Source organism: Amblyomma americanum, chromosome 11 (assembly GCF_052857255.1).
Source record: "Amblyomma americanum isolate KBUSLIRL-KWMA chromosome 11, ASM5285725v1, whole genome shotgun sequence".
NCBI classification, from domain to species: Eukaryota; Metazoa; Arthropoda; class Arachnida; order Ixodida; family Ixodidae; genus Amblyomma; species Amblyomma americanum.
Window position 1 is genome coordinate 58,467,686 of NC_135507.1, and position 143,293 is coordinate 58,610,978.

Consider the following 143,293-nt stretch of genomic DNA (forward strand, 5'->3'; position numbering starts at 1 on the left):
ACGCCAGCTCGCGAAGGCTACTCTCCAGCTGAGCTACTCTTGGGACACCGAATGAGAACCGACGTGCCAACTGTGTCAACGGAATTCCGACCGCGTTGGAACACGCCCTTACCGGAACAGATACCAGGTGTACAGGTCAAAACAACGCATCGACTACACCCGCCGACACAGGGTCTGTGAACGAGAACGCCTGCTGCCAAGCACAGCAGTCCGCATTATCTACGGCACGGCTGCTAAAGGGACTGTGATTGCCCCGGCTCTCTCTCCGCGTTCTTATGTGGTACAAACCGCAAGCGGGGTGACTGGTCACACCAGCAGTCACCTCCATCCTCTGCAACCACAACCAGGGACGGTCACGACGAGAAGTGGACGCGTCGTGAAACACATGGTCTTGAAGGTTGCACGCAATAAAACCTCTCCAATACGCGCGCCTTGTCGGAACGGGCAAAATGTTTTGGGCAAAAGCGCAGAGGGTAATCGCGTTTTTGAAATTATAAAAACGATTTAGATTTTACTTATGGTGGGCTACAACCTTCTAAATGAATAAGAGACTGACAGGAATAGTTAGAAAGTTGACTAGTAACCATCCTATTAGTTAGCACCTGTTAGCTGTATTCTGGCGCGCTACATCCCTGATCACGCAATGCCGAAATAAAAAGTACCCGCCTAATTCAAGAAGCCCTTCGATACATTAGTTTTAAAGCTTGCAGAGCATCTTAGGCGGAACACTAGCTACACTTCCGAGGTAAGGCAACGCAGAACTTTGGTTTAAACGCTAGATACGTCACCCCATACTGGGCATTTTTGAGCTCATAAACAAACGTTCGAAGCTCGGGAATCTCAATCATGTTTAGTGAAGCTAAGTTTTTAAAGACCAGAAAATCTTCGCAAGGGTTCTATTTCCCAGGGATGCAACTTCGTACTGTGTGGCGCTAAGGACTAAAACTCACCGCAGTAATTCCGAATTCTAGTAAATCGCGTTACTAATCAACACGATTCAATTCACTGAAATGCAAGCCGCAAGGCTGAATCCTTAGAATTGGGAAGTTTTTTATTTTTCCTCGACTAGGAAAGCTGAATAAAGTTCTGGAACGTGGCCGCAGGTAGCGGCAGTCGAACTCGCGACCTTGCAGGCTGGTGAGAAGGTTTCCTCAACACCACCACGAGCGGAAACGCAGCGTAATGCTCGTTATAATATAGGTTCGCGCAAATTTATTCCCACACTTTCCAGCGAAATAAAACTGAAGACTATTTACCGCCTCTACCAATATTTGTCTCCAGCAATTGAATTAAACCTTTCACTCGATACTATTGTGACCGCTATAGTAACACTAAGATTCAGCAACAAAGCCCGCTGGACTCCATAGCGGCAGCTGTTGGAAACAATAATACTAAGGTCACTGAAGTACTGAGCGGTGCAATTTATACTAAGGCATTTCTTTAAGTTACCACACTACTAAAATAAAAGTAGTATTTGAAATACTAAAAAAAGTTAATAGAAAACGTGACATAGAACTCAGGTTCTGAACAACGCTTGGCGCTTTGGAAGTTACTCCGGTTTTATTGAGTCTTACAACTAACTATATTAAAATATACTTGAGAGATTCGAGGAGTTTCATGCAGTCCGAAACAAGGAGATAAGTACCCTTTACAACAGCGCCTGGTGTATCCCTGGATGTCTCATAAAAATCTAACTCAGCCTTAGTCTATCTGATAAGTGCTCTCAGAACCCGGACTAAATTTGGGATTTAAATGGAGAACTCGAAAATCATGCAAAATTCTGCACTCTATTGGTGCTAGGTGCAATCCGTTTTTCATTGAAATCACAGAGTACTGAATGTAACTAACGTCTCGCATACAAAGAATGAACCTCACCACACAAAGGCTGATCTACAAAATATTTCACCCTCTCCTCGTTTTCCCATCACGCTACCCTGCCTGAAAGAGGGTGGAGACAGAAAAAAATCTAATGGTCGCATGGGAGCATACTGCGCTGAAACAAGCACACTACTAGGCAAAAATGCGGAAAAATATCTCAAGGAAATATTAGAGACGGAATATAAAACGCTAAATATACGGTGGCGGCTTCGTATGGGACAGACAGGAAAAATAACTAAGGCAAGGAGAATTAAAAACGAAAGCGATAATGAGAACCAGAACAGCAGGCATGAAAAACAAAACACGATAGGGCATTCTGGTAGCTGCTTCATGTACATATACCACCCATTGCCCCCGTTTTCCGCGTACATGTACGGTTAGAACTCGAAGCAGTAGTAAACAAGCACCTAAGGTAAGCTTTAATTTAATTACATAATCAATCAAACCATTGATCAATTGGTTAAATGATCGATATATCAAATTAAATCAATCAATTGATCGGTCAAACAGTCAGCCAGCCGGCTAAATGATTGATCAATCGCTCAATTGATCAACATGTAAATCAAATCACTGTCAATCGATATTCATGGACTGATTCAATCAATCAGTTTAAGGTCAATCGCTCTATCATTGAATGAATCAATAAATCAATAGAGGGAAATAGTCAAGAATGAATAAATGATTAAATAAAATCAATTATTAAAAATTTATCAATTGGTTAATTTACAAACACATCCAACTGAACCACTTAAGCGATCAATCAATCAGTCAGACGATCCACCAATGAATAGATGTGCCAGTCTGTCATAAATCAATGAGATCGTTTATTCAGTCTATCGATCAGTAAGGCAATAGAATGACTGATCAAATTTTCAAACGAGCATATCAGGTTAAATCATTATTTCATTCAACAAAGCAGTCAATCTATCATTCAGCCAAATGACTCATTAATAGCCCGGTTTACTGATCAGTTGACCAACAAAAAATTAAATCAATCACTCGGTGGACCAATAAATCAGTCGATTGATCAAATAATCAATAAACTAGTCAGTCAATCGATTAACCTGTTAATGAATGGATCAACCGGACTATGCAATCTATCATTCAGATGATTCATTCAACCAAATGACTGATCAATCGGTCACCTGATCAACAAATTACACCTATCAATCGATCTTCGAATCAGTTTGTCACTCAGCCAAATGATTGATCAGTCGGTCAACTGAAATACATCAAATATATTATTTGATGGACCAATCAAGTAGTCAAGCGAAAATAAAGAATTGAATTGAAAAGTCAGTTAATTTAATGATAAATTCATAAATGGATCGCTAAGTGTATCTAATCATTCAATCATATCAATCATTCAGTCAATCCATAAAGTGATCAACATATCATATCAATCATTCGACCAATCATCAATCAATCATCCAACAATTTTATTACTCGGTCAATTAATCACACCATCAAAATAAATCAATCAATTGACATGCAACCATTGACTGATTCAATCAATCGATGGTCAACCACTAATGAATGAATCAACCTATCAAATTATTAATCACTTGGTCAATTGATCAAACATCAAAATTCTAGAGGCCCGTGTACTGTGCGATGTCAGTGCACGTTAAAGAACCCCAGGTGGTCGAAATTTCCGGAGGCCTTCACTACGGCGTCTCTCATAGCCGGAGTCGCTTTGGGATGTTAAACCCCCATAAAACCAAAACCAAACATCAAAATTAATCATTGACTCAGTCACTCAGTCAATATATCTATACATCACTTAATGAATTGATCAATCAGTCTATCAAATAATTGAATCAGATCATTATATCAATTGATTAATCAATGAAACGCAGCGCAGTAGTCCAATCGTTAGCGCGCTCAACCGCTGGACCCGTAAACAGGGGCTTGAACCCGGCCACGGTTCAATGGAGGTGAAGCAAATGGAGCCCATGTACTTCGTGATGCCAGCGCACGTTAAGGAAAACCAGCCGGTCGATATTAATCCGAAACTTTTCTCTGCACTACCGCAATCCTCATAGAATACGTCGCTCTGTGCCCAGAGAGCCACGATGAATACATCTTCTGGGACTGCCCCGCAGACCCACCGCCCGAACAAATAGAGAAAAATACAAGCTCCCAAAATCCGGACACCCTGCTAGCCAGATCTAATCCGGATGTGCAGTCGTCCACAGACCTGTGAAGCGCGCTGGAAATCCTTTCCAGCAGCGCTCCGCAGCGCGCAGACGGCACGGAGTTTGAGTGCTCTAGACAGGTCTGCGCACATCTGTACAAGTCCTGGTCACAGCACGAGTCCAAGACGTCGCGTTCAGCACTGACTGAGGGCCATCTATAGGCTCGGGTCGATAGAACCCATCAATCTCAGTACCGATATTAAAGTATTATGACTGGCTGACTGGGACGTCAAGCCCCATCTACTAAGAAGGGGAGAAATTTGGACAAGTTTGTTACAATGCATGGGTGAAAAGAGGCGAAAAAAAGACAAACGGACGACGAAAAAACACGAGGACAAGTCCCTTTTCAACCATGTCCATATACTATATAGCGCACCAATCACTCAGTCAACCAGTATATCAATCGCCAAAGCAATCACTGAAATCATTCAATGAATCTAACAATCGTTCGCCATATCGATGGGTCAAATAAATTGGTGATGATTGAATCAGTTATTCACTTGATAATTGAGCAAAATAAACCAAATCACAATATTCAACGAGTTAGCCATGCTCCAATCTGCTCAAACGTTATTATTATTACACAAACTAACAGACAACGTGGGCAATCTCGCTGAATAAATCAAATGATGCTTGCCTGGTGCGCCAAACATGGCGCCCTCGAATACTCAAGCCACGTTTCAAGAAGAACGGCCGTCACGTGACCTCACTGGAGCAGCGGATGGCTCGCAAACAAGCGCAGCTGAGCGGGCGCTAGTGAAGTACCGTCACAAGCATTCGCGCACCTGAGCGAGTGAGCGCCATTAAGCGCGCCTAAATAACGGCGCAAAGGCGTCAAAGTTGTAACAACACGCCACGGTCAACGTAAAAGTAGGCTTAGCGCGACCCAGTCCCGGCGACCTTGACGGCCCGCGGAGGTCGAGAAAGTAGGTAAACATGGCGGCTCTCCGCCCTGCGCCACTTACCGCGAGGCCTGGCTCGACGTCTCTCAGCCTTCTCACGCTTAGGCCTCTTAGTCGGCTTGAAGTTGTCCATCATCTCCGAATCTGCAAACCAGTGGGAAAATACCCAATATTAATCGGGGGGATCAAATCGGAAACGCATCTTCGACCAACCGCCACTTACCTGAGTCCGTCGCGCTATAGAAAAGGGGCCCCGTTAGCAGACAATACCTGGGTATCTTTCCTCCTTTCTCTCTACCTTCTCCGCGTACGCTTTTGTTTGTTACTTCTTTGTAATCGTCTGCTTTTCACGGCTTTGCAGACGGCACCTTGCGTTCCCTTTCCCTCTTCCGCGCGTCTGCAACTCTCGCTCATTAACGTCCGAGCGTGATCGGGCGCAACTAAACTAACAACAGGCAAAAGCAAAGATAGCCTTGATGGTGGACACCTGTGGCAGCGCGAAGGAGCTATGCCCATATTTGGTATAGGCAACGGACTCTTGATTTCAACGGCCTGCGTTTTGTTCTGTGCATCTTTCACGGAGTTTTTGGAGATGAGCTTTACGACAGTTTGGAAACCGGCGATTGTTTTTGTTCGTACTCTGCTTTGATAAAAAGAAATGGCGTTTCTCAGCGCCATCATGTCTTTGTGGGTCGGACAATAGGAGAAAGTTATCGACGAATCATAATAAAAAAAAAGGCGCGGAATGAAATTTTGATACCCTGCGTCTACAGGATCGTGTAGCAATGACGGCTGTATTTTTTAAGTAAAAAAAAAGTACAATTACTGCTTTTTTCATGAACCACGAAAGAAGGCAGTTAATTAGCGCTTTGAAGTGGCAATATTATCTCCGGATTAGTAGCCGACCGCCACCCGCCGGGGTGGCTTAGTGGTTAGGGCGCTCGGCTACTGATCCGGAGTACCCGGGTTCGAACCCGACCGCGGTGGCCGCGTTCCGATGCAGGCGAAACGCTAAGTCGCCCGTGTGCTGTGCGATGTCAGTGCACGTTATAGATCCCCAGGTGGTCGAAATTATTCCGGAGCCCTCCACTACGGCACCTCTTCCTTCATTTCTTCTTTCAGTCCCTCTTTTATGCCTTCCTTTACGGCGCGGTTCAGTTGACCGCCGAGACGTGAGACAGATACTGTGCCATTTAAATTCCCCCACAACCAATTTATTATTATTGTAAATTCGGCCACCGCTGCCGGGGACCGAGCCCGGCTCCTTCGGGTCAGCAGCCAAGCGCCAAAACCACTGAGCCATCGCGGCGTCATTTCGTTTCACGTTGGAGATAGCAAGTGGTCGAAATCCGGAGCCCTCAACTACGGCGCCTATCCCAATCTTTCTTCATTCACATCCACCTCCTCCCTTCTTTCACGGCGCGGTAGAGGTGTCCACCAAGAAGTTAAACAGTTACTGCGCCATTTTCTTTCCTGAAAAACCACTGATCCACCCAACATGAGCGCGACTCCATCTCTAAGCATGGCCGCTCCAAGGTGCTTGCAAGCCGATGTAGCCACACCTGGCAGCTGGAACCAGGCGCCCTCAAAATAGCAGCTTCAGAGCCGCAGCTTTCTACACAGATGCGAAGCGTGAAAGCCAGAAGCGCTCCTGCTGCGGTATCTGATAAGACCGCCAAAGGCGCAGCCGCAGATTGAATAAACACTTTTGGGGCCTCGAGTCCACTTAATCATAAAGAGTAGCTGGCGGAGATTCGGGTATACTCCGAAGCTTCGAGAACAACCATGATTATCTGCATGGCTGCACAGCCCGAAGAAATCGCCTGAATGGAACAAAATGCCACCGCAGAAGGGGCCAGTAAGCGAAACACTTTCTGTTCTTTTAGAGAATAAAAAGTTGTGCACTCGTCTCAGTATGGTCGAAAGAAAAACCAAGCTGAAAAAGAAAAAAAACGGCACTGGACGCTAAGCTGTTAAGCAAAGCCCCCCATCACACCCCCGCAGGGGTCCCACTGAGACCTAGCCGACAGCGGTCAACAAGTTCCTGACAAAAAATATTGTTTCTCCCTCTTTTCACAATTTCAGTGTTATTTCATGACAATCATGTAAGGCGACATTTAAAGACTACGAATTTTGTGTATCCCTATGTATTAACGCAGGATACGTCCCGAACCAAGCATGATCGCAGATTTTCTACTACAGTGCCGCGTGTCTTAATCATTTGAGGCATTAATAGAAATAACAGCTTAATTTAAGCCGTAAGATAACGTGAAATGCAGCCCCTCTTACGACAGGCAGACCGAGAAGCTGCTGCAATGATTCCTCGCAATCACCTTTTCTGATCAACTGCGCTGTTTTGGTCTTATATATGCGAGATAATATTGCCACTTCAATGCACTAATTAACTGCCTTCTTTCGTGGTTCATAAAAAAAGCAGTAATTGTCCTTTTTTATTTTGCTTCGAAAATACAGCAGACATCGCCACACGATCCTGTAGACGCGCGGTATCAAAATTTCATTCCGCGTCTTTTTTTTTTATTAGGCTTCGTCGTTATCTTTCACCTATTCTCCCACCAGCAAAGTGGCGCTGAGAAACGCCATTTCTTTTTTCAAAGCATAGTAATAATAAAAAAACAATCACTGATTTCCTAAACGGTCCCAAAGCCCACCTCCGGAAACCCCCGTTAAAGATGCACTGAGCAAAACGCAGGCCATTGAAATCAGAGTCCGTTGCCAATACCAAATATGGGCATAGCTCCTTCGCGCTGCCACACGTGTCCACCATCAAGGCTCTCTTCGCTTTTGCACAGAGCAAAACACAGGCCATTGAAATCAAGAGTCCGTTGCCGATACCAAATATGGGCATAGCTCCTTCGCGCTGCCACAGGTGTCCACCATCAAGGCTGTCTTCGATTTTGCACAGAGCAAAACGCAGGCCATTGAAATCAAGAGTCCGTTGCCGATACCAAATATGGGCATAGCTCCTTCGCGCTGCCACAGGTGTCCACCATCAAGGCTGTCTTTGCTTTTGTCTGTTATTATTTTAGTTGCGCAAGATCGCGCTCGGACGTTAATGAGCGAGAGTTGCAGACGCGCGGAAGAGGGAAAGGGAACGCAAGGTGCCGTCTGCAAAGCCGTGCAAAGCAGACGATTAAAAAGAAGTAACAAACAAAAGCGTACGCGGAGAAGGTAGAGAGAAAGAAGGAAAGATACACAGGTATCGTCTGCTAACGGGGCGTCTCTTCATAACTCGACGGACTCTGGTTAGCGACGGTTGGTCGAAGATACGTTTCCGATTTGATGCCCCGATTAATACTGCGCATTTTCCCACTCGTTTTGCAGATTCGGAGATGATGGACGACTTCAATGCGACTAAAAGGCCCAAGCGTGAGAAGGCTGAGAGACGTCGAGCTAAACCTCGCGGTAAGTGGTGCTGGGCGGAGAGCCGCCATGTTGACCTACTTTCTCGTCCTCCGCGGGCCGTCAGGCCGCCGGGACCGGGTCGCGTTAAGCCTATTTTTACTGTGTCCGCGGCGTGTTGCTAGTTTGACGCCTTTGCGCCGTTATTTAGAGCGCTTCTTATTGGCGCTCGGTCGCGCAGGTCCGCACATGCTCGTGACGATATTTCACCAGCGCCAGCTCAGCTGCACGTGTTCGCGAGAGGTCGCGTGGCGCGAGCATGCCGCCGCTCCAGCGTGGTCACGTGACGGCCGGTCTTCTTGAAACGTGGCTTGAGGATCCGAGGGCGCCATGTTTGGCGCGCCGCGCTGGCATGATTTTATTTATTCAGCGCGAGTTTGTATATTAATATTAACGTTTGGGCACATTGCGACATGCCTAACTCGTTGACTATTGTGATTTGGTTTATTTTCTAATTCATTAAGTGAATAACTTATTTTATCATCAACGATTTATTTGACTGATCGATATGACGAACGGTTTGTCGATTCATTGGTTGATTTCATTGATTGATTGGGCGATCGAATTACTGATTGATTTTTGCCCAATTTAGTATATGGACATTGTTTATAAAGCACTTATTTTGTGTTTTTTTTCTGCGTCCATTTGTCTTTTTACGACACTTTTCACCCATGCATTATAACAAACTTGTTCAACTTTCTCGCCTTCTTAGCAGATGGGGTTTAACGTACCAGTCAGTCAGTCATAAAACTTTAATATCGGTACTGGGATTGATGTGTTCTATCGACCCGAGCCTGTAGATGGCCCTCAGTCAGTGCTGAACGCGACGTCTTGGGCTCGTGCTGTGACCAGGACTTGTACAGATGTGCGCAGACCTGTCTAGAGCACTCAAACTCCGTGCCGTCTGCGCGCTGCGGAGCGCTGCTGGAAAGGATTTCCAGCGCGCTTCACAAGTCTGTGGACGTCTGCACATCTGGATTAGATCTGGATAGCAGGGTATTAGGATTTTAGGAGCTTATATTCTTCTGTGATTCACCGGGCGGTGGGTCTGCGGGGCAGTCTCAAAAGATGTGTTCCATCGTGGCTCTCTGGCCACAGAGCGACATAGGCTATGAGGATCGCGATAGTGCAGTGAAAAGTTTCGGATTAATGTCGACCAGCTGGTTTTCCTTAACGTGCGCTGGCATCACGAAGTACATGGACTCCATTTGCTTCGCCTTCATTGAACCGCGGCCGGGACCAAGCCCCTGTCCCCGGGTCCAGCGGTTGAGCGCCCTAACTATTGGACTACTGCGGTGGGGCTCATTGATTGATCGATTGATATAATTATCTGATTCACTTATTTAATAGACTGATTGATCAATTCATTAACTGATCTATAGATATTATGACTGAGTGACTGGGTCACTGATTAATTTTGATGTTTGATCAATTTACCAAGTTATTAATAATTTGATTGGTTGATTCATTCATTAGTGATTTACTATCGATTGATTTAATCATTCAGTGATTGCCGATCAACTGATTGAATTGATTTCATAGCTTGATAAATTGAGCGAATGATCAATGAATTGACCATGTAATAAACTGTTTGTATGATTGATTTATGATTGGTCGAATGATTAATATATGTTGATCACTTTATCGATTGACTGAATGATTGACATGATTTATTGATTAGATAGGCTTAGGAATCCATTAAATAATTAATATCTCGACTGACTTAGTGGTTGACTAATCTATTGGTCCATCAAATAATATAATTTGATGTACTTCAATTGACCGATTGATCAGTCATTTGGCTCATTGACCGACTGATTCATGTATCGATTGATTGATGTAATTTGTTGATAAGTGGACCGATTGATCAGTCATGTGATTGTATGAATAATCTGAATGACAGATTTCATAGTCCGTTACATCCATTTGATAACGGATTAATAGAATGACTGACTGGTTTATTGATTATTTGATCAGTCGATTGATATATTGGTACATCGACTGGTTGATTTAATTTAGTGTTGATCAACTGACCGCCCGAGCAGTCAGCAGGCCGATTAATCAGTTCACTGGGCAATTAATCAGTCTTTTGGTTGATGGATAGATTGACTGGTTTGTTGATTGAATTAGTGATTTAATCTAATATGTTATTCTGCCAAGTTTATAAGTAATAATTGCTTGATTGATCTATAGATTGAATGAATGATCTCATTAATTTATGATTGACTGGTTCATCTATTAATTAATAGATCGACCGACTGATTATAGATCGATTGGTTGAGTGATTAAATTGATTGTGTTTGTAGTGACAAATTGATTAATTTTAAATAACTGATTTTTATTGACTGATTCATTCGTTCTTAACTAATTGATTTATTGATTCATTCATTATTGTGTGATTGACTTTCAATTGATTGACTGAATCGGTCAATGACTGTCGAACGACTCATTGATTTGATTCATGTGCTGATCAGTTAAGGAATTATTGAATCATTTAGCTGGATAACTGACTGATTGGCCGGTCAGTTGATTGATTTAGTTTGATATATCGATCATTTGACAGATGGATCAATCATTCGATTGAGTCATTGGTGATTTATTATTTAATTAAATGAAAGAGTTCTTTAGGTGCTTGTTTACTGCTGCTTCGAGTTTTCCCGTGCATGTACGGGTAAAATGGGGGCAACGGGTGGTATTTGTATATGAAGCAGCTACCACAATGCCCTTCGTGTTTTGTTTTTCACGGCTGCTGTTGTGGTTTTTATAATCGTTTATTTTTTTAATTCTCCTTGTTTTAGCATTTTTTCGTGTCTCTCCCGTACGAAGCTGTCACAGTATAATTGGCGTTTTATATTCCGTCTCTATTATTTCCTACAGATATTTTTCTGCGTTTTTGCCTAGTAGTGTGCTTGTTTCAGCGCAGTATGCTCCCATGTGACCACTACATTTTTTTTTTGTCTCCAGCCTGTTTTAGGCATGGTAGCGTCATGGGAGAATAAGGACAGGGGAAAAACTTTTGGAGAGATCAGCCCCTGTGTGATTAGTTTCGTTCTTTGTATGCGAGACGTTTGTTACATTCAGTACTCTTTGTGATTTCAGTGAAAAACAGATTGCACCTAGCACCAATGAAGAGCAGAATTTTGCATTATTTTCGAGTTCTTCCTTTAAATCCCAAATTTATTTCGGCTTCCTTAGTGAACTTATCAGATAGACTAAGGCTGAGTTACATTTTTATGAGACATACCGAGAGACACCTGGCGCTGTTGCTAAGGGTTCTTAACTCCTTGTTTCGAACCGCATGAAAATCCTCGAATCTTTCAAGTATCATGGTTAAACAATGTAGCGCGAAAAGTCAAGGACAAACGAAGAAGTGCACAGGACTGGCGCTGGCTACCAACACATTTACTCAGAGAAAACAGCAGCTTTTGCAATGCCGTCCAAAATCCACGTGACCAAGTAAAACAGCAGTCGTGGGAAAACTATCTAACACGGATAGACATCGTTGCACACAATATCAAAGTAACAGCTCATCGAGGCGACGCAACGTCAGCCCCGAACCCAAAACTAGAGGACCAGGAAGTGGCATAAGATACCAGCATACAAAAGGAAGAGTAGCGACTTTTTACGCCCAGGCAGCACGAGGCAAATGACAGAAGCAAGGAACAAACAACCAAAACAAAGACGAAAACAACAAGTATATTTCATCATCATCATCATCATCATCATCATTTATTAACCCTTAAGGGTCCCGTCAGGGACATTACATAAGGGGGGGGGGGGGTGGTACAGGGGTGTTCAGCCGTCATACATGAATATAAATTGAATGAATATAAATATAGAAGGAATATAAAAATACAGAAAAATATAGAAAAGATAGAATAGAAAAAAAAAGTAGAACAAGTATATTTTAATACAGTTAGTTGTAGGACTCTATAAAAACCGGAGTAACTTCCCAAACGCCAAGCGCTGTTCAAAACGAAAAAAAAACACCTGAGTTCTAATTCATGTTTTCTATTAACATTTTTTTGCTATTTCAATTACTACTTTTATTTTAGAAGTGTGTTAATTTAAAGAAATTCTTTAGCATAAATTGCACCGCTCAGTACTTCAGTGACCTTACTATTATTGTTTCCAACAGCGGCCGCTATGGAGTCCAGCGGCTTTGTTGCTGAATCTTAGTGTTACTATAGCGGTCACGATATTATCGAGTGAAAGGTTTAATTCAATTGCTGGAGACAAATATTTCTAGAGGTGGTAGTCTTCAGTTTTATTTCGCTGGAAAGTGTGCGAATAAATTTGCGCGAATCTATATTGTAACGAACACTACGCTGCGTTTCTGCTCGTGGTGGTGTTGATTAAACCTCCTCACCGGCCTGCAAGGTCGCGAGTTCGACTGCCGATACCTGCAGCCGCGTTCAAGAACTGTATTCAGCTTTTTTAGTCGAGGAAAAATAAAAAAACTTCCCAATTCTGAGGATTCAGCGTTGTGGCTTGCATTTCAGTGAGTTGAATCGTGTTGATTAGTAACGCGATGTAGTAGAATTCGGAATTGCTGCGGTGAGTTTTAGTCTTTAGCGCCACACAGTACTAAGTTGAATCCCTGGAAACTAGAAGCCGTTGTGAAGATTTTCTGGTTTTTCAAGATATAGCTTCATTAACCATGATTGAGATTCCCGCGCTTCGAATATTTGTTTATGAGCTCAGAAATGCCCAGTATAGGTTGATTTATCTAGCGTTTAAAGCACAGAGGAAATTTCTGCGTTGCCTTACCTCGGAAGTGTACCTAGTGTTTCGCCTAGGATGTTCTGGAAGTTTTAGAAATAATGTATCAAAGGTTTTTTTTTTATTTAGCCTGGTACTTTCTTTTCGGCATAGCATAGTCAGTGGTGCAGCGCGTCGGAATACAGCTAACACGTGCTAACTACTAGGATGGTTACAAGTCAACTTTCTAACTATTCCTCTCAGTCTCTTTATTGAGAAGCTTTTAGAACACCGGAAGTAAGATGTATATCGGTTTTGTGTTATTTCAGAAACGCAATACCCTCTGCGCTGTTGCCCAAACATTCTGCCCATTCCGACAAGGCGCGCGTATTGGAAGGGTTGCATTGCGTGCAACCTTCTCGAAAGCCGATGTGTGTTTGTTGCGATGTCGGCAGAATTGGTTTGGCGACAGCGCCGTGGGTTAACGCGGTTTAGAAATTATAGAACCGATATATATATTTTACTCACGCTGAGCTAGAAGCTTATCACTAAATGAGAAGGCTAGCGATAAAGGTTAGTAAAGAAACTATTTAGTATTAATTAACCAGCCTACTAACTAGCGCCTCTTGTGTCTAATCCGCTGCGCAGCTTACAATTGAGAACTAAACATTTTGACAGATTTTCTTGTCTGCCTGGGTTTGGTATAAGAAGACGACTTCATCAATATTTACTGGTTTTTTCAATTTACAATGCAATGGGGGGAAAGCACTGTACGATCTTAAGAGGTCCATTTTTTTAAAAAGTGCCGAACATCTTAGGTGAAAAACCCGGTATATGTGCAAACCCAGCCCTTCGGTCCGTGGGTATATTGGACGTCAACATTTATTTCTCCGTTAAAAAGTGATCATGAAATTTAAATAAAATATTCATTGGTTTCGTTGCCCAACGCGAAACATCCAAGCTGAGAGCGCCTGTCCTTGAAAGCTGACTTCTCCTGACTGCGCACCTTTCTTGAGAGGAAGACCCTCTCCGGCTATGCGAGTCATTCGCAGCTACCGACCACTTTGCGCGTGGGCAATTTATGCAGGAGGGTTCGACGCTCTGATCAGCGGTCTTCATCATTTCTTAATAACATCTAACCTTTTGTTGAAAGCTACGTCTCTTCGCATGCCTGAAAGATTACCAAAACAACAGGTAGATATTTCGTTGGAAAATTACAAGTGATGTCCGGTCAATAGAGCATGGGCCGGGAATAAGGAGGGCATTTTGTATATGGCGACGAAGTGAATGTCTTTTGATAGATAGAAAGGGAAAAAAACATAGGCGCCTCAAAGTGAAGTCATGAGCGCGTCAAATGATAAAGGAAATTATGCATGGAGGGGACAAAAAAATAAACTTTGCACTGCAGGCGAAGGATACCTCGGTGAGGGGTCTAGGGCCGCTTTCCGAGGGATGAGAGCAACAATCTCGTGGCACTAAGTTCCCGAGAACTCATGACAAACAGAAATATTGGCGGAAGAATCTGTAATGTTTTTGTCCAGAATTGTTGCGTATTATTGGGGAATCTGCGCTGTCAACATGGCGTACGCGTCTGTTCACTGACCTAGCAAAAGAGGCTCATATGAGCCTATCGGGTCACCATGAAAAGAAGGAAGTGACCTAGGGACACGTGTCTTATTCGTTGAGTTCCTTGCCTCTGGGTGCTCCATACGTGTCTAGCTTGGTTTCGAGGTAGAGCATGAACCGGTTTCTGCATGGAAAGCAAACTTCGGCGTAGGTTCCCTCTTGCTCAGGGCGCGGAAGGTTATATTCTGGTGATATATGGTACTGCGTTGCCATCTGTGGCGTTGTGTGTGTCGTAGCGTTTATTGCATGGCGGGCTGCCTTGGAGTTGGCTGTGTCCTCCTCGCTTCGTTCATTGCTCAAAACGTGGCTTTTGCTTTTTCTTCGCAATAGTTCGCCGCAATAGCATTCAATACACCTGAGCCTCGTAAGGAAATGAAAAAAAAAAACACTCCTTCTAGACGCGACAGTTCAGCGAAAAAACATAAAATGAAAAACCAGTAAATTTAGATGAATTCGTCATCGTATCCCATTACCACGCCTCTTTCAAGAAGGGTATGACAAAAGCGGAATTGTTCCGGCTACTGTATTTTGTTTGAATTGTCCAGTAAGTAGATACTAATTCAATTCTAATGTCTCGACAATGCAGAAGCGGAAAAATAGAAAAAAAATCTGTCGCACGAAAGTTCGCCCGATATTCCTTTTTTATTTTGTAATGCCCTAAATTGCGCTGTAAATTACAGCCGTTTGATATTGAAAAGAACAGTCACTGCTTTTCTTTTATTGAGCCCATGGGAAAGAGGCGATGGTATTCTTCCCTTCCCATTCTCCGCTTTTATTCATTACTTCAGAAAATTGTGTGTAACGAGGCGGGCTTTGTCGTCATGTTCATGAAAGTCATGCCTCTCTTAATCGTAAGCGAAAAAATAGACATTCAAACGGATGAGCAAAACTACACTCAAAACAAAAAAAATGAGTAAAAAGGGAGTAAAATGTCCTCTAGCGCCCTCTACAGGACAGCTTACTTCCTTTTTACTCCCAATTAGGCGTATTCTTGTTTAAAGTGTAGTCCACGCAGAGTGAAGTGCCCCGCAAACCAACGTCTGCTGTCCCACGCGTTAACACAGGACGTCCAGAGAAGCCCCGCAAAAAAGAAGGAAAGCTCGACACTCGTGAGTCCGGCGAGAGACGTCCACGCCGTGGCCTAGATGGCGCCTCCAAGAAGGCGAAGTTGGAGGCTCCCGGCTCCTCGTCCAAGGCCCAGCCGCCGCTCGGCAACGTCCCCAAGAAGGAGAAGGAGCTGCCCCCAGAGGTGATGAGCCTGACGGCATTCGTCCATCACGCGTCCGACGCCACTAGCCTTTGTCGAAAATGCAAAGCTCGAGGGGGGGGGTCATTCAAACATCCCGCAGTGATCAAGCAGTAAGGACGTCACTACACAGTTCGTCATTGGTATTCAGGGTCCTGGCGTCATTCCACCACCAGCACACAGTGCTTCTGAAGAGAGAAAAACAATTGCGCTGAAAAGGAAAGTGGTCGAGCCGGTACTCGAACCGCTGCCCTTTTGGGTCGTGAGCTGGATGCGCTGCCTCTTGAGCATTAAGAAACGTTCTTCCGACTTGGTGCAAGGGGGGCTTTGCGTGTCTCGAGTAAAATAAAGAATTAAAAAATAAAATATGACACGTGCTCGTTATGAGAAGCATGACGGAAGCGAACACTCAGCGAAACCAGCAGCATAGGTTTTTTTTTTTAATTCGTAGTTTTCCTCAACGGGATCGAAAAGCATAGCAGACAAGTTTTGTAAATATACCTCCAGGGAACGCTGAATGTCCCTTTTTCCAACAAATAGTGCATAGGGTCCAAGAGTTGCGCGTTTGTTTTTTCTGCGCCGCTCGCTCCTTTATTGGCTAAACACGCTAACATCATTAAAAAGCATCCATGCATTGCGGAGAAGCCAACTCCTTTGCATCACTTAGCACAACATCATTACTGACAGCCGATTCGCGCAGCTACTGTTTTGATGGCTCGTGGCATTTTATTTCATCCGAGTGCACATGCTCATGAAAACTATGTGTTATTTTCAATAACGCGTAATTTCATCACAATTGCTCGCTGATTCCTGAAAATGTTTCTGATTTTTTGCGTTCAGAATAGGCGGCGCCACCTATCCACATGGCGAGTATTTTGTTCGCAACTCATCGATATTGAACTTGGTGGTGTCAACGCATTGCTAGCAAGCTGTGTCGTTCATTGAAACAGTAATATGTTTACAATAAAGCAAGTTCGACAGCCAGAATCGAGCCGACTGAGCCTGCGCTCGCTCTAACTACAGGGCCAATTCCAAGTCCGCCAACTGCATGCAAGAGTTGAAGCTTTCCCTGATAATTTGGATGATTTAGACAGCAATATGGCGGACCTGTGCTCAAACTCTGGGAACCTATACAGTGACTCTGCTTGTTCCTGGTGTGCAGGGTTCGGAGACAAGGCCCAGCAGCAGGCTGTCGTCGTCCAGCCAGTCTTTGTCGGCGCATGCTCCCTTGCCATCGTTCGTTGCGAGTCTGGAAAGGCAGCTGGGTCACATGGAGCCGCAGCCTCTGGTGGAACGGGAGCTGAGAACGGAACGCTTCGCCGCGCCACCTTCGCCCTCGATGTACCTGCATGCGGAGCAGGAATGGCAGCGGTCGCCTGTGTATTCATGTGAGTGTCTATGATGGGAGTCACCCAGCTGCACTTATGTTAAACTCTAAGCACGAATACGTGTGTATGGGGGATAAAAAGAATTAAGCTCTTCTCTAGCGCACAACCATTTATGTAAGGAAGTGTGCTACACTTAGCAAGAAACCAATGAAAATGGAATGCGTAACACTTAGCCGGAGGGATTAAAAAGGGAGTAAGGTGTCCTCTGAGGCTCTCCCTTTATAAAAGAGGCTGCTCTTGAGGACTGCTTAGTGTCTTTGTTATAATTTCGTACTCAGAGTGTAGCCGAAGAAACCCACCACGTTGGTTCAGTGCCTACGGCGTTCGGCTGCTGATCCCAAGGTCACGGGAAAGATTTTATACCACGACGTTTCCGCATGCCGACGGAGAAGAGATGCAAAAACAAACGAAAACGCCTGATGTGTTCTGTAACTTACATGCGCCTTAAAGAATCCCAGGTTGTCTCAAATAATACGCAGCCATCCACTACGGCGTCGCTCATAGCACGAGTGTCGACGCGGCGCGTTAACTTCCATATAGCGCAACCAAATCAGAACCGAAATTATGCCTTATACCAGGTGTTTCAGGATAGTCTTTAATAAATTTTCAAAAGTAGGCTTTTTAGGGTAAAAATATGTCTTTTGCGGCGTAGTTTTACCAGTGGGGGCGGTATGCAGAAAACCGGTGAATCGTCTTAAGCAGCAAGCTGGTTAAGTAATTTTTAGTAATGAACTTTTTAACTATTAGAGTTAGGCGCCTAATTGCAATTTGAGCTTTGTAGTTGGTCTTTTATAATAGCTATATCAGTTTTTTTGGAACTCAGAAAACGGGATTACCCTTGGCGCTGTGGCTCGGCAAAATTTTGCTTTCTGGAATAGTTACCCCCACCAGAGCGGTTGCTTTGTCTGCATGCTTTCGAAAGATCATTTATTTTCACGCGACGCAACCAAATTTTCCCGAATCGCACACAGCGGCGAAGACAAATTCGTTTCCGAAGTTCTTAAAACAGATGTACCTAATAGAAACGACCGGGTTGAAATATCTAATTGCAACCAGTTGGCTGTCTAAAGATTACCTATGTAAAGCGCGAGCTTTGGACCAATGTAAAAATTGTGGAGGGCACTAAAGTCTACTTAAGTCCTGTGGATGCTAAAGCATTTGTCTCTCTTCGTGGGTTACTAGTTGAATATATTTGTTTACTATTTAGCGATCAGTAAAAACCTCTCAAAAGCATTCACGTTGAAGACTTTTACGGTAAATTCCTTTAGGGTGAAGGCCTTTGGACTGAAGCCCCTCGTTTCAAAAACATTTACTCTAAAGGCCTTCAGCCTACTGGTCATTGGGTGTCTACATATGCAATGGGTCCTCTGTTGAATCTCTTATGGTTGCCAAGGAGCTGTGCTCTTGACGTCATTGGAGTTTTTCGACCGTTTCGTACGGATATCCACAAAGTGTTTTGTTGCCGATGAGTCATATAATGCTCTCGCATTAATATTTTCGTTCATTCTCTTCTGAAGGTAATTTTGGCAAGAACAGGTTGGGGACGCGCACCTCATCAGCCGACAACTCGATTTCTTGTCAGGTCTTTTTTTTTCTTTTTACCGCAACCGCCCCAACGGCTGCTTGCGACGCAGCACAGCGTGAGGTTTCGTTGTCGTCGTTGCATTCTGGTGCGAAATCTTATTAGGTACTTCTGTTAATGGTGTTTGATCTACACGGCTTAATCTTCCACCTCTCCCTTGGTGTAACGCATCGCAGGGTCCGGCGGGTCTTACGACCTCTACAACCTCCAGAGCCAGGCCAACCCCGACGAGCTCAGCAGGAGCTGGGACACGGAGCTGTGGGAAGAACAAGTGTACACCAATGAGGAATCAGACACAAGTCCTTCCTACGAAGCATGGGAACCGCTGCCACCGCTGCCTTTTCTTTGCTATCCGACCCGCGACACGCTGATGCCACCGACCAGCTGGGGCTACGCAGATCCACACCAGGAGCCGGAGCTTTCTCCTGGACGGGAACTTCATTAGCAGCCAGAACTTTCTTTTGCACGTAAGCAACAGCAGGAGCCAGTGGTGACTCAGCAGCGGCTCCTTCTACGACCGGGACCACCACAATCTTGAAAGGGAGACCAGCTGCATCGGGGGCCGCCTCTGCCTCGGCAGTTACGGTGGCCACCGCAAGGCACCCCACTGCCACGAAGACCCACTTCGCCCGCTCGACAAAAAGGGGCTGGGCAATGGGGTACCGGACCGGGATTATGGTCGCCATCTGGGCCGCTAAAATTGCCGGGGTGGCCATACGCACGTGAGCCTGTGTTTGCGGCGGTCGCGAACCCGAGGAGGGCTGTTATGATGGACGACGGGGTGTGCTACATCCTGGCGTATCCGACGTTCCCCCAGAACCACGAATGCCTTGCCCGAGCCGTATGGCACTGGGACGAATGAATTCCCACGGACGGCGTTGCACGACGACCAAGCCTACTGCACCTGTGGCCAGCAGCCAGCACCTGGGCGACGGGCCGACGCCTTCCATGCTCGGGTTCTTCCTCCATTTGATAGTTATTGCAGGATGACTTTCATTCGGTGACTGCGACCAGGGGCAGTCATCTTATGAGTCGGAACTTTTTATTATAGTGATTTAGCATAGCGGAGATGTATTAGCTTGGACGTATACCGGCTTAAACTGGTATACATCTGCGCTAGTATGTCACCCCTTTGCTAAATCTCTCTATTAGCTCTTTTCACCACGCCAAAAAGAGTGCAGGTGGTTTTTTGTTCTTTTTATTTGGAGCACGGGTGCACACTCCGGTTACAGAGGCCAGTATCGTGTCCTTATGGTACAAGATTGAGCGGCGGTTAAAAAGAGTGACTTTTAAGGTTTCACGTTTTTAAATCTTTCCCTAACACTTCACAGCCAGTGTTCTAACCCTGTGGTCAGTTTTCCGGTGTCAGCGAGTTCAGGCGAACCTTAATGTTTGAGACTGTGAATACCCGGTGTTTGATGTCCCGCTCAGGAAACCGCGTAGTCGTTTATATATAATTTTATAGCGTCTCGAATCGAAGCCTAATTCCTGCGTGTTTACGTTTTTCTTGCCATGCATCAGAATTAATTTCTCTATCTAACCCTTAATTTTTTGTGTGCCTTAATTCACAATGCAGACTGGTCGGGGCCGATATAAGGCACATTTCTTAACTTCGAACTGGCAGTGATCCAGCCCGGCCGCTAACTAGGTGCGAGTTCAAAAGTGCTCATCGGGGCGCTTTCAGGTGCTGAAATCTGCAATTTTTAGATTCAGGACTCACTTTAGAGTTTGTTTCTAAGTTGGGTTGTAGTTGCATGACCTCAACTGGTTTTTTTTTTCAGTTTTTATGTCGGGTGGTAACGTGGTTCGTGACCGCTTTTAAAATGAATTACTGGCCGCTTTTAGAGCAACAAATTCTCTTCTTTGGTTGATTCTTTTTCCGTTGAGAGCTAGGCTTGTTTTCGACAATGCACCAGGCATGATCTAATTTTTCTTTATTTTCTGCGTTTGTTAGTGTACAGTTATTTCTTGTACGCAGTGTTCTGTATCGTATGATTGGTTCGTATGTGCATCTGCTAAGCAACGCAGACGAAGCTCGTTTTGTCAATAAAATTTTTAGGCGCAAAGAAATGGCTGGTTTCGATTTGTTAGCGACGCGTTTTCCGTGCACGTCAGGCCATCTCAGTTGTGGTTTCACTTAAAAAGGTCACCTTGGGACCCTTCCAGTACTTATTGAACAGAACTTGAGCGGATGCAGGGGAGGCCTTTTTCATCATGATGCTATGTTTTGTCCGACTGTTTTATTGCTCCTGCTAATGCTTCTGGGGTTTTTCACCCAGTTTAATAAATCACAAGGTGTCGCTCTCCGGAAGGGCTTTCACATGAATGGTTAACAACGTGATGGGGCTTTGGGCCTGGAGTCACCTTAATCATAAAGAGTAGCTGGCGGAGATTTGGGTACACTCCGAAGCTTCGAGAACAACCATGATGACCTTCATGGCTGCACAGCCCGAAGAAATCGCCTGAATGGAGCAAAAAGCCACCACACAAGGGGCCAGTAAGCGAAAGACTTTCTGTTCTTTTAGAGAATAAAAAGTTGTGCAGTCATCTCAGTATGGTTGAAAGAAAAACCAAGCTCAAAAAGAAAAAAAACGGCACTGGAAGCTAAGCTTTTAAGCAAAGCCCTCCATCACACCCCCGTAGGAGTCCCACTAAGGCCTAGCCGCTAGCGGTCAACAAGTTCCTGACAATAAATATTGTTTCTTCCTCTTTTCACAATTTCAGTGTTATTTCATGACAATCATGTAAGGCGACATTTAAAGACTACGAATTTTGTGTATACCTGTCTATGTATTTTCGCAGGATACGTCATGAACCAAGCATGATCGCAGATTTTCTGCTACAGTGCCGCGTGTCTAAATCATTTGAGGCATTAATAGAAATAACAGCCTAATTTAAGCCGTAAGATAACGTTAAATGCAGCCCCTCTTACGACAGGCAGACTGAGAAGCTGCTGCAATGATTCTTCGCAATCACCTTTGCTGATCAACTGCGCTGTTTTGGTCTTATATATGCGAGATATTGCCACTTCAATGCACTAATTAACTGCCTTCTTTCGTGGTTCATAAAAAAGCAGTAATTGTCCTTTTTTATTTTGCTTCGAAAATACAGCAGTCATCGCCACACGATCCTGTAGACGCGCGGCATCAAAATTTCATTCCGCGTCTTTTTTTTTTTATTAGGCTTCGTCAATATCCTTAACCTATTCTCCCACCAGCAAAGTGGCGCTGAGATACGCCATTTCTTTGTTCAAGCATAGTAATAATAAAAATCGGAGGCTTATCAAGGTTAAGCCCAGTGGATGCGAAGCATGTTAAGCAGCTGCCTCAGTGTGGATGGGGCTAAGTAACGGAGACGTGGTTTTCGCTTGGCTAGGCGTTCTTCGCGTTCTTCATCGGTTTCCGTACCACGCTGCAGCCTTCGTTTTGCATTCCTATTATTAACGTCCTTAGCGTTTGGAGGCATCTTGACCGCATACACTCCCGGCGCAAAGACGCTGGCGCGGTTGCGGGCACAGAGACTGACGCGACGGCGGGCGCGCGCCGCTTCATCCCTGGCGTGACGTCACATATCACGTGATGCAGCGATGGTGGCGCCGCCGCGCGAACCGAAGCGTGGAGGCCTCCGCCGGGCGACGTCCGACGGCGCGATATGAGGCCCCATCTGCAGCCGGTGTGACGTCATCACGTGACGTCACATCATGTGATCTCACTTCAGGGTCAATGGTGGCCACCGCCGGGAGGCGACCGACGGCGCGATATGAGGCCCCATCTGCAGCCGGTGTGACGTCATCACGTGACGTCACATCATGTGATCTCACTTCAGGGTCAATGGTGGTCACCGCCGGGAGGCGACCGACGGCGCGATATGAGGCCCCATGTGCAGCCTGTGTGACGTCATCACGTGACGTCATGTCACGTGACCCCACTTCACGGTCAATGGTGGCCACCGCCGGGCGTCGCGCGAAGGCCCGAAACCTACGTTAATATGCTTCGCATAAAAACAATCATTGATTTCCTAAACGGTCCCAAAGTCCACCTCCGGAAACCCCCGTTAAAGATGCACTGAGCAAAACGCAGACCATTGAAATCAGAGTCCGTTGCCAATACCAAATATGGGCATAGCTCCTTCGCGCTGCCACAGGTTTCCACCATAAAGGCTGTCTTCGATTTTGCACAGAGCAAAACGCAGGCCATTGAAATCAAGAGTCCGTTGCCGATACCAAATATGGGCATAGCTCCTTCGCGCTGCCACAGGTTTCCACCATCAAGGCTGTCTTCGATTTTCCACAGAGCAAAACGCAGGCCATTGAAATCAAGAGTCCGTTGCCGATACCAAATATGGGCATAGCTCCTTCGCGCTGCCACAGGTTTCCACCATCAAGGCTGTCTTCGATTTTGCACAGAGCAAAACGCAGGCCATTGAAATCAAGAGTCCGTTGCCGATACCAAATATGGGCATAGCTCCTTCGCGCTGCCACAGGTTTCCACCATAAAGGCTGTCTTCGATTTTGCACAGAGCAAAACGCAGGCCATTGAAATCAAGAGTCCGTTGCCGATACCAAATATGGGCATAGCTCCTTCGCGCTGCCACAGGTTTCCACCATCAAGGCTGTCTTCGATTTTGCACAGAGCAAAACGCAGGCCATTGAAATCAAGAGTCCGTTGCCGATACCAAATATGGGCATAGCTCCTTCGCGCTGCCACAGGTGTCCACCATCAAGGCTGTCTTTGCTTTTGTCTGTTATTATTTTAGTTGCGCCCGATCGCGCTCGGACGTTAATGTGCGAGAGTTGCAGACGCGCGGAAGAGGGAAAGGGAACGCAAGGTGCCGTCTGCAAAGCCGTGAAAAGCAGACGATTACAAAGAAATAACAAACAAAAGCGTACGCGGAGAAGGTAGAGAGAAAGAAGGAAAGATACCCAGGTATTGTCTGCTAACGGGGCCCCTCTCCATAGCGCGACGGACTCTGGTAAGTGACGGTTGGTCGAAGATACGTTTCCGATTTGATCCCCGATTAATACTGCGCATTTTCCCACTCGTTTTGCAGATTCGGAGATGATGAACGACTTCAATGCGACTAAGAGGCCCAAGCGTGAGAAGGCTGAGAGACGTCGAGCTAAACCTCGCGGTAAGTGGTGCTGGGCGGAGAGCCGCCATGTTGACCTATTTTCTCGTCCTCCGCAGGCCGTCAGGCCGCCGGGACCGGGTCGCTTTAAGCCTATCTTTACTGTGTCCGCGGCGTGTTGCTAGTTTGATGCCTTCGCGCCGTTATTTAGAGCGCTTCTTACTGACGCTCGGTCGCGCAGGTCCGCGCATGCTTGTGACGATATTTCACCAGCGCCAGCTCGGCTGCGCGTGTTCGCGAGGGGTCGCGTGGCGCGAGCAATCCGCCGCTCCAGTGAGGTCACGTGACGGCCGTTCTTCTTGAAACGTGGCTTGAGGATTTGAGGGCGCCATGTTTGGCGCGCCGGCTGGCATGATTTTATTTATTCAGCGAGAGTTTGTATATTAATATTAACGTTTCGGCACATTGCGACATGCCTAACTCGTTGAATATTTTGATTTGGTTTATTTTCTAATTCATTAAGTAAATAACTTATTTAATCATCAACGATTTATTTGACCCATCGATATGGCGAACGATTTTTAGATTCATTGAATGATTTCAGTGATTGCTTTGGCGATCGATATACTGGATGACTGAGTGATTGGTGCGCTATATAGTATATGGACATGGTTGAAAAGGGACTTGTCCTTGTGTTTTTCGTCGTCCGTTTGTCTTTTTTTCGCCTCTTTTCACCCACGCATTATAACAAACTTATCCAAATTTCTCCCTTTCTTAGTAGATGGGGTTTAACGTCCTAGTCAGTCAGTCATAATACTTTAATATCGGTACTGAGATTGATGGGTTCTATCGACCCGAGCCTATAGATGGCCCTCAGTCAGTGCTGAACGCGACGTCTTGGACTCGTGCTGTGACCAGGACTTGTACAGATGTGCGCAGACCTGTCTAGAGCACTCAAACTCCGTGCCGTCTGCGCGCTGCGGAGCGCTGCTGGAAAGGATTTCCAGCGCGCTTCACAGGTCTGTGGACGTCTGCACATCTGGATTAGATCTGGATAGCAGGGTATCCGGATTTTAGGAGCTTATATTCTTCTTTGATTCACCGGGCGGTGGGTCTGCGGGGCAGTCTCAAAAGATGTGTTCATCGTGGCTCTCTGGCCAGAGAGCGACACAGGCTATGAGGATCGCGATAGTGCAGTGAAAAGTTTCGGATTAATGTCGACCAGCTGGTTTTCTTTAACGTGCGCTGGCATCACGAAGTGCATGGGCTCTATTTGCTTCGCCTCCATTGAACCGCGGCCGGGATCAAGCCCCTGTCTACGGGTCCAGCGGTTGAGTGCCCTAACGATTGGACTACTGCGCTGTGGTTCATTGATTGATCGATTGATATAATTATCTGGTTGATTTATTTTATAGACTGATGGACCAATTCATTCAGTGATCTATAATATACTGACTGAGTGACTGAGTCACTGATTAATTTTGATGTTTGATCAATTGACCAAGTGATTAATAATTTGATTTATTGATTCATTCATTAGTGATTGACCATCGATTGATTGATCAGACAATGATTGCCGATCAATTGTTTGAATTAATTTGATAGTTCGATAAACTGAGCGAATGATCAATGAATGGACCACATAAAAAAGTGTTTGAATGATTGATTGATGATTGGTTGAATGATTGATATGATATGTTCATCACTTTATTGATTGACTGAATTATTGATATCATTGATTGGTTAGATATACTGAGCGATCTATTAATTAATTAATTACTCGACTCACTTAGTGGCTGACTAATTGATTGGTCCATCAAGTAATATAATTTGATGTACTTCAATTGACCGATTCATCAGTCATTTGGCTGATTGACTGACTGATTCGTAGATCGATTGATTGATGTAATTTGTTGATAAGTTGACCGAATGATCAGTAATGTGATTGAATGAATCATCTGAATGACAGATTTCATAGTCCGTTAGATTCATTTGTTAACGTATTAATAGAATAACTGACTGGATTATTGATTATTTGATTATTCGATTGATTTATTGGTCCATCGACTGATTGATTTAGTTCAGTGTTGATCAACTGACCGTCTGATCAGTCAGCAGGCCGATTATTCAGTTCATTGGGCGATCTATCAGTCGTTTGGTTAATTGATAGATTGACTGTTTTGTTGATTGAATTATTGATTTAATACGATATGTTAGCCTGCCAAGTTGATCAGTAATAATTGCTTGATTGATCGATAGATTGAATGAATGATCTCATCGATTTTTGATTGACTGGTTCATCTATTAATTGATAGATCAGCCGACTGATTATTGATCGATTGGTTGATTGGTTGAGTTATGAAAGTGAATGTGTTTGTAAAGCGACAAATTGATCATTTTTGAATAATTGATATTTATTGACTGATTTATTCGTTTTTGACTAATTTATTTATTGATTCTTTCACTATCGAGTGATTGACTTTCGATTGATTGAGTGAATCGGTCAATGACTGTCGAACGACTCACCGATTTGATTTATGTGCTTATCAATAAAGGAAATATTCAATCATTTAGCTGAATAACTGACTGATTGGCTGGTCAATTGATTGATTTAATTTGATATGTTGGTCATTTGACAGATTGATCAATCATTCGATTGAATCATTAGTGATTTATTATTAAATTAAATGAAAGCGTAACTTAGGTGCTTGTTTAGTGCTGCTTCGAGTTTTAGCCGTGCATGAACGGGGAAAATGGGGGCAACGGGTGGAATTTGTATATAAAGCAGCTACCACAACAACCTTCGTGTTTTGTTTTTTACGGCTGCTGTTGTGGTTTTCATATTCGTTTGTTTTTTTAATTCTCCTTGTTTTAGCTATTTTTCCTGTCTCTCCCGTACGAAGCTGTCAATGTATAATTGGCGTTTTATATTTTGCTCTATTTTTCCTACAGATATTTTTCCGCGTATTTGCCTAGTAGTGTGCTTGTTTCAGCGCAGTATGCTCCCATGCGACCATTAGATTTTCTTTTTTGTCTCCACCCTCTTTCAGGCAGTGTAGCATGATGGGAGAATAAGGGCGGGGTGAAATATTTTGTAGATCAGCCTTTGTGTGATGAGGTTCGTTGTTCGTTATGCGAGACGATTGTTAAATTCAGCACTCTTTGTGATTTCAATGAAAAACAGATTGCACCTAGCACCAATAGAGTGCAGAAATTTGCATGATTTTTTAGTTGTCTCTCTAAATCCCAAATTTATTTCGGCTTCCTTAGTGAACTTATCAGATAGACTAAGGCTGAGTTAGATTTTTATGAGACATCCAGGGATACACCAGGCGCTGTTGCAAAGGGTGCTTACCTCCTTGTTTCGGACTGTATGAAACTCCTCGAATCTTTCAAGTATCATGGTTAAAGAATGCAGCGCGAAAAGACAAGGGCAAACGAAGAAGTGCACAGGACTGGCGCTGGCTACCAACACATTTACTCAGAGAAAAGAGCAGCTTTCACAATGCCGTCCAAAACCCACGTGACCAAGTAAAACAGCAGTCGTGAGAAAACTATCTAACACGGATAGACATCGTTGCACACAATATCAAAGTAAAAGCTCATCGAGGCGACGCAACATCAGCCCCGAACCCAAAACTAGAGGTCGAGGAAGTGGCATAAGATACCAGCATACAAAAGGAAGAGTTAGCGACTTTTTTACGCCCTGGCAGCACGAGGCAAATGACAGAAACAAGGAACAAACAACCAAAACAAAGACGAAAACAACGAGTATATTTCAGGTATATTTAATAAAGATAGTTGTAGGGCTTTATAAACACCGGAGTAACTTCCCAAACGCCAAGCGCTGTTCAAAACGAAAAAAAAAACCTGAGTTCTAATTCATGTTTTCTATTAACATTTTTTTGCTATTTCAATTACTACTTTTATTTTAGAAGTGTGTTAATTTAAAGAAATTCTTTAGCATAAATTGCACCGTCCAGTACTTCAGTGACCTTAGTATTATTGCTCCCAACAGCTGCCGCTAAGAAGTCCAGCGGGCTTTGTTGACGAATCTTAGTGTTACTACAGCGGTCACGATAGCATCGAGTGAAATGTTTAATTCAATTGCTGGAGACAAATAATGGTAGAGGCGGTAGTCTTCAGTTTTATTTCGCTGGAAAGTGTGTGAATAAATCTGCGCGAATCTATATTGTAACGAACACTACGCTGCGTTTCTGCTCGTGGTGGTGTTGATTAAACCTCCTCACAAGTCTGCATGGTCGCGAGTTCGACTGCCAGTACCTGCAGCCACGTTCCAGAACTTTATTAAGCTTTCCTAGTCGAGGAAAAATAAAAACCTTCCCAATTCTGAGGATTCAGCCTGGCGGCTTCTATTTCAATTAATTGAATCGTGTTGATTAGTAACGCGATGTACTAGAATTCGGAATTACTGCGGCGAGTTTTAGTTATTAGCGCCACACAGTACGATTTGAATCCCTATAAACTAGAAGCCGTTGTGAAGATTTTCTGGTCTTTCAAGACTTAGCTTCACTAAACATGACTGAGATTCCCGTGCTTCTAATATTTGTATATGAGCTCATAAATGCCCAGTGTAGGTTGTTGTATCTAGCGTTTAAAGCACAGAGGAAAGTTATGCGTTTCCTTACCTCGGAAGTGTACCTGGTGTTTCGCCTAGGTTATTCTGCAAGTTTTAAATATAATGTATCAAAGGTTGTTTTTTTATTTAGCCTGGTACTTTCTTTTCGGCATAGCATAGTCAGCGGTGCAGCGCGTCGGAATACACCTTACACGTGCTAACTACTAGGATGGTTACTAGTCAACTTTCTAACTATTCCACTCAGTCTATTTAATGAGAAGCTTTTAGAACACCAAAAATGCCCAAACATTTTGCCCATTCCGACAAAGCGCGCGTAGTGGAAGGGTTGCATTGCGTGCAACCTTCTCGAAAGCCGATGTGTGTTTGTTGCGATGTCGGCAGAATTTGTTCGGCGACAGCGCCCTTGGTAATTGCGGTATGGAAATCATAAAACCGATATATATTTTACTCACGCTGAGCTAGAAGCTTATCAGTAAATGAGAAGGCTAGCAATAAATGTTAGTAAAAAACTATTTTGTATTAATTAACCAGCCTTCTAACTGGCGCCTCTTGTGTCTAATCCGCTACGCAGCTTACAATTGAGAACTAAACATTTTGACAGGTTTGCCTGTCTGGTTGGGTTTTGGAATAAGAAGACGACTTCATCTAAATTTACTGGTTTTTTCAATTTACAATTTAATGGGGGGGAAAGCACTGTACGAACTTAAGAGGTCCATTTTTTTAAAAAGTGCCGAACATCTTAGGTGAAAACCCGGGTTTATGTGCACAGCCAGCCCTTAGGTCCGTGTGTCTATATTGGACGTCAACATCTATTTCTCCGTTAATAAGTCATCATTAAATTAAAAGAAAGGTTCATTGGTTTCGTTGCCCAACGCGAAACATCGACGCTGACAGCGCCTGTCCTTGAAAGCAGACTTCTCCTGACTGCCACCTCTTTTGAGAGGAAGACCCTCTCCGGCTATGCGAGTCATTCGCAGCTACCGACCACTTTGCGCGTGGGCAATTTATGCAGGAGGGTTCGACGCTCTGATCAGCGGTCTTCACCATTTCTTAATAACATCTAACCTTTTGTTGAAAGCTACGTCTCTTCGCATGCCTGAATGATTACCAAAACAACAGGTAGATATTTCGTTGGAAAATTACAAGTGATGTCCGGTCAACAGGGCATGGGCCGGGAATAAGGGGGTATTTTGTATATGGTGACGAAGTGAATGTCTTTTGATAGATAGAAAGAGAAAAAAACATAGGCGCCTCAAAGTGAAGTCATGAGCGCGTCAAATGATAAAGGAAATTATGCATGGAGGGGACAAAAAAAATAAACTTTGTACTGCAGGCGAAGGATACCTCGGTGAGGGGTCTAGGGCCGCTTTCCGAGGGATGAGAGCAACAATCTTGTGGCACTAAGTTCCCGAGAACTCATGACAAACAGAAATATTGGTAGAAGAATCTGTAGTGTTTTTGTCCAGAATTGTTGGGTATTATTGGGGAATCTGCGCTGTCAACACGGCGTACGCGTCTGTTCCCTGGGCTAGCAAAAGCGGCTCATATGAGCCTGTCGGGTCACCATGAAAAGAAGGAAGTGACCTAGGGACACGTGTCTTATTCGTTGAGTTCCTTGCCTCGGGGTGCTCCATACGTGGCTAGCTTGGTTTCGAGGTAAAGCATGAACCGGTTTCTGCATGGAAAGCAAACTTCGGCGTAGGTTCCCTCTTGCTCAGGGCGCGGAAGGTTATATTCTGGTGATATATGGTACTGCGTTGCCATCTGTGGAGTTCTGTGTGTCGTAGCGTTTATTGCATGGCGGGCTGCTCTGGAATTGGCTGTGTCCTCCTCGCTTCGTCCATTGCTGAAAGCGTGGTTTTTGCTTTTTCTTTGCAATAGTTCGCCACAGTAACAGAGTAACATTCAATACACCTGAGGCTCGTAAGGAAATGAAAAAAACACTCCTTCTAGACGTGACAGTTCAGCGAAAAAATATAAAATAAAAACCAGTAAAAATAGATGAATTGTTCATCGTATCCCATTACCACGCCTATTTCAAGAAGGGTATGACGAAACCGGAATTGTTCCGGCTACTGTATATTGTTTGAATTGTCCAGTAAGTAGATACTAATTCAATTCTAATGTCTCGACAATGCGGAAGCGGAAAAATAGAAAAAAAAAGCTGTCGCACAAAATTTCGCCCGATATTCCTTTTTTTATTTTGTAATGCCCTAAATTGCGCTGTGAATTACAGCCGTTTGATATTGAAAAGGACAGTCACTGTTTTTCTTTTATTGAGCCAATTGGAAAGAGGCGACGGTATTCTTTCCTTCCCATTCTCCGCTTTTATTCATTACTTCAGAAAATTGTGTGCAACGAGGCGGGCTTTGTCGTCATGTTCATGAAAGTCATGCCTCTATTAATCGTAAACGACGAAATATACATTCAAATGGATGAGCAAAACTACACTCAAAACAAAAAAAAAATGAGTAAAGAGGGAGCAAAATGTCCTCTAGCGCCCTCTACAGAACAGCTTACTTCCTTTTTACTCCCAATTAGGCGTATTCTTGTTTAAAGTGTAGTCCACGCAGAGTGAAGTGCCACGCAAACCAACGTCTGCTGTCCCACGCGTTAACACAGGACGTCCAGAGAAGCCCCGCAAAAAAGAAGGAAAGCTCGACACTCGTGAGTCCGGCGAGAGACGTCCACGCCGTGGCCTAGATGGCGCCTCCAAGAAGGCGAAGTTGGAGGCTCCCGGCTCCTCGTCCAAGGCCCAGCCGCCGCTCGGCAACGTCCCCAAGAAGGAGAAGGAGCTGCCCCCAGAGGTGATGAGAATGACGGCATTCGTCCATCACGCGTCCGACGCCACTAGCCTTTGCCGAAAATGCAAAGCTCGAGGGGGGGGGGGGGGGGGGGGGGGTCATTCAAACATCCCGCAGTGATCAAACAGTGAGGACGTCACTACACAGTTCGTCATTGGTATTCAGGGTCCTGGCGTCATTCCACCACCAGCACACAGTGCTTCTGAAGAGAGAAAAACAATTGCGCTGAAAATTAAAATCGTCGAGCCGGTACTCGAACCGCTGCCCTTTTGGGTCGTGAGCTGGATGCGCTGCCTCTTGAGCATTAAGAAACGTTCTTCCGACTTGGTGCAAGGGGGGCCTTGCGTGTCTCGAGTAAAATAAAGAATTCAAAAATAAAACATGACACGTGCTCATTATGAGAAGCATGACGGAAGCGAACACTCAGCGAAACAGCAGCATAGGTTTTTTTTTTTTAATTCGTAGTTTTCCTCAACGGGATCGAAAAGCATAGCAGACAAGTTTTGTAAATATACCTCCAGGGAACGCTGAATGTCCCTTTTTCCAACAAATAGTGCATAGGGTCCTAGAGTTGCGCGTTTGTTTTTTCTGCGCCGCTCGCTCCTTTATTGGCTAAACACGCTAACATCATTAAAAAGCATTCATGCATTGCGGAGAAGCCAACTCCTTTGCATCACTTAACACAACACCATTACTGACAGCCGATTCGCGCAGATACTGTTTTGATGGCTCGTGGGCATTTTATTTCATCCGAGTGCACATGCTCATGAAAACTATGTGTTATTTTCAATAACGCGTAATTTCATCACAATTGCTCGCTGATTCCTGAAAATGTTTCTGATTTTTTGCGTTCAGAATAGGCGGCGCCACCTATCCACATGGCGAGTAATTTTGTTCGCAACTCATCGATATTCAACTTGGTGGTGTCAACGCATTGCTAGCAAGCTGTGTCGTTCATTGAAACAGTAATATGTTTACAATAAAGCAAGTTCGACAGCCAGAATCAAGCCGACTGAGCCTGCGCTCGCTCTAACTACAGGGCCAATTCCAAGTCCGCCAACTGCATGCAAGGGTTGAAGCTTTCCCTGATAATTTGGATGATTTAGACAGCAATATGGCGGACCTGTGCTCAAACTCTGGGAACCTATACAGTGACTCTGCTTGTTCCTGGTGTGCAGGGGTTCGGAGACAAGGCCCAGCAGCAGGCTGTCGTCGTCCAGCCAGTCTTTGTCGGCGCATGCTCCCTTGCCATCGTTCGTTGCGAGTCTGGAAAGGCAGTTGGGTCACATGGAGCCGCAGCCTCTGGTGGAACGGGAGCTGAGAACGGAACGCTTCGCCGCGCCACCTTCGCCCTCGATGTACCTGCATGCGGAGCAGGAATGGCAGCGGTCGCCTGTGTATTCATGTGAGTGTCTATGATGGGAGTCACCCAGCTGCACTTATGTTAAACTCTATAAGCACGAATATGTGTGTATGAGGGATAAAAAGAATTAAGCTCTTCTCTAGCACACAACCATTTATGTAAGGAAGTGTGCTACACTTAGCAAGAAAGCAATGAAAAGGGAATGCGTAACACTTAGCCGGAGGGATTAAAAAGGGAGTAAGGTGTCCTCTGAGGCTCTCCCTTTATAAAAGAGGCTGCTCTTGAGGACTGCTTAGTGTCTTTGTTATAATTTCGTATTCAGAGTGTAGCCGAAGAAACCCACCACGTTGGTTCACTGCCTACGGCGTTCGGCTGCTGATCCCAAGGTCACGGGAAAGATTTTATACCACGACGTTTCCGCATGCCGACGGAAAAGAGATGCAAAAACAAACGAAAACGCCTGATGTGTTCTGTAACTTACATGCGCCTTAAAGAATCCCAGGTTGTCTCAAATAATACGCAGCCATCCACTACGGCGTCGCTCATAGCACGAGTGTCGACGCGGCGCGTTAAGTTCCATATAGCGCAACCAAATCAGAACCGAAATTATGTCTTATACCAGGTGTTTCAGGATAGTCTTTCATAAATTTTCAAAAGTAGGCTTTTTAGGGTAAAAATATGTGTTTTGCGGCGTAGTTTTACCAGTGGTGGCGGTATGCAGAAAACCGGTGAATCGTCTTAAGCAGTAAGCTGGTTAAGTAATTTTTAGTAATGAACTTTTTAACTATTAGAGTTAGGCGCCTACTTGCAATTTGAGCTTTGTAGTTGGTCTTTTATAATAGCTATATCAGTTTTTTTGGAACTCAGAAAACGGGATTACCCTTGGCACTGTGGCTCGGCCAAATTTTGCTTTCTGGAATAGTTACCCCCACCAGAGCGGTTGCTTTGTCTGCATGCTTTCGAAAGATCATTTATTTTCACGCGACGCAACCAAATTTTCCTGAATCGCACACAGCGGCGAAGACAAATTCGTTTCCGAAGTTCTGAAAACAGATGTAGCTATTAGAAACGACCGGTTAGAAATATCTAATTGCAACCAGTTGGCTGTCTAAAGATTACCTATGTAAAGCGCGAGCTTTGGACCAATGTAAAAATTGTGGAGGGCACTAAAGTCTACTTAAGTCCTGTGGATGCTAAAGCATTTGTCTCTCTTTTTGGGTTACTAGTTGAATATATTTGTTTACTATTTAGCGATCAGTAAAAACCTCTCAAAAGCATTCACGTTGAAGACTTTTACGGTAAATTCCTTTAGGGTGAAGGCCTTTGGACTGAAGCCCCTCGTTTCAAAAACATTTACTCTAAAGGCCTTCAGCCTACTGGTCATTGGGTGTCTACATATGCAATGGGTCCTCTGTTGAATCTCTTATGGTTGCCAAGGAGCTGTGCTCTTGACGTCATTGGAGTTTTTCGACCGTTTCGTACGGATATCCACAAAGTGTTTTGTTGCCGATGAGTCATATAATGCTCTCGCATTAATATTTCCGTTCATTCTCTTCTGAAGGTAATTTTGGCAAGAACAGGTTGGGGACGCGCACCTCATCAGCCGACGAACTCGATTTCTTGTCAGGTCTTTTTTTTTTCTTTTTACCCCAACCGCCCCAACGGCTGCTTGCGACGCAGCACAGCGTGAGGTTTCGTTGTCGTCGTTGCATTCTGGTGCGAAATCTTATTAGGTACTTCTGTTAATGGTGTTTGATCTACACGGCTTAATCTTCCACCTCTCCATTGGTGTAACGCATCGCAGGGTCCGGCGGGTCTTACGACCTCTACAACCTCCAGAGCCAGGCCAACCCCGACGAGCTCAGCAGGAGCTGGGACACGGAGCTGTGGGAAGAACAAGTGTACACCAATGAGGAATCAGACACAAGTCCTTCCTACGAAGCATGGGAACCGCTGCCACCGCTGCCTTTTCTTTGCTATCCGACCCGCGACACGCTGATGCCACCGACCAGCTGGGGCTACGCAGATCCACACCAGGAGCCGGAGCTTTCTCCTGGACAGGAACTTCATTAGCAGCCAGAACTTTCTTTTGCACGTAAGCAACAGCAGGGGCCAGTGATGCCTCAGCAGCAGTTCCTTCTACGACCGGGACCACCACAATCTTGAGAGGGAGCCCAGCCGCATCCGGAGCCGCCTCTGCCTCGGCAGTTACGGTGGCCACCGCAAGGCACCCCACTGCCACGAAGACCCACTTCGCCCACTCGACAAAAAGGGGCTGGGCAAGGGGGTACGGGATCGGGATTATGGCCGCCATCTGGACCGCTAAAATTGCCGGGGTGGCCATACGCACGTGAGCTTGTCTTTGCGGTGATCGCGAAACCGAGGAAGGCTGTTATGTTGGACGACGGGGTGTGCTACATCCTGACGTATCCGATGTTCCCTCAGAACCACGAATTCCTTGCTCGGGCCGTATGGCACTGGGACGAATAAATTCCCACGGACGGCGTTGCACGACGACCGAGCCTACTGCACCTGCGGCCAGCAGCCAGCACCTGGGCGACGGGCCGACGCCTTCCATGCTCGGGTTCTTCCTCCATTTGATTGTTATTACAGGATGACTTTCATTCGGTGACTGCGACCAGGGCAGTCAAATTATGAGTCGGCACCTGTTATTAGAGAGATTTAGCATAGCGTAGATGTATTAGCTTAGACGTATACCTGCTTAAACTGGTATACATTTGCGCTAGTATGTCACCCCTTGCCTAAATCTCTCTATTAGCTCTCATCACCACGCCAAAAAAAGTGCGGGCAGTTTTTTGTTCTTTTTATTTGGAGCACGGGTGCACAACCCGGTTACCGAGACCAGTATCGTGTCCTTATAGTACAAGATTGAGCGGCGGTTAAAAAGAGTGACTTTTAAGGTTACACGTTTTTTAATCTTTCTTTTACACTTCACAGACAGTGTTCAAATCTTCTGGTCAGTTTTCCAGTGTCAGCGAAGTTCAGGCGAACCATAATGTTTGATACTGTGATCATCCAGCGATTTGATGCGCCGCTTAGGAAACTGTGTAGTCGTTTAGATTGAAATTATAGCGTCTCAGATCGCAGCTTAATTTGGAAGGCTGCGCCTCACTGCTGCTAGGCAATGGAAGCTTTGGCATGTCATAACTGTTCCTAGCATTTTGGATTAAATTCCTCCGTGTTTACGCTTTTCTTGCCATGCATCAGACGAATTAATTTCTCTATCTAATCCTTAATTTCATGTGCCTTAATTCACTATGCAGACAGGTCGGAGACGATATATGGCACATTTCTTAAGTTAGAACTGGCAGTGATCCAGCCCGGCCGCTAGCTATAGGTGCGAGGTTCTGCAATTTTTGGATTCAGAGCTCACTTTATAGTTTTTTTCTTTGTTGGATTGTAGTTGTATGACCTCAACTGGATTTTTTTTTCAGTTTTCATGTTGGATGGTGACGTGGTTCGTGGCCGTTTTTAAGATGAATTACTGACCGCTTTTAGAGCACCGAATTCTCTTGTTTGGTTGATTCTTTTTCCGTTGGTGCTAGGATTGTTCTCGATAATGCACCAGGCACGATCTCATTTCTTTTTTTCATTTTCTGCGTTTTTTAGTGTACAGTTATTTCTTTTATGCAGTTTTGTGTATCGTATGATTGGTTCGTATGTGCATCTGCTAAGCAACGCAGACGAAGCTCGTTTTGTCAATAAATTTTTTAGACGCAAAGAAATGGCTGGTTTCGATTTGTTAGCGCCGCATTGTGCGTGCACGCCAGGCGATCTCAGTTGTGGTTTCACTTAAAAGGTCACCTTGGGACCTCTTCTGTAGCGTTTTGAACCGGCAATTGCATTACGTCCTTTAGACATTTTCCTCTCTGCTTCGAGGAGTCTGCTATTTTGGTGCAGAAAGGTCGTTTACGTCATTGAGGTCAAATTTTTCATAATATTTTGCGTACGCACTACGCAGCTCATCTTGATAACAATTATGGTTATTTCTAGTCTACTGCTTCTGACATCATGTGCGTCATAATGGTGATCCACGTGTAGCTTGGCCTTGAGCCAGAACGAGCACTTCTTGTAGTGCTCCCGGTTCCCAAAATGGTGGCTGATGTGAAGCCGAGGCAAGCTGTGTTGCCCTATATACATGGCTACTTCTTGCAAATCGTCCGCAGCCAGTGCGGCTAGATTACAATTGAAGTGATGAAGAGAGAAGAAAGTGAAGGCGAAGAGAGAGAAGAGAGTAGCTACAGCATTTTTCGAAAGTTTACGGCCTACCCTGTCTTTTATGAGCCATGAAGATTGGTTCGTTTTTTGCGTAGCCATCGTTCCACACCATGAATTTGAGCGCGACTCGAGCTCCCTCGCCCTCCTGGAAGTTAAGACTGCCACGGGTGATGCAAAAGCATACAAGAGCTTCACCTCACCACTTAGTAGCAGAGTGCGCGGTCTGTGTGTTACGTCACAAAGGCTGGACAGCCTTTGTCAAATGTAAACAACTAGGGATTTTGCCTCTAAGCCGTCTAGTGGGATCCTTGTAGTGTCCGTTGAAGTCATCACGTATATGTCGGTATGGAGGTGGTGGCGAAACCTTGCTTGGAAAGATAATTCGAGCCCCGCAGACAAGTATCTGCACGACGCCGTGCACTCACGCTCCATGACGTATGCGGCCCGGCTGACGTCGATTCTTTGCCGCGCCAGGTCCGCTGACCGCAGGGAGGTCTCCCAGTCCTCCCAGGTTTGGAGTGGCACCATTCCGGCAAGGGGAGGGTACGCCGGGAATGATAGGAGGATGTGGGTAAGGGTGACCTTGGAGGGGGGGGGGAGCATGCACAATATGCATATGGCGGGTATTGGCACAAATTTGTAAATATTGGCTGGTGTAGGCAGCGTTCGCATCTGCAGGCGATGCCAGATTGACTGTTTTGTGGTAGTGAGGGATGGGTGGGGTGGCGGGTAGATGGGGCGCTCAGCGCGGGGTGAACTGAGCAAACGAGTGCATATGTTTCGTCGAGGAATCCCCCACGAGGTACGCCTGTGCCCCGTTTCTAGACCCTTGTGCCAATGACTCACTATCCTCATTATCAAGATTTTCCGAGTGCACAGGCACCCAGACGAGCTGAGCACGCCAGGGAAGTTGGGGGGCGGGCATGTGCAGCAGGCATTGTGTAGGGGGATGGACCAAAGGCTGTACAGCCATTGTGAAAAGTAATGAACCCAATGGTGTTGCTTTTAAACCGTCTTGTGGGGCCCTTGTAGTGTCCGTGTAAATCCTCACATTGATATGTTTGTGGAGGGCAGTTGGTTTCGCCACATTGAGATCTGGAGCATTGGCTGATGAAAGCGATCCACTCAGCATGAACTAAGAGCAAACTCTTTGGGATGCGTACTTTTTCCGAAGGCTGTACGTCACACGCCTGTCCTGATGCCACGCAAGCGTCAGCGTCTGTGGTTTCAAACCAATGTGCTCGGGACCGTTGCTTCAGAAGGTACCATAAAACGCGGCTTAATCGATGTAGCACCTACGTTCCCAGCCCCGGAGAACTCCGCGGGAGTGCTTCCGATTCATACCGATTCCGTGCCTCGTAGTTTCTTTTTTGATCCACCGCGGTGGCTCACAGCTCGACAGAGCTCGGTATCTAATCACGGCGTTGCAGCATCCAATCTCGGTCGCGGCCGCCGAATTCCCACGCAGGCGAGGTGCAAAAAATACCCCTGTCTGGTGTGGGACGTCGGTGCCCGTGAAAGAACATTGGATATAATGAAAATCACTGCGGATTCCTCCGCTGCCGCATTCTCTATGCTGTCATGGCTAAAGACGCAGCTGAAATTCCCTCCGGTTTGAAGTTGAAGATGACATGTGGGCGTATCGGCGTCCTAGTTTTTTCTACGGAATAAAAAATGCTCTGGCGCGGCTGTCTAATTCTTGAGGGTGCCCCGATAAAGGCAGTCGCATATATTTTATTCGCTAGGTTAAGAATTAATTAGCGCCTTATTCGGTTCTCTGTCGAAGAGAGAAACAGCGCTGCATTCAACTGCCGTCTATTTCCGTGAGGCAGCATCGCTGTAAATTGGGGCTGTTTTATGAAGTTCACGTGCCGTCTGTGGACAACTACGAGCTTATTGTTCTTATTAATTACTGCGGCGACTTTGTTACAGGAGAATCCCGCGCGGAGTATTCAACAGAGTGAAACGGAAAAAGGCCGCCACCGTCTGCAAGACGTTGAAGTAACGAGCGTTAGCTGTTTGGCTTACTAGACGAAGAAAGCGAAGAACACACCCGTTGTCCAGTTACACCTCCTCAAGATACTTCCCAGACGGAACTTGCTTCGTTTGCAGGGTCAAGGTGGGCATAGCATTCGGCTTGGGCCGCGATATGCTAATGATTCAATTAGTAATTGCATGTATACAATGTTTACCTGCCGCCGCGGTGGCTGAGTGATTATGGCGCTGGGCTGCTGGCCCGAAAGACGCGGGTGATCGATTCCGGCCGCGGCTGTCGAATTTCGATGGAGGAGAAATTCTAGAGGCTCGTGTACTGTGCGATGTCAGTGGACGTTAAAGAACCCCAGGTGGTCGAAATTCCCGGAGCCCTTCACTACGGCGTCTCTCAGCCTGAGTCGCTTTGGGACGTTAAACCCCCATAAACCATAAACCACTGTGTTTACCTATTATTTAATTCTGGTTTTATTTTTATACCACAAGCCATAGAGTTTTATTTGCCTACAAAAATAGGTACACAACGATCCCCGGATGGATGCCCCTTGTTGTCAGAGTATATAATGCGGAACGTATAAATATAGATATAGTGGTCCCATAATGAGGGCAGCTTAGCGCCCGTTTAGGATATTTTTTGAGGATGGGAGGGCAAAACCAATTTTAATCGCCGCCATCTTGAACTCAAGGAACCGGAAATATGCAGCCATTTCGTCCCCTGATGTCATTCTCACACATTTCCACCCCTATCCACCATATTGCACCGAGCCGTCATCATTGCCACGCGACTGGTGGTTGTTTCTACAACGCTATTGTAGATGGCGTTAAAAGTCTTTATGCGGGATAAGCTGTTTTCTAGTTGCTGCCACAGATGGCACTGTAATGTCATGGGGGCTTAGGCAAGGATGTCCTCTGTCCCCTTTGTTGTTCATGTTGTACCTGCAAGGGTTGGAGACCAAGATAGAGGGGAGCGGACTAAGCTTCAATCTATCTTTTTTCAAGCAAGGGGAATGGATTAAACAAACATTACCGGGACTAATATACGCGGGCGATATAGTGATAATGGCTGACAACAAGGAAGACCTGCAGAAGTTGTTAGACATATGCAGTACAGAGGGAGATAGCTTAGGCTTCAAGTATAGTAAGGAAAAATCTGCAGTCATGATATTTAATGAAGAGGGCGGCGAGCATAGAATACAGGAGTTCGTGCTAAAAGTAGTGAATGAGTACAAGTATCTTGGGGTGTAGATAAATAACAGTGCTGAGTATCTGACAGAGCATGAAATATATGTAATGAATAAAGCTAGTAGGAATGCAGCTGTCATGAAAAATATGGCACTGTGGAATTACAATAGGTATGAGGTGGTAAGAGGGATCTGGAAAGGAGTGATGGTCCCTATCCTGACCTTCGGTAATGCGGTCCTGTGTATGAGGCCAGATGTTCAAGCAAGGCTGGAAATTAAACAACGAGGAGTAGGGAGGTTAGCTTTGGGAGCACATGGCAATACACCAAATCAGGGGGTACAGGGTGATATGGGATGGGCGTCTTTCGAGAGCAGAGAGGCTAGCAGTAAGATAGCATTTGAGGAACGATTGAGAAAGATGGAGGAAAAGCAGTGGGATAGGAAAGTTTTCAGATACCTGTATATAAAGAATGTTGACACCAAATGGAGAAAGCGAACTAGAAAATTGACAAGCAAATATCTGGACAGCAGTAAGGGGGCAAATCAGCAATTATCGGTTAAGAAAAAGGTTAAAGAAACAGAGAGAGATCTGTGGAAAACAGGGATGTTGACGAAATCGGCACTGGGAACATACCGGACCTTTAAACAGGAAATTGTCAAAGAAAATATCTATGATAAATGTAGGGGAAGCTCTTTAATGTTTGAGGCCAGGACTGGAGTTTTGCGGACTGAGACGTATAGAGTCAGGTACCATGAGATAGACACTTTGTGCATTGCGTGCGGAGAGGAGGAGGAAACGGCTGAACACTTGATACTTTTCTGTAAAGGGCTTCACCCTACAGTGGAAAGCAGCGGGGCTGACTTATCCAAGGCATTGGGGTTTAGGGATAGTGAAGGGAAAGTGGATTTTAAGAGGTTAGAAGTAACCAAGCGAAGGTTATCTGATTGGTGGCTAAAAGCAAGACAGGAGTAAAACTTCACAAGACATGGCTAGGTGGCTTGAGCCACCGCCCGATTTAAAGGGTTCAGCCGTATCCATCCATCCATCCATCCATCCATCCATCCATCCATCCATCCATCCATCCATCCATCCATCCATCCATCCATCCATCCATCCATCCATCCATCCATCCATCCATCCATCCATCCATCCATCCATCCATCCATCCATCCATCCATCCATCCATCCATCCATCCATCCATCCATCCATCCATCCATTCATCCATACATCCATCCATCCATCGGAAGCAGACCCCACGAAATGTCGATGAGTAACAGCTAACGCTCTTAAAAAATATGGCTTCTCAAGCACAGGTAAAAACAATTTAGCTAACGCCCTTCATTTGATTTAGTATTCGCGAATCATTCTTTAATTTGTTTTCCAAAGAAAAGAATAATTACTCGTAACGCGCTACGGCTGCCGTTGCTCCCCTAAATGGCTTACAGAAAGCTAGTACAGATTTCGCTGTAAAAATAATAACACCATCTCGCAGCTTGACCGCTCTCCCAAAGTGGCACCCTAGAATACCCCAAAAAATACTATCACGTCACCTAGCTTCGAGAATGTATGCCTCGTGCCAACTGCTCCAAGCTGGCGAAACTAAGCGGGTGCCTTTGGCTGTAGTACTATCGATCATGGACGTCCGCAAAGCAACAGGTGGTGCTGGTGGTGATGGTGAAGAGCATTTAATAATATTTACTGAAAGGTTGACTGGGAAGCAGCCTCTAGTGGTCCGCTCCTCTTACAGAACTAAGTGGAGTCCTTTATTCAGGGGCCCCATTGGTCTGGACCGCCACTCGAGATCGCTGAACCAGGGCTTGTTGTGCCGTTAGGTCCAGGAAGCTGAGCAGGACCGCCACCCCCCCCCCCCATTCCTTTCGGGTCGCGGAATGGGTTAGGGGTGGAAGAGAATTTTGCTGTGGCTGACGCCTTCCAGGCCATGTGGAAGGCGTCAGCCACCTCCCCACGGAAAGAAGACCGGACAGACAAGGAAGGATCGAAAAGTGAGTACTGCCGGGCACAGCAGAGTGTTAGTAAAGAGTAGGAGAGGGAGAAAACATTTATTGTTGCACTGTATTGAATTTCGAATGGGAGGTGGGGATGGTTGTTGCACTGGGTGGCAGTCCCTATTAAAAGGACGCTTTTGGCCGCCGCTGCTGCCCGTGCTCTGTGGGCCAGGGCCCACTGGGCATCCAGGCCTGAGCTGCACAGAGCCGCCTTCCAGCCCTCCCTAAATGGCTGACTTATAACGGCTATACATGTATTGTACTGGCCGGCCCACACCCTAAGGTATAGGTCAGCATACTGCCCGCAGAATTTGCACCTGCCCATGAATATGGGGTCCACGTGTTTTAGCACGGTAGGATTTAAGATAGACCGGTTTGGAGCCGTCTAAGGTGGCACTCCTCGGTTCTGTAGATACCCTTGGCGGGTCCCGGGAGTACACTCTTGCAGATGTGTAGATGGTTTGTAATATACGCGTAAGAGATTAGCGGGCTTGGTATGATTGCCGCGGCAGAACCGGGTGTTTGAGTGGAACCCGGGGCAAGGAACGCTCGGGCAGCCGAGTGATCGGCCTCGTTCCCCTAACCCATTGGGGACCGGGCACCCATACTGCCTGATTTTTACTAATCGTAGAATCCGAATTGCTCTCAACCGCTTACAGTATTCCGCGGGCGAGTGGCGCTATCCTACCCGGCACGTAATTTCGACAGGCCTGCTGCGAGACCGACATTTTGTACGCGGCGTCGGAGTGTGTGGCGGCCAGTGCTATCTCCCCTTCCTCCAACATTAGCGCGTTGCTAGTTTTTACCGAGAGCCCGTTCACCTGTTTTCCCTCGTACACTACCGCAATGGTAGACACCCTCCTCGGTTGGACCCGCTGCATCCGCGTAGTATATACCTGTCTTATTCCCGTAGTAATTTTGAATAAATTTTGCCCTGGCTTCACGCCTCCCCTAATTATACTCCCAGTTCATATTTTTTAGGGTCGGCTTAACTGCCAAAGTATTTTTCCATGCCTCCGGGATGTCGACTCTGCGTTCGGTGGTGAGGAGCAGCGCGAGATTGAGGTCTCGGAGGTCTTGTCTGCCGGCGCTGCTCATCGTCAGCCTGGCAATCTGGCTTGTTCTGTGGGCCTCAGTCAGCTCCTCCACCGATTTTTGGGCACCAAGTTGGAACAGGCGCTCCGCAGAAGCTTTGGCCGGGAGTCCTTGCGCCTTTTTAACCGCCGCCCGAATCATCGCGTCCAGGTTCCCTTGGTCGTTCTTCCTCATCTTGAGGTCGGGTGAAACATACACCATGCGCCTGAAGATTAATGCCTGGACAAGGCGAACGGTTTCTTTTTCGAGAAGACCACCGTGCCTGCCGGGTATCCTGCCAATCATCCTACTAATTTCTTCGCAGATTGACTTTATTCTTTGCAAGGCCATGGCATTGTTACCCCAATACCCGGCCTTGCAAAAAAATTTGTAATCCCAGTACCCGAAGCGTCTTCACCACCGGTATCTGGGTGTTGTTAACGTAAATTTGCATATTCGCGCCTATAGGTTTCTATCCTTTCTAATGTGTAAGAGTTCTGATTTGATTGGAGCACATTCCAGAGAGCACTCCCGAGCGTAATCTTGCACTACCGTGGCGGCCTATTAGAGGGCCCCCTCATCTGCCGGATGCTGCCCCGGGACGGCCAAATAGTAATTTTTTCTGTGTAGATGGCGTGGCGTATGCCATCCGCGGCACTGAGCCTATCGGGAAGGCGCATGAGGGCAGCGTTGAAAAGCAGCGGAGAGATAACTGCTCCTTTAGGCGTGCCTCGAGTTCCCATCTTGCCATGTCTGATGTTAGCTTTTCTATTTTCTAAAAAGTTTTTTATATATCTGAATGCTTTCTCGCCGCAATAAGTGGCGTTCAAATTCTCTAGAATTTTGCTATGTTTAACGTTGTCAAATGCCCCCTTCATGTCAATGCGCTGATAAACGTGACCGGAAGCCGAACATAGAGGGCGGCGGTAGCTCATGCTGTTCCAAATAATTGGAAAGCATTTGCCTCACTGCCGCATCCATGACCTTACCGGTGCAGGGCGTGAGAGATATTGGTCTCAAATTTTCTGTGTTCATCTTTCTACCGGGCTTGTGTATGAACGTCACTATGTATGTATTCCAGTCGTTCGGCAACTCCCCCAAGTCCCAGCATTACCAGATATAGTGCGTACAATTTTCTAGAGCTGTATCGCTGATGTTGGCCAGAAGGCCGACCGTTATCTTGTCTCCCAGTGCCGTCCCTCGCCTAATCTTCATCAGTCAGAACGCCAGAAATAATAGCTTTACAAGACATAGGTACACAAGCCAACCTCAGGTCGTACAGTACCCACCACCCGCCGCGGTGGCTCAGTGGTTAGGGCGCTCGACTACTGATCCGGAGTTCCCGGGTTCGAACCCGACCGCGGCGGCTGCGTTTTTATGGAGGCAAAAAGTTAAGGCGCCCATGTGCTGTGAGATGTCAGTGCACGTTAAAGATCCCCAGGTGGTCAAAATTATTCCGGAGCCCTCCACTACGGCACCTCTTTCGTCCTTTCTTCTTTCACTCCCTCCTTTATCCCTTCACTTACGGCGCGGTCCAGGTGTCCAACGATATATGAGACCGATACTGCGCCAATTCCTTTCCCCAAAAAACCAATTATTATTACATTAGTACCCGCCAAACGAGTCCTGCATCCCCGTGTATAAAGAATGCACAGTTGCAACGATAGACCTGAATCTGAGAGAAGAAATCAAGTACATTCTTGTTCAGCTTCTACCAAACAAACGGTCCTGCAAGGGTGCGTTCATTCTGAACATCTACAGCAGAACCGCACCAACGCAAAGCCACGCTCGAGGAAATCTTTCACAAAGCGGCGCGAATAGCGAGCGCATCGCCTTTAGGGGTGGTAGGAGACCTTAACGCGTACAGCTACCAGTGGGGATATCATAGAGTAGAAGCAAAAGGAGGAAATACGCCGCTGCCATAGCCGACACGGCACTCCGCGTGTTCAGGTATCGGTCCGCTAAGTAGGGAAAGGGCAATTTTGGTTGTGCACTTTGAGTTGGGGCGTATGTGCACAAATTCAGATTTGCTCGGGGAGCATTCAAGACCACAGCGACGAGCGTATTCGTCCACTATAGCTGCCGCTTGTTGCAGGTTGGTCTCGATGTCTCCAACCGATTGTTGTGCTGCCCAGAGGGTGATGTCGTCCGCATACAGAGCGTGCTGCACACCGGCGACCTCCGCCAGCTGCGAGCTTCCTGTATGCCCGGAACGTTTTCTCGGCGATCCATTCAGGGTTTCTAGTGTGAGATCGCCGAGAAAACGTTCCGGGCATACAGCAAGCTCGCAGCTCAGGCTGTAGAATTCTGGTGGTGCTGAAGTGAAAGTACTGGGGCAGGCGCAAGTCACGGAAGAAGTGAGCCGGTTTCTGGCGAAGGGGCCGAAGTTTAGCCTTGCACCTAAGACTGTGGCTCACGAGCTTCTGTCATTGAACAGGTGTGTGTCTGGGAAGGCTTCGCCGGAGAACCGTGAGAGATGCTTGTTGGACGGAGTAGACGCTCTGTCAAGGACAGCTTCGGAAAAATCCCCAGGGGGCCAATGGAGTTCAACACTTTCGTCACTTTTTTCAAGGACAGAGGTCTGCGGTTATTACAAGCAGACAAAGAAGGAGGTTTTGTGGTGGTGCCACCGGGATGCTACAAAGAAAAGACCTGCGCTGCAGTGGAAAAGAATTTCGTTGTGACAAGTCTCAAGCCGGGAAAAGTGAGATCTCGAGCAGTCACCTTCTGTAGGAACCTGGATTTGGAAAAGATTGCAAATGCTATAAGTAAGTGCAAGGAAAAGACTCTAAGCATGTTTTTCACTGCCAAGACTCATAAGGTAGATGTACCGTTCCGTTGCATTGTGAGCGAGCGCGAGTCTTGGCAACGCCTTATTAGCCAATTCCTCTTAAAACATCTGAATTCACTTGTTGTAGAGGATCCCTTTGCAACGAAGAAGTCAACTGATGTAATAGACTTTCTTCGGACTTGTGGAACTATTGGCAGCGTTTTCTCGGTCGATGTTAAGGATCTTTTTTATTCTATTCCCCACAAAGAATTATTCCTAGCCGTACAGTCTTGTATCGAGAAAAAAGGTGCGGTGTCATTTCAAAATGCAGTGGGAATGTCAATAGACAGTTTTCTAACGTTGTTGGAATTCTACCTAGTGCCACAGTGGTCGAATTTGAAAATCAGGTCTACATTCAAAAGAAAGGTATTTGCATAGGTTCTTGTGTGGCGCCTATTTTAAGTCACATTTTTCTCTCAGCCGTTGATGAAGTTTTGGATACTGTTCTGGACAAAGGGAAAGTCCTGAAGGTATTTAGGTATGTCGATGATTTTCTAGTCGTCTTAAACAAACAGGACCCATCGACATACCCTGACACCATGAATGATATTCCAGAAGTATTTAGACAGCAAAGCCATGGATTGGAATTTACCTGTGAACATCCCGAAGGCAAAAAGTTGCAGTAAGCGCTTGTCCGTGTCACTTCTTACGTATTGTCTCTGTTGGCGCTTCTTTTCTTAGTAAGGGGAGGCAGTTTGGGCAGTTGATACTGCGTGTATGTGCGCGCCTGCCTTGGCGCGAAGAACAAACAGACGCGGACTGCGCCTATAAATGAGGCGCTTCAACCGCTGTCTGTGAGCCCGAGCCGCCGTTTAAGCTTCCGAGAAGCGCGCCCGCTCGGCTCCCAGGAGAACACCACCGCCCAGCAAATATGGAAACCTACGGACTCCATATGATGCCATGCGCATTATGGAAATCGCATAAAAATTATATGGAATCCTTGCGGATTCTGTACAGACGGGATATGAATTTTCATGCATTTTTCCATATGCTATGAACTTCACACTCCCATAATTCCATAGGAGCGGCTCATATGGAACGTTCCAGTAGGGCAGGCTCTGTTAATCTGCTCGATGGCGCCAAGTTGTTTTCCACGTCTTTTGTAGCGATCATTCCCGCGAGTTACCCACTTGGAGCGAAGTACACCTCCGTGGGCGCAGTTGGAGTATCCCAGCAATGTTCGACCGGTGGTCCTAATTAGTTCGCAAGGGTCTCTCGCCGCATCATATTCAAGTAAACGTCCTGTGTGTCATCCCCCACCCTCTGACTTAAGCCTGAACACTTGCCTTCTAGTTATCCGCGTTCTCTACCCACCTAGCAAAACTTTTCACATTATACTCAGCTTTGCATTGTACTTTCAAGCCCTGTGCAGGAGAAGGCCTTGTCACCCGCATCCGCAAGCGAGAGTATTTCATTTCTTCACTTGTTTCTCAAACAGGTCGTCAAATACTTTTATTTCTCCGCCATAGGAGAGATCCTTTTTAACTGGAAAACTGTTTTGAAATTGAGACACGGCAGAGATATTCCAATTCTATCGTGACGACGGAGTCAGTAGGGAGTGTCGGTCTAGGCTACTTGAAAGGAGTAGTGGTGTGTTTGTTTCCTGACAGCATTTTCCGCCTTCCAATGCTAGGGTGGAGTGGCGCTCAGCCGATTGTTTGGCAACCTTGATGATAGATTGTCATGCCCCCTGTTCTATTGTGCGGTATAATACTGCGCACACACCGGCGATAGCGCCAACCACGCTGGGTTCTCTGCTGGACGTTACCCTCGACGCTGTCGCGTTAAAACATGTGGCCAAGTGGCCACCGTGTTCCGCCACTGAGAACGACTTCAAAAGCTCAAAACTTGGCTACGGCCGCGGAGTTTGTTTGAAGACGAAATAGAAAAAAATAAAGAAATTTTCTGTACTGAACTTAGGTACGCCCACGATGAAGGTCCCCACGTAGTCGAAACTAATGAGTGTAGACACCGACTACAGCTTTTCTCATACCTTATAATGCTGCTTTATGATGGAAGGTACTTCAACCAGTCATGAAGCAAAGTTTTTTTTTTTTATTAAAGGCAAAGGAATAAAATGGCCCGTTTCTCAAGAGACGTACTGCGATGACTCTGCTATCACAGTTTACTGCAAAAGGGGCGATTGTTGGGCCAGTTGGTTCATGATTCAAGACTGAAAACGGCGCGAAAAACGGAACAAGATAGAGAGAAGCAACACACACAACACCGATCTTACAACTGAGTGTATTTCATGCGAAAGCGCAATAAATACAGGAAGTACACACATAAAATGAACTAAAAGAACACCATGATATAAGATTGATACTATTGCCGCCCATATTTGCAGTGTTTGTTCGTTTTTCAAATCTGCCGCGACACCACCTTATCGCTTTGTTTGCGACGCAAGACGCGACTAGATTTATCTCAATTGATCGCAGCCAGGCAAAGCAGATTCTACGTTGTTCCGGAATGTTCTAGTAACTTTGCGCCCTTTATCTCGAATGTTCGCTATCAGCTTTAAATTGAGCACGGCCGACAGCGGCGGGCATTCTGTTCGACGACCGCCGAGCACGCTTGTCGCTTCGCCGCCGCCGAGTGATTCAGTCCATTTTGGGTGCAAGTCAGCCCAATAAACAGTTCTTTTAGAAGACCCTTTCGTCCGTCTTCATCGCTGCTTCGACTGCCGTCACCACTACGTGACACTATTGCAGGTCAATACTTAAAAGGCTGTCTCTTTTCTCGATAAGCGAAGAAACTGCACGCTCAAGCACTTGTCACCTCTCATGTGGATGACCTTTTCAGTCTTGTATCACAGTTTATTGAGGACTAGAGAACACCTGCCTCCTTTCGCTCTTCCTAAAAAAAACTGAATATATTAACGTAGGAATTCAGATAAGCTCCTCAACTTCGCCTCCCCGTGTCCGCGAAATTTACTGCCTCCGATCATCCATACATGCCACTAGAAAACTCAGTAAAATGCAATACACACCAATAAATTCCCCCTCTTAACGCGTTTCGGAATATAAGCTCCTTGTGCGAGCGGTCGAAAGCGGGTTTTCTCGACTATCGACTATCGCAGGGAGCCGCATTGATACGCCAGTTTCTAGATGTATGAACTTTAAAAACATGCTTGTCTATGATGATTGTAGATAAGCGATGGCTTCAAGGCAGAAAAGCAGCACGGGGAGACAAGAAGCGGAGTTGGCACACAGAAAGACAGGATGGATGTGGCTAAAAAGAAGAAAATACTAAATAGGCCGCATCAAACATGTCCAACTTTCTGGGACAAAAATTTTGAAAATTGAAAAAATTGAAAGACACTCTTACGGAAATACCGAAGGGAATGCTTCATTCTTCTGATATGTCGCAAAATTTTTCTTTTGAAGTGTTTCCATTGATCGCATAGAAACGAATGGAAAACGCTTTTGATTAAGAAAAATGCTAATAGAAAAAAATGCAAGACAACCATCGGGTGATCTCCGGATATATTGATTATTATCAAGAAATCTTACATTATATGAAAGACTGCGTTCATAAACGGTTTCCTGCTCAAAAATACATTTGTCCTGAATTGCTCGGTATGAAATCAGGCAGAAGAACTAGCATAACGGCTCACAATAAACCACGAAAAGAATTGTGCGCTACATTGTTGAATGACGATGATGGACGCCGAAACTAACGCCTCTCAGATGAGGCTACCCTGGCCCTGGCGCCGACATATTCTATTATCGGTAGGAGCTGGAAGGCTTTTCACCACAAATCAGGACAATAGTTCGAGGACGTTGTTTGGAAAGCGCTCTGTCAAAGGCATTTGCTGCTTCATTATTGAAAACGCTTCATTCATTATCCGTCTGTAGTTTGGAAAAAATCTCTTTCAACATAGCCGCCGCGGTAGCTCAGTGCTTATGGCGCTCGGCTGCTGACCCGGAAGACGCGGGTTCGATCACCATCGCGGCGGTCGAGTTTCGATGGAGACGAAATATAGGCCCGTGTATGTGCAATTTCGGTGCACATTAAAGAACCCCAAGTGGTCGATATTTCCGGAGTCCTTCACTATGGCGTCCCTCATAGCCTTAGTTCCTCTGGGACTTTAAACCGCACAAACCTATACCTAAACCTTCTTAAAAACAATAAGCTGCCTAATAATAATAATAATAATTGTTTTGGGGGAAAGCTAATGGCGCAGTATCTGTCTCATATATTGTTGTACACCTGAACTGCGCCGTAAGGGAAGGGATAAAGGAGGGAGTGAAAGAAGAAAGGAAGAAATAGGTTGGTTTGGCTTATGGGTATTTAACGTCCCAAAGCGACTCAGGTTATGAGGGACGCCGTAGTGAAGGGCTCCGGAAATTTCGACCATCTGGGCTTCTTTAACGTACACTGACGTCACACAGTACACGGGCCTCTAGAATTTCGCCGCCATCGAAATTCGACCGCCGCGGCCGGGGTCGAACCCGCGTCTTCTGGGTCAGCAGCCGAGCGCCTTAACAACTGAGCCACTGCGGCGGCGGAAGAAATAGGTGTCGTAGTGGAGGGCTCCGGAATAATTTCGACCGTCTGGGGATCTTTAACGTGCACTGACATCGCACAGCACACGGGAGCCTTAGCGTTTCGCTTTCATCAAAATGCAGCCGACGCGGTCGGGTTCGAACCCAGGAACTCCGGATCAGTAGTCGAGCGCCCTAACCAGTGAGCCACCGCGGCGCAGTAACAGAAAAGAAAGAAAATTGAAAAAGATACCCCGGATGTTAAAGGCGCCTGACCTTTTTTTTACTCGCGTAATTACATCTCAAGGATTTAACTAACGTCAATGCTGCGCAAAAATTCAGGAAGCAAACGCGTGTTTTTGCAAAGTGCGTTCCCTCAGCGTTCAAGTTATCTCTTTCCCGGGCGTTCAATCTTGGTTGCGAGGTAAGATTAGCAAGGTCTGCTCAGTGCTTGCGGGGCAAACACAACGATTTTGAACTAGCGACATTCCTCGCTTCCGAACCCAGCCTCGACGGTGCATGACACGTGAGCATGACTCAGAGCGGTGGCGTGTCTCGTTGCCGATACCGATAGTGTGGGAACCCGACAAGAGAGTGGGTGTGTGCAGCCGAAGGCCTATCGGCTTGGCCCCCGACTGCACGTGACGAGGGCGTGGCGCGGTCATCAGGGGGCGAAGGCTGGCCCCGATGTCGGCTATAAGTGCCGGAGAGACGACTCCTGGCCGAAACGTCTCACTGCCCAGGAAGGCCGCTGGTCTTGACCCCAGGTTTAGTGGACAACGCAGGTAGGGGTGAGTTTCAGCTTAAAGACCCTTTCGCCCACTATGGGCTGCAGCCGATTGAAAATGTGGCTTTAATAATGACAGACTGCGTCGAAATGCTCGCGGTATTGAGCTCTGAACGATATTTTTAACTGAAAAACGTTAAACTTGTCTGCGGTCTTTGAAGCCAACTGTCGTAGGTTTTTTTTTTCCGCAATAAATATACCCTCCAAAAAATATCTAAGTACGGAGGACGCCGTAAAAGCTGTTGAGCGTCCGGCAGAACAGCTTTAGAATCATGAGGAGTTCATAAAAGGAGAAGCGCTGATCCCTGACGTTTACATAGATAGGGGCATTTATAACGGGGGCACTGCGCTTCCACGGCCACTGGCCACTTTTTGCAATGTTTTCGCAATCGCTATAGCCCTCCCGCTTACGATATAAAAACAGGTTCAAGCTTGTTAGAATGACAAATGTATCAACGTTTCAATGTCAAGTGTTGTTTATAGCAGTATTTTTTGCACAAGTGCAGTGAGCAAAAATCGTCGTGAATAAAACAATGCTTTTAAAAGTTAGACTTGACTGCCTGCAGGATGCGTTTGGGAAAAACTACTGCGCCAAAAAGTACTCTTCTCCTGCAGCAATGAACACAAATGTTATTCTCGAAACGTTTGTAACTGTATTCTGCTGCAGTGGATACTTATTTATAACCGGCGATCTAAAGAATAAGGACCTAAATTACCAAAATGACTCATATTAGCGCCTTAATAGCTTCCCTTTTAACTGACAAAACTTGTGCATATATTTGTCGACCGTGTGATTCAGTTAAGTGATCAAAATGTCTTTGAGCTGCACTTGTTAGCTAATAGAGAGAGAGAGACGGAGAGATTGGACTGAAAGATATCTGGCCTGCTACTCTGCACTATTAGCTAATAAGCTTTTCTCATTCAAAGGTATTCGTAATTTCCAAAACGCGACCCATGGCGGTCGGGTACGATGTCACGAGACGACCGTCTTTCAAACGATTTATCTTATCTAATTATCTAAAACTTTCCTTTCTGTAGTAATCAGGATAACTGTGGCGATCCCGCAAACATTGATAAAAACGGCCAGTGGCAGCGAGAGACCACCGTCTAAATGTTTTCGGTAGCCCTTCTTCCGCTATAAAGCTTCAGTGGAAAAAAAATTCAAGCTTGTGTAGCTATCAACCCCCATCGTTATCGCTTAGCATATAAGTGACGAAGTGTTCCTTCCGTCCGTTCAAGGTGTCGAACGTTGTTCGCCCGAATAAACATAAGGAGCGGTTTCCACGAAGTTTTATTGCGAAAAAAAAAAACTCCCGTACAGCCTCTGAAATACCGAATCCGTTTGTTATTTACTCGCTGGGCAAACCGAAATTCGTCTAGATCGAGTATTTAAAAGAAAACTATGAAACATCATCACTATCACAGCGCTTTTCATTTACTCGTCGATTCGACTGCACCTCACTCATCTCTGTCAGTGCATTGCAGTAACTCGGAATCGTGCCTCATCTTTATGCTTCTACTTACGACAACATTATACTGTGCGGCTGACAGCTCCATATCGCCACAACCCAGTTTCAAGCTGAACAGAGCTACAGATGTTCATCGGCTCACAGCGAGGAGTTCTCTTTCCATTCGACTTAAATGCCTCATTATGCGATTCTTTTTTTTTCACAGTCGTTACTTTTGCGAAAAACTCACAAAATAATAATAATAATTGATTTTGGGGGAAAGAAAAAAAAACATGCCGCCGGTGGGATTCGAAACCACTGTTGTGATCATTTTCCGGATGCCGTTCCAAATTTCTTTGCATTTTTTTTTTCAGGGGAGTAGGTCATACACGAGAAATAAAAACAACACAACTGTTACGGGGCACACTGGGCGCGAGTAACAAAGATTTACACGGGTTGAAGCTTTAGACACAGCGGTTCCTGAAAAGCGGTCGCTGAGGTTGCCAACACAGAGATGCTCTGCCTTCTGAGTGTGCGGAAACGCTACCGGCTATTGAAGTCGATTTGAATATTGCGTCCCCACACTATCGCACAGCTCTTAATGACACGTGTAAAAGGTGATGGCGCCCATCAATGTTAGCCAAATGAGGCAGACTTCAGCGCGCGGGGGGGGGGGGGGGGGGGAAGGGGGGGGGGGACTGCGGGAATGTCTGCTATCCCGCATTCTCAAACTGTGGAAGAGCTGTGAAAAACGTTCGCTCGAAGAAAAGAATAAAAAAACAAACAAACACTTCATCAACTTCCAAGCCATGAAGAAAAAAATATATCCTGTTCACTCGTTTCAGGAAAGAGAAGAACGTTTTTGGAACGCTTTTTTTTTATTTTCTTCTCATTAGTTGCGAAACAGGCGCGAAACTTCGGCGAAACCGAATTTCACTTTTTTTTTGTACAATGAAAACCTTTTTTTGGCTTAAAAACGACCTGTACATATTCTGTTTTTCATGTATGTGTTACATGCGATACCCTCTGACGAGGGTTTTGAAAGTATTAAATTGAAGTGAAGGTGCTACCATTATTGGGCGCAGTCGGCTACTCTATTTCGCGTTACGTAATAACTTTACGGCACTCTTTTAAACTTGCGACGGAGCAACGAGGGAAACATGAATGGACGTTAATTTCTGGCTGTCGGTTAATAAACAGTCAAGAGCGTCGTTAAACGACGCTTCGCTTTGTAGAAACATTCGGAAAATCTGCGCTGACGACCCTAAAACGTAGCGTCAGCTTGAGGACTCCGCGCTAGATTCGTGTCACGACCCCGTTTCCCCACATAGCGACGTCACGGCCTAAAAAGCCACGCACTCACGATCCGTTGTGGCCCTGCAGCAAACGGGCGTTGGTTTTATTTGAAGCCTGAGTGCTTAAGCAAGTGCGGGCATAATGTGCAGGCATATACGATGTGTGGACAGACATTTCAACGGGCTTTTGATGCTGACCTCATCGTTCGAGCTTGTTCAGATTGCTAGAGCGAAAACCGCTGTTGAAGTCACGTATGGGAAGCAGGCACCCTCATTGGACTGAGCCTCAAAGGTTAGTAAAAGTATGTTGATTGCCACGCTGCTTGAGGCGCTTAGATGACCTCCTCATGCTTTCCTAAGTAGGTATGCGCATTGTGCGAGAACAGAAATCGCAGGGTGCCAGGGACCGCTGGTTGTCTACAGCTCACTGGCGTAGCCCGTCTTGGAGAACCTCTGAAACTTTTACACTAGTCATTGCATATTTCCGATTGCTTTGAAATTGCGGATGAAAGCATTCTTTTTCCATTCATATTCAAGTTAGTAGTCGATATACTAAGTTAAAACGACTTCGAAGCATACCCAGCAATTCTGGGCCCGCCGCGGTGGCTCGGTGGTTATGGCGCTCTGCTGCTGAACCGAAAGACACGTGTTTGATCCCGGCCGCGGCGGTCTAATTCCGATGGAGGCGAAATTCTAGAGTCCCGTGTACTGTGCGATGTCAGTGCACGTTAAAGAACCCCAGGCGGTCGACATTTCCGGAGCCCTTAACTACGGTGTCCCTCATAGCCTGAGTCGCCTTGGGACGTTAAACCCAACAAACCAACCAACAATTCTGGACAAAAGTCTTTTGGCGGCATACCGTTTATGAAGGCAAGTTTTTCATATGATGTAAAAATTCACTGTGACAGTCAATATATCCTCACATCACCCAACGCCAGTCTTGTATTTTTTTTTCCATTATCGTTTTTGCTATCCTCATAACCGTTCCTCATTGGTTTTCTAAGGCAGTCTTATCTGTTCGATGCGATCCATGGAAATGCTTTAAGGGAAAATTTTTGCTACATATTCGAAGAATGGACCACTGTCTTCAGTTTTTCCATAAGAGTGTCTTACAAGTTCTCAATTTTCAAAATTTTTGTCCGAGACAGTCGCAATTGAAGAACCAAAGAGCACACCTATTTGCCATGCAACGAATGGCGTTGTCGAAGTCTCGCTGATTTTTCTTTTTTTCCTTGTGGTACTCGTCATGCGTGCCTAATTGTCTTTTCCGGATTTACTTTTTTTTAAGTCCATGGCACACACTATAACGACTGAATAGGAGCGCTGTCGTACTAGCTAAGCAACTAAAGCTGATGGTACTTAAAAGAAGTTGGTCATGACTGACTCGTAGAGTACATGTACGGAAAAACTGCCCGAGTAGCTTAACACCCACGCATCATCGCGGTCAGTTTTTTCTAGAAAAGTGAGAAGTGCCTGTGTTGTTGTCTCTAGAATCCGCCAAGCACTGCGCTTCTAGATTTCAAGATAATTTCTTTTTTCTTTTATTCTAATTCATGCAATGTTATCCAGCACGTTTATCCTGTCGCCTGCACGATTCTGAATGTCAACCGAATACTTTTCCCTTTATCTGCACTTAAATTAAGTTTGGGTGCCTACAAAACACTCAAAGCGGTCGAAGTTTATCTTCAACCCTGAATTACGGCATGCATCAGATCCCGCAGCGCTCCTTTGACACCTCAAATCCTTAAAATTTGCCACGTTATCCTATTTTATGGTATTTTACGTTAATTTACGTGCTTTACGTTACGCTAGGGCATGTCATAGTATGTTATGGCATGTTGTATATACGATATGTTTTTTTTTCTGTTTGGTTAAGCGTCCAAAAGCTCCACCTGGAAAACTGAAGAACGCCGTCAGATTGTCCTCCGTAGTAAATTGCAGCACTTCGCGCTCAATAACTCATTATCATGATATTCTTTTTTTCGTATTCAGGCGAAGACGGCTAACATATGGCAACGCTGCTATGTCAGTAACACTTTTTTTCACGCCGGATAGCACGCGGCTCGAGCTTTAAAAAAAAGAGGAAGCACATGCGAAGATTTATGTCACCAATATCATATTCACTCTTGTTTATGAACTCACGTCCGTTTCGACGTGTCCCGTTCTTTTTACTGATATTCAGTAACCTCGGCGGTCTGTGCCCCTTTCAGCTATGGACCGAAAAACTGCTCTGTAACATTTTAGGTTAAAGAGATGTGACAACCGCAATCAACCTTACAAGAAAGAACTGAATTTTAATGGGGTGTGTTAAATGTCTACGTTCCGTCATCATCGTAGCATATCGTAGCAGAAGCCCCGCGCACTGCCCTGCTGCCCAAAGGCGTTATTTCCTAGCTTCGTGGCACCACTTCAATAGATAATGCTCTGCTAGCTTTTGCCCAGGTCACCTTCAATGTCAAGTTTCACGCAAACTCGGTGAGCCGGCTATACCTCGTCAAGTAGCGCTTTTGCACTAAAAGACCGGCTGAGTTTTTGCTCTTCTTCGGGTCATTTAGACCATGGTACCACAAGGGATATATTCTCCATAATAGCCAACCTCTCGCCCCCATATCTCTTACGATTCGTCGCATATGCTTTTGCGTCCAATAAACACGTACGAGCAACAGTAACGACACAGTTGAGTAATCGTGCCTGTCACGTACATTTCGAACTGCATTTCCTTTCCTACTGCTGAGGCCGTTCGCTCTGCTTCTTTTAAAGCAAAAGCTGTACTAGGCTATGTCGGCGGTTTCGTGTCATCAAAACGTGTCCGCAGCCGTTGTGGGGAACTAGAAAAATAGAACGTCTAAAACGTGGTTACAATCGAAGGAGGGTGATGTCATGATGCGGCGCAAAAAATGTGGTGACGATCGAATGAATAGTTAATTAATTAGAGCCAAAAATGTGGAAAAAGTGGCCGTAGTACCACCTTACCGGAAGTGTGGGCGGAGCCAACGCATTGTGCCAAATTTGAAAGTTTGGAACGAAGCGTGATGATAATTAGACGAATTGAATTAATGCTCATGCAAATAGGGACAATATAGGCAGAGGAGCAAATAGAGGCGAAGAGGAGCAGATAGAGGCGAAGAGTGCCGAGGAGCCGTCAATGCTTTCGCATTACTCCAATGCGGGTTACCGCAGTGATCTCATATTTGTTGTTTCATTTTTGATTGTGCCCATGCAGAAATAAATAAATATTGTCGCTACCGGGTTTCCAACCTGCGGCGGCGTGAACAGATCAGCTTTGCTGGACTGTGCACGAGGACACTATGCCATCATCACATCCGATCACGCTTCGTATTAAAACTGCAAAACACTCTCGTGCTGTGCACTGCACATCGTCGTATTCATCAACTTTCATTTGCGGCGCGAACAGATCAGATCAGCTTAACCTGGATCAGATATTGACCTGTGTCTAATATCGCCACCGGACGAACCGACGAACCAGCAAAGCAATACCAATGAGCCAACCAGACTAAACACATGCTTTCGCACATCTGCTCGGCTTAGCTACGTTAAAACCGTACCAATTTTTCCCCACCTCGAAAAGCTCACATTGGCGTGAGTCTAATCTCACATTTCCTGGATGGTTGCTGCTCTGACAATGCAACGAAACATTGATCAAGCTTAGCAACATCGCCTGGACTGCAAGAAGAGAGAAATTTCTCCCGAAGAGCAGTAAGCCCGTTTAACTTTGTACAGTCCTAATAAATTCACTAGGCCAGGAAAGAACGTAGTTGCATTTGTGTGATATTAGGAGCGAAGTTTTCTTTAGTCCCCTTCCCGGTAAACTAAAACAATCATTTTCCGGGAACCACGGCGTACCTGAAGGCGGACATGCTGAAAACAAAGGCTGTCATGGCGCTGCCCGCACGCTATTGCGCCGGGTCCCCCAAGGCTTCCTGGAACGCAATTTCACAGATCCGTTTTTAACTTCTGAGAATCAATCCAACATATGAGATTTACAAGGAAAGTATACGTCGAACTAGACAGAAATCTAAACAGGGAACAAGGGGGTGATCCTAAGGAAACCGCAATCAAATACTTATATCAACCCTGTCATATTCAGCTATACGTTCCCAAATTCGTACAATCCTCAATCAGCCTTCTGCGGCGAGGTGGGTAACTTATATCGCGTGGTATGCGCGTGCCAGAAAAAAAATCCACATGTTGCGAGAATCCATGACTCAACAACTGAGGACTGCCTGGTAGGCGGCGCTGTGCCCCTCATACCCGGATTACCAGATTTTGCTGGTGAACAGGGCAAGAGCTGCGGCAACAGCACCTGCCTTCGGCGGGGCTTGTGCGACCCAGGCCTGGCCTCACCTCTCGCGATTACTCATTAACTTAACTGCCACCTGCCACGGTTGGCGGTTTTCTCTTAATCCGGTGAGCAGATTGTGATGATGCCACAAGGTCACGTGACCTAGGTGGCCCACCTACCAGCTAGGTGTTGCTTCTCTGCGCATTTTTCGTGACTTTTTGATATCAGTAAACGAGACCGACGCCAATGCCGTCTATGCTCCAACAAGGGCTCCCTTACGCTATCGCGTTATTAAAGCTAATGTTAACTTACGCGAAAAGAAAACAAAAAACGGCAGACCAAACTTAACTAATATATTTTTCCTCCAATCGCAGAGCTGCTATCGTCGGTTTTATAGCGCCAGCTCGTTACTTATGAATACAATAAAGGACGAAACCAAAAACACAGCGAATATTACCGACCGTTGAAGATTAAATACAGTTAGAAACTTGGAAAGGCGATTTGGAGGGGCAGTTACTTCTGCTCAGCAATGTACAGCACCTGCCATCGCAGGGCAGTGATGCATCGCTGAACCACTGAGTCAGGAGTGCTCTGAGGACTCCCAGGCATCTGTGAATGTAATGTAGAGATTGACCAATTCCAGACCCACTAACGCTATCGCGTATTTGCTCCTACGGTGGCGCTTAAGTGCCCTCTACAATTTTTCTTTTTCCGCATTATCAAACCAGGATCAATTCTACCATTACAATGAATAAAACGCGATGTTTTCTATCCAATCCTTTCCGAACCTGACAGCTTCTGTAAAGATAGTCATTTCAACCGAAAAACTCCCTGTGTAACTGGCGCTTGCTTTTGGACTTCGCCCCTTACGCTCTGACGTTCTTTTCCATATATTACATCAATAGGGCGCCTTTTCTTGCAGGAAACCGCAAGAACCACAATGCGGCAAGCGCTGCTACTCTCATTGGCCGTCGCGCTGGCTTCCGGCAGCCCCACTTGGCATCGGCAGCACAGCGTTTCCAGAGATTACTGGAGAGACCGCTTCCACAAGGCAGCTGTCAAGCTGCGCAGGATGGCGAAGGTACACGTCAACAGATCGCGATTTCGGAGCTTTGCTTAAGCTGCTTTATTTGCTTTGCTGTTTGGGATTATATTCCAGAGCACTTGGGGGTTAACAAAACGTTCAACAAGCCTTTGTACAGGAAGTGTAGTAGGAGGACTTTCCCCGGGTCGCAGGCTTCGGCGTGTGCAGCAGCCGAAGACTGCTGATCTTGAAGCGAAAAACTTCACTACGCCAGCTTTTCGAACCGTCAGCGGGGCCGCAACTTTGACCTTGAATGTAGCTAGAGGTCAAACCATGAGCATAACTGGTGGTAGTCAGGTTCGACATCAAGGTGTTCCATAATGTCAAGGTCAAAGGTCAGGGTCGAGATAGTTGGTGTAATAGCCGCTGGTGTCGCTGCTGTAGCTGACGCCACATAAAAGAGGAGGAGCAATAAGTCGATGGGTACGTAAGCGCGTGTGCGCGCGCTCACTGCCAGACGCCTGGGGCCGTGGAGGAAGATGAACATCCTGCTGTAGCCGCACGCCGAGAAGCCATGGTCGCGAAGATTATGTCGTTTCGAAGAAAGCAAGGTGTTTAACAATTAAACAAGATGCCTACTATTGTGTGTGTCAGTATCGCTATTTATGGAAACCGCCAGTCGCTCGACAACATACGTAGCCAGGGAGATGCAGCTTTTCGCTTTCGACCAGGGTTAACCAGAGTTAAACCACCAGAAATTCTTTGCCTGATGCCTCAATACTGCGTCGGCCTGGAGTGCCTGAATTTTGAAGGCACCCTGCAAGAAAAGTTGCCAAGTCCTTAGGCTTTGTTGAGGTTAACATGTGAGTTAAATACGACACTTCCATAAGCAGGATGGACAGCAGAGTTGAGCTCTGGCAGTGGCCCGCTCTTTTCCTCAACTCCTTAAAACTGACTTCTACTTTGCGTATCGCGTCTACGGGTATAGACGTCTCCATTGGGTACACGTAGGCAAAGCACCTGTTCTTTGGACTGTTGTGAGTAAATGCAAGGAACTGTGGTAGTGCTTCCATAGGGCTTACACCAGGCGCACGCTATACAGTTCCTGGAACAATGTGGCAGCGCCTACAAACCCTCATTCGAAATGTTGATAGGTTTCGAAGCGCTTTTGCTTTAGGTAGCTTCGGGCGTCACATAAAGGTCACGCAAAACTGTACCGGTATTAGAATAATGAGGATACGAAGCATGGCCGCTCTCCTGAGGCAGCTGCCTCGAGAGGCGAATAAAGCTAGGGGAAAAAAATAAACTACATGATGACGTCAACGGTTGCGCTTTTGCCAGGTGCAGCCAGCGGAAAGGCGCCTAGATTTGAGCGTGTGAAAAAATCGACAAAGGAGAATGAGCGGTGCGAAGGTGAAGAACAAAATTCATTTCCCGACGACTGCCTTTCTTCGAAACAGAACCGAATCCATGTGTATCATAAAGCGGTCTTTTGTTTTTTTTGTATTAATTTGTATTCCTGTAGACCTCCCTGCAAGGGCCTTTAAAAAAGTACGTTCGAGTTTCCGAGGCTTCTTTCTCATACTGTGTGACGCTATATACAATTTAAAAGAAAGTCTCAATACAAATACATAGAGGCTACGTAAGATTTCGAAATTAGCGATTGTTAAACGTTGCAAGGCGAAGCTGGGATTAGTTTAAGAACCTAGAGAAGAACCATGAGCTGAATTTTCGCGACGCGATAGTAAGGCCGCCTCACTCCCCGGTAGGAAATAAATAAATTGTTTGTCGCGATCGGAGCCAGCTGAGCTTCGTTCAGCTTTATGAAGTAGCGTGCTTAGCGCTATTTCGTCTTAGTAGAAAGCTGAAACGCAGTATTGTTATGTTTGCGGGCTGTCGTAAAAGTTCAGAAGACATGACACGAAAAGCCGTGATCCGCCCGCAAAATTTTGCTGTTTCCCAGCCAAACGTAAAGAGTGGATCGCAGCCGCCACCAACTGACCGCAACTCCTGTCTCTAAAAGTATAGGCGCGGTAGCAGTCTTACCGTGATTGAACACCTATATCGTAGACGTCCAACTTCGCATAAGTCACGTGAGGCATGAAAAAAATTGCAGTATAATAGCTACATCCTCATTAGTTTCCATTGCGACCCATCAGGCAGGCTGGCTTTAGCGTTGCAGTGAATTAATGCCACGCCGTAGAAAGCCGTTAGCCAAAACATCTTCATTCCTGCTTATGAAAATGTGCTTCGCATGAGTCAGAAAGTTAGCGCGCTAGTGTGTGTGTGTCTCGGTCTGGAAGGTAGCGCTTTCTCTTAGGAGGAGAGGTGCCTTGCAACTACAGTCACATTCTTGCCACTGGTAGGGCAGAAGTTGTTGAAGCTGGTTTTGTAGCAATAGCTACATTACGGTAGCATTTCGAGCCTTCAGCGTGGCGGCACCGCCACGCTGTCACGTGGTTGGTCACGTGGTGCGGAGCAGCTGCCGGCGGCGCGGCGCCGCGGCTGGTCACGTGATGCGGAGCAACTGCTGCTGCCGGCGGCGCGGCGCGCCGGCGGAACCGAGCTGCAGCAGTTGTACGCATGCGCCGTGTCATGTGGGACGAAGATGAAGAAGGAACGCCCAGAGAGGGTCATTGCTTGAGGCTAACAACAACAAACGGAGCGGCGAAAGACTGACTTAGCACTTCAACTGAGTGAGTTCTCCTCGGCCAGCTGCAGCTATCACGTCACTCCAGGTTTAACCAGAGATAAACCACCTCCATTTTTCTCAACATGTTATTTCCTTATAGGCAAGTATTTTTTATAACGGCGTGCCAACTCTTCCCTTCTCGGCCTATCAGCGTCGCGCCTCTTCTGAGAATGCTTTCTGAATGCCTCTGTGACACCACTGTTAACGGTGGCCTTTCACTACGGTGCCCGCGTAGACGATGAGTTCCTTCAGGACGATGACCCATACCATACCATAGCAAACCGTACCATTTTCACCATTAAGTACTACACCATACTACACCATACCATGACATACTTTATTAAACGCAGGAGGTGTCCGCCCTGTCCTCTAACAGGCATATGCCGAGTTGCGGCATTTGCAGCTGGGCGGCGGGCAGAGTGCTCAAGGACATTCGGCATGGTGTGTCTGAAGAGACGATCGCCGACAACCTCAACCACGAGTGCAAGCTGTTCGGGTTAGTCGGCACCGACCACGTCTGCGACGGGCTCGTCAACAACTTCAAGGTGCGTCGTAAGCTTGTCAATCTCTGTAGAGCTGCCGCACAACTACCTTGATTTGGTATTAGCCCTGCACGAAAGAAAGAGCCCGAAAGGTACATGCAGGCAAACATCGATGTGTACAGTGTGTGAACTACGTCTGATCCTTGGTTCTTCTCTACAATTTTTATTAATGTGTAAGCATTGTAGGCTATGTTTGCGGTTTCGTGTCATCACGAACTTGTTGTCACGATAACGTTAAAACGAATTGAATTATAAGAAAAAGAGTGGTTGCATTAGATAGAGCATCAAAAAGTCCCGCCGGGGAAATCATGAGGTGCAAGTGGGGTAATTATTTAATTAGAGCCAAAAATGTCGAAAAAGTAAGCGAGGTCGGAGCAAAAGAAGCGCCAAATTTGAAAACCAATCACGTACAAGCGCAAAAAACAGGGACAAAGAAGGACTGGACAACACAAGCGCTGTCCCTGTTTTTTGCGCTTGTACGTGATTGCCACCAACTCGCCCAAAGTTCTGTGCTCTTTTATTTGCAAACACCAGAAGTGTGGACGGAACGAAGCGTGGCGCCAAATTTGAAAATGAAGCGTGGCGCCAAGTTTAAAAAATCAAAATGTGCAATGACGGAACTTGAGTAATTTAGACAAAGAGGGGCAAAGAGAGGTGAGGAGGCGTCAGTGCTTACTTGCATTCCTCCAATGCAGGTGCCGCAATGATCTCATCATTTTTTGTGCTTTCACTCTTTCACTCGCAGAATATAATATATTCTCGCGGCCAAAAGCTCCCAAGCTACCGCAAGTTCCTACAAATCCCGCATTTTTCGTGTCCAACATTCTTGGACAAAAATTTTGAATATTGTAAAACTGTAAGGTACTGTTATGGAAATATAGAAGGTGATGGGCCATTCTTCCTATGTGTAGTGAAACATTTATTTTAAAATTTTTTCCATCCCTCGCATCGAGCAGTTAAAACCTTCATTGAAAAGCAATGAGGAATGCTTTTGACAATAGCAAAAACGTTATCAGCAAAAAATGCAAACCTGCCGATTGGATCTGCGGATATTTATTTATTTTGGATGCTGCCAGTCTCATCTGAGACCATAGCAGATGTGCGAACAACAATGAGAAAGGCGATAAGTTCAAGGAGTGCACTACATATTGATATTATAGTGAAATCTTACAATATATAAAAAGCTTGCGCTCATATGCTCTCTCCCATTTAAAAGTTCTTTTGTGCAGAATTGTTGGGCATAGCAAAAGAGAGCAAAACCAAGAATAAGCGTTTTTCTGCCGGTTTGGCGTAGCAACAGCTGACAGCTCCTCTTGCGTTGACGTTTCGTTACCAAACCGAAGGGTAGTTACATTTTTTTCTTGCGGTTCGGGTACAACGGCATTTATAAACTAGCAACCTAAGCTAACAGCCAACAGCCTTCTGGATGCAAGTTAGCTTCTTCTAAAATTAGGCCATTAATTTCTGTTAAAAAATAAAATGTTGTTCGCCTTCTGACGTTTCTATTAACTCTAACCATTGATTAGCTTTGGTGATACCACTGAACTGGCTTTCTTCGATAGTTTAAGGGTTTTAGCCTAGACAGCTAGGCGTTGCATCGCCTTCTGCATCATGCGGCACAGCGAAAACTGCTGCAGTGGTCCGGCAAGCATCCGCTTTGTACCACATTTCACGCCATGATCCGGTTCCTGAAAACTTTTTTGTCCAGCTTTATCTATTTCATTGGGACTCATGGGAAGGGATCTGCGCTCAGAGAAACAAAACAACCGGACAGTTCACAGCACACACCAGTCATCAACCGGGATTCTTTGCGCACTAGTCACGACTCCTTTCTTTTAACCTTCGTAAAGTTACTAGGCTCTTATAACAATGTCGCTATCTTGGGTGTTCAATCCCTGCCATGGCGGCCGTGTCTGGATGGAAGCGAAAAGCTAAAGGCGCCCAAGTGCTGCGCGATGTCAGTGCGCGTTAAAGATTCCCAGGTGTGTTTAAATTTTTCTAGAACCCTCCACTGTGGCTCCTCTTTCTTCCTTTTTCTGCCGCCGCGGTGGCTGAGTGGCTATGGCGCTCGGCGGCTGACCCCAAAGACGCGGGTTCGATCCCGGCCGCGGCGGTCGAATTTCGATGGGGGCGAAATTCTAGAGGCCCGTGTACTGTGCGATGTCAGTGCACGTTAAAGAACCCCAGGTGGTCGAAATTTCCGGAGCCCTTCACTACGGCGTCTCTCATAGCCTGAGTCGCTTTGGGACGTTAAACCCCCATAAAACCAAAAACCAAACCAAATCTTCCTTTTTCTCTCTCACCTTCAACTTTTCCTCAAGGTGCGTTTTGAGTATCCACCGAGAGATGTGACATTTATTCTGCGCTTTCCTTTCCTCAAAAATATTTTTTTTGCAAACAATAGATCTAAACATTCAACACTAGCATGTCTGCCATACAGCGGCCTAATAGCCGTTCACCGCCAGGCTGCTCACACTGGCAATGTCTTGGAACCAGGCTGTGGATGAAGTGAGCTGATAAGGCGAGTCAGGTGTACTGCCTTTCAAAAAGTATGCAGCCCAAGGGGTCTACCTCTGAGCCCATTGCAGCAGTGCAGCTCCTCTTTAATACTCAGGGGACTTAATCTCACGAAGGCGGGACGAACTTAAGTCCTTAACCTTCCCATGGTTAGCAGCGTCAATTGTGCTAAAAATCACCGCTACACGACTTGGAAGCAAGCCCACTGGGCTGCATATTTTTGACAGACTGTACATAGTGTGCTCAGCATATAGCATGAAGAAAGAATGAAAAAACAGGCCGATTGTTTGTATTAGATGCTTCGAAAATGCGCTTTTGAGGCCACGTTGCTCGCAACCGTGCGCAGGACGAGTTCTTCTACGTTATGAAGCGGACCACTCTGAGCGCCAAGCAGATCTGCAGCTCGGTGCTCGGGGAAGAGTGCGGGGACAAGGAGGCGTTCAACTGGACCATCGCTCTGCCTAGGCGCCCGAAGCTACACCCCACGCCATCAAGGCCCAAGGTAGGGCGACAGAGCGTAATCGTCAGCCGCCGTGTTGTGTACATCAGGAGGCTATACACCGCAGCAGACACAGGACAGAGGGAGGTGGCGACACAGGGCGGTACCAAACATCGACGAAACATCATGGGGGCAGGCGTTATTCTGCAGAAAATAGGCGTAAGCCCTGTCTCTGCACGTCGAAGAAGCGATGATTGAAGAGCACATTGCACTCTGATCTTTGGGGGTCAAGGAACACATAAACGAGCCTACATCTGGGGAAACGTAACTTAGGAGGGTAGATGTGTAGGCGAGTTGGTGAGACATCAAGAGGCTATACCACCATCCGTCCTGTGTCTGCTGCAGTGTATAGTCTCCTGATGTCTCACCAACTCGCCTACACATCTACCCTCCTAAATGTTGTGTACGTTTCAGGAGAATCCTCTCCCCTTAAAGCACTGATGTCCCTATCCTGTAGCAGCCGCGGGCGCCCTGCCGCAGAAGCTTTGGCCTGCGTGCCAGGAGACACTGGCGTGACTATCAATCGTCTGTTTTATTCAATAACACATGGGCACAGGCATATTAAAGAAATAACAAAATTAGTCCAACAGATATGATAGTGATTTTGTCATCAAGGAGATAGCGAGTACACTGAGCTCATTGGTACCTCCTCTTTTTAATCATGGAGACTTCAGATATTTTTTGTAGAAATTTGTGCGACATTCTATTTTTCAATGATTTGCGTCACACCAGTGATCTCAGGCCATGAGACGTTACCAGACCCAGAACGCGTTACTGATGTTTGAAGGCCTCAGAACTGAAAAGCGTTCAGATGAATTTGTGCAAATGTTATATTTTTTTCTACAAAAAGAATAGTGTTACCCGTCGAAATTATTCTGTTTCTTTGTTGGCCACGCGTGCCCCTATACATTTTTTAATGAAATACTTCGTTGACATATTCATTTAAATGTCTGCCTTTCGCGCTTTTAAAGTCATCATCATCATCATCAGCCTTACTGCACCTACTGCAGGGCAAAGGCCTCTGCCATGTCTCTCCAATTAACGCTGTCCTTTGCCAGCTGCATCAACCCTTTGCCTGCAAAGTTCTTAATCTCATCCGCCCACCTAACCTTCTGCCGCCCCCTGCTACGCTTACTTTCTCTTGGAATCCACTCCGTTACCCTTAAAGACCAGCAGTTATCTTGCCTTCGCATTACATGCCCTGCCCAAGCCCATTTCTTTCTCTTGATTTCGACTAGGATGTCATTAACCCGTGTTTGTTCCCTCGCCCACTCTGCCCGCTTCCGGTCTCTTAACGTTACACCTATCACGTACTTCATCGAATAAGCAGCAACAGGTCCCAGTAACCCTCTCGTGTTTTGACGCCTATGACGCAGCCTGGCGCGCCGGTCCTGCGCTTCCTGCACATCAGTGACACCCACGTAGACCTGCGGTACTCGGAGGGAAGCCGCGCCGACTGCCCCGACCCACTGTGCTGCCGCGAGGAAGATGGCAAGGCCCACTGGATCGCCAACACACCAGCAGGCCACTGGGGCGCACTGGGCAAGTGCGACCTCCCCTCAAGGACGCTCGAGAACATGCTGCAGAACGTACGCGACCACCACAAGGCGAGTGTGTAATTCTCAGTTCTGAGGACATTCCTTTCCAAGAGCACGGAGGCTCCATTACTTTAAAGAATTGTCAGTTGCTTAACTTGACTAACCCTGTAATTTAACGGAAAGTAAGCACGCTTGCTAAGCGTTTGAGGCTCGTCCATGCGAGCTCCGCTACACCCTCGCGACAGCCGTTCTATATATACCAACACGACCATGCGGCTATGACGTGGTATCACATGGTCTTATGACACCCCCACCGGATGTCATCACATGGCTTCACATCACCCCATCGGATGTTGTTAAGGTCGACCCAAGGGTCACCCAATGTCAAAGGTCACCTAAAGGTCACGGTTCAAGGTCAGGGGTCAAGGATTTGACATCATAACTGTACCACATATGTTCATACACGGCTATCCTTGGTTGGGCTGAAGGTTGTTCAAGGTAGTTATGCTGCCTACCCGAAGACTGCTTTACCTAGCGAAGTGAAGCTTTCGCTTCAAAACCTGCAGCTATACACGCACAAAATTAGTAGCGCTGTTTCACAGATGAAGTTTTTCGGCAGAGAATCATTATTCTCACGGGCCGCATTTGCTGCTGTCTGGATGCTAAGATCTAATACAGCACCTGAGCATACAAGTTTTACTTAAGGCAGAACATTGCCAGCTCTGTGCCCATACAACAGGCCAACTCACTAGTCGAGATTATCTTATGTGCTGTCCAGTCTACAACACGGAAAGACATGTGTTGTTCGCTTTCCTCTAGAAGACAGGAGCCGCTCACTGTTCCTTTCAAGACATTGTCTACTCGCGCAGAAGACAGTCATGTAGAGAGGAGGCTGCGTGCCTTCTTTTAAGGTTCCTGCAGGACTAGGATCTGGACTCCAGATGGTGACAGCAGGAGTTGTCGTTTTACTGTTATGGGTGACTGTAATTATAGCAACGTAGATCAGTAAGGACTCTGGTGTGTGCCTGATTTCTGGGCGTTATTTAACATTTAGGTGCCGCTACCATGGAGCAATTGCCGGCACAATCTGCAACAAACTGAACCTCATTCGTTGAGAAAGATGTCTTCTCCCGACTAAACAACAGTTGTCACCACCCTAATGCGTACTTGAACTCATTGGTCATTATGACTAATGGTCGTTTCAATGCACTGTACTGACCTGTCTCTCTTGGCAAAGAGGAAACAAACTAACTTGTGCGGTTGAAACTTCCCGTCAGGATTTCTTGAGCGATGCAGTAATAGTGAGAACACAAAGTTAGGGACGAACTCCAAAAATTGGTTCAAATGAAAAATTACAAGGGTCGCACCTTCAATATTGCGGTAAAGCCACTTCCTGAACTCTATGGTTAATCTGGTGCATGTATTTGAGGATTTACCGACTTCTTGGTATTATTCGTTTTTCTTTGTTTCTATAAACTAGTCTTTACATCATAACCTTATCCGTACATTAAATGAATTTCAAAACAATACTGGCTACAAAAGAAAGGAATTACGGAGCTATTTTGCGAAATTGTGAAAACTTGTTTACTGCTAATATCGTTCTTACTATTATTTGCTTTGCTGTTTACCTCGTCATCCTGCTCGGGTGTGTTCCCTTACATTGTTTGAATGCAATGCCATTTTTAGTTACTGTTTAATTTTGTCTGCATAACTAGGGATTTCTCGACTTTTGGACTTTATTATTGGCTGTTTTCCTGTGCACCGTACTTCACCATTCATTATGTTTATTACGTTTTGTAGTCACTGATGGTTTCTAACTAGTCGCCGCAGGCTGTACGCTATGCCTTGTATTTTGATTCCTGGACCTAGTCAAGCTGCGCTAGCAACTTTTATCCAGGAAGCCATCCATGAATGTCTGGTGAATTAAACTGAATTGAAATTGAATATAAATAATTGTGCGCAGAATATTTGTGGATTGAAAGACTCGGTCGCGGCAAAAAAGTACAGTAATTTCGAGAAAAATTTGCTTACTTATCTTCTTCGCTGCGGGTGCCTGAAAACATAATGCTTCCAAAAGGTATAGCCGCCCTGGAAGCAATACACTGTAATATGTAAAAATACAACGACGATGTTTTCAGTCTTTGGCGCGTTTAGCGACGCACATCCAACCCTGGCTGAAACAATAACGCGTTAAAAACGCAAGGGACAGTAAAAAGATACCGTCGGTATCTTTTCGTCCAAATGGAATGGTATAAGAATACAACCTCTTTTTTTAATTTCCGACAATAACATGCATGGTGTTTTCAGTAATTGGAAAGCTCGTTACCTAATACGAGCTAATTAGGGCTTTGGAAACCGCTTTTTGGCCGTACGGTTGCATTACCTTCTTGCAAAACGGCTTTTGTGTACTGCTAGTTATCAGTTTTGTAAAAAGCCTTGAAGACGAGATTTTTAACACCCTGTATATTCTGCAGGAAGGCATTCGAGCGGAATCACAAGGCCATTTTTTTTTCTAGAAAGAAACCAATCATTATCTCCCACTACAGACACCTTTGTCGTGCGATAAAGCCCACGACACGAGGCTCTGTCGCACGACACAACGCATGACACAAGAACGCTTGTCGCACGACCAAGAGATTGTGTCGCGTGACAGAAATACGGCAGAAAATTCTCTCGTGCGTTTTGATCAGGTTAGGCCTGCTTTTCGTCACTAAATGAACAGGACTCATTCTAGTGGTGCTGTGTCCGGCTTCTATTGAAGCTTAAGCTGCGTTGCAGGTAGACTACGTTATCTGGACAGGAGACATGGTTCCCCACGACGTTTGGAACACATCGCGCGCGGGCAACTTGGCCGTAACTAAGTACACGGCCGATGCGATCGCCAAGTTTCTGCCTGGAGTGCCCGTCTTCCCGGCCGTAGGAAATCACGAGGGTCACCCGGCAAACTGGTGAGTACTGTCAAGCACTCATGCATACGTATGATAGGATAGCGGCCGGAATAGAACAGTGATTATTCTTGAACTAAATAATGAACGAGTTTCGTGTTTTTGGTACTGTTGTTCGCGTCCTTGAGCGCGGTTCACATCATGACATCCTAGTAATGACTCCTCGCATTTCCTGCCTGCGTCCACCCAGAGCAAGGGTAATATATTGCTGTAAACAACACAAGCACTATGAGACGCGTTGTTAAACGGGAGGTCACGTGAAAGCTTTTGCCTTTCGTGTGACGTCATCGGTGGTTTCGCATAAACCGATGCCGCTCTGCCCACAAACATTTCCGTAACAGATGCGCTGGAAAACATGGCTCAGTTCCTTCTCATGAGTTACAAGAATTAAGCGCTGCTCCTTTCAAATCGCCTACATTAATAAATCACGCAGGTCTTGCTCTACGTGCTTCTCCACGTGTATGAGAGTTTATTTTCCCTCCAGACTTTTTATTACATGGCTGCGTACGGTGTGGTTTTCTTGAGGAATAAACAGTTGGAAGTTGGCGCCTGTCCGTTGTCTCCTTGTCTTTCCTTTGTGTGTGTGGTTTTACTTGCGCCAAGGTGGATTCTTTCCAAGTTTCAAAGATGCTTAACCAACTTACCCAGCAGCATGCCTTACGGGTTAATAAATGTAGAGTCAGCCAACCTCACAAGCACTTCGTAGAATCCATTGCACCACAATATAGGGTGTTTCACCTAAGACTGCATAATTTTTTTTAAATAGGCTTTTTGAATTAGAAGAGCAGATTTTTCGGCATTGCACTGTCAGCAGGGTAGTACACAAGACTACACTAAATACTTTCTGCCTAGCAGGCAGGGTAAGTAATATTGAAAAGTTAACTTTTTAACTATTACTGTTAGGCTCGTTATTATTGAGAAGCGTATAGCCCACCGCAAGTAATATCCATATCAGATTTTAGAATTTCGAAAACGTGGTTACCGTTGGCGCTGTGGCTCAACAAATTCTGGCTACACCGCACAAAAATGTCTGCGCTTTCGAGAAGTTTGCAGGCAGAGCAACCTCTCCAGTGCGCGTAAATTGTCGAAATAGCCAAAATTTGTTGCGCCACAGCGCCGAGGGTAACTGCGTTTTGAAATACTAAAAACTGATATAGATATTACTTATTGTAGGCAACACGCCTGTCCGTAATTAAGGAGCCTAACGGTAATAGTTAAAACTTAGCTATTCAATATTAGTTAACCAGCCCATTAGTTAATTCATCTTAGCTGCAGAATAACACTGTTATGCGGAGGAAAGCGCTCTTCTAACTAAAAAAACTGTTTTTAGAAATTTTGTAAACTCTTAGGAGAAACACCCTGTTTATAACCGGATGATACCTTAGTGTTCCGGTAGAACCATTTGTAAGCTGCTATAATTCCACCACTCCATCGACATGCGCTACATCTTTCAGTCATTTTAATTTAAAATGCAAACGCACTCCCGGAATGCCTTCCCCATCCACATGCGTACTCGAGTGTTTAGGTGAGCCAGCTGATGAGGCGTGTTAAGAAAGTCCGTCCCGAGGGAACAAGCTACTCCCGAGCGCGTAATTGGTTCTTTGCAGCTTCCCGCCCCCAGAACAGAAAGGCAAGTTGTCAGGCTCGTGGATCTTCGGAGCACTCGCCCAGCAATGGTCCCGCTGGCTGCCCGCGTCGGCCACCGCCACCGTCCATAGGTGAGCCCTTTGAGAACTCTCATAAAACGTCCAGATGGAGTCTCGAATGTTTGACGCGTTAACCTCAAGAGGGATGAATAACATCCTAGTGACATCAAGGGGAAGAAATGGACTTGGACAAGAAATTTACAGCGAAGGCAAGATCACCGCTGGTCCTTAACGGTAACGGAGTGGATTTCAAAAGGCAAGCGTAGTAGGGGGCGGCAGAAGGTTAGGTGGGCGGATGAGATTAAGAAGTTTGTAGGCATAGGGTGGACGCAGCTGGCAAAGGAGAGGGTTAATTGGAGAGACATGGGAAAGGCCCTTGCCCTGCAGTGAGTGTAGTCAGACTGATGATGATGACCTCAAGAGCGTTCATAATTCCACCATTCCTAATTGGGTGAATGATGGTCGGCATTCTTATTTCGTTATTCTGGTGAGGCTGCTGATGTGGGTTGCATTTGAAATACATGCTGAGACAAACATTTTATATGATCCTAAAGAACCCAGCATACTAGAGGCATTCTGGCGCCCGACATTAGGGCCAGAAAAAAGTCTGCTTTTGTTTTTACGCTTGGCTGCTTGTATGGCGTGTGAAAAGATTTAATTAACGAATTCGTTGAATGCATGAGGCAGCAGAATGAGGTCAATAACTAGGTTCTTCCATGAAAAAGCAGGCGCAGCGCCATTACGTACGTCAGATCATATAACACTAAGCCTACCAGTGTCACAAAAGACAACTTTTTAACATTCAAAGAAAAACAAGAAAATGAAACATGGGGTTGAGCATTAACTCTGGTGCGTAACTGCTGTTCCAGAGCGGGCTTTTACTCGACGAGGCCGTTCCCTGGACTGAAGGTCATCTCACTGAACACAAACTACTGCAGCAGTCTGAACTGGTAAGGAAACAAACCTCGATGTGCTGTCGTACACCTTGCACACAATGACGCGGATATTTCAATTCATAGTAGAAAAGGATTTTACAGCACGCCTATCCTGTGATATCCGACCTATTTCCAAACTAATCTAGGACCCCTATGACACGTCTTTAGCCATCGATTACCTATCACACGCGGCTCAGTTTCTGGTTTTTGTACGAAAGGAGGCACACTGTCCCTTTTATGTTGCTTTATCGGCCTTGTGTTTAATACGGACACTCGGCATTAGTTTTGTAGGTGCTTCAAATGTATTTGTTAGTATATCTCCAAGCGGCAGAAAATTTTGTCGCAACTGTGTCATTTTTTGGCTCCATAGAGCGTCTCCGCGACACAGGGAATTCTTTTTCTCTCCTACAGGTTTTATCGAGCGACAACAATAAGAGAAACACCCACGTCGCATATTGTAACAGACTGCGCCATAATGACGCAGTTTTGTTGCGTTGCCTCAAATGGAAGCGTATGCTTTCCTACTTATCTGCTTATTCACATTATTTCGTCATTCTACAGCACCGAAATTAAGCCTACGAAGGCAGCGCCACTGTTCTTCGGCGCACATGCTTGAAAAGCAGTAATCGGAAAGGATGTTCACATTGTCTCTTCAGTAGGGTCAGGTGAAATCTTCAATGGACATAACTCCTAGTAAGGCATCATAAAAATATGACCCAAACTTCGTTAGCTATTGTGGAGGCAAGTGTGTCAAAGCTATAGAGTATCAAAGCGAAGGAACCGATTATCTGTGCGCTCTTTTTTAAGTTTTTTTTAATTCAAAGTATATTGGGATTTTACCTTTCAGCATAAAACACTGATGATATCAAGTTTCTTTTCCGGCGCAAGAGACGCCATCTATATCGGCGGCGTGTTTCTTTGATTGAATGCATGGAAGATTCTCCAAAACAAAATTGATAAGCGCTAGTGTGTGACGACGCCCTGTAGATAAGAGGGCAATTGAGATTGAGAGTCGACCCTTTCGAAATTGCTGTTGTGTTGGTTGGAAGCAGATTACACAGTTCAACGCTGTGTCCTCGTTCTCTGCGCTGCTTCAGTGCAGCCCTATAAAATTTACAGTACATAGTAGTGAAGATTGTTAAAACAGGACAGTGAGCACATGCTCCCAGAACAAACATAGTTTGCATTTCCAGTGTACTGAGATGGACAGGTTCTTACAGGGCAGCAATGGTGACTCGTCTGGAATCGCACTGGTAAACTTGAAAGAAAAGCGAGCAAAATTCAAGAGATTCGCAAAAATTGCGTGTAGTAGTGACTCATTTTTACACTCTAGAAAGATTTTGTGCAGTGAGGACTGTGCAGCTTATTTTTAGGACAAAACCGTCACTATGAATTGCTCGTCTTAGTCTGCCAGACCGAATGAAATTTGCTACCGACGCCACGTTGAGCGCCGCCATAGGCTTTCTGAATCGTGCCCTAAAGACGCCCATTACTATTCGGCGCTGGTTAATCCTAGTGCTGATTTTTTGTCAGGTTTGTTATTTTCCTGCCAATTCATTAAAGTGATTCAATAGCCTAGATGCCAGCCATCCGGCCATTCTGACTAGTCAACGACGGCTTTTTCAAACGTGTATACCGCGAGAACGTTTTGGCGCCTATTGAGCACGAGTGCAATTTTTCGACTAAAACACTTGCTTTCCCTTTTGTTTCTTCACGCACAAACCAGCAGGAAGAAAAGAAAACCCCTTGTCGAGAAATACGACAGAGCAGATCCCGACATACAACAGAAATTTCTGTCGTCCTTTCGGGACGACAGAATTTGCTGTAGTATTGAGAAACTGTCTGTCGTTACAACAGGAGACGGCTCAATACTACAGAAAACCCTGTTGCTACTACAAGAATTCCTTTTGTCAGGTCCCAGAATACTACAGGGAAATCTGTTGTTTTTAGATAGAGACTCAAGAGAAGGAAAGACGATGATGATGACCTCAATCTTATTGCACATACGCAGTACGGTGTAGGACCAGCAGTTGGGCTTTTTCTTCCTTTCTGTTAGGGTTCGGTATGCTTCCTGCTGGTTTATTTGCATCGCTATGAACCTACTGGCCCCACTCATTACACTATTCTGTCTCCTATTTTTTGTAAACGCAGGTGGCTCTTGATTAACGCCACTGACCCCGCGCAGCAGCTTGCGTGGCTTGTTAATGAGCTTCGAGAATCGGAGGCCGAGGGTGAGAAGGTAAGTGACAAGCACGACGGCTGATTTTCAAAATCAGAATTCCAAGAGTGTTGCCTCGAACCGTTCCAGCTGCTTTCGACTTGAGGCCCGGCAAGCGTTTGTCGATAAGCAGGGAGTAAACAATGGAATGAGATTCCACGTAATAAGCGCGTTCCAATGACATTTTACGAGGGTCCTGTGCTGTTTTATTTCTAGATATATAAGAAACACTGCCGGCAGCGTCAGAACTCAAGTGGCGCAAACAGCTACCGCCAGCTCTTTTGGGTGGTATGGCGTATAGCCTAACACCCTCCATCATTGCATACCTTCCGCAGGTGCACATCATCGCACACATTCCACCCGGCTCCTCTGACTGCCTGCATACCTGGAGCGACAACTATCACCGCATCCTACAAAGGTGACGTAATCAGTAAAAAAACTGACCTAACCTTTCTTTTAATGCCAGTTCCAGTGACACCTGCGGTGTTGTGAATGCTGAGGTCAGAGTGCTTAGTAAGCCTTGGTAATGGTTCGGATGTGTGCTGCGTTTACGCGTTAGGCATGGTTTGTATGGGATGTGTTTGGAGTGCAGGGTAGGAGTGTGTTGGACGCACAGTCAAGCACGCTCCCTTATCCTTCAATATGAGATAGGCGTCCGTCCCGGCGGGCGCAGCTACTGCGGGGTGACTTGGTGGGAATGTGTAGGTGTTATGTTTGGAACGCAGATTACGGCGTTGACAGTGTTGATGTAGCCGGATACATGAAATTATGGGTGTGTACATAAGTGTAGTGTTGCGGCGTGCGCGGACGCCGATGACTAGAATGACGGCCATGCCGCTCTTGGCACAATAAAAAAATTAGTGGGAAGAGAGAGGGTAGAAACGTAGATTTTTTTTTTGATGGGCCCTGAAAGTCTTGCACCTGCCTGCTCAATGAGCAAAAAGTTAAGTGAAGAGATTCGCCACATGGGAGGATTCTGTCACAAATAATGTCGTTGATATAAAGAGTTATTGATCAACATCATAGATTAATCATCATCATCATCCACCTGGCTACACCAACTCACTTTTTTTTCACCAACAGTGGCTACGTTATCCTAGTAGATTTCTCAACCAAGTTGCTTTGTCTGACCTGAACTACGTTTTATATTCCCTTCATATTTTCCTTGTCACTTTGAAGGACTCAAGAAGTACTTTCGTTTGGGCTAGTTGGTTAAGAACTACCGGTTAACATTGCTGTCATATTATTTTGCCTTTGATTTCTTTAACGTTCCCCTATGTTCCCTTCCTTAATTCACGTCGTTTTCTTCATAGCTTTAAGGTATCCAGGGTGTTTCACCTATGACTTTACACAATTTTTAAAAATAGGCTTCTTGAGTTAGCACGGCGCTTTTTCCGGCATAGCATTGTGAGTGGTGTACTACATGAGAATACAGCTAAGATGTGCTAATTAGCAGGCTGATTAACTAATAGTCGAAAGTTAACTTTTTAGATATTACAGTTAAGTTTCTTATTTACTGAGAGGCGTGTAGCCAACCGTAATTAATACCCATGTCAGTTTTTAGACTTTCGAAAACGCGGTAAAACTCGGCGCTGTGGCCCAACAAATTTAGGCTATTTCGACGAGCCAGATGCACTGGAGCGGTTGCTTTGCCTGAAAGCTAATCGAAAGCGCATATATTTTGTCGCGATGTAGCCAAAGCGGCCACGGCGCCGAGGGTAACCGCGTTTTCTGAATTTTAAAAACTAATATGTATATAAAAAACCTGTCAGCTACACACCTCTCGATAGTTGAGGAGTCTAACAGTAACATTTAAAAGTTAACTACTCGACATTAGTTAACTAGCCTGCTTATTAGCGCGTCTTAACTGTAGTGTGATATACTGCACCGCTGACAATGTAATGCCGAAAAAAGCTGTCTTCTATCTCTAGAAGTTTTTTTTATTATTTTTATCTTTTTTTTATTTATGTAATATCTAAGTTAGGAAAAGTTGAACCTACTTACCTTATTTCGCTTCAGTAACGCCTTTCACCTGTCGTAGAGTGAGTTCCGTACAACGCTTTGTCTTCCAAGCGGAATGGTTCTTGCCATAGGCGCCGTACTTTGAAAATCCAGTTGCGAAGAATAGCTACATGGCATCGATACTCTTGTTTCATTTTTTCTAGAATATAGCCGTGCCGAAACGAAGCCGAGAACAGCATGAGCAGCTCCATAACAAGCAGTCATGCTAAGACGACCTCTCTTTGTGCATAGAGCCAAGCATTCAAACAGCTGGCGCCCTTTCTGCGTTCTGTAATGGCTTCCCTGCCGCTCTCCAGAGCTTTTCGGTAATGCCAGTTGCCAAACTTCACATAGGCTGCATGTACTGAAATTTATTTGGGGGACTGGGCCAAATATGTGAGGTTAGCTGATTGCTCCAACGGCTGCAGTCATAACGTAAACTCTGTTCGAATTAACTCCAAGAGGGGGTAAACACGCTAGCACCTGGCAACGCAATCAGTGAAAAAGATTTAGTGACAAAAGTTTATAGACACAACTGTACAAAAGGTTAACAAACAACTGAAACAGGCCAAGAAATTTGCTCTTCGCAAGATAAGTACAAACTATAACATCTTTTAGAGGCCACTTTCAGAAGGCCCACAATCGGTAAACCGGCGTAAGGTGGCCCCTTGATCAAGTCACATTTTGAAATTGACATCACCATTAAATGTTTATTCATTCCCAACAGGTACGATCGAGGAGGTCTGCTGGATCTCTTAAAGGACTATTGCTTCAGACAATATAAAAAAAAAATTCGTTCTCTGTTACTAATGGCAACGAGTGTCAAGAGCGTCGCATTGCCCTCACAGAACGCTGCAGTCGCTCCTCTGGACATGGGCACATTGGCCTAGTTACTTTGTGCAGACTAGCCGCCGCGGTGGCTGAGTGGTTATGGCGCTCGGCTGCTGGCCCGAAAGACGCGGGCTCGATCCCAGCCGCGGCGGTCGAATTTCGATGGAGGCGAAAGGCTAGAGGCCCGTGTGCTGTGCGATGTCAGTGCACGTTAAAGAACCCCAGGTGGTCGAAATTTCCGGAGCCCTTCACTACGGTGTCTCTCATGGCCTGAGTCGCTTTGGGACGTTAAACCCCCATAAACCGAACCAAACTTTATGCAGATGATGTGGCATGCTTTCATTTTTTTCCCTGCCTCGCTACATTGGAGTGTGGTTTGAATAATAGTAATAATAATTGTTTTTGGGGAACGGAAATGGCGCAGTATTCGTCTCATATATCGTTGGACACCTGAACCGCGCCATAAGGGAAGAAAGGAGGGAGTGAAAGAACAAAGGAATTAAGGAAGAGATGCCCGTAGTAGAGGACTCCGGAATAATTTCGACCACCTGGGGATCTTTAACGTGCACTGACATCGCACAGCACACGGGCGCCTTAGCGGTTTTCCTCCATAAAAACGCAGCCGCTGCGGTCGGGTTCGAACCCGGAGTGTGGTTTTTAAAAATTGCCGAAACTTTTCTTTGAGCGTTCTGGCACAACGTGAAGTCACTGAAACACATCACCTTGGCTTGATCATGCTACGTCCAGGTTCAAAGCCACGGTGCGTGGCGAATTCTTCGGCCACTCGCACGCGGACGAGCTGAAGGTGGCCTACGACTCCCGTTACAAGAAGCTGGCCTTCGGCGTGGCATACCTGGCGCCTAGCCTAACCACGTACGGCTCCGGTCACCCAGCCTTCCGCATCTTCACCGTTGACGGCGGCTACAGCGGTGCATCCTGGGTGCGTCTCACTCCTCTAAGAGCTAAAATCTGCTCGCGACTCAAAAGGTGAAGCTAGCTGCATGCGATCATGCAAAACGGAAGTAAAACACTTCAGTTAAACTTCTTTTTTGGCTAGTTGGTGCATTTTGAAGCAAGGAAAAGGAGCAGCGCATAAGCATGCAACCACACAAGAAGAAAGGACAAGACACAAGCGATGTGTCTTGTCAAGCGCTGTGTCTTGTGTCTTGTGCGCTGTGCCTTCTCAGCGCTTGTGCCTTGTCCTTTCTTCTTGTGTGGTTGCATGCTTTTGCGCTTCTCCTTTTCCTTGGTGCAAAACAGAAGCATCCATGAAACTGGAGAAACTACTTTATCTCATATACAAGAATATGCACTGGTAAGCAGTGGACACCGCAACAAATCGAAACCCGTGTAATTGCGAAATTTATAGAAAAAAAGATGCCGCCACCGTCTGGAACGCGTTGAAGTAACGAGCGTTAGCTGCCGCCATTTTGGAATTATTAAATTATGTTATCAGTTAATTACCATTATTGGATGACATCTTGAATTTATAAGTGACGTCACCAATCAATCACCAAATGAATATATCAGTGACGACACCAATCAATCACCAATTTGATATACTAGTGACGTCACCACTCAATCATCAATTGGGTTGCTATATCGATTTACTATGAGGGCCGCCATCTTGAATTCCTCGGAGTTGGAAAATTCCACGCCGAAGGGAGGTGGTAGCAGACCCGAAGAAAACGAGAAACGTGATGAATAAGAGCTAACGCTCTTAAAATGGCGCGAATAATTAGGAGAGAGCAGCCATGGAGCTCATCACCCTGAGGCTTTCTTTTCCATTGCTCACTTTGCGATAATCAAAAACCATCTGCCCAACCTTTCTCTACCATGGATGCTAATTACCAGGAATTAATCGTGTATTGTGTATGTGCGAGCACGTGCTCTATGTGTATGTTGTCGCCTTGCATCGACTTTTCATGTGTTTTCCTGGTTTGTATCATGAACGTAAACTACGTACCAATCGGCCGAATTTATTGATATTTTTGTTACTTTATCTATTTGCGACTGCTTCATGTTTAGCACTTGACTGAAAAGCTCCCAATTTCTATGCATTCCTATTATTTGAGACAATGGCGATTTTTTGACGTAGTATTTAGTACTATGAAAAAGTTGAGCACTACACAACTTCAACTGGCTAACGCTGACGCTATCAATAAGCGGCTTTTCGTGCCTTAATGAGATCGTCCGGCGCTTCACGTTATTACACCTGATTGACTAAAATATGATAAGTTCGCAGAGGCGGTGCTAGCAATGCCTAAAAAGGTCGAAAAGCAAGCCTATTGTTTAGAGCCAGAAATTGAACTCTGCCATTGTGTGCACGCCTCTTAATTTCCGTGACGGGATTTCACCAGCAATGAAGATAAATTAAGCTTGAGTGAAGTTGAAGTCTTAGTGGAAGGCTCTAATTAAATTTTTACGTAGTGTTTATTTTACCTAAACCGAAATTTCAGGGCACGCGGCTGAGAACAAGCTTCTAGACTAGCGTCCGAATGCTACATCCACTGATCCTACACAGTGGGCCGTTCCCCCATAAGCAACAACCGTGACTTGCGGCTTGCATAAGTCATCCTTGCTTGAACTAAAGAAAAACTCTAGGTGAGTTCACTTTCTCAGTGGCTGCGCCTTCGCCTTTAATCACACCTTCCGATGGCTTGTTAACTAAATCGCAAGTTCGTATACCTTCGCAGATCTGCACACTCATCTCACACCTGTGAGAGGGTTTACGAAGGCAGAAACAGAGAAAGCTATCCTACGAAGAGTCATGCGCCTCGATAGGTCCTCGTCCGATGCCGTGGAAATAAGCAACTAGTTTATAATCACATTGTTCCGGACAGAAAAAAAAACGACTTGGAAGGAAAAAGCTTTAATGAATGCTCCCGGGGCCTGTGCCATCACGTGTGGTCATACATTTTCGTACTGCTTTTGCTCAAATATTACGAAAAAACTGGCTTAACATAACAATCTAAGATTCACAGTCAACCCATTCCTGCACGCCGGTTTCATTCTTTAACTGCGATTCCTGTGTATCCTCTACTGGTCCTTGTTTAAACACAGCATGCCCTTCACAGCCCCGGTATTCAACTCCGGCTTCTGCCTGCCCTCATAATTATTTGCCCTGCGTCCACTGCTGCAATCATGATAACGTTTTTGAATTCAGAGCACTTCTTGCACAGCCATGACCAGCTTTATCTTGAAATGAAGCCTTTTCCCACTGATATCCAATGACTATTAAGACGGCGAAGTCGGGCTGGTTGGTTCGTGTTGAACGAAACTACGGAAAAGCGCTGATAAAAGGGGCAAGAGACGACTTCGATGATGATAATGATGTCTCTCGTCCAGTTTGTCAGCGCTATCCCATACTGCACCAGATGCGGCCACCTTATCTCTGCACACTTCCTAATCTCATCCGCCCGCGTTACTCTGGCACTGCCTGCAACGCTGGCCTTGAAAACGGAGAGTTGAACTAGCATGTACATCGTGAAGGCAAAAAAACAGCGCTGCGACGTGAGACAAGCAGGAAGACAAGACCGGCGCTGTATTGTCCTTCTAATGAAATCTTTGTTATACGAAGAGGCCATCGTTACCTGCTCTTTATTTCAGATACGATATTATTACTTCGCTTTTGTTCCTTAACCTAGCTGCTCGGTTGTCTAGTTGTCTTTGGTCAAATGTTTAGGGGGAATCCCCAAAGATGGAGCAGATTTTTAATGAGGGAGTAATTACTCATTGACATCCACCCGAGCGCAGCCATACGGCTTCAAAAGAAAGCTATGCAGCTTTCTCAGAAACTTCGTAGTTAAAGAAAAATTCGTCCTCGTTCGGGGTTTGAACCCGGGACCACCGGTTCATCGGAGCATTCGCTCTACCAACTGAGCAAACCGGGACGGCAAGCTTATGGTAGGGCGAGAGCGAATTGATCAATAACTCGAAGAAAGCTGTATAGCTTTCCATTGTAGCCGTATGGCTACGCTCGGGTGGATCCCAATGAGTAATTACTCCCTCTTTACAAATCTACTTCACCTTGGGGGACTCCCCATAAACATTCGACCAACACTGCTCCCACTTCGAGTTATTGATCAATTAGCTCTCGCCCTTCCATAAGCTTGCCGTCCCGGTTGGCACAGTTGGCAGAGCGACTCCTCCAGTGAAGCGGTGGTGCCGGGTTCGAACCCCGGACCAGGACGAATTCTTCTTTATGAGAAAGCTGCATAGCTTTCCTTTGCAGCCACATGGCTGCGCTTGGGTGGATGCCAACGACTAATTACTCCCTTTTTACTAGTTGTCTTTAACATTACATCTAAGAAGAACAGCTATGTTGGCGTGAACATCTGCTCTATAGGATTCGAATTTTTGTCTAACCACGCCTTGCGCGTCGCGTTGTGTCACTGCAGTCGCTCCTGGACCATCACACCTACCTGCTGGACCTTTCCGTGGCCAATGCCCAGCCCGACCAGCCGCCTCAGTGGGAGCTCGAGTACAGTGCGCGCGCAGCGTACAACATGTCCAATCTGGAGCCTAAGCAGTGGGACAAAGTGCTCAGGAAAATGGAACACGATGACGCATTATTCAACAAGTTCTACAAGTAAGGCTCTGAGAAACACTCGCTTTCGTCTCATAGACGATTTCAACACAGCAGTGTTTAAATTTTACAATCATCAATTTCTTTTCTTTAAAAACCGTGTAAACTATGACAGATTGCGGCAGCTCGTTTTTACGTGCTTGGAATGACCGAGCATGCAAACCGGTCATTGTGAACAAACCGGACATTGTAAACATTGTGGACATTGTGAACCGGAGGAAATCCGGCCGTGCCTCAGCCTCGAGGTCGGGTTGTTTCTGTGTGCGTCCTTTTTGTTTAGCATTTTTCGTACGATTTGACTTTCTGCTTCCCTGACTAAAAGTCGTACGATTACCTAGTAGTATATGCAAGAGATAGGCTTTAGCTTGTCGCAAAGACTTATTAAGGTGCATTTTTGGCTAATTGTGTGTCGGGAATTTTCCTGCGATGGGTGGTTTGGCTGTGGCTAAATGCGTTAAGACGCATTTAGCCACAGCCAATACTACCTAGTACTACATTATTACACTTGGTTCAGGTTACGTCGAATTCGCGTCAGAAAGCTGAGGCGCATTAAAATTCATAAATAACTCTTAGACACGGCTAGTATAGGTCATCAGTCGTGAAACAAGCGAACTCACGAGTTCTTCCAAACGCAGGTTCTACCGCAAGGGCACGCCGGAAAAGAAGCACTGCAGTGAGACTTGCCGGAAGAAGCTTCTGTGCGAACAGAGGACCTCGCGGTCGTCTGATCTCAAGCTCTGCTGAACACTTACGTGACCGAGTCTGCAGCGGTGACCTCGACGCCAGAAGTTGATTTCCTTCGATCTTGAACGATACCTTCGGGACGGGCTGCAGAACTATGGGTACAATATCTTGGACATGGTTTTACTCACGCTACGTCGGGCTAAGTTCCATCAGCTGTCCTTGTCTGATCCAATATATGAGTATGATTTGCGTCACTCGTGTGTAGCCAACACTCGAGCAGTGTGATGCAGACGATAAGAAACGAAATTCGGAAGCAAAGCATGCGCTGAAGGCAATGTGCTCCTCCGCATCTGGCTTTTCTGTGTACGTCATCCGCTTTAAATCGAACTTATTACTGGCACTCAATGTAAATCGAAGCGGCGTTGATCTTATAAGAGGACCAGAATTTTGGGCGCTGTTCAGATTATTATTATCTGTCGCAAGTATCATTATTTATGAGCCTCCGTTCGTTAAAGAAAGGGCGGTTGAATAAAGGAAACGTATCACGCTCTTTGACGAATAGCCAGAGGAGTGTTCCTCCGGAAGCACTTATAAATTTCGAACAAAAAGCGTGCCGACTAAGATCGATAACAATGAAGTTCGCATACGTTCGCTTCGTAGACTTTTTTTTTCTGAACTGGACGATGAAACTGACAGGCGCCAGGACGCTGTAAATGACCTCAGTTCTTCGCAAAAAAATCCAACACGCCGCTTTTTTTGGCACAAAGCGACCTGGAAGTGCATGGAGCTTGTGTGTAATCATTGCAGAGGTATATACTGTGTCGGCTTGAAAACTGACAGTCATACGTTAACTCCAAAACGCACGGCTTCTCTAACGAAAGCCTTCAATATACGTGGACGCCGGCAACGGCATCCAATTTGGAGAAACTATAGTCTGCACTGTGACAGAAGGCGAGAAGCCGCTACAGTGCTAGAAGACTTTCTAAAAGTATTTCCTTAACAAGAACAAAATCTTGAAGAATGCCAGCATACTCTAGAAGAACTTGAAGATGGACATCTACTACGGCTACAAATGAAATACAGTGACACTAGGCCTGCTGTTAAACTTTAGAAAGGCCTGCCTAAACATATCGACGATAATCGGCATAGCTGATGCCATGTGCTACCTTCCAGTTTGCACATGGGATTCTGGCATTCGCGTTAACTAGTGCAGGAGAAAACCCTTTCACTGAGCTCATTAGGTAGACTTCATGCAAGATGCTACTATACTCTGTTAAGCTCATCTCTATTAAGATACTCTATTAAGCTTCATCTGTGGTCGTTACGTGCGTGGCGATGATTACGCCCGCGAATGAGAAATTTTCACTTGATTGCTCTCACCCAACCAGAGAAGTCCTCTTACTCTGCGTAGTTTTGTTGTCATCGTTATTGTGCAAGTTCACTAATAATTCTATGCGAGATGTTGCCGAAGGTAGTGCGAATGGGTGCTGTGATGTTTTTTCTTCCTTTTTCTTAAGGTACCGTGACATGTCTAGCACTCCTGCTGAAGGCTTTGCACATAGGCTAGCCTACAGTCTTTTGTACATAGGTGAATAAAAAGATGTGCCATGCAACAGCTTGACTGATTTATTGTTGGAGGATTTTAACATGAAAGCTGCTGCGAAGAACTGCAAGAATGTAAACAAACACATGGCTGGAGTTCAATGTGGCTGAACCTAGTTATACGAGCGAAAGCTCTGTTAAGCATGTTCTCCACTACCTCAAATCAAATTCCAAGGTCAAGGTCAAAGGTCACTTACCCAATGGTCATAGTCATACGGCCCCGTGGTCATACTACCATAGCTTGGGTCATAAACCACACAGGTTGGATTTGACCTTGTGAGGCACTGAAGGCCATTCTCGATGTGGTGGTCACTATATCAAATCAAATGCCAAGGTCAAGAATCAAGATCAAAGATGAAGGTCAGGTACCCAATAGCCAAAGCCATATGATTACGTGGTCATACTACCATATCTGAGGCCATACCGCCACGCAGTAAGTTCGGTTTGACTTTGTGAGGCGCTGAAGGCCATTGTACACGTGGTGCCCACTACCGCAAATCAAATTCCAAGGTCAAGGTCAAAGGTCACTTACCCAATGGTCATAGTCATACGGCCACGTGGTCATACTGCCATAGCTTGGGTCATACACCACACAGGTTGGATTTGACCTTGTGAGGCACTGAAGGCCATTCTCGATGTGGTGGTCACTATCTCAAATCAAATTCCAAGGTCAAGAATCAAGATCAAAGATGAAGGTCAGGTACCCAATAGCCAAAGCCATATGATTACGTGGTCATACTAACATATCTGAGGCCATACCGCCACGCAGTAAGTTCGGTTTGACTTTGTGACGCGCTGAAGGCCATTGTACACATGGTGACCACTACCGCAAATCAAATTCCAAGGTCAAAAGTCATATCATCACGTAGTCATATAACGCAGCTTGAGCAATACCACCACGAAGTTAAGTTCGGTTTGACCTTGTGAGGCATGGAATGTCATTGTCAATGTGGTGCCCCCTATCTCGAACAAAATACCAAGGTAAATGGCTAAGATCAAAGATTAGGTACTTAATGGTCATAGTCATATGATCACGTGGTCATACTACCATAATTTGGGCCATACCACCACGCAGTTAAGTTCGGTTTGACCCTGTGAGGCAGTGAAGGCCATTGTCGATGTGGTGCCTACTATATCAAATCAAATGTCAAGATCAAGAGCCAAGGTCAAAGGTCAAGGTCAGGTTACCAATGGTCATAGTCATATGATCACTTTGTCACACTACCATAGCTTGGGCCATACTCAACATCTTCAAAGCACCTGTTTATTAGACTTAGACGTCTGATGTTTATATTTGGCCATGATGGCGGTCTGGTTCAAAAACGCCTCACAGTCTTTACAGTCGGCAACACGAGTGACTGCGCTATTAGAAAGAAGGCGTGTCAGAAGAAACACCGAAATAAATTTGTCAACTGTTGTTGTGCTGTTGTTTACAATATTCAATTGGCATACGGCCGATTTTACATTGGGGAAATCGGACGGTGCGTCAGTGAGCGACTACGCGAACGCGCGAAAGGCGTTCACGCCGAAATAATGTAGTCACTCATTCCGTCGATTGCAAAGACTGTGAGGCGTTTTTGAACCAGACTCCTGAAGACGGCGTGAAAAACAGGATACCATTAAGTGGCTGGCAAATTCCATCCTTGTGTTCTTGTCCCCACCGTCGCCAACCCCAGTGCTTTCGCGACACTCAATCACAAGAGCTCAAGCTTCTTGCAACGGAGCCTGGGCGCCTCCAGACTAAACCATTCCTGCTCCGCTTGGTGTTCACAGATACGCCATAGGATATGGAGCACCTTTATTAATTCCCCGGTGCCGTCACTCTCATTACGAAAAGCCTAAAGCTTTGATTTAACTTCACACCGACAAGACCAGAGAGGTGCATGTATGAATAACAAAGCTCCGCTGTACGACGCTGTCAGCGCAGCAGCGCGGAAGGAATGGTTCGGAAATTGTCGCTGCGCACCACAACTCAGGTGTGGATCTCACCACCACCCACTAGCAGTGTCGCTTTCTTCGTGCCCAGTGTATCGACTTAATTATTCAAGTCAGCTACGGAGGAAACTCTCAACACAACATCAGTCGGGCTTTCCCGACCCCACACTGGCAAACCAGGGTACTTATGACTCATCATCATCATCATCATCATCATCATCAGCCTGGCTGCACCCACTGCAAAGCAAAGGCCTTTCCCATGTCTCTCCAATTAACCCGGTCCTTTGCCAGCTGCGCCCTCCCTATGCCTGCGAACTTCTTAATCTCATCCGCCCACCTAACCTTCAGCCGCCCCTGCTGTATACGCTTGCCTTCTCTTGCAATCCACTCCGTTACCTTTAAGGACAAGCGGTTATCTTGCCTTCGCATCACATGCCCTGCCCAAGCCCATTTCTTCCTCTTGATTTCGACTAGGATGTCATTAACCCGCGTTTGTTCCCTCACCCACTCTGCCCGCTTCCGGTCTCTTAACATTACGCCTATCATTTTTCTTTCCATGGCTCGCTGCGTTGCCTTTAACTTAGGCTGAAACCTTTTCGTTAGCCTCCACGTTTCTGACCCGTTGTTGTCCAGCATGTAGCGGCGATGTCATCTTTCAGGGTCCAAGAGGAACTCATGCATTGACAGAAACTCTGCCTTAATTAGGGCAGACAAAATGAAAAATTAACAAAATTGTTCAGGTCAGGTAGAGTAGAAACTGCTGACAGTGCATTAGTCGGGCTTTTCTGACTCCACACTGCCAAACCAGGTCACTTATAACGGTTGTCCAGCAAATATAGCTGCGATGTTAGTTCTCACCTTTCTGCGTTGGAAAAGAACTCATGCTCTGAAAAACATATTGATCTAAATGTAAACGAGAAAAACATAAGGGAAACAAACATCTATGCTAGTTTACCAGATTGCCCTCCGGTACCGGCATTTTTTTATTATTATTATCGACCAGAAGATGACTGCGCCGCCGCGGTGGCTCAGTGGTTATGGCGCTCGGCTGCTGATCCGGAAGACGCGGGTTCGATCTCTGCCGCGGCGGTTGAATTTCGATGTAGGTGAAATTCTAGGGGCACGTGTACTGTGCGATATTAGTGCACGTTAAAGAGCCACAGGTGGTCGAAATTTCCGGGGCTCTTCATGACAGCGTCCCTGATATCCTGAGTCGCTTTGGCACATTAAGCCTCAATAGACCATAAACCAAACCTTTTAAGCCGCAGATGAATTTCACAATTTCCTGCTCTATTTCTAATCCATTAAACGCCGGTTGAGTTTCGTAGCCTTTATTAAATAATTTCTGCAGGAAATCGCACAAAACCACGGGCCTCTTGACAAGTAAGAGAACACGAATGAAAGCAAAACTACGCTTCACGCCGAAAGCGCGGGAAGAGACCCTCAGACAGAATACGACATCCATGCGATGTTTCTGTAAAGCACGGTGCAGGCGCAATTCAACACTGAGACCATAACGAGGGTGTGGTAAAGAAACTTCTTGGTATGTTCTGGATGAATGTGTTTATCCAAATACCATGAGACCGTACAACCGCCTTTATCGCTGTCGTTGTTGTCCTCAAGAAAATAATGGCGCGTTTTCACTGCGGGAGATTGGCCAAGAAACAGGCGGCAACTGACAGGTGCTCAAAACACTTAAAATAATAATAATAATAAACAAAAATAAAATGCAGATTTTTAAGATTGAAACTAAAAATCAAACACTGTGAAATTGGTGACTGAAAACGAGAAAGAGGCTAACCGTGCCGTGTTTAGGAAGCTTTGGTGAATTTTAAGATGAATTTTGAACGTATGTAGCAAGAAGATGGAATTCACAAAGATTTTAGGATGGCAGCCATTTTGGCCTGACTTTACCAGCGCAGACAGTAGACGGGACACGAGAAGAGAAGCACACACAACGAGCGATGCTCTTGTTGTGTGTGCTTCTCTTCTCATGTCCCGTCTACGTTCTGCGCTGGTAACGTCAGGGTGGAAAATCAACAAGCCCAAGCTCCTTTTCTAGCCGTATCGTGCCTGAAAGGAAAATTTGAATCGCGAAGAGGACATTCCTGTTGCTGGTTGCAGCCTTCTCAACCAATTTTTCTTCGTTGTTTTTTCCTCATCTGATGGGAGAGAAGAAGATAAATACTACGGACACGCTGGCAGTTGCATAATGCACTCTGCCGTGGCATCTCTATCAAGGCTCCGCTGCCGGATCCCACCCTTAAGTTTTTATTATGCGAAGCATAATAGGGACACTACTTAGCTCAACCATAGCCCAGCCTGGCGCGGCCGCGACCACCAAGGCTAACTCCCGCTCCTCCCGCTCCTCCCGCTAGGGGCGCTGCAGCCGAGCACGTGGTCTGACGTCACGCCAGCTGAGGAGAGACGGGACTCAACTCGCGCGGTCGCCGCGCGGCCGCGACCACCAAGGCTAACTCCCGCTCCTCCCGCTAGGGGCGCTGCAGCCGAGCACGTGGTCTGACGTCACGCCAGCTGAGGAGAGACGGGGCTCAACTCGCGCGGTCGCCGCGCGGCCGCCACCACCAAGGCTAACTCTCGCTCCTCCAGGAGATCGCTAAACAACGAAGAGACTAGCCTGACTTACGGGCAGGCGATACCGAATCCCTTTCACAAATCTATTATGCTTCGCATCCTAGGCTTAACCTTAGCTAAGCCAGGCCATTTTTTGAGCAGGTCTTGGTTGGCGATTAATCCCGTCTGCGTATTTTGTGATGAGAACGAAACCATAGACCATTTTTTTGTTGTTTTGTCGTCGGTACACCATGATGCGAAGACGGTTTTTAGAGAAACCACTACAACAGCTTGGCCTTTGTTTGAGCAGCCCAGTCCTATTGTCCTTTGGAGCCACCATACTTGGGTACAGCCACAAATCTGTTTTTACCGCCGTGTAAAATTTTTTAATGGAATCAAGATGGCTACCTTGCTATTTTTTATTTTTTTCAATATTAATTTTATTCTTACAATTATCATTATCATTTAACTACTCGGCAATAAGCATCAGTCTCGATCTCCTGCGTGCGTTCTGCGTTTTCCGTTTCATTTCGTTGTTTCTTTTTGTTTACTTCTTCCGTCCTTACCATTCATTTTAATTTCGTCCGGGCATTATTTACCTCAAAACCTCTCTGTGCCCCCCCCCCGCAATTCTTGGCCAATCCCCCCTATGTGGGCATGTGCCATAGTATGTGGACAACAACGACTATACCCCCTGCCGCAGATATGTGCCATTAAGCTTGAGGTCATCATCTTCATCATCTGCCTAGAGCTCGCGAACGCTCGCGCAGTGACGAAGAACCAGAAATGGCCTGGCCCAATGCAGCCGTTTTGTCTCTGCGCCGAAGGCTGGGCGACTTTTGGGGCGTCGGCCTGCTTCTGGCGCGAATGTTCTTCGAAGTGGGGCCCCGCAGCATCCCTCCGGTCACCGCCGCGGCGACGATGCTGCAGGTGGCCATCTACTGCAGGCTGGTGCCCGTAACGTGGCGTTCTCCCTGGGAGGTATGCATGAGCGTCAGCACCGTCCTGTGGCGGAGGCAGTGGAGGCGGATCGTCCTGGGACAGCTCGAGCACGCCGACAGTATGCACCTCTACTTCAACATGATCTCCTTCGTCTGGAAGGGCATCATCCTGGAGAAGGAGATGGGCAGCAGACGATTCGGCCGCGTCCTGATCCTCTTCTTCTTTGAGGTCGGGGCCGTCGACTTGCTCATCACGTCCTTCGTAGGCAGCCTGCTGCAGGACGACTACTTCTATTACGTCTGCTCCATCGGCTTCTCCGGTGTCGTTTTTGCGCTCAAGGTGGGGGACGCTACCCAGACAGCATCGTGTTAGTCGAAAGGAAGGTATAAAGAGAGCGAAATAACATGAAGTACAAAAGAGAATGGCACGGACATGCTCTGCCCGTGTACTTTGTACTTTCTTGTCATCAGGAGTATTTAGAGCAGGATATTTCACTCCTCTCAAAGCACCAAGTGACCTAAGAGAAGCAAGGTTTAATTCAGTTCTTGGTCCATAATTTCTCGCCTAATGACGCTTATTTTGGATGTACGGTTGAGAAGGAAAGGGTCGTATACCGCGCAAGCGATTTCTAAACAGCACTTTACCATCTGTCACAGCTGTGTCTATTGTCGACGCTGGCAAAAGGGAAAGCATTTTTCTGTAGCCTTGCCAACTTTCTCGTTTCAATTTATCACTCTCCTTGACGAAAACGACGAATATTTGTTGTTGCGATAGAGTTCAATCGAATCTCTCGTGCTATGCACCCCCTTCGCTCCTTTTTCTACTTAAGCAGACAAAGGACTCGATTTTAGGGGACTGATTAATTTCTCTCACTTGCACTCAGGTCCTGAAGAATGTGCAGTGGTATCAGGAGAGACCCTTCCCTGGTTGGGTTGTCTGGCTCGAGCTGCTGCTAATCCACATCGCAGTCCCCGGCAGCTCACTGCTGGGTCACCTGGCCGGCGTGCTCGTGGGCTTCGGATACGTCTACGGCTTCCCGACATCTTCATCGCTCTTTACGCCAACTTTCGTGGCGACGCTCGTGTCGGGGCTCATCGTGGCGCTTCGAGCCACAGCGCTGCCGGCTTCATGGGCAGCAGTGATTCATGCGCCTTGCTTAAGCTCCGACCTGGTCTTCAACAGGTGCGCTGTTTCTTGCCACCAGCTTCCTCCCTACCGCTGTGGCAAGTTCTATGTGGCCACGTGCACTTACGCCTATTATCGACGGGTATAAAGTAGGGTGCCATTCTGCCAGAGGCGCATTCACTCTTGTTGGCTCTGGCCTCAAAACATTTCCCACTCGAATACGTCAGTGTTAAATTATCGCTCATGTGCGGACCCGCCAGACAGCAGAGAAAGCGGTACGAAGCAGCAAAATGAACGCAATACGCGTTTCCCTCACAAATGCGTGTTAGTTATTTTGAGAAAAAATAAAACTCAAAAGTTAGAACAGTTTTACACCAGTGGAGGAGGAGAAGAACTTTAATGGAACAGGAGAGGTCTGCCTGGTTTTATACCAGTATCAACGGTCCATTCCCCACCACGGTACGGTGGTGACTCCGACGCACGACGGCCCCTGTATTGGAGCTAGGCGCTGAGGAGGATTTGTCCCGACCCAGTGTGGGTAGATGCCCAAATGTTGCGTTTCCTCCCTCGTCGACCCCTTTAAAAACCTCGTCCCCATTAGTCCTTATCCTGATTTAAATAGTTATCTGCCATCTTTAAATCTTACCCTCATTACGTCGCTTTCTTCGACTCTCCCATGTCCTGTCGTAGCCCTCACCTTGTAAAACGTGCCACAGCTGCTCAGTCCTTCCAGTCACTATGAGCAGTTTTAAGGTTCTGGTTGCTTTTATATCACAGACATGTGCCGGTACGAATGAGTTGTGTGTAATACAAGTCTTCGACATGCTGTCTGGCCGTGGGGATTTTGAAATGATTGCGCCAAATGTTCCTTGCCCACGTGTACTCTGCTTCTTTCGTATACCGTCACTGCACGGAGGTCACATAGATATCGTTTGTCATTTCTTCGTACCTTGATAACAGAAAAACAAAATGTTTCCTCCATTGATGCGCCGTTATCATCGCTCGCTGCCAGCTTTCGTATCGTTTCGAATATTAAATGTACCAGAGAATGAGGACCTCCAGGACAGGTGGAAAAATCATCACGTACGTGTGATGTGGAACTCATTCCGTTCGTTTAATACCACCAACCGTGGGTAACAGCCGTTTTCGTCATTGATTTTATTCCTCGCAGGGGCCACTGGGAGTTGCTGCTCCTGTCCCCGCTGCATGCCACCAGTGACCTCCATGTGGCCTACGTTGCCTGTTCCCTGATGTTCCTCGGCTGGCGCTACGAGAAGGGGCTGGGCTCGATAAAGTTCGCACTGTGGGCACTGACGCTCACGCTGACAACAGGCCTCGTGTACTGCTTCATTGCATGCACGCTGCTGCCATGGTCGCTGCTGGGCTCTTACCTAGACGGCGTCCACGCTTACGAGATGCCGTACAAGTGCTTCACTGGTCTTACTGCCGTTCTGCTCGCATTAAAGGTGAGAACCGACGAGTGCAGATTCTTCAACAGCGTGTAGCGCAAGTGACAGAAATTATGTCCGCGATCAACAGCTGGATGAACACATCCACTAAATTTGGTCCAAGTTTATCTCTCACCAACAATAAGCTAAGGTGTCCGCTCCTTTCATAAGGCACGCTCACACTGGACGTAGTCAAAGCTTTTCTGGTCGAGCCCTACCCGCGAGCAACTTAGACAGAAAGGTAGATTCAAGGTGGAACTGTTTCTTTCGGGGTCTTGAAACGATGGTAACGTTGTTTTGTTCCGACGCAATTCGGTCGCGGATGCCTATATTCGCACATATTCTCTCTATCTTCGTATGACAAGCCTACTTTTCCAATACGGTGTACTGTTTACTCATATTGCATATACAAAACAATGGCTCAATCTCCATAAGGCACATAAAAATGTGTGTGCTGTAATGCGTGTCCCATGCTGCCCGCTCCGACCGTCCAGCTTGTCTTATACCACCGGATGAGTTCCTTGACAAGGTAGGCTCCTTGCATCTTCAGCGTAACCCACCGGTCCGCATAAACACTCTGTCCATCCATTATAGGCCCTTCTGCCAAGATGAAATTCGAAAAATCTACTTCTCTCGATGTTGAAGGGAAAAAGCAGTTTTCCGTATGTTTTCGAAGAATATCGTTTTCTATGGATGAAATAAATACTGGGCTTTTCATTGATATAATGTGGTGTTCTTGTGGGATAAAATACACTTGGAGTTTATCTCTGCCTTTTTACCGGCACGGGCAGTTGATTTTCCTATGATCATACTTAGAACTTCGCCTCAAGAAGAAAGCTGCACCATCATCAAGATAAGTAACTGAAGTTAAAATCAGACAAAACGTGCAAGTGGAAGCTTCCTTGTAAATGAATCGATAGCGCTAAGAGTCCCATCAGCAACTCGACTTGAGATCTATTTGCATATTACCCGATTACGTATTATACTAATGTTACGAGATCACGTCACAAACCAGTGTGACGTGACAAGCGTACGGTCGTTCGTGTGCTCTCCCCTCACCGGCAGGCACTTTCCTCAACTAAATCACTACACCCTAATTAGCGCCTGCCTAATCACACACATACTAATTAGCATACACTCGTAAGCTACGACATTATGTGAATGACCGAAGGACATACCTATAGAACATTGCTTTAACCAAGCCCTGCGAACTTAACTGCGTGGCCTATATAGCGTGTCTGACTCGCCTTTTATGGGTCAGGTGTTCTATTCGCCAGTAATTACCTCTATTTTCTTTTTAGCACAATTCATGTAATTTGCATGCTTACCTTTTAATCCCGTTTGAGTCATGTTGCGACGTTGTAATCACCATTTATTCATTGTTTTAATTACTTTTGAATCACATTCCACGTTGACGGCAGCGATGGAACTGCCGCTGAACCGTCGCGATAACGAAACGTGGCAATTTTTCGTTACACTCTTGTGTCGCTTCGCGTCGGTGTGCTTACATGGTGTGAACAAGCCTACATAACCAAGTAACTGCCGCAAGCGACTTATGACAGTGAAAAAAAAACTGGCAAAGATGCGGAGCTTCCTGGTCTCCAAATGCGTGTAATCTAGCGGCGCAACGCCTCAAAACGAACAACTGCGCTAATCCAACTCAGCTGCCATCTCACCCCACCCCGGGCCTTCCGGTAATTGTAAATTTTATGCATTGACTGAATATGACTCAAACTTAACAGCCATGGCTCGATCTGTGGAGTACTTGTCATGCATACTGGCCTTTTCCGTTTCAAACCTAATTTCAAAAGCTGTATTCGGCGTACCTTACGGCTTTGTCTTTTAATCGATACATAGACGTGCAGCGCCCTCAGGCTGGTACTGAACAAAGTTAAGTCAGTTCACAACGCCACCATCTGCTTATTTCATAAGGCGGCTGCACGACGTAGTCAACACAGCAGCTAGCACTGTTTTTCTCGAGACCTCCTGAAGAAGCAGAGAAATTGTGTCGCCGTATTAGAGTTGAAAAAAGTTCCAAAGTTAAAATTTTTATAGGAAGAAATACAGCTCAATTCATTCATTAATCCTGATTCACAAAATTACTTTCTTCGGCGCAATGTCATACCCGCCGCGGTGGCTCAGTGGTTAGGGCGCTAGGTTCGAACCCGACCGCTGCGGTCGTGTTTTTTCCGGAACCCTCCACTACGGCAACTCTTCCTTTCTTCTCGCAGTCCCTCCAAATTTATCCCTTCCCTTACGGCGCGGTTCGGGTGTCCGCCGAGATGCGAGACAGATACTACGCCATTTACTTTCCCCAAAAAACCAAGCTTCATTTTTCAACCTCATGAATGTAGAACTTTATTTTGCCACTAAAATTACGTTAATGTATTGGGCTGACTGAAATTTCTGCTGGCTAGGTAAGTAGTGGAATGTGAACGGGCTAAGGTTGGAACGGAATGCGAGAGAACCGCCACACTGACTTTGGTATAGTTTCGATGGCGCCGTTGAGACAGTAAGCTCAGAGGGCGACGAGATGCCCGCGCCATCTCTGCCGCCTCCTCCGAGCAGATGTGGAATCAGGTCTGCTGTTCTAAGGGGCGAGTCAGCAACTATTTCGGCTGCAGTTGTCTTGTGCTGACTTCACAGCGACTTATGGATTGTCGCAAAGCACTTAACATGGGCACTACTACGGCTTCATCCTCATTCCAGAAAGTGTACTTCATTTTACCTGACGGTAGAATTTCCGGGTTTGTATTTGGAGAGAGTGCGGAATGGATGATTTTAACAACTCCAGTCGGCACATAATGATTACTTCGCTAAAGAACTCCTACTACAGCTTTCTCTGTCAGAGCAACTACAGCTACTAGTGGGCTCACAAGAATGTCCAGCTATAGAACCACTGCAGTGCCTCAGCGGAGAGGACAATAGTGGCAACAGCCGGTTTCCATTCGAGTCTCTGGCGCATCGCTATTGTAAAAGGCCGTTGAAAAGGCTCCGAGACAGCAAAGTGTCATAGAAAATTACTGGGGCTTTGCAGAAGCTAAGCGTGAGCTGCGGTTTACTCTAAGCGTAATGTGCTTCTACGTAATAAAAACAACTTTTCTTCGGCACTTTTGGTCAAGAAACAAAGCCCTTGGAATTAGCGTTCAGAGCTGGCTAGTTTCGCAAAAAGCACTCGTAGTCTTCGTGAACACTTCTTCGTTTTGGAATGGGAGCTACTAGTGCAAGAAGGGGAATCCTTGCACAAGTGTGTTGTTCTCATGTGCTCACAAGGCAACTACACAGAGTAGGTGGCATCCTGATTGTTCTCGAAGCTTGCATACTATGCGACCAAGTTGTGAGAGAGTCGGAAACGCTGGACAAAATTGTTAAGTGAATCACTCCGATGCTAAAATTGGATGAACATATTCCTTGAAGGTGGTAGTTCAGAAAAAAAGCAGTTAACTTCTCTTTTTGACTCTTTCAATTTCAAAGTTTGGGCAGTACATGGTTAATACGCCCTATTTGACTGAAACTTCAATGAAGGCTGGTGTACACTTGACTCTTGGCCGGAAGTGACTGCAAGTGTTAGAGGGGGTAAACCTCTGAACGTAAAAGCACTCCGCGACCATTAATCCCTCGAAATGCCAACAGTAACTGCCACAAGGACAAATATGAATGGGATATTATTCATTGTTAGCATGCCTGCATGATAGCCATTTGTCCAGAGGGCAAAGTGGCGTGGTTGATTTCATTTTTCTTGGTTTTTGTTTATTTTGCTTTTTGCCAGCTGAGTGGTGGCCATTTAAACAGTGCAATACACTACAACCCTGCATACCTTTACAATGCATATTAGTAACATTTAGTGCGCAATTAATTAAGCTTGATGTAATACCCTTCTTACAGTTATTTTATGATGATTATGATAAATTTTTATCGCGCAAGGGCATCTGCGCCAAAGAGCGCCATGGCGCAACGTTTTTCTTCTTCTCAAGGTGGAGTCAAAGACCCATTTCCCAAGCATTTCACCCTGAATAAGCCGAGCACCTATATCCTGTGTCACCGGTGGGCACCCGGCGGCACTGGGGATCGATTCCCGCACCTCACGCATGCCAGGCGGATGCTCAGACCACTAGGCCACCGCTGCGGTTCCAGTCATTTGAGATGCACAATAAGCAAATAAATTTCTCAATTTTCGAAAGGCGTCGCATCCTTGAATGCCTCATCCCACGAAGCTTTCAAAACTTTCTCGCAGGTATCTCTTGCCCAAGCTGCCCAGCGCATCGGCAGCAGTGCTCCAGAACCGGTGACAATGTGCCTCGGGTTGCGTAGGGGGCGCTACCCTTTCCTCTGGTTCGAGCTGCCGTGCTCTCCCCTCCTGGGCGCCGTCCTCGAGGTTGCCTTCCTTCGCGTCAGCATGCCCTTTCTCTGGGCACCCGGAAACGCGGCTGGAATCGTCGTGGGGCTATTGCCCGGACTGATCTCCCGCATGCGCAAACGCGCTAAGCCGCCCAGGAACCAGAAGCCGGATACCCCCAGCCTCGGCTTTTGCGGAATTTGAGCTATGTGTTAAGTCATTTTTCTTGCGTTGCTACTAGCAGCTCCTGAAAAAGGAATTTGTCAGTACGTCTCAACTGAACTTTGTCCGCATTCTTACATGCGACATAATTGTTTTCTTATCTTTTGGTTCGAGGCCACGAGCATCCAAGTTTGGTCGTAAGGACTCAAGCAGCCCAACAAACAGTTCTATTCGATGCGTAGAGTATTTCAAGAAGGTGCCTGATAGACCTCTCGAAGGCATCGTATAATGAAAATTTTAATAGTTTTGTACAACGCAACAAAGGTTTGCAATGCCTTGTTTTGCCCTTTTGCTTCTTGGTCCTATTGAGAGTGTTTAGGCATCAGGTTGACTACGCCCTGTCGCCGCTTTCTGCATTTTCAACACGGAGACGCATAGTTGTAGCTTTACATTATCTTTTTTTCAAAACCGGATGTTACGTATGTAGAGGGCTGATATGCCTGCCTCGCAGAGAGGCAGACCAGAAGTTCAAAACTAGATTCGGGTCACTAAAGAGCACCTCAAGAGTACTGCTTTTGAAGTCCTAAATAGAATTTTTCTCAATAAAATTACGGCATTTTGCATACATTTCCCTGTTCCGACGAATCATTTTTGTCATGCCTTAACGCTTCTGTATCGACAACTAGAAAGGCCCTGAACAACGAAACGGCCCCATACGAGTGACGGAAGCGCACGCGACCATTCCGGCTATGTTCCGGTTACTTCGGAAAAAGGAGTGTTTATACCAAAGTTTGTGCAGGTTCGCTTTTTTTTGTTCTTGCCGACAGGTGAAACATTTACTGTTTTCCATTTGGTGTGCAAGTCGACGATGATCAGCCTGAGCTGCAAATAAATCTTAATGAAATTCAAGGAAGCTCCACTTTATGACAGAAGCTTGAAGACATAGGTGTCTCAGAGTTTTACACTTCTGTTTATAAGACAGTTCTACCAACTTTGCGGCACCTAGCGACAAGGATCATTGCCATGTTCGCGAGCACCTATCGTCTTTACTGAAAGCGGACAAGTTTTTCTGCGTTCAAGGTTGATAGACGACCACCCGAGAGGCAGCATACGGATCATCAATGCACAAGACTTAACGCCGGATATTGCTTTTCGTATCGCTGCTAAGCGTTGTCAAACCTCAAGCCAGCAGCATGCTTAGAGTTGAAGATTCATTCTTAAGTTTAGAAATAAAGCCTCTTGATCACACCACTAACTTTCGTCGTTTTTTTTTATGTAACATACAGAGATTGGATTGGGCTACCAAGAAAAAGTGAAAATTGGTTTTTAGGGAAAGGAAACGGCGCAGTATTTGTCACACATATCGGCGGACACCTGAACCGCGCCGTAATGAGAAGGGATAAAAGGAGGGACTAAGAGATGAAATGAAGAGAGGTGCCGTATAGTGGAGGGCTGCGGAATAATTTCGACCACCTGGGAATCTTTAGCGTACACTGACATCGCACAGCACACGGACGCCTTTGCGTTTCGCCTCCACTGAAACTCGGCCGCCGCGGCCGGGTTCGAGCCCGGGCACTCCGGATCAGTAGCAGCAAGAACCACATTCTTTAAAAAATCACCATTACAAGTAATACTCCTCTCTCCCCTCTTATTTTCGGGCTCCTATCCCGTTGCATACGACATTTCATTTTCTCAATGCAGCCCGCACAACCGTATGTTTTTGGAACCCCTGTTTTATACGATCCTTAGATGTGTGGAAAGACAGCAGAAGAAGAGAGCTTACAATTGCCAAATAAAAGCTGGAATAAGGCATCGTAAATTGAAGATTTTGATACCTTTCATCATCATCATCAGCCTAACTACACCCACTGCTGGGCAAAGGCTTCTCCCATACACCTTAGTAAAGCGCGAAAGGATCAAAGGTACCTTTATACGCGGATTAGCATCCACGCCAGCGCCGCCTTAAGGCAGCAAGTAAATGCTTTATAGCTTTTACGGGAACATCGTAGTTGATGAAAAATTCTATCTGCTCCGCGATTTAAAGCAACGTTTAAAGCACTGCGTGCTCTTGTGTTATGAAAACAGGTAGTGACATAGTGGTTAGAGCGTTCCTTCAGTATGCGGGTGGCGCTGTCTACGATACCCAGTGCAGCCGTTATCACAGGTTATCAAATTCGTCCATACCGTCATTGGCCTGGTTCACGTCTCCTCTGGGATGAAATTTCATTCTATTTATTGAACCCTCAGGGCCAAAGGCATTAAAGAGTGGATTGGTTACAAGACCAAAAAATACATAGATGCCATGCATATTACAAAACAATATTTTTTCATACAATGTTAGCAAAGGCAGAACGAAAATGCTGGTTATCACTAAGGTAGCGATGTCTGCGGGAAGGCGGTTCCATTCACGTGATGTACCTAGCTAGAAAAACTGAAATTTCTTTATAGGCTTTATGTTTCAATGCCAACTTTGTGACGACGATCAATGCTGCTTGACACGTATCTGCGGGACGAACTGAGGGCATCATGGGATGATACAGTTTATGAAACTTGGCTATGACAAATTATCTGCCGGCGGGATGCTAAAAGAGGTAAGGAAAGATTATAGCTTTCATGCTTGTGCGGTACGGTTAAAGTAGGGCAAGATCAAACGAGCAGCGTTATTTTGAGAAATCTCAAGCAAAGCAGTTTTTTTTTATTTCAATGCAATGCATTTATTTCAACTCGAGGTTGAAGGCCCCCAGGCGTAAAAGCTGTTCTACGACAGCTTGAAAGGTGCCTGGGGGCCCATACAAGGCAGCAGTGGTTACAAACTAAATTACAGTGTAAGTACATATCTTCAAAGAATCATTCGAACAACTATACAGTACAATTATTAACAAAACAATCGTTGTTAATGAGAATTTCAGGTGATCGGCGTTCGGCCTCAATTCTTCCTGAACATCAGAAAACATAGCGGAATTGACATACAATACAAAGTTAGCATGATTATTGTAGACAAGTTGTTTAGTGGGTTACAAAATACTGTCGCAGTTGTTTTTTACTGTAGGTCTCGAAATATACATCCTTCTTTTCATAATCGTTCAGAAGAAATGGAAGTAGGTACTGTAGGGACTGACAGAGATAATCGGTACGGCGGTGTGGTACAAACCATCTGTCACAACTGCGAGTACGACCATCGCTTTTTTGTTTACGTAAACTTGCGGTGTTCTTTAAAAACGTTTGAAGGGCATTATTTCCGTAAAAGAGAGTGTGCAGTAAACGAAATTCTAGATAATGTTTTGCTTTTATTCTTTTATACCTCACAAACAATTCTTCTGTCGGATGGTAGTACGATACATTAGCAATATTACGAAGAGTTTTTTTCTGTAGAAGGAAAATTGCGTTAATGTTACTAATCGTTGTTGTTCCCCAAACAAGCGAGCAATAGTTTAAATGTGACGTGAATAATGCGTGGTAAATGTGAACCTTTATTTTTTCCGGGAGATAATGTCGGCATCTGGCAAGTGCTCCCGCAGCCGATGATAGTGATTTGCGCAAGAAATCGATGTGGTGTGTCCATTTCATATCAGACTAGAATGTCACTCCTAAAATCCTATGTTGGTTGACAACTTCAATAGTAGCAGTACCGAGTGTTAAAAGATGGTGCATTATAGCCTGTTTGCCACTCGGTTTAAAAATTATGGCTTTCGATTTTTTTTGCGTTAATCTTAAGACCATTGGCATTGGACCAGTTGATTATCTTTGTCATCTCAGTTTCTGCTTTAGCAATCACCTCTTGTGTGTCATGACCAGAAACAAACACGCTGGTATCGTCAGCGTAAAGAACATAACAAGCTAGTTAGTTTTTTATGACGGGGATCCCATGTGGCGGCGGCGTATTCCAGTTTAGAATGTATTAGTGTTTTGTAATTTCAAGGAAGATGGGGCTTTGGAGAAGTTACAGCGCACGTAGCCCAACATGCGGTTAGCTTTGTTAGTAACGTACTCAATATGGCGCGTCCAGTTAAGGTCAGCAGAAAAATGGACACCCAGGTATTTATATGAAGTGACCGCTTCTAAGGAAACGTACTTTAGGTAGTACACAGGCGGAGTGCTGGCACATCCTGATATTCGCACAATTTTTCACTTATTAGCATTAAGTTCCATAGTTCATTCATTGCACGAAAGAGAAATGTTAGAGAGATCACGCAAAGAAGGTTAGCATCGTCGGGGATTTTATTTCACAAAAAACAATGAAGTCGTCAGCAAACAAAAGAATGTTAGATGGTACAATGGAAGGGAGATCACAGATGTAAATAAGAAATAAAATAGGTCCAAGCACTGAACCTTGTGGCACGCCCGAGGAAACTTCGCTGAAAGGTGAGTTAAAACTGTTAGCGGAAACGAACTGCGATCGGTTAAGAAGAAAGTATTCAATCCGTTTTAGAAAGTTGTTGTCGATAGCTTTAAAAATAATAAGCGGTTGCACACCTTGTCAAACGCTTTAGAGTAAACAAGTATATTTTCCTGCCTGCTTTCCATTGCAGTGCTGGAAAGGTCCTATTTTTTCTTGCTTACGTAGCTGCATAAATAGGCCTCCGGCTACAGTCGTCAGCACCAAAACGCGATAACCAGCATTCTTGAGGCGTTCAACCTGAAGTCATAAATTCAATTCCACTTGGTGAAAACACGATTTGGACAGCGCGGATTTAAATGGCAAAGAGACGACACCACGCTTCACAATTTTTGAACGTGAGGAACGATATGGTAGAGGGGTTTTCTTTGTAGGTGGCATATAGGCCTGACATATTTGGCTTGTCACAATAAAGAACAATCTTGGATCTAAAACTGGAGTGAGTCATTTTGTGGTAGTTCAAAGGTAAAATTTATGGAACTGGAGACGGCAGAAACCGCCCCAGGACCGAGTCAGCAACAATAGCAATGTAAGCGCAATGCATTACTTTTGTGGGCTTGTTACGTACTGCGAATTTTCTGGGCAGTTATTGGGGCTCTTTTACTGCAAGCTTTGTTAAACCCAAGCTATGTCTGCACGCGACATGTTTAAAAAGTCCGCCGTTTGATTCATTAGAAGTGGCAGTATCAGACATGTGAGCCACATTCAGTTACGAGAGCATTCTGCTAAGGTCAGTTAGCGCCGAGAGATTATATTTAATCTTCTTGTCATCAAGGAACTTAAACATAATATCGAGCATCATGCAAACTGTCGGCGGTCTCAACGACGGCGCAAAAAGCTGCTTTTTCTGGAAGCAGCTGATAACATTTACAACACGGCAGAAGAACATTTTTCGGTCATTAGGTTTTTCACTTCTGGATAGTCTTGAATATCCGGCAGTAGGTATTCAATCAGTTCTTGTTCCGCAGACTATGTTTAAACATATTGTGCTGGAAACAGTTTGCGTTACACTGCACAGAGAGTGCATGCTACAAGCATTTACCTCCGCAGTCAGCGGAGGAGTTAAGTACTGACAATGTGAGTTATCTGGTAAGTCTACAAGGAACGACGGCAAGAGTTGCGTTTGTCCATTTTGTCGGGGCGACGCCGTCGTTCCTTGTAGCCATGAACCAACTAGCCCGAATCGCCACTCTGCATTGGAACGTCTAGTTGAATAGGCGAGAGCTTACATGGGCAAACTTCGACGAATGACAGGGACGATGCGCTCGTACTGTTTGTTTCCCTGTCCTTCGTCCAAATTGGTCTATGTCAGCTCTTTCCGATTTTACAAAATCTGGGCATATTGTTAAAACGCACGTCGAGTTCTGACGGCGAAGGCAACTGACCTTGTTCTCGTCGGAGGAATCAGATGTGCAATACTGGCATCAGCATAGGCAGTGAGGACGAGAATAAATCTGATGGCAGTTCATGCTTGAGCTCAGCAGTTGAAAACTGACGAGAAAGGACTGCTCTAAAGAACGCACAGTCTTTACCAAAAGTAACCGAGCACCCGCGACGGCAGCAGCAGCGGGCGCTCAGCCGAGCGGCGGCGCTGGCCGCTGCTCCCCGGCTGCAAGTGTAAACTGGGTGACGTAAGCCCGCGCTCTCTCCCTCCTTCCTTGGATAAGAAGCAAACAGGTCGCATGTGCGGCGAGCATTTTCGCTCCTTTGGAGTGCTGTCATACTGAGCGAGGGCGCAGGCTTACTTCAGCCAGTTTAAACTCGCAGCCGGGGAGCAGCGGCACGCGCTGAAGATAGCAGTGCCGCCGCTCGGCTGCTAGCCCGCTCTGGCCGCCGGCGCGGCTGCTCGGTTACTTTTGGCAACGACGATACGTCAGACATCGTTTTCCAGAAGACAGCCAATAAGCTGAAGTTTCGTCTAAACACAAACTGAATCTTTCTGAAAGCAAAATCAGATATTTCTACAGCTTTCATTGCACACGGAGTCTTTCAAGCTAATCTCTACAGCACAGGCCAGTTTCACAAAATTCGCATTTATTATTTCATTTGGCTGTGACGTCAATCTGATGAAAGGAACAGTAGGTACAAAAACATGTGTGTAATCACAGACACAGCCGGTCTGTTCGTCGCTAGCCAGCCTCGTGCGCCGCAACCTGACCGGCTGAATCACATGTGGACCACGCTGCGAAAATTCTTCGCACAAACGGCGCCCAGTTTCTTTGTCGAGATTGAATTAGCAGTGACAAAACTAGTAAGGCGTGTTAAACGCGTCATCGTGCTTCGTCACTCGTGAACGTCGGAACTCGTCGTCCATTGCGAGATGTGCTCGAGACTCGTTTATGCAAGTAGGTTGCCTCATGGGCATGTTTCTGTTGTAAGCCTTACGTCTGCTCTAAAGCCCTACTGCAATGGAAGCAGGAACCAATGACTGAGGACCAAATGGAGGGGAAATATAATTGATCGTTCCAGATTACAGCTTCAGGTGCATCAAGGGACGCAGAAGCTTGCAGCCTCCAAGTTCCTCTGGCTGAACCAGTTGTTGATGGCAACGCTTAATCGAGTCAGAAGTGTGCCCTATTGGAGCGATAGTTCCACTTCGCCATGTTTCGCCAAGGTCATCGGGTGTTGCAGTTTGACCTTCAGCAGAGGAGCGCCGGAGGTGTGGCTGTGACCTCAGACCATGGGACTAACAGCAGCTGCAGCCGCCGCGCCACTGCTCCGCCCACCGTGCGCCGACTGCCGCTTCGTCAGATGTGGTCACGTGAATATGCACGTGACTCGGCGTTCGCTTAAGGAGGCGACGCCGTTCTCGCATGCATGGTTACAAGACATAAAACTGAGCAGGGGACAAGACGGGAGAGAAGCAAACAGGACGAGCTCAGACTAACAACTGATTTATTGGAGCCAAACCCCTTTCCCTCAAAAGCAAAACGCATGCGCCACAAACTCTCAAAGCACCACACTCAACGAAATCATCTTATCAAACCAAGAAAGTGACGCTCTTTCTTATACAGGTGTAACGATGCCTCACTAACACACTTATCAGGCCCATATCTTACAATGTGCAAGGCTTCAATTATTTCACGTGCCTTTTTGTCCTTTGCACGGCCTATAACCTTTGTATGCGTGAAAAGTGGCATGAATTGTTTTTTTTTCTGGCCTGCCGAGAACCTGCCGAGGTTCTGGCGCAAGCAGCCAGGACCTCGAGCTCCGCGAATCGGTAGGCTTAGCAGAGCAGGATGGTGAAGGCGCAGGCCAGGAGCAGCGGAGGGGCGGCTCCAAGTCCGGAGTCACCAATTTGTGGGAGAAGAAATTTCGTGGTGCTCACAAAGTTTATTTGAAAGGTACTCCCTTTGAGAGAGCGGAGCAGTCGACAAGCATAGAAAACTCGCTGCAGACAATGCGAGCTCGCGTAGCCGCCAGATTCAGAACTGCGCGCCCCAGCCTGACGTGCTGAGATGTGTCTTCGTCTGACAGGCTGCCGCAGCATGCACTACGCTACTAACAGGTCGACTGGAATTTTTTTGGTATTCGGGAGACAATAGGAATTTCAAAATCAGTGCAACTTCTCTAGCTTTCGGCAGCTAGTATGCCAAAGATTTCGATAAGCGAAGAAAGGAACTTGGGGTTGTATCTTTAGGAACAGCCTAGCAGACTGTGATCTCCCAGCCCTGTGCTTCGCGCGAAAGCGGTAAATCTTGCATAGTTCGCCATTTCTCTGCCTCATAGGGCGCTGATCAAGCAAGCATGTAGACGCTAGCACGATATTAACAAACACTGGAACATTCAAAAGTGCATCTAGTTTCGTAATCAGTCTGTCCGCATTACAGATAACATTTAAAAGCAAACTTTAGAGATTCCCAGCGGATTAAACGAAGAAAGGTAAAAAAATATAAACTCACCAGTTCAAGACAAAGCCCACAGTTCAGGAACTACAGCTAGTTTTTATCTTGTCTTTTCTCAGATCATGCGAAAATCTGGATGCGATGAACCCTCTGTCCAGTTCTTCGTATGCAGTCTGTATTTTCTTGAAAAAAGATGTAGCGAAAAAAGAGACGAGCACGGGGGGGAGACACAAGGACGAACGCTACTAACAACTGGCTTTATTTTCCGTAACAGATATCAATATATACGTGCACACATCGCATGCGCACATGACACTAGGGCGGCTCTGGGCTTCTTGACAGAAAAAGAAAAAAAAACTGAAAAGGGGGAAAAGTGATTATATATCTACAATCGAAGAAAGAACGAGTACCAAAATGTATCATCCACGAAAAAAGGGGAAGGGAGAGGGGAGGCAAACAGGCAATGAAGATGAACCTACAGAAAAAAACGAAAGAAAAAACTAGGCACGCACGAAAGAGGCGGAGTGATTCTCACAGAAACCTTTCCAGAAAAGCGCGCTCGGAGGAGAACAAACTTACTGACGCGTCGCTAATGCAATCACTCGATTTTTTGTTAATGTAGTTATTCTTAAAAATAACAAGTCTGAAGACACGGCTGAGTCGCCATCCACAGGTACAGTTATGTTGCGACAGCATAATCTCACTGAACAGGTGCTGGTGGTAAGGCAGCACAAACGCAAAGAACACGTTAAATTCCGCAAAAGGAGCTGACGGCAGCGCCTGCCTTCCGGTCACTTGGCGGCTCCGCGCGTGTAATCCTGGGGAAGATTAAGCCGGGGAAGAGTCCCACAACGATTCCAGCCGCGTTACCGGCCGTCCAAAGAAACGGCATGGCAGCGCGAAGGAAGGCAGCCTCCAGGATGGCGCCCAGGAGGGGAGGACATGGCAGCTCGAGCCAGAGGAAAGGGTACCGCCCTCTGAGCCATGCGAGGTACCACGGCACAGACTGCGAACCTACACCCCGGGCTCCTTGGGCAAGAGATACCTGCGAGAGGGGTTTTATGCGGACATGTGTGAGGCACGAATGTCGGAAAGCTTACCCATGGACTCACACAGACCTAGTTTGTAGGTTTCAATGCGAACGGGTATAGAGATATTCTACCTTATCACAATGTTTGTGCAACTAGACCGATCCGTTGGCCCGAAGGGTCGACTCCGGCATTCAGTGACTTTCCTGTAGCGTTTCTTTTTTATTTAGGTGACGGCATGATCGCTCATATCGTAAGTTAAAAACAAGCGCTGACGATAAAACATCGCAATCACATAGACAGAGGGAGAGAGACCTCTACTAGAGTCGGGCATCAGCCCAGCCAGGCGTTCCACAATTCGGGAGGAAGTCGTAATTGCGTATATTCAGCATGGAAACTCTCTCGCGTTCAAGAAGCTAAGTTCATATAGTATTATATTTCCTGTAATTAAAGTAGCCCGTTGTTCGCTCATTTCCGCCTCTTTCTTAGATTGTTTCTGAGGTCATCTCCCCTCAGGCAGTAGAAGAATAAAATGCGCCGTCTCGGAGTCTGGGGAACCTTTCAAAGAAGTCTATGTGGCATAACTGTGTGATAATGCCCCTGATGTTGAGCATCAGTTACATCTTGGGCCTTATGATATCAGCACAGCTAGGAGCTAACAGAGATTACAAAAAAAATCCTGATTTTCGATACCAGTCAAAGCATGCATCATTAAAATAGATATACCAAACTCAAAATGCATGACTAGCTAAAGACAAATTTTCATTTAAACCGGCACACCTCAACAATTACACAGAAGTTTCACTTGTCACGTATACGGCGCAGTGTTTCTGGGATAAGACATCACAGCGAAGCCCTCTTTGGGGAAGGGAATCCTTTCCTGGATAAAAAATAAAGTACTTTTTTAGCAGGAATGGAAAAAGTGGACTTCAACGAGGCCTCCAGCGCAGCACGAATGCTATTTCGTATATTACCTTCACGAGATATTCGCTCTCGAAAATGGGCAGGGGCTGGCACTGCGATGATTTCTTCATAAATGGGCTGTCCACCTAGCGGCTTTATCGTAAGTACTGTAGATAAATCGCCCGATAATTTCCTGGCGTCAATGTTCATGCAAACGACCTGACTGCGCATAAAAGGCAAGGAGGACGCTCTGCAAATTATTTTGGTCTCTTGTAAAATAAAAGCTTGCAAGTCTCATCTGGGCGTGGCACGAGTTAAAGAATAAAAAAAAATTCACAAGAGAAAATCATTCATTTTTCGTTGACGAAATTGATTCAATGGCCATTGCCAGCTATGTTAGTCCGTTTCAGGAAGCAAAAGGAGCAGTTTTTGCTGAGAAAATTGATTTTTGAAATTTTCTGGCCACTCGATCCGATGATGACGTCATGACTAAAAGGAATCCCATGTTCAACATTCTTGCATAAAACTTTCAATATTATAAAACTAAGATATTGGTATAGAAATATTGAAGGTAATCGTCCATTTCTTCCGAAATGCAGCAAAATCTTTATTTTAAAGTTTTTCCGTCAGTCGCATCGAACAGTTAACACTGCCATAGAAAACAAATGGGGCACGCTTTTGATGGAAGCAAAAATGTTAGTAGCAAAAAAATGCAAGATTATGGCCGTGTGATCTGCGGTTGTATTGATTGTTACAGTGAATTCTTAAAATGTATGAAAAAATTGCGCTCATAAAATCTTTCCCATTCAAAACTGCTTTTCTGTAGATTTGTTGGGTATAATAATCACCGGTGAAAGTGGATGGCGATGTAGCCTGTCCTCAGAGATCTGCGCGAAAAAAATGCCTGGACGCCCCTCGGTACGCTTCCGAATACGGCCGGCGGTAGTATACCACGTTTTTAATTTTTTTACCTTTTCTATCTCAAAAAAGCCTCGTTTTCAGTTAGAGTAGCACCTTCGTAATTATAAAGCTGTAACTTATCAGCACTGGCCAACTTAAATTTCTCCTCAATGTTTCTTCATAAAACAACTGCGTGTATTACTGCACGCGTTAAATTACAGCACATTTCATATATATAGTTCACATCTGCTGCCGAGGTAATGTACAATACCGAGTAGAATACTCTCCAGGATGCATGAACTGTAACCTGAGCAGCCAGTATACACTCTAAACAGAAAGGAGTAAAAAGGGGAGTAAACACCCCCACTAGAGAACAGATTATCCCCTTTTGTTTAGAGTGTAGCGTTATTAGCCGCTGCCTTAAAACTGCACTAGTTGGAATTAAAGGCGGAACACCGTGCTCTCTAATGTTATAGCTTGGATTAGGCAAACGTTCGCAGACATGGCACCTATATAGGTTCCTTGTTCGCCGTTCGAGCGTACTAGAGACTTTTTTTCCCCGACTGTACTGTGGAACAAAGAAAGCAACGTTGTGCAGCAAATGCGCTACACGTCCAATATTTCGAGGCTCTCGGACTAAGGAATTATAGGTATCTTGACTAACGTGGCCGTTTGCGCATGTTGGTATTGCAAGACAGGATTGAACAGCGCACACAGGACGAGGACACAAGGTCTGATCAGGTTTCCACGTGTCAAGCCCTCTACCAAAACTGCACTCTTATTCCCAAAAACAGATGTAAACTGACACGCAAAATCATTGAAGCCGAAATGATAGATCGTTTAGGTGGCTCTTGCATATCGATCGCTCCTACCCATAAGGAACGTTTGTACGTACCTACGTCACTGCCTGAATGTTCCGCTTGTCGCGCATGCGTGATGGTGGCCATGTTATACCTATACCTATACCTATATATATATATATATATATATATATATATATATATATATATATATATATATATATATATATATATATATATATATATCGGCGATCATGCCTGATCGTTTGTTTCCAGGTATCTTGAGTACACTTTTCCCTATGTGTAAATCCTTATTGTTGAGTTTGTTTTTGTTTTACGTGGTTTAACGTCCCAAAGCGACTCAGGCTATGAGGGACGCCGTAGTAGAGGTCTCCTGATAATTTCGACCACCTGGGGTTTTTTAACGTGCACTGACATCATCGCACAGTACACGGAGTATTGTGCAGTGGCTTTAGCGGTAGATACTACTATTGCTTCATCAAGAACTAGTCACGCGCGCAACCTGCACAAATTTATTATTGTGTAAATAGTTTTTGTGTACATTACCTCTTCCTCCTCTCCTCTCTTCCTGTCCCCTCACCTCTTTCATTTCATTTCTACATTCTGCCTGCTATCCTTTATTTCCGCTGCCCCAGCTCAGGTGCTTCAGTATCTATGGCAGACGCCGGGGCTAGCATAAATATTTTCTTTCCTTTTTATTATTATTTTAATAAACCATCACTAGTACTACTACTACTGCTACTAGATACCACGGCGGCCTCCGCAAGCGTACCGTGTAAATAAATGTACCGGAAGTATCGTAATACTGGTGCGGTATGTTACATCCGACTCCCGATCAATGACACTTCACGGGCATTTCCGCACAAAGCCATATACCCTGGCGGAGTGTGCATTCCTAACTCTCACCTTTAAAGCCAGCAGGGCAGCAGTGCAACCGGTGAAGCACTTGTACGGCACCTCGTACGGGTGTACGCCGTCTATACTCCACGTGCCCAGCAAAGACGACGGCAGGATCATCCAGGCACTCAAGCAGTACACGAACCCCGTGGCCAGCGTGATCGCAAGCATTCGAATCGCGAACTTTACTGGGCCGATGTACCTCTCGTAGCGGCTGCCGAGGAACAGCAGGGAGCAGACAACGTAGGCCGCGTGGAGGTCACTTGGCGCATGCAGCGGGGACAGCAGCAGCAACTCCCAGTGGCCCCTATACGAGGGATGAATCAGTGCATAGCGGGAGTTATTATGGACCACCACTTAATGCCAAAGAATCCATACAATGGGTATCAAAAAGCTTCGCGCTTTTAAAGGAACACTTCGGCAATTTTTTTATAGGGAGCGCACACAGACCAGTACTCTTAAAGGGACCCAGAAAGGGGGTCTCAATAAAGGTGCGATATGTCTGGGATGTTAAAAGACGACAGTTCATAATTATCCCCCAGCAAGAATTATTTTAATGCGTTTTGTGGAAGGTGAGTTATATGCAGACAAAATTTGAGCTTCCGCGTCTTCGCGCCTTTCCCTCTCCTCTAGCACGCCAAAACGGCGGCGCTCCTCCGCGGCCCCACTCACTCGGCCGCTCCCCTACCTCCTCCGGCTGCGGCGCGCGCGGAGTGGCCGCGGCCGCGGTAGCGCGTGACGTCTGAAAGAGTTTGGCGCTGTGAACCAATGATAACCCCCGGCTGCTGACGTCATTTGCAAGACGTGACGTCGTCTGCCAGGTTTTCGTGCGAAAGCCCGGCACCGCGCGTCGCCGCGAGGTGCGAAAGCGGGAGTTTTTAAAAATGTATTGTAAATTTCCCGCTCGCTTTTGAGGTCTCGTACGCGGAATGGACGCTCGGTGGCCTGTACTCTACATAGTGCAAGCATTTTAAAGCCAAGCTCAAACACCCCTTTCTGTGGCCCTTTAATGCATCCATGCACGCTTTAAGGATGCAATTTCAAGATTTTAAAGGCTCTATGTAGGTGCAACATCATTGAAAATCGTTACCCATTGTCCAAGGCTCTGTAGGCAAGGGACTGTGAGCAGGGCAATGATACTATCTTAAACATCTCAACTCATTAAAAAAATATTCTAACAAGCAGTTGGTATTCTTCGACCTCCATGAATATGGCCTGCCAAAAAGCAACTAGCTTTGAACGAAGAAAGACTTGGTAAATTACCAGAAGATAACAACGAAAGGCCCTCTTTAAAATATAAGAATTATTTTACGCTTAATAATATCCAGCTGCAACTAGAAAGACCCCTCCCCCCTTCATCACACACACACGCACGCGCAAGCCGTCTGAAGGAAGTATTCCAGAAGCACCAAGGGTCATATGCAGGTGCTGCCCGAGCCTCAGCGACTATGCTGCGTCATCAACTGAGCAAACATACCTCATAAATAACAAGCGCCTCTGTCTTTGGGCCAGATGAAAGCATTGACTGCATGTACTGAATAAAATGTATTGATAAAAGCACGGTGACTAACTTCCCTTTCACTGTAACACCTCATTGTTATTACACGTCGTGTAATATGCTCTCTCCTTGCTACAATGCTCCTTCATGAGAAATGGAGATTCAGGTGAACCAATGGACACGAGACGTAATGGGCACCGGACTGACACAAAAAAGAACCTGCATTCAACACTGTCCGAACACTTTTATGAACTGGGTTTTTGTTTTGGAGCACACAAGCTCGTCATTGTGTATTAAAACTTCCAACATGCAACAAACAGAAATACAACCAGCTGGGTGAGGCGCCGTTTCGGCTTTCGTCCATGGGGCCTTACTTTTGCTCGTTGATGCAAATGACTTATCACATTAACAGTCTCCGTGTTTTTCTCCTCTTTTACCAGACATTAACCGTGTTTTCAGATGGTGTCATGTCCAACATTTTGAATTCTGAAAACTTTTAATCTTGCAAAACTGTAAGGTACTCTCATGTATATATTGAAGGCAATGGTCCATTCTTCCGATGTGCCGAAAAATCTATCTTTTAAAATTTTCCCATCGCTCGCATCAGGCAGCTAAGACTGCCATAGAAAATCAATGGGGTACGCTTTTAAAAGCAACAAAAGCGTTATTAGCAAAAAAATATGCAAGCCTGTAAAAGGGAAATCTGCGGATACATTGATTGCCATACTGCAATCTTACAACATATAAAAATTGCATTCAGAAACTCGTTCTCCTTCAAAAATGATTTTGACCAGAATTGTTGAGTATGAGGGTGGCAGATAGAACTTCACGTTGCTTTGGGGCCGTCCAGCAGGCCAACCGTCTCAAATGTTTTCAAGCATCAATGGACTTTGATGAGCTGTCCGATGATAATATAAGAAAGCGTTGCAAGGAAGTCCCACAGTAAACTGGTCACTGGCGCACAGACCGTATATACGTTTTCTGTCGAATGTGTGTACATAGTATGTGTGTGAGTAACTACTAATCTTTTCCGAAAAATTCACGTCGAATACTTTAACATGACGAACCGAATGTTGAGATATCTACGCGAAATTTTTGTCTCTCACCTGCGTTAGTAAAATTACATTCACGTGAAACAATGGTCACCTAAAAAAAGGAATATGCAGCGCCTGTCTGGGATTGCTCTGAAATTATTTGGATCTAAACTTTATTCAGTGAATAACCATACCTTCCAAATGCTCGTCAATGCCAGTGTCAAGGCTGTGGCTGCGTGTATCTTTACAGAAATTAACTCCTCACGAGTGCCGCTATTGAAAACCCATCCTTATGCTTCAACAAAGTAGATGTTCCATCCTGTCAAAATTAACATAGAGTTCATTCGTTACCGCCTTCGTCAAGATGTAGCAGAGAATGTTGAGAGTAATGCTATTAAGCCTATAGCGACTACTGCTAACACGCAAAGGAAAGCTCTCGGAGGAGCGCCACGCCTCTTAGAACGCGTCGGCAAATAAATCGATGCTAAAAACTGGAGGGAACACTTCAGCTTAGCTCCGCCTTAATAGTATGACGCGATAGAGTAATGTATTAATTCCAATATATGCAGAAGGTCATTCTCTACTTTACATTCATAGATACTGGGAGTGCTCATACTTCCTCTGGCGCAGTGGTGCAGCGGTTGAGCGATGAGCCACTGCCCTGCGATGGCAGGTGCTGCCAGGGGTGGGGCTCGTGCGTCCCAGGTTGCTTTTCCCGAGCGAGCAATCATTTAACTGCAGCCTGCCACGGTTGGCAGTTTGCCCACTACCCGTTGGGCAGGTTGTGATGACGCAGCAAGCTCACGTGACCTAGGTGGCCCATCTGCCTCCTACCTTGCTCTCTGAGGACCACCTGCCAGAGTCATGCACGTGATTTTTCGCTCACAACACTGACACCGGATCTTCTGGGTAACGGGGCCTTCAAGGCTATCGCGTTGAAACCAGTATACACACTAAAAAATTTCGCACCGCTTACGATGCAAATCAGCTTGTCTCCAGACGAACACCCATTGCCACCCATTGGGTGCTAAAAAAGGGTCAGAGTAGGGAACAGTGTACTTCATAATACCTTTGATACATTAGAGGGTGTAATGGTTGCACCCTTATTAAAGGTACAATTTTTTTTCATAACACCTCTACGAGTGCATGCTGGAAGAGTGCTCCGCATTGCTCCAGCCACGAAGCAAAAGCCTCTGATTGACGTACACCCTCAAAATTTTCCTGCGGTGCACTCTTCCTTAAGGGTGCTGATCTCTGCACCCTTTCACTGCACCCACTAGGTGATAATGGATGTTCGTCTGGGGACAAGCTGACTTACATCCTTGTGGGTGCGAAATTGTTTGGTGTATACGTGAACACATAATACACTGCCACAGCACAAAAGGCAGCTATAAACGCGAGCAAGGAACTGCATGCGCACCTGTTGAAGACGAGGTCGGCGCTTAAGCAAGGCGCGTGAAGCGTGGCTGTCCACGATGGCGGCAGTGCTGGCGCTCGAAGCGCCAGGATCAGCCCCGACACCAACGTCGCCACAAAAGTCGGGGTAATGAGTGACGAAGAGAGCGACACGCCGTAGACGTATGCGAAGCCTACAAGCACGCCCGCCATGTGCCCCAACAAGGAGCTCTGCGGAGCCACGACATGGATGAAGACCACCTCGAGCCAGACAAGCCAGGCAGGCAAGGCTTTGTCCTGGTTCCACTCCATGTTTTTCAGCACCTGATTGCAAGGAGAAATAAAGAGATCTCTGATAACATCGGCTGTGCAAACGAAATTAGGGCAGGGGGCGCTAGCCAAGCATTCTCTTCGGCTCTGTGTCTCATATGCATCACCATGAATTCTGTGAGAGCGGGTTCCCCAAGAGAATAACACGAAGCGCACATCAACGTCCGGCCGTATTGTTCTACCATGCATTATGCTTGCCTGGAACGAGCTCCAGTACAGAGCGTTTCACTTAAGATTTTACACAATTTTAAAATATAGGCGTATTGAGTTAGAAGACTGCTTTTTTCGGCATAGCATTGTTAGTGGTGCAAGAAGACAGAATACAGCTAAAATGGGCTAACGAGCTGGCTGGTTAAGTAATATCGATTAGGTAACTTTTTCGATATTATTGCTAGGCTCCATAATTATTGAGAGGCGTATAGACCACCGTATGTAATGCGAAGAATGCACAAGACACAACTTGTGCATTCTTCCCTATATGCACTCCCCTGTTAACCACCAACTAGCCCGCCTTTGCCTTTTAAATTTGCCCTCGGCTCTGTGGCTCTACAAATTTTGGCTGTTTCGACGACTTACGTGCAATGGAGAGGTTGCTTTGCCGGCAATCCTCTCGAAATCGCGTGTATTTTGGCGCGATGTAGCCAAAACTCGTCGGGCCGCAGCGCCGAGGTTGACCACGTTTTCGAAATTCTAAAATTTGATACGTATATTACTTACGCCGAGAACACGCTTCTCAATAATTAAGGAGCCCAACAGTAATAGTTAAAAAGTTAACTATTCGATATTAGTTGACCAGCCTTCTAGTTAGCACGTTTTAGATGTATTCTGATGCATTACGCCGCTGACAGTGCTATTCCGAAAGAAAAAAGCCCTCTTCGAACTCAAAAAGCCTATTTTTAAAAATTGTGTAAGGTCTCAAGTGCTAGTTGGCGTTAGGTTGAGAGGACATAGTAGTAGCGCTAAAACACGGGGACTACAGCCTAGAAGAAGGCAACACAGGTGAAACGCCCTGTATACGCCGTATACCATTGCCAGCCCCACCAAATTGATTTCCTTTTGTGCCACGTTCCTAAATAGAAGCGTCGCACGCTCTGTTGCCTTTATGTAGCATTGTGGTGGGAAGCGCAAAAACGAAGCGCAATTAGTCTAATTACTGGATCGCTCGCGCTCATTTATTCAGTAAGTTAGAATTTGTTTGCTATTAATTACCCTTAGCTCCTATTGTAGGCATACAAAGCGCCCAATACGAAGCTTCGCTTTGGACAGCCTGTATTATACCGATTAGTCTACTTTATTAGTCTACTTTCAGTAGCGCTTACGGCGTTCAAATGACGAATGTATTCGGGTAAGTGCTTTGACTGTTAATATCATCCATAAATGGCCGCCAATGCCGCAGCCGATGATATAACGTTGAAAGCGAGTAGCATAAAAGTCTAGTGTGAAACAAAATCGTGCACTGGCCGCGCAGTCAATTACACATCGCGCACTAGCATTATCCACCCAGTGGATTTATGTAAGTGATGCAGCCACTCGAACAAATGGTATGGTATGGTATGGTATGGTATGGTATGGTATGGTATGGTATGGTATGTGGAGCTTTTATGGACACCGTAGTGGAAGGCGTCGGATTAACTTAATCAGCACGGAAATATACTGGACTTAAATGGCAATGACACCACAGTGACACCGCAAAGAGGTCAATTCACTTTAAATACGTCCCTCCGTTTTGCGCTTTCGTCTCCACTCAACATAAGTAGCCAGCACTTTATAAGTAGCTCGCTGTTATGGCAACGGTTTCCTAGGAAACATATCACATATAAGAGGAAGTCTAAAATAAAGTTATGAAGGAAAGAGGTGTGAAGGAGACGAAGAGGTTGGCGATAAGGATGACGTGGATTAACCGAAGACTAAAGAAGATGAAGAAGGAGCATTCGGTGAGGTGGAGAGAGATGATTTGTGGAGAAGAGAAGGAGAAGACGACGACAAGGCTTACGTGGACTAACGCCAAGGCTATAAAAGGGTGAGGGAGAGCGAGGCACGGGGGGTGGGTGGGGGGGGGGGGGGAAGAACGGAGAAGCGGAGGCTCCGGCGGGTCAGGGACGCTTCGGCTGGAAGAGAGCGACGCCGGCTACTGCTCCGGTGAGCTCCCGTTCTACGGCTTCGCATCGTGGACTTCCTGCCGTTCCGGAGCCCGTTCCGGGGAGTCAACGGAGGACGCTACCACCTGCTACGGCCAGGGTATCTCCAGCGCTGTTGTCACCCATCCGGGTGGTGCCCCCAACGCCAACAACACCGGCATCACCTCCACGGGTGCTTGGACCGGGAGCTTGTACGACGCAGCCAGCTACGCCAGCCGCAGCACGTCGAACGCCATTTCGACGAAGGCTGCTGGACCCATAAAACGCCGCAGCCGCACCGAACCAACCATGAGCACGAACGCAGACCGCTAACAGTAGAACGCTAGTAGTAGACGCTGGTAGCAGTGTTCCCGGGTCGTGTGTATTAATGGTCTTCGTGTTTTGTGCTAGTTTTGTGCGCTAGTGTGCGTGTCACGTAGGGTGTATTAAATGTGTGTCTGTGTGGATACACTCGGACCGAAAGAATGGACTAGGCGACAGGTGCATCCACCCTACGTGACACGCACACTAGCACACAAAACTAACAAACTAACACAAAACACAGACTATAAATACACACGACCCGGGAACACTGCTACCAGCGTCTACTACTAGCGTTCTACTGTTAGCGCGGTCGGCGTTCGTGCTCACGGTTGGTTCGGTGCGGCTGCGGCGTTGTATGGCTCCAGTAGACCGAGCCGAGATGGCGTTCGACGTGCTGCGGCTGGCGTCGCTGGCTGCGTCGTACAAGCTCCCGGTCCAAGCGCCCGTGGAAGTGATGCCGGTGTTGGCGTTGGGGGCACCACCTGGATGGGTGGCAACAACGTTGGAGACACCCATGGCCGTAGCAGGTGGTAGCGTCCTCCGTTGACTCCCCGGAACGGGCTCAGACACGGCAGGAAGTCCACGATGCTAAGCTATATAACGCGAGCTCACCGGAGCAGTAGCCTGCGTCGCTCTCTTCCAGCCGAAGCGTCCCTGACCCGCCGGAGCCTCCGCTTCTCTGATCGTCCCGTCCCCCCCCCCCGTGCCTCTCTCTCTCTCTCTCACCCTTTTAGAGCCTCGGCGTTAGTCCACGTAAGCCTTGTCGTCGTCTTCTCCTCTTCTCCACCAATCATCTCTCTCCAACTCACCGAATGCTTCTTCATATTTTTCAGTCTTTGGTTAATCCACATCATCCTTATCGCCGACCTCTTCGTCTTCTTCACACCTCTTTCCTCATATTTTATTTTAGACTCCCTTTATATGTGACAAAGCGAGCCTGGTACCGCTGTTCACTTTGATATACAGCATAGCTTTGCTGATCACGTCATGCGGTTACTAAACGTAGGGAGCCGATGCCCTCTTGCTGCCATTCAATGTACTCCTTGGTAGGATAGGATAGGACAAACTTTACTGCTCTAGTTTCTATACACTTCAGAGTGCGGAGGTCGCCTTCATCTTGCAGTGTCTTCGCCCTCTTCAGCGAGTGGAGACTCTATTCCAGGGCCCCATTGGATCTGGCAGCTTTCACAGCATGTTGTACCAGCCTTCGTTGGAAGGCTGGATTGTGGCTGGCAAGCGCTTCCTCCCACTGCTCCCGAACGGTTCTTTCTGATTATGGAAGGGCAATTGTTCTTGCACTCCCATGCTGCGTGATACACCGTGGGCCTGCCTTCGCATTTGGGGCACGTGTCCCTGTACTGCGTTGAATACATCTTATTTAATATGAAAAGAACAGCTAGGATTTCTATTTGGAGCCCCCTCCATATGGCCGCCTCTTCCTGAATCAGACTAGAGTGCGGTTCCGGATATCTTTTCCTTACCCCCCTGTAGTAAATGGTGATTTCTGAGAAGGTGGGCATTACGTTTTCTGAGGCCCCCTCCGGCCTGAATGGATGAGAGGCTCGGTTCGTGTAAGCTCGAGCGGTCTCATCGGCCCTGAGGTTGCCCCATACTTCCGCATGTCCAGGTACCCAGAAAATAACATGCCTCGCCTGGTCCTTTTCTGGAGCCACTTGTGCTAGGACTTGCCTTGCACATTTACCTATCCTTCCTTTCATATAGTTCCTGCATGCCTCTTTCGAGTCCGTTAAGATGGTTAAAGATTTTCCGATCCGGTTGCCTTCGGCGATCGCTAGAGCAACTGCAAGTTCCTCGCCCTGATCAACCGTCCTTGGTAACAACTCCTTGGTGAGGTGATTTCCAAAACTGGATCCTAAATCTTGTCAACAGCAGACATTTAGTGCCATATCCATTTTGACGAAATGTGTCGAAAGTCCTCACAAAAAATGAACTTCCCCCTCCTTCCCCCCCCCTCGCAAATTAACACATTCTGTAGTTGGGTAGGCCCAACGTAACACTGTCGCGTCTTTTGTAGCATGGCAGAACAACCCCGTTCATCAAGAAAACGTCCTCCCTTCTAGACTTCGGTCTGAAAATAAATGCGATCCTTCGACATGTAGCTTCTACAGCTGTCAGACTTCAGCGGGACGAACGCGATAAGCGCCTGGAAGCCATGGTAACGGTAGAGAGAGCGTGTGTTATTTCATTCAAAAGTGCTGATCAAGCGCTCAGTATATCCTGCGTCCGATTAATTAGGGCGAACTGCACTTCCAGCTTTCCCGAACACTCAAGCACCCCAGAAGGGTTAATGGAAGGGGATGAATACGAGAACGCTTCAAAGCAATATATAATGTACAAGTAAAGGGGACACCTTGCCTTGAGCGCGAACACGACGCCTGAGAAGCCGATGGAGCAAACGAGGTAGGAAATGTCTCCGTAAAGCAGGCTGCCGAAGTTGGACACCAGAAGCAGAGAGACAGCCCCGACCTCGACCAGGAAGACCAGCAGAACGCGGGCGAATCTCACGCTTCCCATCTCCCGCTCCAGGCGGATGCCCTTCCAGACGAAGGAGGTCATGTTGCCATATAGATGCCAGCTGTCGGCATGTTCCAGCTGGCTCAAGATAAGCCGCCTCCACTGCCTCCTCCATAGGACGGTGCTCACGCTCATGCACACATCCCAGGGCGAACGCCACGGTATGGGCAGGAGCCTGCAGTAGATGACCACCTGCAGCATAGCCGCCGCTGCGGTGACGGGTGGGATCCCGCGGGGTCCAACCTCGAGGAGCATACGCGCCAGCAGGAAGCCGACGCCCCACAGGTCTCGCACCCTACGATGCAAGGACAACGCGGCCCTCTTGGGCCAGGCCATTTCTGGTAACACCTTCTTCTTTCGTGATTATGGTTTGATGATGAGGATGTCCTCAGGCTTAATGGAACATATCCACGGCGGGGGATTGGCCGGGCTGCATTGGTGATACAAACGCACACATGGACAAGGAGTGTAGTAATTGGATAATTTTGTGACCAAGACTAGAATTTGGATTTAAAATGGAGATAAAGAAAACGGAAATGAAAAAGCTGTGCATTCACAGTCTGGCAGAGTAATCTACCTGAGGCAATTATACCCCCGCGAATAAAATCGCACACTGGATTAGAGGCATATCCATTGGCGCTTGCCCCGAAGGAGAGGAGGATAGGAGTAGATATAGAGGTAGCCCCAGTCGTCCGAGGGGGATCTCCAAGTCAGTTCTACGGAGAGAAGCGAACCGCCAACAAAAGAGAAAAAGTGATCTATTGACTCAATTTCGCCACAAGACTCACAGAGGTTGGTTAGAGATAACCAAGATCGACATAAATAGAGATTTAGTCGCAGTAATCTGTAGCGCAGGAGTGGCACATACCCACAGTGGGGGATTGGCCACGGTGCCGTGTACAGATTAAATTTTGTGCTTGAAAAAAATGTGAATTATAATTAACAAAGGAGTTTCCCAGACGCAATGATGAGATTATGCACGTAATCGCAAACTGGTTTTAGGACATATCCCTTGGCGCTTGCCCCAAAGGAGAGAAAAACCGGAATAGAAAAAGGAAGCTCTAATCTCGCAAGGGAAATCTGCAGATAAGCTTTTCGCTCCTGTCGGTCATCTTCAAAAAAAAGAACGAAGACGCGGTCAGCTTATCAATCTGTCCGGTAGCATTGGGGCTACAATAAGTTACAATAAAACATGCGCACAAACGTACTGCTCGGTTGTTGTTGTTTTTTTGAAGCGATGTTTATTGCCTCAGGGCATAAAAAATATGAAGTGAGAGATGAGTAAGATGCTTAAATGAATGAAAAAAGTTTGGCTGATTTGATGAAATCAAGAGGTGAACGATGTGTGACGTTCCTTGTGGAGTGTGACTTTCCTTGTGTGTGCTACGAGGTTCCGCGTTCGACGGCGCGGCGTAGACGGAGACCCAGATGACAGCGGCGTCATCAATTACCCAGCCATGCTCTTTGAGAGTGACGACCAGAACGAAGGGGTTTAAGCCCAACCGGACCCAACCGGACCCGCCGCCGCCGCCGCGGGGAAACGGGCTTTATCCTCCCCAATTGCCGTGGCGGTTCCAGGAGAGGCCTCCCGAGCACATCCCAGGACAAGGGACCACTTTCCCGGCCGGTGACCCGCGGGAACTGTCAGCGATCCAGAGCGCGCCTTACCTTGAGGAGCGAGTGTCAGTTGATGGATGGAGAGCGGAGGCCGGTAACCCGCGGGAACTGTCAGCGGGCCAGAGCGCGCCTTACCACAGCCGACGCTATGCGCTACCTCGAAGACAACCTTCTTTCCCTCGGACTCAACACGTGAGGGGGGCGAGACCATAATTGCGGTGGTATGTTTGTGCGCCCAAGTGAAAGACCTAGCCCCCCTCCTTCCCCTCCGGCGTGGGCGTCTTCACCCTAGGGAGTGTGGAAGGTCTTCTGGGGAGGCTGTGCTTCGTGTATATGGATGACATTATCATATACAGTGACAGTTTTGAGAACCATTTGAGCGATATTGAGCAGGTTTTGGTGCGACTAAGAGGAGCGGGTCTCAAGCTGAAGCCCTCTAAGTGCCAATTCCTCAAAAACGAGGTGAAATACCTCGGGCACGTTGTTTCAGCTGACGGCGTGCGACCGGACCCTGAGAAACTAAGGTGTGTCTCGGATTTTCCATCCCCGACTAGCGTCCGCCAGGTCCGGCAGTTTCTCGGCCTGATCGGTTACTACCGAAGGCACATAGAGGAGTTCGCCAAGCTCGCTAAGCCGCTCACCGCCTTAACAGCCAAAAATGTCGCCTTTCGCTGGGACGAAAACGCGGAGGATGCTTTTGGGGCCCTGAAAAGGAAGCTAATGAGTGCACCGCTGTTGCGCCACCCGGATTTTAATTTGCCCTTCGTTATGGCCACAGATGCGTCAAAGTTCGCAGTTGGTCCCGTGCTATCTCAGGTTATCGAGGGCAAAGAACATCTCATTGCTTTTGCTAGCCGACAGCTGAGCCCCACAGAGCAAAAGTACGGAGCTACGGAAAGGGAGTGCCTCGCCGTTGTCTGGGCAGTAAAGCACTTCAGATGCTACCTTTACGGCCGCAAATTCAAGCTAGTCACAGACTGCCATCCTCTGAAATGGGTGATGAGTGTCAGGAACCCTAGCTCGCGACTCGCTAGATGGAATCTACACCTGCAGGAATACTGCTTTGAAGTTGAGCACAAGTCAGGAAAGACACATCTGAATGCTGATGCACTCAGCCGCACAGCTGCCGTGGCAGCTATAGATGAGTTTGTCCCCGTAGTCGACCCCGCCGAATTACGCACAGAGCAGTGCAAAGATCCTGACCTGAAGCGAATAATCGAAAGCTTAGAGGGCGCACCGACTCACCCCGAACAGCTAGGTTATTTCATTGGCAAAGACGGCACCCTGTGTCGGCGCACGAGGCCAACCAGGAAAGGGAGACCAGAGAAAACCGCTTGGGAGAGAGTCGTCATACCTCGGTCGTGGACAGAAAGGGTTCTTCGCGCGTTTCACGATGCGCCATGCGCCGGTCATTTTGGCGTAGCGAAGACACGCAGGCGTGTGGAGCGTTTGTACTTTTGGAGTGGCATGCGACAGGATGTTAGAGACTACTGTGCGAAGTGTCATTCCTGTCTCGAAAGAAAAACACCCAAGGGACGAAGACCAGCTCCAATTCAGCCGTTCCCTGAGGTTTCGGCTCCCTTCGAGCGGACAGGTATGAACATAATGGGCCCATTGCCCACGACCACTTCCGGAAACAAGTACATTTTAGTATTTGTCGACCACCTTTCAAAATACGCGGAAGCGGTAGCACTCCCAGATCAGAAGGCAGACACGGTTGCAAGAGCATTTGTCGAACAGATCGTGCTCCGACATGGACCCCCGAGGCAACTCTTGACAGATCGGGGAACGAACTTCGTGTCGCAGCTGATGAGGAGAGTTTGCGAGCTGCTTAAGATCACCAAGAAGCAGACAACACCGTACCATCCGGCTTGCAACGGCGCGGTGGAGCGACTGAACCAAACCGTGGCCGGGTTCCTGTCGCATTTTGTTTCGCGCGACCAGCGGGACTGGGACTTGTGGCTCCCGTATGCAATGTTTGCCTACAATTCCGCAGCACACGAGAGCACGGGCGAATCGCCATTCTTTCTTCTCTACGGCCGAGACCCGGACCAGCCTAGTGAAGTGCCAGAGGGCCCCCGTCGTGTCCCATACGCTTCACTGGACGACTATAAGGTGGAGCTAGAATCGCGCTTGCAAGTGGCGAGGGACATCGCAAAGGAGGCCTTAAAGAAAGCGGCGAAGCGCAGGAAGGAGGTGCACGATCGCAGTGCTAGAGACGCGCCGTTTAATGTGGGGGACAGCGTGTACATTGAAAACTGCCAAAGGCAGATTGGGCTAGCTCGTAAGTTCCAGACGAAGTGGAGAGGACCGTGCGAGGTTGTCGAGAAGCTTTCTCCGGTAAACTTCAGAGTCCGAGACGTGAACCGGCGCTTGATAAGGATACACGCAAATCGCCTCAAGTCGGCACCGGTTCAGTATTCACGAAATGAGGAAAGGGACAGCGCGGATTTTGATGGGGACAGAAGTGAAGCGGAGCGCGCAGATAGTTCGCAAGAAACGCCCTCTCCTGCATTTGTTCAGCAGGCGCCAGAGGTGACGGCCGGAATGCCACCGAATTTACTTCATGCATTGCTAGAAGAAGAAGCGCGCGAGGTTGCCGCGCAGATAACGCCAGGAGAGGCTCCTGCCACGAGCCCTCGCGAGTCCCAAAGCAAAGGGTCACAGACTTACTTAGTATGACTCATGAAGGCCGATATCCGCTGCGAAATCGGAAAGCTAAGTCGGACTAATGGCGTAAACAGAGCGGAGTTGTGAACTGGTTAGAATTGTGTAATGCCACATCTCATAACATTGCTATGTGCTTATGTGTTAAGTTATCGGAGTTGGTAGTTAAACCTTTCTGTCATTAAGTAACACCTTCACAGGAGAGCATGCGGAGCGCATGCAGAACCTGCCCTACTTCCTTTCGTTATCTATATTTTTGTCTGTGCCGTGATCGTGCTAGAAGTGGGAGCTCCTTTGTAACTGTGGTAAATTTATTTCGTCCAGTTTGGACTAGAAAGGAGAGGCTTGGGTGCTGAGTTTCATGTTTATCTGTAAAAGAAGATCAGTGCTGCCCCTGGAGACGCCAGTTATGACGGCGGAGGCATATGGTGTTGTGCAGTGGTGTTGAGTGCAGCGAAAAGTGTTTTGTCGGACGCACTGTGCGAGGCGATTCAGAAAGACAAGGGGAGCTGCATGGACTCAAATGTTCGGAGAACATTCTTCTGGAGGGTGAGCGAGTGTGACGTTCCTTGTGGAGTGTGACTTTCCTTGTGTGTGCTACGAGGTTCCGCGTTCGACGGCACGGCGTAGACGGAGACCCAGATGACAGCGGCATCATCAATTACCCAGCCATGCTCTTTGAGAGTGACGACCAGAACGAAGGGGTTTAAGCCCAACCGGACCCAACCGGACCCGCCGCCGCCGGCGCGGGGAAACGGGCTTTATCCTCCCCAATTGCCGTGCCGGTTCCAGGAGAGGCCTCCCGAGCACATCCCAGGACAAGGGACCACTTTCCCGGCCGGTGACCCGCGAGAACTGTCAGCGATCCAGAGCGCGCCTTACCTTGAGGAGCGAGTGTCAGTTGATGGATGGAGAGCGGAGGCCGGTGACCCGCGGGAACTGTCAGCGGGCCAGAGCGCGCCTTACCACAGCCGACGCTATGCGGTACCTCGAAGACAAGCTTCTTTCCCTCGGACTCAACACGTGAGGGGGGCGAGACCATAAGTGCGGTGGTATGTTTGTGCGCCCAAGTGAAAGCCCTAGCCCCCCTCTTTCCCCTCCGGCGTGGGCGTCTTCACCCTAGGGAGTGTGGAGAAGAGGATATAAAAATCGACAAGCAGTACGGAAGAAGGACGCTCAGGACGACATCGTTCGCCAAGAGGGCCTTCAGCGCCGAAAACCCGACGGCGTGCAGCTTCTGCCAGCAACCGCTCGAGCCCAACTCCGGAGCCACTCCATCGCCCCCATGAAGTCGTCGGCACGTAAGCTCGGACGCCCCAGCCTCTGAATCTTAATCATGTATAATTATTGAATATATCTGTTTGTTTAAACTGAGCCATACGGTGTCTCTTTGCCTCTCCGTCCCGTGTGGACCTGCGCATTATGGGGGTCATCACAGATGACATGGACCCTGTGTCCAGGCAATATAGCAATCCGGATTGTCCGGTGAGAGTCCCACTGCGGCCAGGTGCCGAATTCTCGTCGGCTTCAGCTCGGTTGTTGTTGTTCAAGGTTATTCTTGTTGGCCTGGTAGAAATGGCGCATACCAACAAGGGAGATTGGCCATTACCAGGTGGTGACTACCAGTTTTGTAGATTGAATGCGCCAGATATTGGATGATATCCGAGATTTGTGCAGCTCAGTTTTCGTTACAGGTGGTTGAGGGTGGTAATGGGGCCTAATAAGCTTGATGATGATGATGATGATGATGAATAAGCCAATAATTCCTAATAAGCTTGAATTTTTCAGCTGTCTCATCCTTCGTCTTCTTTCCTTCGAAGCGAATGGAAGACAGAAGAAAGGATAAGAACGAATGTTATCTTCAGCATTCCTTGCCTTTCTGTCTTTTTTCTTCTTTTTTGGTCATGAGAATGCAGAGTTGATTAGACTCTTTGCCTCCCGATTTTTGGCCGGTCCTCCAGTGCGGGTATGTGCCATTTGTTGTTTAGGACAACAACTCTGCAGCCACTGTAGACACAAATCGCGCTCTCTTTGCAAGGTTTGGAATAGGCCTGGTCATCTCTTGCAGATAGGTACCGTGCAATAAAATTTGGGGGATACAATTAATTTCATTAGATGTGTGATGCGATATCATAGCGCCACTTGGCGCCTGAGCGCCAACTACCAAAAACTTCCGGTCTGGTGATGTCACTTCTGGTTTAGTCCACGTCCCTCCTAATCTGGTGACGTCACTTCCGGTGTATGCCCCGAGTCATGACTGTTCATATGACTCATTCGCACATACGCAGTTGCCATACACAGTCACAGCAGCAAAACGTCACGTACTGCCCAGGTTCTGGTGTGACATTATGACGTCAACGCAAAATGGTCCAACAAGCTACTTCTGCTGATCGCATCATAGTTTCAGGGAACACTTTTTTTTCTGTCAAAAAATGACTGCCCGAGATAGATGAGTTTACTGACTGGAAGGTGGACCGGATACAAGAATAACTAGCCTGCTACTCTGCACTGAGGAAGAAGAGAAGGAAGGGGATCGCGATGGGGGACGATGTGCAGTAACACGGAAATTTGAGCTTGTTGGTTCATGCTCGCAACTTTTACTAGCGCTGCGACAGGGCACAGGCAACAAGAAGAGACGGAAGGACGAGCGCTAATTAGGATGTGGTGAGAAGAGAGATGAAATATATAGAGTCCTATCTGTTGGCATCACAATCGCGAGTCGACCGAACAATCCGCTTGCGTTTTTCATTACCGCACAAACAAGTATCCTCCTCAGACGCCATGAACTGGAGGGAAATGCAAGCTAGCAGGTTTTCTGATGATGATGATGATGATGATGATGATGATGATGGATTCTTATGGCGCAAGGGCATCTATGGCCAAAGAGCGCCATGGCACAAGGTATTTTTCAAATTCTCAAGGTGGGGTCGAAGACCCATTTCCCAAGCATTTCACCCTAAATAAGCCGAGCACCAGACCAGGGGAAAGCTTGTACCCATTGTATCACCGGTGGGTGCCCGGCGGCACTGGGGATCGAACCCCGCACCTCCCGCATGCGAGGCGGATGCTCAACCACTTGGCCACCGCTGCGGTCGTAACACGTTTTCTAATCTTAAAATTTTAAACAAGACTATAGACCCTCAAAACACCAAATGTTAAATGTGCGATGCCAGACACACTATACCAGTGGGAGGCGGCCCTGGCCATCGACAACCTAGACCATCGAGCCTGGATCACACAGCTAGTCCACAAGTCAGCTGCCGCCAGCGGAGCCCTGGATTAGCGGCACCGATTACGCAGCTCCTGCAAATTCTCTTTCTAAATAAAGTTTTCTCTCTCCCTCTAGTTCTCTCTTAACACTTACCGAGCTATAAAAGTTATAATCAGCAAGCTTAAAATAACCGACGTACACGGAAATATTATGAGCTGAAGAATGGAGGAAGTCTAAAAGCGGTCAGGAGGAAATTAGGCACAGGCAAAAGTCAGATGTATGTGCTGAGAGACAAAGAGGGCAATGTCACTACCATTATGAATAAGACAGCTAAAGCAGCCGAGGAGTTCCGCACGGAACTACACAGTAGCCAAAGCAATCAGGACGATACAACGAGAGAGGCAGTAATATACTACAGAGCAATTAGACATCACTCCCATAACGAAAAAGAAATTAAAGATATCCGTAGAAGCTACTCAAAAATTGGTACCGGTTTATCTTAGTTAAAAGCAGCAGACGTGCGAAAGCAGCTGGCGATTCTTCAAATGCAGGAGGCGCTTAAGCTCCGCCTTAAAGGGGCTGTGAAGGGGGCTCTAATAAAGCTGCGGCATGCCTGGGATATTGAAGCACGCCGCTTCACAAATAGTGTGCAGCAAGGATTTTTTTTAATGCGCTTTGTAGAAGCTGAGTTATCTGTAGGTAAAATTTGAATTTCAACATCTTCGCGCCTTTCCCTCTCCTCTTGTCACTTTTTGGACGCTGGAAGGTAGGCGTTCCTTCGCCGGCCCCCCTCTGGGTGCGGAGCTTCCCGACCCGCCGGAGATAAGCGGCTTATTGGCCGCGGGCGCGGTAGCTGCCAGTCGTCTGAAAGTATCGAACCAATGGCCACCTCTCACCTTGTCTACGCAGATGCGGGGGACGGATGAGGGTGCGAGCATAAAAAAGTCGCCGGAAAGTGCTCGCCAGCTTTGACGCGTGATTGTGGGCCGTCTGCTGCGTGTAGAAGAGCATTATTTGGCTCTGGTTTTCATGGCAACACAGTGCAGTGATTAAGTGAGTTAATGTGCCCTCCTCGGAAGGCGTTTCAGAGCCCCTTTAAGGGCATGACGCGACGTATTTTGTGGTTCAATGTCCATATATGCAGAATTGCTCATTCTCTAGAATTAACATTCAATAATGGCGGCGAGTCCTCATGCCACTACCAGCGCAGTGGGGCAGCGGTTAAGTGATGCGCCACTGCACTGTAGCCACCCGTAAGGTGATGGTTCGGGCTAGTGTGTATGCGTTATGATCCATAGCGCAGCAAAAAAAAAGCAGGGGACAAACATTAGCGCTTGTGTTTGTCCCCTGCTTTTTTTTTTTGCTGCGCTATGGATCATAACACCCGTAAGGGTTGTGCGACCCAAGTTGTTCAAGGATGCACTGACGGCACCCTCTTGAGAACCTGGAGTATACAGTGAAGCTTCCGCTTCAAAAGGGGAAGGCAGCTAATGAGGGTAAGGTAACAGCAGATCTACTGAAGGACAGCAGGGAGATTGTGCTAGAAAAAAATTGGCGGTGGTTTAGCTGTGGTTAAACCTGGAGTGACGCGATAGCTATAGCTGGCCGAGTGGAACTTGCTCAGTTGAATTGCAGTCAGACTTTCGCCGCTCCGTTTCGCTGAACGTTCCTTCTTCATCTTCGTCCCACTTGACACGGCGCATGCACACAGCTGTGTCAGCTCGGTTTCACCGGCGTGCCGCGCCGCCGGCAGCAGCAGCTGCTCCGCGCCACGTGGCGGTGGCGGCGCAGCCACGTCATCGTCACGTGCCACCGCCACGCTGAAGGCTCGAAATGCTACCGTAATGTAGCTATCGCTACAAAACTAGACACCCTCTATACGGAATGCGTTATCACCTCGACAATACCGTAATCTAAAAAGAATGCTAACGTCACTTAATTTATGAAAGGAGACGTCAAGAACTTGAAAAATTAGACCGATCAGCTAACTATTCGTTGCCTGCAAAGTATTTTAGAATCATGAAAACCTTGCACTTCAATCAACCAAATGATCAGGCAGGCTTTCGTAAAGGATACTCTACAATAGAACATATTGCCGCTATCAATCAAGTGGTCCCATAGGCGAGATGCGTTTCCGAAGTAAACACAAAGAACCATGGAAAAATTGTCTGCCAGCGACTTCTGCCTCTAATGCCAGTGAATTAATTAGCTTACGCCTATTGTGAAGCATGAAGAATACAACTTTGCTTGATGGGCAATCAGCGGTAGCCGTGGTGTATCTCAGGGGAAGAGAGAAGTCAGAACATATATATGTTCCCAATGAGCTTGCAAAGAAGCCGAATCCTTGATCAATGAGGTTTCCTTGACAAATCTTCGTGGTAGAGGCGGCATACAGCCGGCCTCAGGAAAGCACAGTTGCAACAAAGGCATGTTTTTTTGTTTTGTTTTTTGGTGAGAAGTGTTTATTACGTACGCAGTACGATGGAGAGTCCTATGCTTTCTGTAAGTACCAAAGAATTCTGGCTAAACCGAGCACGCAGAACATCTAAACAAAAACCAGTAAAATTAACTCACGTGTTTCACCTCCTCTGTTAGCGAAAATGTTGCCGAAAAAGTTCTCTAGATAAAAAGATTATGCTGTATCGGCTCTAGAGCACCTCTTCCTTGTTCCCTTCGTAAGCACCGGATGTTCGAAGCTCGAAGATGTGCTGAACTTCATCGAAGCTTTCACGCATGCGACCAGCCCTAAATATGTAGCTTCTAGTTGGAGACTCAAAAGAGGCACTGTAAGTCAGTGATCGACGCACTGACCAGAGATCCCGCGCTTCGCAGCATTTCAGTTGCACAAGAGCATACGAGGATGCCGTTTTGCTGCGTTGTTGGCTGTTTCAACTCGCAAAATGACGGAAAACGCTTCATGCGCTTTCCGTTCGGGAAAAAGGACGGTACTCGACTACGCCCATGGCTGCAACTCGTGAGCCGCGATGATTTCGAGCCCACTCCGTACTCCAGGATCTGTGAGGTGAGGCCGTGGAGGCTAACGAAAAGAGTTCAGCTTAAGTTAAGGACAACGCAGCGAGCCATGGAAACAAATATGATAGGTGTAACGTTAAGAGATCGGAAGCGGGCAGAGTGGGTGAGGGAACAAACACGGGTTAATGACATCCTAGTCGAAATCAAGAGAAAGAAATGGGCTTGGGCAGGGCATGTAATGCGAAGGCAAGATAACCGCTGGTCCTTAAGGGTAACGGAGTGGATTCCAAGAGAAAGTAAGCGTGGCAGGGGGCGGCAGAAGGTTAGGTGGGCGGATGAGATTAAGAAGTTTGCAGGCAAAGGGTGGATGCAGCTGGCAAAGGATAGGGTTAATTGGAGAGACATGGGAGAGGCCTTTGCCCTGCAGTGGGTGTAGTAAGGCTGATGATGATGATGATGATGATGATGATGATGATGATGATGATGATGATGATGACGCTGTTTAAGTTTGTCTCCCCGTTTGCCTGCCGTTGTGCGGACGTCTAAACTCGCAAGGAACTCTGATTAACGCTGGTGCATTCAGTGCGGACCTTTTCCCCCTTGTTTATGGTAATTTGAAATTGCCTGACGGATTTCACGACGGCAATTTAGCGTTCGCCGAAGTGCCAAAGAATTGTTGTCACTTCTTAGGGTTTTTTATTATTATTTTAGGCGTGCACCTTGTTGTTCAAGTGCGTGCTTTTCACTGCGATGGCCGGTCCAGACTTAAGTTCAGCAGTGGAATAAAAAGGCAGCAGTTGCCTGTTCGTATGGCAATCATTTTTTTTTTTCTTTTGTCATGCGAAAGTTTAAAATTGCTTTTTTCTTTCCATGCAGAAGTTTGGTTTCATCTGCCGCCATTTTAGTTCCTGTTATCTAGAGGCATATGAAGCGTTTGTTGTGTAGCAGCTGTAGTGTTCTCAAAAGCCTTGCACTCTTTTCATGCTGTCATTTGTTCACGTTGCTTTTAACACTGATTGAATTTGTACTTTATATAAGGTGGCATCTCGTGAATAAATATATTATTCTGTTCGGATGTTGACTTGGTAGCCCTGCTTTCACGCGTTAAGTGCTTTTGGCTCCTCATAGAGGTTATTTTTTATAGAGTCGAGTCTCAGTAAATGAAAACTGCTTAATGAAATTGCAGAGAACAGTGTCTTGACTTTTTGGTCATGTCCACTACGTTGCAAGCCAGAAAAAGTATACAAGCTAGACTCAAAATAAATAGCACATCATAGCTTACATTGTTATTATAAGATAGTATACCGCACTTTATTTCCAGTATTCCTAAGTGGAATAGAGGTACTCCAGCCGCCAGATGTTAGGGTTTCCCATAATTTCCTTGCGGTTCTTTTAATCAATGTGGAACCAGCCCCCAAATTTCACGGAATTACAGTGATTACTGTACACCGGAAGCGTTCTGACTGTCGAGTTACACCGGATACAAGTTGCGAATACGCGTGCAGACAGCTCGCTTCCAGATTAAGCCACTGCTTGAAGCAGTCGCCAGTGTGCCGAGCGTTATTTTACCTCCAGCGAGGTTACCCTTGCCTTAACAATCGTGAATTGCTCAGCCAGAGCGCTCGTATATTTCTGCTGTAAAAGTTTGGAGTAACCGCGAAGATACCCGTAGTAGCACTTTACTCGACCGCTGCCTACAATGAGCCATTAGCAATACTCCCGCGGTGTTGACACATTAGCTCCTACAAAATAAAAGCAAGTTTAAAAGGCAACGCATGAATTGTGTTATAGCAACAGCCTCTACTGAGGAGGCGATCGCCTATCGCAATATATAATAAAGCGTACGAACGGCGCAACGCCGATTGTGCAGTCAAGGAAAATTTGCCCAGAATAATCAACAATAACCTGGAATATTTAAGTTCATAATGCAAGGAGTGCCTCCCCATGGCGAAAGCATAAACTGATGGTAACGGCTGTACCATTTGCACTCGAGCGGTTCCACGCCGCACAATCCCCGCCGCAGCGTCAGGGTGGCTAGCAGCGTTGTTTACGAAATGGTCGGGCCAAAGTTAGCGGCGAGGTTGCAGAAGCGGCAATCTGACAACAATGATAAACACCAAAAATGACCGCCCCTGCTTACCGCCGTGATACTAGGGTCCCTAGAAATACTTGCTAGTCTGCCGTTCGCGCGGAGCTCCCTACGGAACCGGTTGGCTTCGCCTCGGATGAATGCGCAGGGGGCGCTGCACACATTCGGAACGTCGTGCCTGCAGGGACGGTCGTGCCGTGTCTGCCGTGGCTGCGGAAGCATTGCGCGCTGCTTTTTGGTCGCAAGCCCAGAATACTGGTGTTTTTTTTTTTCCAAATACGTGAACGCTAACCTGCGTGTGTGTTGGTGTGCGTGTGCTCATGGATGTGTGATCGCGTCATGTCTAGACAACATGACAAGCGCGACAGGACGTGCTTCGTGCCGGGATGCAAGAGCGGCTACCGTTCCTGCAAGGTGAAGTGCTCTCCCTTCAGGACACCAAAGGACGCAGAGAAGAGGCGACAGTTGGAGCGCAACATCAAGCGTGGCGACAGAGTGCTCGGCGAAGCTAGTGTCGTTTGCGAGCGACACTTCGAACCGTGCTTTATTGAGCGAAGTATTAAGACTGTGATTCAGGGCAAGGTAGCGGAAATTCCCCGTGATGTGCCGCAACTCGCGAAGGATGCTGTTCCTACAATGTTTCCTGACGCCCCAAAGTATATCTTAGTCTGAATAAGTTGCACAGGAAAAGCATTGTTGACTTCGCTGATTTCTTAAGACATGTAAATTTTCCGTCTCTGGCCTGTGTGAAACATGGACATGAAATTGTTAATGGCATAATCAAATTCTATATTCTCCTTCGCCTGCGCTTCTACACGAAGTCTATCAATGTTGAGAGGGCAGCCAAGAAAGAGCAGCTGAAGCTGTTAAAGATGAGAAGATGCCAGTAGGTGCTGCAAACAAAAATGTGGGCAGCCTGAGTGCAAAGTGATGGAAATAAATGTGTTCAACGACTTTTTATTCTGTGCCATAAATCAGTGATCCTTGCGTGTCTTTTGCCTGACAGTATGTGTGACCTACATTGCATATGGGCTAATAATGCGTTGCTGCAGTTTGCCTAAAGCACGTGATTTACAGGGCTCAGATGCTCATCTTACATGTTTTAATTGTGCGCGCATCTAGAAGTTTCCAGTGTTCAATGTGTCTTCTAACTTCAGAGTCCATAGAAGTTAAGATCGGATCAATAGCATGAATGAAAACGCCGCTGTCAATAGCGCTCTATTGCACGCACACACGGTCACAGGGTTTATAGTCGTGGGTAATGTTCTTGATGCAAAGATATTTTTATTTAATTTCCCCAGAAGACGGTATTATAGCACGTGGCACGGAGTAAAAATTCGCTGTAAAAACAAGCGGGTTCGTTTCACCTTCGACTCTGGAATACGCGCACAAATTTTTTTCGCAAAAAAGAAACGTTTGCGCCGCTACGCCGATAACTGAAGTGCACATTGAAAAACCACGACTAAGCTAAAATTAAAGAAAAATAATCAGTGCAATCGCATCCGAAAGGCACATAAAAACGCGCAGTAAGTTTCTTTACCGGGGTAAAAACACGCGCGTCTACCGCAGACGTCGTGGCTGGCATGGCACGCCGGCTGCTAGCAGCGCCACCGCAGCGATCATTCATCAGCAGCCCCCGCCGTGGCCGGCGGACGGCAGACTAGCAAGTATTTCTAGGGACCCTAGTGATACAGTGTCGGTACTAGTGTAGTGACTCTAGGTGCCACCAGGGAGGCCACGGTCGGCTTACTAGCCGGTATATTCTAGGCACTATAATGGGGCTATACCCCACACGATCTGCTACTTTTGTCGACGGAAACAAAGTTTATCCTCCTCCTCTTAGGCAAGATCTTTCGCTGGGTTTGAAGCGCGCGCGGAGAAAACAAGAGAGCAAGGACAACAATGCGCCGAGCTCGTTTCCGGCTTCAAAAAATGTCACGTGACGGCCTGTCCAGCCCCCATGGAGCTTTCCTTCCCAACATTACTTTCCTTCCTCCATGTTCAGCCCCCTAGTGGAGATCAGTGACGTCAACAGACTTGTTTACTTCCGGTTGGCGCGCATTTTGCTCATACGCTTTGTTTGGTTCGGTATACCGTTTTTCGAAGATCTTTCGGCTCACAACGACGGACTTCCAGTGAGGATCCCAATATCAAGACCTAACGCAGCGTGTGGGCTTCGCCCTTTGGCGCTGGAGCTCACACTTTTAGCGTGGAACACGGGAGAGTTTTGAAACCTCCGCCTCAAGGCACTGGACCTTGGAATGCGCCTTCGTCTTCCACGTAACTTAGCACGTCGCGACGCAATATTGTTATGCCGTTTATGGATCGGCGTTGCTTTTACCAACCACTATGCATTCCGGATGGGGATGGCCGACAGTCCTGCCTGTGAAAGCTGCGGTTGTGAGGAGACCATCGCTCATCTTATCTGTGAGTGCCCTGCATTTGCGAGTGCAAGACATACACTGTGTTGTGCCCTGGACCGCCTCCATCCTCGCCCATTAACAGAGCAAAAGATCCTCGGTCCGTGGCCACAGCAGTCGACTGCCCTCAAGGCATACAAGACAATCTTTGCCAACTTGAGAGCGACTGGATTGAGTGACAAATTGTGACAGCGTTGTGCGTGTGTGTGTTTTTCCCCTTCTCTCTTCCTCCTTTTAGCCCCCTAATCCCTCTTCCCCAGTGCAGGGTAGCCAACCGGAACCCCTTTCTGGTTAACATCCCTGTCCTTCCCTCCTCTTTATCTATCTACCTTCGTTTTCCTCGCGTCATGGACCCCGAGGTCATAGCGCAATATGCGAGGTTGAGCCTCGAGTTCATCTCCAACCTCCGCAAAGATGCGCCATTCATCGCCGACGACGATGGTAGTAGTGACTCGTGGTCGGGCTCATCAGGCATTTCCGCTGACGACGAGAGTGATGATACACCGTTGTGGTAAGTGGCAAACTAATCCGACGAAACGGGTAACGACATTCTGCACATCTTGACGGTTATATAAATTCTACAAGTCGCGCAGCGGGGTAAATAATGGCTAGCGTGAGTTCTTGACTTCCCAGGGGTGTCACGTCAGTTCCTACATTATGGCTGTGCAGAGCAGCTCGATTGTGCGCTTCCTTTAGCACTATTTTCAGCTGTCGCTTTTTTTGCTACATGCGCAGCTACATGTCCCAACGCAGGTGCACTTGCGGCTGCTGCGAAAAAGTGGCCACGCCATCCGAAGAGGTGTGTTGCCGCGATTTGCCGACGATCGTGGCCGACAAAGATTGCGTGACCCACAGCTACGTGTTCAGGGCCATGTGTTGTACTCCGGAAGTGCTCAGGGCTGTGCACTGGGAGTTGCGGGACAATGGCTTCGACGTGGAGGGGGACGTGGAGGTGGACGAGGAGATGCACAAGTAATTACTATTATTTTCCCGCACTTGAAACCTAGTTGTGCTTCACCCTAGCCTATGGCTTTTGCAGGGCGTACCGCTTCATTGCTCATCGACTGTTCGTTCGTTGGATGTGGGAAACACTCGGAACGGGACGTGTGCTGCCAGCATGCGTCGTCAGCCGATTTAGGCGAGAATTTCCTTTGGCTATCGACTGAGTGTAGATTATAGTCTGCTGGTATCACTTGGCATCTAGATTTTTATATTAAACGTCTGACTTGCTGCCTAGTACTGCCACGTACTTGTGTCTGTCACAAACTGTTTTTATAATGCTGGCAAGGGACCTGAACCGATGGCTTCAACAAGAGAACACCAGATTACAAAGGCCATGCTCAGGGCCAACACATACATGCAATTTGTGCATTTGTTGTTGTGTTCATGGCTACGTGCATGCAGTCTCATGTGCATACTCTTTATCATTTTTTTTTCCACCTGTGAAGTAAGGTTGAAACATGCATAAAGAAAGCATAACTTGTGCTTGCTTGAATGACAAATCAAATTTGAGAAGATCCGGAGGACATTAGTGTTTATACATTAGAAGCAACTGGAATACCTATGCAACCTAACATCTGCATAGAAACGAGACATACTGCAGTTGTCATTCTCTTTGTAGGTAAGCACACGTCAGGCATTTTCTTTTTCATCTACTCTCTCCGCTACCCTTCCTCAGCACCATCATCCTTGGTTAATAAGAATTTCTACAGTTTCTGTCCGGCATTGAGTTAGGTTTTCTTTTTACCAGAAATAATTTTCCGGTGGTTAGAGCTGTTGCCAGGATAGGTGTGTATGACTGAAGCCAGATGCAAGAAAGCCCCAGGTTTGCATCTGCCAACAAAAAATTGTCTACTTGCATAATGTTTTTGCTGGTTTTCCTTTTGTTTGTGCTTCTATAATCCCTTTTCAAGTGTTCCTTGCGCCATTTTCGTCAACAACTCTTTGGTTCTCCTCTTGATCGCCATAACTCTTCAGTGCCGACATGCTCTCGGGGACAGCTCACAAACTCGACATTTGCTGCCTGTTAGGTCAGCAAGTGTAATTGGCAAAAGCTCACTCGCTTTGTTGTTCATGTAGGTTAATGGCTGATCATTTGGCATTACTTCCACTTTTGTGCTCAGTACCATCCCTTGTGATAGAAGCGTCACTCAGTGAACAATCTCCCTGTCAATGTCATTTTGCTCACAGCTATACTTTCTAGAGGTTCTTCCCACTATAGTGTCTGTTGCACAATGTGCTCTTGCCTAAATCCATGTGCAGGCTTTCTTTCATTTTGGAAATGCATTCTATAGCACCTTGATCATGCAGAATGCCTATATTGGCTCTCTTGAGCATTACTGCAATCTCACTGTAAACAACTCAGCTTGATCTTCTTGCTGTGAACCTTCAAAAAGCTTGCAAGAAACTGTGTTGTGCTGCTATGAACTTGCAGATGTACAGCTTTTGTTACCACTGATTTCAGATGAAAACCACAATACACTGTTCAGTAAAGCCTTGCAGGTTTGTTTTTGTGAAGGTTGATGAAGTAAAGCCTGCGGGGAATGAAGAGTGAACTTGCCTTCAAACTAGCCTAGTTCCTAGTAAAGCGGCTTTACATAAAGTATTGCTATTTGATGCTGCCCCCAAGTTGCCTTCTTAGCCAGTTGTCTGCTAATTCTAGTAATTGGTTCGGAGCCGGAAAAGTATTGTACGGCTTGCTTTGTGTAAGGTTAGATGGAAATTGTGCCGTACAAATATGCCTGTGCATCCGCAGAATTGGGGAGCAATATGTGATGATGCCCGTTACTCAATTCAGTTTCTGCAAGGATTTCTTTATACCTGACTAACCCATCTTTATCTCCGAATATCTCTGTCTGATGAAAAAACTTTCCTTCTTTGGTTGCCTGGGCATACCAGTTATGCATGTTCTTTATTTCCCCAGTCCCAGCAATAACAGCTCTTATATTACCTATTCCGATTAAGAGTCTCCATTACACTTTGTTGCCCTCTTGCATTTTGCAATACCCGAGAAGCCAAGCAGTTACTCTGAACAGGCATCCATCTTTTCACATTTTGTGCTTTCAGTATCAGTGATATTGTTGCTGTGAAAGAATTGGTTGTAGACACTTCATTATTTTCTTTTGCTACTCCTGTAACCTTTCTTCGACCAGCCATTTTGGTCTTCAGCACCATAGTCCTGCTTGTAATAAATGTTCTGCAGACAAGCCTTCCACCATTGTCACGGATTTCTCCGGAGAACACTCGGACCGAAAGAATGGACTAGGCGACGGGTGTACCCACACAAACGCACATTTAATACACCCTACACGACACACACACTAGAACACAAAACTAACACAACACACAAAGGCTATAAATACTGTCACGCAGTAGTGACGACAGTCGAAGCAGCGATGAAGACGGACGAAAGGGTCTTCTAAAAGAACTGTTTATTGGGCTGACATGCACCCAAAATGGACTGAATCACTAGGCGGCGGCGAAGCGACAAGCGTGCTCGGCGGTCGTCGAACAGAATGCCGGCCGCTGTCGGCCGTGCTCAATTTAAAGCCGATAGCGAACTTTCGAGATAAAGAGCGCAAAGTTACTAGAACATTCCGGAACAATGTAGAATCAGCTCTGCCTGGCTGCGATCAATCGAGATAAATCTAGTCGCGTCTTGCGTAGCAAACAAAGCGATAAAGTGATGTGGCGGCAGATTTCAAAAACGAACACTGCAAATATTCGCGGCATTACTCCCCTCTCAATGAAGCATCGACCCGATGCATTAAAACAAATAATGCGACTAGTAAGGAAAAAAACGGATCTTGCGAAAATAGAGCATAGAAATGCAGCGGCCTTTAGCGCGCATAATACGGCTTCAGATGGACTACATGGACAACTTCTGGTCGTACGCGGCGTCACTGGGATGCAGTCATTGCTTCAGGGATGACTTCATAATCCAGTTCACCCAGCCGACGAAGAACCTTGTACGGTTGTACGGGCCGAAATAGCGGCGCAAAAGCTTTTCACTCAATCCACGGCGGCGAATGGGCGTCCACACCCAGACTTGGTCTCCTGGCTTGTATTCCGCATTGCGTCTTCGTAGGTTGTAGCGTCTGGCGTCGGACCGCTGCTGATCTTTAATCCGTAATCGGGCAAGCCTTCGAACTTCTGCGCGTTGAAGGTAGGCGGCAACGTCGACGTTCTCTTCTTCTGTAACGTTGGGCAGCATGGCGTCTAGCGTGATCGTGGCCTCCCTGTCATGGACGAGCCTAAAAGGCGTCATCTGGGTGGTCTCCTGCCCTGCGGTGTTGTAGGCGAAGACGACGTAAGGCAGGATGACATCCCAAGTTTTGTGTTCGGCATCGACATACATAGCGAGCATATCGGCGATGGTTTTGTTCAGTCGCTCGGTCAGTCCGTTGGTCTGCGGGTGGTATGCAGTTGCCCTCCGGTGGCTGATTTGGCTGTAGCGCAGGATGGCTTGCGTTAGTTCCGCCGTGAATGCTGTTCCTCTGTCCGTGATGAGCACATCGGGGGCGCCGTGTCGAAGAAGAATGCACTCCACGAAAAATTTGGCGACTTCTGCTGCTGTTTCGTTCGGTAGGGCTTTCGCCTCGGCGTAGCGGGTCAGGTAGTCGGTCGCTATGATGATCCACTTATTTCCAGATGTTGACGTTGAAAAAGGGCCAAACAAGTCCATGCCAATCTGCTGAAAGGGCCTTGAGGGAGGTTCAATGGGGCTCAGAAATCCTGCTGGTCGTGTGGGAGGAGTCTTTCGTCGCTGACAATCTCAGCAGGTTTTCACATAGTGTGCTACATCGGCAGACAGTCGGGGCCAGTAATACTTGTCTTGAATGCGGCGGAGGGTGCGAGTAAACCCGAGATGTCCAGCTGTCAGCTGGAACTTCTGTAGAACTTCTTCGCGGAGACAAGTAGGTACAACAAGGAGGTAGGCTGTTTTGTTCGCTGTAAAGTTCTTCTTCACAAGGACCTCATTCTGCACACAGAAGGAAGACAGCCCTCGCTTGAATGAAGCGGGGGGTGAAGAAACCTTGCCTTCCAGGTACTCGATGAGGCCTTTTAGGTCGGGGTCCGAGCGTTGCTGCTGAGCAAAAGAGCTGGGGCTGATGGGTCCCAGGAAGGCGTCCTCATCGTCGTCCGGCGGCGGTGCATCTACAGGGGCTCGTGAGAGGCAATCGGCGTCAGAGTGCTTGCGTCCGGACTTGTAAACGGCGGTGACGTCAAACTCCTGGAGACGCAGACTCCATTGAGCGAGTCGACCAGAGGGGTCCTTCAAATTGGCAAGCCAGCAGAGCGCGTGGTGGTCGCTGACCACCTTGAACGGCCGTCCGTAGAGGTAGGGGCGGAATTTCGACGTAGCCCAGATGATGGCAAGGCACTCCTTCTCAGTGGTCGAATAGTTAGCCTCGGCCTTGGAAAGGGAACGGCTAGCGTATGCGATGACTTTCTCCAGCCTGTCGCTTTTTCGAACGAGGACGGCGCCTAGACCCACGCTGCTTGCGTCGGTATGAACTTCAGTATCGGCGTTTTCATCAAAATGCGCAAGGATCGGTGGGGACTGTAATCGACGCTGAAGTTCCTTGAAGGCTTCTGCTTGCGGCGCTTCCCATTTAAACGGCACGCCTGCCTTCGTCAGTTGGGTCAGGGGCTCGGCGATGCGCGAAGTTTTTCACAAATCGTCGGTAGTATGCGCACAGTCCGAGAAATCTGCGCACTGCTTTCTTATCGGCCGGCGGTGGAAACTGTTCAATAGCAGCTGTTTTCTGCGGGTCTGGGCGTACTCCTTCCTTGCTAACGATGTGGCCTAGAAACAGCAGTTCTTCGTAAGCAAAGTGGCATTTCTCTGCTTTCAAGGTTAGGCCAGACGACTTGATTGCGTCTAGTACTGTTAGAAGTCTTTTGAGGTGCTCCTCAAAGTTCGAGGCGAAGACAACGACGTCATCTAAATATACCAGACAAATTTGCCACTTCAGACCTGCCAGCACTGTATCCATTACTCGCTGAAACGTCGCCGGTGCAGAACAGAGACCAAATGGCATCACCTCGAACTCAAACAGCCCATCCGGAGTTATGAATGCTGTCTTCTCGCGATCTCTTTCGTCGACCTCAATTTGCCAGTAGCCGCTCTTGAGGTCCATCGATGAGAAATATTTGGCGTTGCAGAGGCGGTCCAGTGTGTCGTCGATGCGGGGGAGGGGGTAGACGTCCTTCTTTGTTATGTTGTTCAAGCGGCGGTAATCCACGCAGAATCGAAGTGAGCCGTCTTTCTTTCTCACTAGAACAACCGGTGCCGCCCATGGGCTGTTTGAAGGCTGGATGACGTCGTCGCGAAGCATTTCTTCGACTTGGTCCCGGATGGCTTGTCGTTCTCGCGGTGACACACGGTAGGGGCTTTGACGGAGAGGTCGGACGTGTTGATCCGTTATAATGCGATGCTTGGCAATTGGCGTCTTCCGCACCTTAGGCGATGTCGAAAAACACTCACTGTAGCTTTGAAGCAGATTGCGGATCTGGTCTTGTCTGCTCCGGTGCAGGGCTGGGTTGGTGCCGAAAGTGGGCGAGTTCTCTTGGTCAGGCGAATCTTCTGCGGAGGGGTCGGAGAGGGCGAAGGAGCCTCGTACGTCAGATATTTCGTCGAAGAAAGCAATCGTCGTTCCTCTGTTAATGTGCCGGTATTCTTCGGTGAAGTTAGTCAGCAGTACTTCGGCCTGGCCATTGCGCAAAAGTGCGATGCCTCTTGCGATGCTGATTCCTCGGTCTAGGAGCAACTGCATGTTGCCCTCGATGATGGCTTCAGCGTTAATGGCTTTCGTGGCACCTACGGTCAGGATAACGCTTGATCGTGGTGGGACGCTCACTTCTTCCTCCAGGACACTCAGGGCAACGTGATTTTCCCGAGTTTTCATCGAAGCGATGGCTTCGTCCGTCGAAAGCGTGATCAGCTTGGATCGCAGGTCGATGAACGCCTGATGCTCATTAAGGAAATCCATACCCAAGATCACTTCGCGGGAGCATTGCGGTAGCACAACAAAGGTCGCAGGATAGGTATGTCCTTTGACAGTAACTCGCGCTGTGCATCGTCCTGATGGCGTAATGAGGTGGCCCCCTGCGGTGCGAATTTGTGGGCCGTCCCAAGCCGTTGTGACTTTTCTCAGCTGCACAGCGAATGTTCCATTCATCACCGAGTAATCGGCTCCTGTGTCGACTAGAGCGGTAACTTTCCGGCCGTCGATAGTCACTTCTAAGTCAGAGGTCCTGGCTCTTGCATTGCACATCGCTCTCGGCGTCGGGTCACGGCTTCGTCGCGTATGCGAGTCGCGGGTGGGGCGTGTGGTCGAAGCTCTTCTGGCTGGCGGCGTCGATTTCAAGGTAGCTTGCGTCGTGGTCGAGGTTCTCATTGTGTGCGGCGTCGGTGCAGCGAGTGTCGGTTCTTCATGCGGCGTCGCGGGTGCAGCGTCTTCATGGGGCGTGGTCGGTGGAGGATCTTCGGCGTTTCGCTCTTGAGCAACCTCACCTCCAGAGGTTGCTGCCTTCAGTTTCCCCTACGGGGGCTGGGAGACCTTCCTCGTACCGCGGCTGCGTAGCTGCGGCGTGGCGACGCAAAGCGCGAGGTTGACGGCGATGGTGAGCGCGAAAAGCGGTTCGGCGTGTACTCTTCTCGACGCAGGTACTCGTCGATTTCCTGCGGACGTTGCCTGAAGCGTGGTCATGGGGCGTTAATAGAAAATCCTCGAAGACCGATACGTCGGTACGGGCAGTGACGAAGAATATGGCCGGCCTCACCGCAATGGAAGCACAACGGCCGATTGTCGGAAGTCCTCCAGGCGTCGCATTTCCTGGGGTTTGAGCGTCGGTCATAGGCTGGGCGGGCGGGGGCTGGGAGGCGGCGTTGTGGAACAAGTGGCTCATCTCGGGGAGGACGTGGGGGTTGTCGTTGGGGCTGGGCAGTCCTTACTGCAGCGGCGTAGGTAACGGCCTGGGGTGCTGTGGCCGTCGGGGTGGCAAGTGACTGTTGCACTTCTTCCCGTACCACGTCCATCAGAGTCGCTGCTTGTGGCTGAGGGGAGGATGGGAGTAATCGGCGTAGCTCCTCTCGGACGATTTCGCGGATAACTTCCCGCAAGCTGTCGCTGGTGGTGGCCGGCGTGTCCGAACGGATTGCACAGGCAGAGGAAGGACGATTATACTGCCGAGCTCGGACGTCGAGGGTCTTCTCAATCGTGCAGGCTTCTTGCATGAATTCCTCGACTGTTTTTGGCGGCTGGCGGACGAGGCTTGCAAAGAGTTGTTCTTTTACTCCGCGCATTAAAAACTGAACTTTCTTTTCCTCGGTCATTCCGGGGTTGGCGCGGCGAAATAGGCGCTTCATCTCCTCGAGGTAACCGCGAACGGGCTCATTCGGGAGCTGGATCCTGGACTCGAGGAGTCGTTCGGCCCTTCCTTTCCTCATGACACTGGTGAATAACCTTCAATAGTACTCTCTTGAATAGCTCCCATGTCGTAAGGGACGACTCGTGGTTTTCGTACCACGTGCGTGCGGAGCCTTCCAATGAGAAGAACACGTGTCCAATTTATGCCGCATCATCCAACTTGTTGAATGACGCCACGCGCTCAAATTGATCCAACCATTCTTCAGGGTCTTCGCCTAGGGATCCATTAAAAGTTGGCGGCACCCGCGGATGCTCCAGTACGATCGGTGTCGACATCTTCGGCGAGGTTGCGGTGCCCGTAGCCGCGTCTTTTCGATGTCTTGTGCGGTCCGTCAGTTTCCCGAACTCAGGCTCCTCTCCCTGGAGACGTCGGCTGGCTCGCTGAGCTGCTGGCTCGTCCTCGGGTGCGAAGCGCTCAGGGCTGGCTTCACGACTTGAAGGGGGCGTCCGGAACATGGAAGGCAACCCCGCACCTCCACCAGATGTCACGTAGTAGTGACGGCAGTCGAAGCAGCGATGAAGACGGACGAAAGGGTCTTCCAAAGGAACTGTTTATTGGGCTGACTTGCACCCAAAATGAACTGAATCACTCGGCGGCGGCGAAGCGACAAGCGTGCTCGGCGGTCGTCGAACAGAATGCCGGCCGCTGTCGGCC

At 46.8% G+C, this 143,293-nt stretch overlaps 3 protein-coding genes across 3 annotated transcripts; 2 read left to right on the top strand and 1 right to left on the bottom strand.

Moving 5' to 3' along the window:
• Positions 1-65,543: 65,543 nt before the first annotated feature.
• Positions 65,544-83,375, top strand: LOC144110672 (sphingomyelin phosphodiesterase-like). The gene is made up of 10 exons (XM_077643729.1): positions 65,544-65,696; positions 67,070-67,300; positions 70,010-70,179; positions 71,784-71,894; positions 72,692-72,772; positions 74,909-74,996; positions 75,311-75,393; positions 78,555-78,747; positions 82,208-82,398; positions 83,031-83,375. The coding sequence occupies exons 1-10, from the start codon at positions 65,559-65,561 to the stop codon at positions 83,137-83,139; spliced, it is 1,395 nt and encodes a 464-aa protein (XP_077499855.1). The 5' UTR covers positions 65,544-65,558; the 3' UTR covers positions 83,140-83,375.
• A 6,601-nt stretch (positions 83,376-89,976) lies between these two features.
• On the top strand, positions 89,977-97,245 carry LOC144109656 (uncharacterized). The gene is made up of 4 exons (XM_077642465.1): positions 89,977-90,471; positions 91,016-91,314; positions 92,429-92,723; positions 96,940-97,245. The coding sequence occupies exons 1-4, from the start codon at positions 89,977-89,979 to the stop codon at positions 97,243-97,245; spliced, it is 1,395 nt and encodes a 464-aa protein (XP_077498591.1).
• Positions 97,246-105,686: 8,441 nt separating this feature from the next.
• On the bottom strand, positions 105,687-114,234 carry LOC144110499 (rhomboid-related protein 4-like). The gene is made up of 3 exons (XM_077643460.1): positions 113,946-114,234; positions 110,003-110,300; positions 105,687-106,489 (listed from the first exon to the last, which is right to left on the bottom strand). The coding sequence occupies exons 1-3, from the start codon at positions 114,230-114,232 to the stop codon at positions 106,193-106,195; spliced, it is 882 nt and encodes a 293-aa protein (XP_077499586.1). The 5' UTR covers positions 114,233-114,234; the 3' UTR covers positions 105,687-106,192.
• Positions 114,235-143,293: the final 29,059 nt, after the last annotated feature.

Excerpts from the sequence above, each read along its gene's own strand:
- LOC144110499 (XM_077643460.1), bottom strand. The coding sequence starts at position 114,232 with ATGGAGTGGAACCAGGACAAAGCCTTGCCTGCCTGGCTTGTCTGGCTC. Across the intron at positions 110,301-113,945 it reads GCCGACCTCGTCTTCAACAG|GGGCCACTGGGAGTTGCTGC; the intron begins GTGCGCATGCAG and ends TCCCTCGTATAG. Across the intron at positions 106,490-110,002 it reads CTGCCCTGCTGGCTTTAAAG|GTATCTCTTGCCCAAGGAGC; the intron begins GTGAGAGTTAGG and ends CCCCTCTCGCAG.
- LOC144109656 (XM_077642465.1), top strand. The coding sequence starts at position 89,977 with ATGGCCTGGCCCAATGCAGCCGTTTTGTCTCTGCGCCGAAGGCTGGGC. Across the intron at positions 91,315-92,428 it reads TCCGACCTGGTCTTCAACAG|GGGCCACTGGGAGTTGCTGC; the intron begins GTGCGCTGTTTC and ends TATTCCTCGCAG. Across the intron at positions 92,724-96,939 it reads CCGTTCTGCTCGCATTAAAG|GTATCTCTTGCCCAAGCTGC; the intron begins GTGAGAACCGAC and ends ACTTTCTCGCAG.
- LOC144110672 (XM_077643729.1), top strand. The coding sequence starts at position 65,559 with ATGAAGCGGACCACTCTGAGCGCCAAGCAGATCTGCAGCTCGGTGCTC. Across the intron at positions 65,697-67,069 it reads CCACGCCATCAAGGCCCAAG|CCTGGCGCGCCGGTCCTGCG; the intron begins GTAGGGCGACAG and ends CCTATGACGCAG. Across the intron at positions 78,748-82,207 it reads GCTACAGCGGTGCATCCTGG|TCGCTCCTGGACCATCACAC; the intron begins GTGCGTCTCACT and ends GTGTCACTGCAG.